Source organism: Salarias fasciatus (genome assembly GCF_902148845.1).
Source record: "Salarias fasciatus chromosome 7 unlocalized genomic scaffold, fSalaFa1.1 super_scaffold_4, whole genome shotgun sequence".
Taxonomy (NCBI): Eukaryota; Metazoa; Chordata; class Actinopteri; order Blenniiformes; family Blenniidae; genus Salarias; species Salarias fasciatus.
The window spans coordinates 22,727,092-22,838,540 of NW_021941229.1; the positions used below are offsets into that span (position 1 = coordinate 22,727,092).

Genomic DNA, 111,449 nt, shown 5'->3' on the forward strand with positions numbered 1-111,449 from the left:
CTCAACTTTTTTTTCATAGAAGCTTTCCACAATCAAAGCCATTTCTTCAAGTGAGTGTCTGAAAACTCTCCAGCAGACTGCGAGAGAGCTCCAAGGTGCACAAATACGTTCGTACGTGAAGGATGCCAAATATTTACTGAATTAGCAGCATTTGATTACAGTTTCCAGTTTCTTCTTTGAATAGCAGTGAAATTCTATACTGAAAATTATTCTTGATTTTGTACTTAGGAAGGATAGATTAAAAGCAATGAAAGCTCAATGTGTCACACTTACTGTTGACACATTAGCAGAGCTGTTAGCGCTCTGTGGATCCATCTAACAACAAAGGAAAGATGGTGCCACGGCGGCGAGAAGGCATCCTGACGCCTGGAGAGGACGTGAGCCAGATCTCAATGGAAGTTAAATCGCTTCTTATTTGTGCCATTGTGAGTAAGGGTTGTAGTTTTTATCACAATTTCTCCACGTTTTTGGCTTTCCCTGTTCACTAAACCAAACAAATAACCAACCCAACCCATCAACGACCGATCAAACTGTCAGGACTTTGTTAAAACATTCGTGTCTTTCTCAAAATTTAACATGAATAAAGGAAGCGTACAGAAAGGAGGTTTTAGATTTAATGTTTATTATAACATGCAATGACCATATACATACATTAATAAGAATAATAAGAGAACATTTTATTTCAAAGTGCCATATAGGCTAATTTAATAGAATAAATGCTAAGATTTCACTCTAAAGATTAACTTTGCTATTCCAGATGAGTTTCTTGCACCTTGCAAATGAGGTACAACATCTAAGATAACCTTAATTCAGAAGTCTTCCTTCATCGGGAAGTGAAGAGTAGAAGTGAAAAGTACATAAATAGTCTAAGCATTCTTAACCTACTCGTAGTTAAACTTCAGATCAAGATACATGACAACAAAAGTCTAATAAAGTATAAAACATGTGTGCCTTATGGTTCAGTGTTCTTGCTTTGAGTTGTGCTTATTGTTTTCATAGTAACCTATTTAATAAATTGTCACACACATTGGTTTGTTTGTGGTGAACAGCAACATGTTTTAAATGCTATTTTGAATCAACGCTCCATAATTGAAGTCTGGAGGTCAGGCTTGAGGTGAACAGCTAAAGAGTGAACAGCTATATACACCTTCACTAAAGTCACAATTGCTGCAGTGGAATCATCAGCAGAATGAGATTACTGCTTTGGGTGAGGCTGAAGGTCATGTTGGTCAACACCATTTTTCCATATCACCTCACTTCTTAACTAATCTCCACATTATTTTTTAAAAATATGTATTTTAAATCTTGAGCTTTCTTCCATTTGGTTTTCTATAAATATCTCCTGAAACAGGATGAATCAAATATTTGAGTTATGTTAAACTGATTTCAGGGGTGTCACACACCTTTTAGTGGAGGAGCTAAACACTCTGCCCAGTTTCCCCTTGAGTGGGCCGGACTGGCAAAATAATGCCATAACCTTTGCATTTAAACTCTGAAGTTTCTTTTTGTTGTGACAGAGAATATATGCAATGAGAATGTTGATTCACAAAACCAATTAAAATTGCTACTGAAAATTATTATAATCTCAACATAAAGTCAATTTTAATAAAACCTTCCAGTGTGAAATATGATGAAATCTCAACAAATGACAAGGAATTTGTATGGGTTTTTTTTAGTGTTTTTAAACAACATTTTCCCTAAAATTTCGACAATTTGCAGACCAGTTTTGACCCCTCTGACGTTATTTGAAAAAAAAAATTAAAATAAAATGTTGTTTTTTTGTTTTTTGTTTTTTAAATGAAAGATTGGGATGATTTCCAAAGCATTTTGTTGGTGGTGAAGTGTTGCTGAGCAGAACCCTCTGTGGTGGGGGGACTTTGGCTTTTTTGGCGTAACAAGTGATGAAGAATCCAGACTTCCGGGGGCGTTTGATTCGTTGTGGATGACATCAACTGAGGAGTGAGTGTGCGAAAAGAAAGAAAGAGAGAGAGAGAGAGAGAGAGACCGAGAGAGAGCGGCGCCCTCTCCTCTCCCCGGTTACCGAACATGACACAATGTCTGCTGGTATAAAAAGCTAGGGCCACTCCTATCACGTCTGGAGACCTCTCCGGTGCTCTGCAGCGAATAGAGGGAGGAGGCTGCTGCTGCTGCTGCTGCTGCTGTTCGGATCCGGCGCGCGCACCGGAGCCACACTGAGACGGACCAGAGGAGAGGACAGGATGGCCACCCTGGTACAACCCGCAGACATGGAGACTCTGGGCGGCCAGAGCGCCACCGGCGCGCCGCCGACGTCCTCCAGCCCCTCGCAGCACTTCAACGACAGCAAATTCTACCTGCTGGTGGTGATCGGGGAGATCGTGTCCGAGGACCACCTCAAGTGTGCCATTGCGGACATCGAGAAAGGTGAGACGGAGCTTTTGTCGGGTGGGCGTGGGCCACCGAGGGCTCAACTTTATGTCCGAAATGACAACTTGAAAAAAAAAAATAGTGTGGTCTAAATTGCAAGCTTTTAAAGCAACCATCGCTGCACCTGTTTGCACGCGGGGATTTTACGCACGATGCGACGGTGCCAATTACGCAAATTAATGCGTAATTAACGACTGATGTAGCGATTGAATTGTCTGAACTCCGATTTCAAGTAAAGCCGACTTGATGCTGTTAATAAAAGGTTATTGGAGAGCCCCTCCCAGCGCCAGCTCCACGTAAACCCCTCAGTCGCTCTCTGCGCCACACGCTCGGTGTGTTCGTCGCCGGTTTGCTTCAGTGCGATTCGTTTCTCTGTCATAATCAGCAGTAGGCCCGCTTGTTGTCATCCTCACACGTGGGCCAGGTTCCCTAATAAAGCTGACTGCAATGATTCAGCATCGATTTTTTTTTTTTTTTTTTTTTTTTTTTTTGGAGGGGGGGGGGGGGACTCTGCGTCAGTAATGCAGAATATCGAATTTCTCTTTAGTTCAGCTGCGTTTTACTTCCGCAGCTTCTTGCGAGGTTTAATTCACATGCGTCAGGCTTTTGTTTCACACTCATCACCGCCACATCCTGCAAGCGACGCCAGCAGGCTGAAGCTGATTTTTTTTATTTAATTCATTTTATTTCATAGTCATCGGAGCTGCGGGGGCTGGATAAAGACGCCTCGCTTTGTCCTCTGACGGAAATGTTAGATTAGAAGATTTCTCCAGCATCAGCATCAGCATCAGCCCGCATCCAGCTCTCTCATCCTTCATCCCACACCGGCTGGTGGGCGTGGCCCGGTCCGCACTGCGGTCCCTACGGAAAGCCAGGAGGGCCGATCTCCATCCCCAGCAGGGCGTTTTGCGAGCTTCACAGCTGCTGGAGTTTGTGTTTTACCATGAGAAAGGAGAGGGAGGACGATGGTGTGACGCAGTGACGGCGGGGGAGGGCAAATGGAGTTGTTTTCATACACTGGGGGAGGCAGAGAACTCCCAAAGTAGAAATACTGTCTCCTGTATGCTGCATACTTGACTAGAATTGTGTTTAAAACTCAGATCTGTGGCATTTGTTACAGGTAAATATACATTTTCATTAGAATTTAAAATAACCATGTGTAAGGGATTACTTTTGAGACTCCTTAAAGGTTGCATTAACTGGATTTAACCTGTTGGAGTTGAAGAACTTATAGATTTGTGTGCTCTCCAATAAAAATCATGAGAAACAGAGGTAGATAGTTTAGTTGTTGTTATTGGACATCACATCTAAGATTCTTTTCTTTGGTGATTCTGTTTTAAAGTGGAGGTATTTATAGTATGATCTTGCACATTGATCAGACACAGCTTTTATCGTTCTTATCTGTGTCATTGTGAGTCAACAGTTGTGCTGAAGCCTTTGAATGAACTTGAACAGCTCCTGCAACAAGTCGACGATGAAAATAACTTTAAGCCAAGCGATTTCATGCAGGCTACATGAGAGAAACAAACTAAATTTCCCACTTTTGAGTCACTGCGTTCCTGCTGTGAACTGGCTCCAGGCCTTCGCAGGGCCTGGCTCATGGCCTTCACAGGGCTTGGCAGTGCATAATTACAGAGGATGATACCACAATGACTCAGCACGGAGGAAGCTGCGGCTGCCTCTGGAGTCTGGAGCACGCAAAACAAAAACCAGAATGTAGATATTTCCTATTAATGATTGATTTTCTCTTGCCAAATCAGTCTAAACATGTTAACTTGAGGATTTTCCGATGTGTGAGTGATGCTGAGACTTTTCTCATTTGGGCAGCCTGCTTTATGCTTTGATTTACTTCTTAAAGTTAACACATGCTTTTGGTGGTTCACCCTGTGATGAATGTTTTTCTGTGTTTTAGGGATCCGCTCATGGGACACCAACCTGATCGACTGCAACCTGGACCAGGAGCTCAAGCTGTTTGTTTCCAGACACTCGGCCCGTTTCTCTGCAGATGTTAGAGGTAAAGTGGAATTTCACTTTAACCAACACAGAATACAGGCATTTTGAGCAGGTGAGGATGAAGTCTGGACTCCACTGCAACCATGACCCTGTGAGCATGAATGGATGAATGGATGGTTGGATGGACGGATGATGGACAAACACATTTTTGTGTACTGGAACTGGAGCTGCTTCTGGTAAAATCCGACTCATCGTCTGCTGAGACTTCATATTAAGTTTTGTGGGTCAAATTAGCCAATATGGGAGGTGAGTGTTTCTGTTTAACCTAATAAAGACAGCAGATACACTCTCTGAAACTTGTTAGATTTAATCCTGACATTTATTCATGCAACAGGCTTTTTATCTATAAAGTACATATTTCAGTAATTTTAAAGAATTTGCGGCTTCATAACTGACCTGTACCATTTTGTGCAGGATATGAACTGTAAGTGAGGGAAGCACTTGTGTTTAAAGATTACACAGGTAGAAAAGATGGATGCAACACTACTTTCAATATTTTTTTTCCACACATACAGTAATTTCAGGCTTGGGTGTTTTTACAAAAACAGATTTTTTTAAAAAGAGCATTTCATTTCCACAGAGTAGATATGTCAGATCTGATATGATTTGCAGCAGCGTGACGTTGATCTGATGTATGAGAGGAGAAAAAGCCACAGCCAGAAACCGTTTGGCTGATTTAGGTCTGTTCATCTCTTTAAAAACCAAGCAAACATAACAGCATGGTTCTGTCTTTCAGCAGAATGAAAGTCAGTAATCATGTCACAGGTCATTTTTGTATGTTTTTATATTAAACACAGTTTAGAGGCACTTCTTGACGGAAAGGATTTTAAAGCATAATGCTTGACAAATTCCCTCTCATTTCACCATATAGGCTATAGCATTTTTTTTTTTACTGTTTTCTGTAAACATGAACAATATTATGCACATTATATGTGATTAAATATGTTTTAAGAGCTTCTAACATGTTTCCTCATTATAAACAGAGTGAGGAATACTTTAAGCACAGCAGTGTGTAATTATACAAAGTTGCTAATGAATAATTAAATAAACCCCCAAACCAAGAGTCCACTGTTGGAATGTATAGCACCATTTCATCATGAACTGATTCATCTTTAAGTTACTTTATTTGGAAACAAAATGAGGAAAAAAATAGCACCAATGTGGCGCGGCACTTGGGTTAAAAGTAAAAATCAGCAGCAGTATCTCATCTTTCTGCGTCTCTCTGCAGTGTGTGATTGCACTCAGCTATAACCTCCTCGCTGTGTATTGTGCAGGTCTTTATTATGTATCCCAGGATGCTTCCGCTCAGCGTTTTGTCGCGCGGCATTTTTATGGCTGTGTCGTTTCTGCAAGGTGAAGGAGTGGCTCCATAAAAGATGGATCCCGTCCAGCGTGGTCAGCTGGGACATGTGGGCAGCGTGGCCTTGACGGTCAGCTGCAGCTCAAGCCTCTGGTTTGGCCTCGCTCCACGCCGGACGGGAGCGGCAGGGCGTCGCGCTCGGGGCAGATGCACAATGGGATGATCCGACCGCTGCAGGATAATTCGGCAGATTTGCATTAATGCATCAATAATCCTCAAAAATGGGCAGGCGGTAGCAAAACAGAGAGGGCTAAAATCTGAAATGGCATTTTAAAGGCGCTTCAGTTTCATTGCATTTTGTTCTTACGAAGATCCCATCCTCCTCCTCCTCCTCCTCCTCCTCCCCCCTCCATGCCCTTTTCTTCCTCTTGCATGCTGTTGCCTTGCAACTAGATGCGCAGTTGATTCGGGAGTAATTAGCAGCGTGGGATCCCTGGTGGCAAGTGTCCACGAAAAGAAAGGAGGGCGGAGAACGGAGAGGGTGAAGGGGGGGAAAGGAAAGGTTGATCAAAGAAAGACGCTGAAGGAAACGCAGACGAGAGCGAGAGTGCAGGAAAGAACACGATGAACTCAGATCACAGTGATAAATTACTGGAGCTGCAAAGAGAGAGAAGAGAAGAGAAGACGTGGTTTTGAAAGTCACTCCCTTCTACTGCTGAAGAATTTGAATAATTTTCTGTAATAATGCATAGAATGAGATTTTCATGTAGCCCCAAGCAACGCTTTCTCTCTGTTAATGTGTTCACTGGGTAACATGAACTACACTTTATACCTTATTCAGGGATTTTTATGTATAGTAGAAATATATTTTTAATATGTTCACCTACAATTCCAAGATTTCTGAATGAACATAATCAGGTTAGCAAATACTCTTGTTTGCCAGAGAAGACATCTTTCTCATATGCTTGTAATGAACATGAATACAGAGAAAGCAACAGCGTTTTCAGTTTAAAGCACAGTAAAAGAATATGTAGCTGCTTTTTTTGCAAGACAAGTGCATCTTTAATCTTTGTTTTTTTTATTCTTATTTGTCACCTTGATGTTGCGTTGGTCCCTGTTTTGACCTTGAGTGTTTTGATCGTGGTTTTGAAAAGCAGCAGCTGATTGGATGTGTACTTCATTTAAATTACTACTCCGTTATGTCTTTTTGTCATGAAATCGCAAGCAAGGAAATAAAATACCAGTACACAAAGAAAAAGGTGTGTCCTGTTGCAGGGACACCTTCCAGTCAATCCCCCATCTCGCCCTGTCCGTACGTCAATGTCTCCTTGAAGGAAGACACTGATCCCCCAGTTGCTCCCAGTGGGCGTCGAGCACTTTGCATTTCAGCCGTCGCCATTGATGTGTGTGTGTGTGTGTGTGTGCTGATGTGTGTGCGAATTGGTAAACGTGACTCACATTAGGACGACAGAAGCAGTGGAAAAAAAGGCACAACATAAGTGAATTCCTTTAAAAATTCCAATTATTTCAGGTGAGCTTCACCTTTTAATCCAGCTGTGCTCCTTTTAACAGCAGCTGCGGTCATGAAGTATTTCTACAAGCTGTTTACTGCTTGTAAGACTGACTGTTTGGGTCAAATAATCCGGGGCTGAAGACCTCCAGTCTCTCCCTCATGGATATATGACACTCCTGCTTACGGATGAATTTCCCAGAACTCCCTGTGCGAGCAGGCACCAGCCTAAAATACCATCCTAAACCACACAGCCTTGCCTAATGATGACATTGCTAAAAACATTTGTGATCAATAATGAATAAAAATAGTGTTTACTCCTTTAGTAGGTTTGTCTCAGATGAAGATCTTCGTAATGTTCTCATTTTTCACTCTTGGGTTGTCTCGACCTGGTTTCTCTTGAACAACATGTTTGTATAGAGCAGGAAAAGAGCAAATTGGATCAACTGATCTGGCGTGTTTCAGTCATATCCACTTATTTTCTTAGATGGAAAACTAATTGAAAGATCGTGGTGAAACATTAGAATGTACCAATTACTGCTTTTTTTTCCCCTCTCAAGCTGTCGTTCAGTCCTACCGAAACAGGCTGTCATTGATTGAAATCAATCTTTCCGCACAGGTGATTGACTGGTCCGTGAGTCGCCTCGCTTCGTAGCGCCAGCGTTGCTTTTAGCTTCACGCCCAGACGTGTTATGAACGCCGGATCCCTTTCTAAACCCGGCGCTGTGGGGACACAGACGTGACTGACTGACTGGCTGGCGCTGAATATTCGGCTCCCTCCCGGGGCTCCAGCTTTCAAGCTGAAAGTCACTGAGGTCAATTATTCTGTCACATGATGGAGGAAAATGAAGAAAGCTGCTCACACACACACACACGCGGATGCAGGAGGTCCACCTGAGGAAGTGAAATTGTGTCACTTTTTTCATGGCATTGCATGGGGTTGTTCCACTGATCTATTTTTGGTGCGGTGCCATCCACATTGATGTTCCCGTCTGGTTCGGCGCGCGGCGTGGCGCGGCACGGCGCCCAGGCCACACCAGTCTTGCACTTCCCATCGGGCCGGAAGGAGAATGCTCGGTGATGCATGTCGCATTACCTCGACTCCCGCTGCCACCGAGCAGCACCGGGCTTCCCGGGTTTTCATGTAGACCAAGGTAATTGCCAGGGTCAAGCAAGCTCCAGTGCACAATCTCTCTCTCTTTTTTATATCTCAGACACATCTTGGTGACGGCGGGTCTGATGGTGGCTCTTTTGCACTTTTACCGACTGAAGGCTGCTGTTGCATTTTGCGGTTAATCTCACAAAGGGAGAGCGATCGGGGCGTTGCCCGCAAATGGAGACAAAGAAAACTGAGACCTGTCTTTATTACATTAGCAATTACAGACATGGCCTGTGTGCAGTAACTGGAGCTGAACGAACAACAGACATCGGGGGGAATGACTGTCCTCTAATGTCACAGGCAAGGGAAAAGTGTTTTTATCATTTTTGTATGGAAAAATGGTCGAATATGAGCGATGTTGGCATTTTTATTATAGATGAATGACACCTAGGGGAGATTATTGTGCTAAATATCCACAAATAACACTTATATTTACATTTGTTTATGAGAATATGTACATTTGTAGTATAAATATGTTTTATGAATGCACTATAAAGAAATAAAGAAAGTCACTGCAGTTTTTGTCTAATAACTTTAGTATCTGAATTATATTACATTATAAACCAAGAAAATATTTTAATAGTTCCATATTTATATAAATAAACTTTGAAGCTAGTTTCTTAGCTATTAGTACACAACGGTACTTTTCAAATTGAGGAGGATCTGGAAGACAAAAGATTTTCTCTTGTTAATAATAAAGAAAAATAGTGATAGAGTGAAAACGTTTGAAATGTCAGCTTCTCGTTAGAAGCTCCTGCTTGTGTGTTTGTGGTAGAGCTGATAGGATGCAGGGTGAGCGGGAATCATACCCATACCTTAAAAACCCCTCGTCTACAACACTCATATTCATTTGCAAAGCTTGTTTTTTGTTAAATTTCAGCCTACAGATGATATTGTTCAACTACTTTTTCTGAATAAAGACACATAACTATCTGAACTGAAGAGCAAGAAAGATTAAAGACGCACTCGACATAAATGTGCTTCTATTAAATCGAAAAAAAAAATCGCCTCCTGAAAAATCACCTACCAAAACTGAGTTACAGTCGTTGTGACATTATTTCCCCCCAAGACAACAACTCCCATAAAACAAAGTGCAATATGGAAACAGCTAACCGAGTGACGAGTGCAAAGGAAATAACGCAACGTGGAGTCATTATTTCTCCCTCCATTCAACCCCCCCTCTGCTTATTGGGCTCTAATGGTCCTGTAGTGTGTCGGTGAATGCCAGAGCTCCTGCATACGGAGCGACGGCCCTCTGGGGGAAGCTGTGGAGTTAATGGCTGTCTGTGCCATGATGAGAATCTGCCATATGAAATATGTATGGAGGAATCAGCCGAGCAGTCGGATAACTGCAGCAGAATCACGTCTCTGGAGACGCTGCACACTTCAGCAGCGGGCGTCTGAATTTAAAGCCTGCATGCAGCCACTTACCGCCGCCCTCACACGTGCAGGCCTGAGTCTTACCCCCCAGCTTTGCATGCCGGTGGCGGCGCGTCTTCAGCCTTTACCGGAGGAAATTGATCCAAATTACCGACACGAGGCCGGCCTTTTTGCGTGGGGATTTATTGATTTGTGCATTTAAGCAGAAATGTGATAACAAGGAAGAGAAACAAAGAGCGAGCCTGTGAGGTTGATGAAGTGAAGCTTGCGCCGGGATGAATAATGATGCTGGAGATGCCGTGTTCCTGTCACATCAGCTGGGCCGGAGGAACCCCACCCCCAACACTCTCTCACACACACACACACACACTGCCTGTCGGTGGGATCGAATTGTTATCATAATCAATCATCCACAACCTGGGAGGATTGATTATGAGCCTGTCACGGCCCACTGTTCATTTTGTGCAAGACAGCTCTGTCTCATGAGAGGAGGATGCAACTTATTTCAAACGGCAGCAGTCTGAGTTATTTTTACACCGAGAGCAAACAATTATTCCTCATTTTGAAATTTCAATATTGTTGGATATCTCACAGGAACAGAAGAGGTCAAGCAGTGATGGATGGATGAATGGATTTCTTTTTTGGTGCCCTTGAGTGAATTCACCTATACTTAATGAAAGTTACAGAGCAACACCTCGAGAGTCGTACCAAAGTATCATCACCTCCACCGGAGCACGACTGACTCCAGCTGAATGGTCGACTGTGACATGGGGTGATGGAGGAGGGACTGAATCCTGACACAGGTTTTAATGTCAAGGAGCGGGGTTCAGTGGTGGGGAGGTGTTATTCTTCAATCTCTGGAGATTTCATCCATCTTCGTGATAAAGAGCTTCACACTGCAGAGGCCATTAGCGTTGACACAGCCACAGTGCAGCTGGACGCCGTCAATGCTTGACGGATGAGTTGATGAATTTACGGAGATGATATTGACTTTTTCAAAAAATTTCCATATAGTCCACAAGATTTATTTTATTTGACAAAAGAAAGCGTAATGTGTGGTAACAATAAATACATAAGACTATATTATGCTTCTAAATGTGCTTATTATCCACTTTCTCTCCAGGGCAGAGAATTCTTCACCATAAAAGTAATATCCTGGAGACGGTGGTGCTGATCAACCCTTCAGATGATGCTGTCAGCACCGAGGTAAGAATCGCTTTCAGTTGTCATTGACAACCAATATTTCCATTAACCATCTCTTCATCTGATTTTTTTTTTCACAAATCCATTAAAAAGCTGGTAATGCTTTTAAAACTTCTCAGTGTATTTACACCCGACTCTCCATAATTGGTTTCTATTGACTGCAAAAACACAAAAAGCAAGAAGAGTAGTAAAAGACTACATAAATGCTTCATTTATTCCTGAGAAAACCAAGCGCAGCCTTTTACACTTGGCTTTGTGCAGCACACTTTGATGAAGAAAGAAACAGGAGAGTTAAAAGCACAGACGACATGATTTTTTTTCCCCCTCTCCTTTCTTTTCTCTCTTGTGTCGCTGCACCTTTTCAGCGTTGCCTCCACCCCCGGCCATGTCTCCAGTCAAACCGCGCATTAATAATGTCTCACTTCACAGCAGGGTTGACCCGACACCAGCCGCCCAGAACAGCTGATGTAGCTAAAGTCGAAGATAAAGAGCAGCGGGAAGGAAGAAAGGCAGAGAGAGAAGAGGGATAAAAGCAAACTTAGCACAGCAGACAGCAAGCAAACACGTCAGCTAATCAGCTAATGTACTGGAGTAACGTAAAACTGGTGATAACTCAAATGCAGCTAAAACACTGAACTGGCTGCTGCAGCAATCCGGCTTTATCCTCTTTTCTTTTTAGTTTCTCGCTCTTCTTAGGTAGCTGCATTGACTAACTGTATTCACTGTTACGTAACATAAAAGATGAAATCCGTCTTCTTTGTTTCCAGGTTCGGCTGATGATCTCGGACACGGCCAGACACAAACTTTTGGTCCTCTCGGGGCAATGCACTGAAAACACCGGGGAGCTGATTCTGCAGTCTGGATCTTTCTCTTTCTTCAATTTCATCGACATATTCACCGATCAGGAGGTGAGCCGGCATGCAGGAGATCCGTGTGTATCGCTCAAGAAGAAGGGAGGTGCAGCCGGAGGAGGCACACGACAAATAATGACAGAAACGTGTGCATAGTGAAGAACACACACAGCTGAACACACAGGTTTCTGAGACCAGTTTTGAGAGTCAAGTCCAGTTTAGTGGTCTTGATTGTTTTGTTTTGCTGGCTGCAAAAATGGAAGATTTCCAAACTTAAAGATAAAAATGGACATTAAGTCAAATTTAGTCATCATGATAATGTAGTGTTAAATTGTCTTAAAATAATTAAAAACATTTGAGATCTTCTGTTGGATTCATGCACGTCAAATGCACGTCACTGATGAAAACATGACGCAAATCGTTAAAATGCATCACTATAAAAAGCAGAAATTGCATTGTTGCATCATGCCAGGCAGAATGACTGACATATATTGAATTAAAAATCACTTATTTTCTCTCATGTCCAGATTGGTGAATTGCTCAGTACGATTCACCCAGCAAACAAAGCCAACCTTACGCTCTCGTGCCCCGAGCAAGGCGACTGGAAAAACTCCAACTTGGACAAACACAACCTGCAGGAATTCATCAACATGAAACTGAACTCGGCTCTCATCCTCCCTGAAATGGAGGGTCTCTCGGAGTTCACGGAGTACTTATCCGAATCAGTGGAGATCCCATCTCCTTTTGACATGCTGGAGCCGCCAACCTCAGGGGGATTCCTCAAACTCTCCAAACCGTGCTGCTACATCTTTCCAGGAGGCCACGGCGACTCCGCTCTCTTTGCTGTCAACGGCTTCAACATGCTGATCAACGGGGGCTCGGACCGGAGGTCCTGCTTCTGGAAGCTGGTGAGACACCTGGACCGGGTGGACTCCATCCTCCTGACCCACATCGGGGACGACAATCTGCCGGGCATCAACAGCATGCTGCAGAGGAAGATTTCAGAGGTCGAAGAGGAGCAGTCGCAGGGCTCCACAGCTAACAGCGACTGGGTGAAAAACATGATCTCCCCTGATATTGGCGTGGTATTTGTGAATTTTCCCGAAAACCTGGATCACCCTGACCCGAGCTACAGAGTGCGCAAGAACATTGAGGAGGCAGCGTTCACTCAGCAGTTTCTCACCAAGCTAAATCTGAGGATTGAGCCTCTGCAGAGGCCTGTGGGAAATACAATTGAGCCAATAACGCTTTTTCAGAAAATGGGTGTTGGAAAGCTGGAGATGTATGTGCTTAATCCATCCAAAAATAGCAAGGAGATGCAGCACTTTATGAAGCAGTGGACAGGGAGTGAAAAAGACACCACGTCCATTCTGCTTCCAAACGGGAAGGAATCTGAGTTCCCTCTCTCTTACATGACTTCAATCTCTTCACTGATCGTTTGGCACCCTGCAAATCCCACAGATAAAGTTGTACGTGTCCTCTTTCCTGGAAATGCTACCCAGTATCACATCTTCGAAGGTTTAGAAAAGCTGAAGCATTTGGATTTCCTGAAGCAGCCGGTTGTAACACAGAAACTGCTGTCTTCAAATATGCCATCGACACCAACACTCAAGCAGGCAAAGATGAAGCAGAGAACAGACAGCAAAGAGAGCTTGAAGTCTACCCCAAGGCCATCTCCAAGCAAAAACATCAGGAAAGAATCGAAAGAGGAAAGCTCAGAGAAGGTGAAGACAGAAACGGAATCAGTTCAAGAAAAAACACAGAAGACAGAGAAAAGAGATAAGGTGTTATTAAAAAAGGAAAAGGCAAAGGCGCCTGAGAAAGAATCAAAAGCAAAGGCAGAGCAAGCAGCCCAAAATGATACTCCAGAAAAAAAGAAGGCTGAAATGAAACCCAAAGTCGAAAAGGAGAAAATTGTGAAGAAGGATAGCAAAGCACCTGTGGAAAAGAAAAAAGAGGTGAAAAAAGAAGTCGCGAAAAAAGATGACACGCCCAAACATGAAGCTAAAAAGGATGAGAGAGTAAAGAAAGAGGAGGCAAAGAAAGTCCTGAAAAGAGACATCAGAAGAGAATCGCCCATGAAAGAGAAGAAGGAGGACAAGAAAGATGTGAAAAAGACCTCAAAAGATTTAAAGAAGACATCGCCAGGTGAAGAAAAGAATCTCAAACCAAAGCCGCTGAAAAAGGACGACGCTTCAAAAAAAGACACTACAGCTCCAGCAAAGCTAAAAGACAAAGGGAAGTTAAAGGTGACAAAGAAGGCGACAAAGGCGGACAGTAGTAAAGCTGTAGCTGCTGCTGCTGCTGCGACTGTTGCTGCCGCGACTGCAGCAGCTGCTGTTATGGCAGATGATCCAGAAGATGAGAGATCTCTGATGTCCTCACCAGAAGACCTCACAAAGGATTTTGAAGAGCTCAAAGCTGAAGAGTTGGTTGAGGACGATGCAACTGTACAACAAAACGAGGAAAAGGAGCCTGTGATGGTTCACCAGGAAGAAACAATGCAGACCAAAGAGTCTCCAGAGGCATTAGAGTCTGTGGATGAGGGCATCACCACAACAGAGGCGGAAGGCGATAATGGGGAGACTCCGGAGGAACAGGTGATAAAGGGAAAACTCAATGGACAATCGGAGAAGTTTGAAGATGAAGGAACCGGCATGGAGGAGACATCGGAAGGTGGGGATTATGATGAGAAAGGAGAGATCGAAGAAGTTTATGAACCACAACTTGAATTAGACAAAAATAAACTTGCTCCTTGTGCTGATGAGGACCAAGCCAAACATGATGAAGTGAAACAGGATTACAGTGTTGAGGATGAAGACGTCACCAATAAAAATGTAGAGGTTGAATATGAAGGTCACAAAGATGCAGAGAGGCAGAGTCTCTATGCGTCAACTTCTCCGAAAGTGTCCTCGCCCATTTCTCCGGCTGCATCGATCCATGATGAAAGGTTTCCTGTCGGCTTTGAGAGTGAGACAGTCTCGGATGATGAGAACAGAGACGAAACCCCGGAGGATTACACCGGCACTTCTGGACACACTCACTCCACCATTGAGGTCTCGAGTGTGCCCACTCCTTTGGATGGGATGTTGACTCCTCGGGACCTTACAAGTGATGAAGCCACCAATGACGAGACCGAATCTCCGTCACAGGATGCCGCAAAGGTTCAGTCTTCTGCAACTGGTGAGTTTGATAGAAAGAAACTTTCCCCACTTCAAGACATCCCAGGATCAGCTCACTCTCTGAGTGATGCTACCGAAGGTCAGGACTATAATCACTCTGCTTCTACGATATCTCCACCTTCATCACTGGAAGAGGACAAATTGGGTCAGGATTTTCTCCTAGCAGGGAAAGCTGATGGTTTTGCCAATGCTCAAAAGCCATGTGAGGTGTATGATACTGATCCGGCTAGACTCAGTACAATGTCCACTGCAGCGCCTCTTGTACGTTCTCCCTCAGTTGAATGCAAAGCCACTATTGATTCTCCGCCAATGTTTGCTGCTCCAATAGAGCTGTCCACCACACTGACGGGAAGTACCAGAGCAACAGCTGATTCCTCCATCAGTCCAGATGACAAGACACTGGAATTGGCTAATTCACCTCAGTCCTCAGGCCACACTCCCTATTATCAGTCCCCAGTAGATGAAAAAGCAGGAGCGCTTCCGCCTATGGCAGATTCACAGGGTCCAGTCATTGTAGAGGTCACAAGTGATAAAGAAGATTCCTCTTCCAGAGTTACTCCAGAACCCGTTGAGCCAGAGCGAGAACGTGCCTCCCCAGTGGAAAAGCCAGTATTCTCTCCAAGGAGCCCAGCACCAGACGATGAGTCTCCAACAAAGAAGGAAAAGTCGCTCTTCGATATGGACCCTAAAAAAACAGTAGAAAGTAGTCATACGGGCTTTTCTTCAGCGCCACTTACCAAACATGAAGCTGACACCAATCCATTTACAGGTTTCAAAGAAGACAGTAAAATGTCCATTTCAGAGGGCACTACATCCGACAAGTCGGGAACCCCGCTGGAGGAGGTCGTCGCTGAAGATACATTTTCACATCTGGCTTCAGCATCCACAGCCTCTTTGGCCACCAGCTCTTTGCCAGAACCAACAACTGACTCTCCTTCCCTTCATGCCGAGGTTGGCTCTCCTCACTCGACCGAGGTTGATGACTCTTTGTCCGTCTCTGTGGTTCAGACTCCCACCACTTTCCATGAAGCTGAAGGATCTCCTACCAAGGAAGACAGCCCAAGGCCCATGTCCATCTCACCAGACATTTCACCAAAGACAAAAAGTAGAGCACACATGCAAGACACAAAATCTCCAGAGCATTCTACCATGTCAATCGAGTTTGGCCAGGAGTCACCCGACCACTCCTTGGCCCTGGACTTTAGTAAGCAATCCCCAGAACACCCATCATTGGGCAGCAGCTCACGTGCAGCGGAGAATGGCCCAACTGAGGTTGACTACAGCCCTTCAGATGGAGCAGATGTCAGAGCATCTGAAGAGTCCAGTGGAGCAGTGGAGAACCCTTTACACTTTGAAGAGAGTGATTCAGCTCGTGCCCATTCTGCAACGCCATCAGATGCATCTCAGTCAACTCCCTCTGTCACAACCCCATGCCAAATGACAGAGATGTCTAATGTGGTAACTGAGCAAAAAGACAAGTCTCCCATCACCTCAAAGGCATCCTCCCTCAACCACTCTCCCCATTCAGATGAACCATCTCCAGCTCTAGGAAGTCCTGCAGGCAAAGACAGCTCCAGTGCGGGTTCACCATCTGGAGAGAACATAGCTAAATCAGACTCAGAGAAATCTGAAAAGGCTCTTCTATCCCCGAAAGCTACTTCACCATCAAGCATTTCAAAGGAAGCTACTGTTTCTCCAGCAAAGGAGACAAATCCATTTAAATGTGAGGCTTCAGCAGTGGAGAAAAAGTCCCCTGTGAGCCCCAAAGTCCCTTCACCATCATATCTACCTCTCTCTGATATGCATACTTCTGCCTGTGGCTCCAGAGACCCGGACACCAAAAAGAGCCCCTGTGCTCCATCTAAGACAGATGTCGACCTCTGCTTAGTGACTTCGTGTGAGTACCGTCATCCAAAGACTGAACTATCCCCATCCTTTATCAACCCCAACCCTCTGGAATACTTCATCAATGAAGAAAACGCCCTGGATGAGGAGAAGCCTTTAGCCAAGTCAGGAGGCGGACCCCCACCCCCAGGAGGTAAACTGTCCACCAAACAATGTGAGGAGACCCCGCCCACATCCATCAGTGAGTCCGCTCCGTCTCAAACAGACTCAGATGTTCCACCAGGAACAGAAGAGTGTCCATCCATTACAGCCGACGCTAACATTGATTCTGAAGACGACTCAGAAACTCTCCCCACTGACAGAACCCTGACCTACAGGCACGCTGACCCCCCTCCCATGGCACTCAGGGACTCTGCTCCATCCCCAGGCCACCATGACGTCTGCATGGTGGACCCAGAAGCCCTTAAGGCTGAAGAAAACCTGCACAATGCTAATACTGATGGAGGGGAGAAGTCCAACAAGAAAAAGCTCTCAAAGAAGTCCTCGTCACCAGCTAGAAAGAGTGGCCTTTCAAAGGTGAAGGACTCAAAAACTGCCTCCCCAAAGAAAGGCGTCGGAGAAGGGAAGGATGCCAAAAATGCAACAAACACTTCTGCATCCAGAGGAGTGAAAAATACAACATCAGGTGAGTTTTGGTTAATGTTATTATTCATGAAAAATTGTAAAAAAAAAAATACTTCCTTGTTCTTAAAATATTGCTCATCATCTAAATGGAAGGTTTATTTTTTTTTTTCCGATGCAGGAAGTGGAAAGGCATCAACAGGGGCGTCTCTACCCAACTGTCCTCCCATGTACATGGATTTGGTTTACATCCCCAATCACTGCAGTGCCAAAAATGTGGATGCTGAGTTCTTCAAGCGCGTGCGCTCCTCTTACTATGTGGTCAGCGGCAACGACCAGACAGCTCAGGAACCCAGCCGGGCTGTCCTCGATGCTTTGCTGGAAGGAAAGGCCCAGTGGGGAAACAATATGCAAGTAAGTTTTAAAAAGAGTTGAGTTAAAAGAATTGCATTTCACTTACATTTTTCACAACATGGAGTTTGTTTGGGTTTTTTGATGACCATTTTAAGCACACCTTTGAGTTAGTATTCCTACAATTCAGTGTGTCAAAAAGCTTAAATTTGTGGTTATTGTAGCTAATAAATTATAAGGCAGAGTCAAAAAATGTAAATGGGAACAGGAACTGAAAATGTAGGCAAACTCCACATTTACACTTAGAAAAGATTAAAAGATATTCCCAATCACAGTGATTTACTATGACCTTGACGCAAGATCAAAAACTGAAAATGAAATATTTTTGCAATATTGTGAGCTGTGAATTCTCGGCATTGATCACTCATTTCACCGTCTGACGCCAGGTCACTCTCATTCCCACCCATGACACTGACGTGATGAGGGAGTGGTACCAGGAGACCCACGACAAGCAGCAGGAGCTCAACATCATGGTCTTGGCCAGCAGCAGCACTGTCGTCATGCAGGATGAGTCCTTCCCAGCTTGTAAGATTGAGATGTGAACCTCCGCCAAGGGACTGTCGATCGATAAGGAAAATGTAGCATAAAGCCTGAGCAGACACTTAAAAAAACACTTATATGCTAGAATGAAATAATTATCTGCAATGGGGATTTACTAACATGAGCTAACTTTGAGGCGGGTCCATGCTAAGGACGATGTTAAATGTAATGCATCCCTAAAAATCTCAATGCTTTCTTTTTTTTTTTTTTTTAAAGATACAGATGGATTGAACTGGGTAAAGATTGGTGACCAAAAAAACTCATCATGAATGTCCAGTGAAGCCGATTCTCATGTAATTCGAATAACGATGATGTTGTTGTTGACGTATTGGCTTTCCTTCGTATCCCAGGAACAAAATATTTGAGAGCTTTCAATCAATTTAACTGCTTTTCAGAAACAAATCTTCCCTGCATCCTGAAAATAAGAGCTGCTGTCCACACCAAAGGATGAAACAACACTTTTCTGTTATGCCTTAGGGAGTTAAAGTGAATGTAACAGAGGTGGGGTGGTGGTGCGGCAGGTTTGAGAAGTGGCCCTGCAGACTGGAGGTCCAGCCGTGAATGATGGTAGAAACAAGCGGAAGGGACACTCAGCGTTGATTAACAGTAATATGATGTCTATCTTCTCATCCATCAGGGGCGAGTCAGAGTGGTCCTTCCACTATGAAAGTGTTCTTTGTGTTTTCAGGATGGCGAAGGTTTTATGAGATTCTTTTATTTTTTATCAAAGTTTGTTTTGTTTCCGATTATGTTGCTGCTGGTTTGCATTTTTTTTTTTAATGTGGAAATTCTATTTATTATGTCTCGTTTGAATTATTGTGCTTGATTGTCCTGGCAGCCTTTTTCACTGTGCAACAGGAGGTTGCTTCATGATGTTCTCACTTGCCTTTGTCACAGATCTTTTTGAAAGATTGCCTTTTATTTTAGATCTTTTTTTTATTCCAAGTTAATTTAGAAAGAAGTAGAAGAAGAGAAAAAACCCTGATCTTATTTCTTATAGCAGTTTTTTATGTAATCAATGAGCGATGGGGGCACTGCGTTTTCCCACTGTAAAGCTGGTGAAGCAGGATATTTTCATAAACCTTAAAATGTCTTGTTTTTCTAAAGCGTTGTACTATAATTATAAATAGCTTTTGTGGCCAATGAGGTGGTTGGAAGACACGCATGAGTTACGATACGTTTGGACTTTTCTCTTTTTTTTTTTTTATTAGGGACTTTGCTCAGCTTATCATTCAGAACAACAGGGCTAAGTAGCTAAAAGGAGCTTTTTATTTTTATTATTTTTTTGCAAGTCGTGCCATCACACATGTATACTTAACTCCAGAGACTGCTCGTAGCACTGCGTTGATATGGAACTTGATAATGGTGGCAGGCAGCACACTGAAGATTTCCGGGTCAATGTGGGTGTTTGGAGTGGCTAAAAACTTGATTGAGAGGAAATCGGCTTTTCAAGGTTTTATGAAGGCCAGCACACGGAGATGAGAGCGAGTGACTTGTGTTTCAAATGAAAGTATGTAAAGAAAAAGGAAAAAAAAAACAAAAAAAAAACTCGACACTTTGAACAAGACACACACAAAACTAACAGTCCTGAGGCCGCGGCTCCGACAGGCCGGCTCATGCAGAAACAGTCCATTCACACTATGATGGCACCAGGTTTTGGTGTTTTCCATAAACTCACAGAACTCACCGGATATTTCTGAGACGACGCAAGGTGTTCATGATACCACTGTTCCAGTTTTCCTTCCGGAGAACCTCAAACTGACACCACTGACCTTACAGTCAAGCAACAACACACCTACAAACACTGAAGTGACATTTCTCTCGAACGGACATCTCTCTTTTTCTCTCTCTCTCTCTCTCTCTCTGTCTCTCTTTCCATCTATTTATCTGCCTTTTTCTCCCCCTCTTTCTCCCGGGAGAACTTTAATAATGTTTGTCTGCAGCTGTGTGGTATATTTGTCTTGTGATCTCGCATCCTCTCCGCCCCTTTTCCCCAAACTCATATGTAACCAATAGCGATTAGTTTGAAGTGAAAATATTCCTTAGTGCTTTCTGATGTTTGTGTGCAATAATTCCTCTGTATGGCGACTCTAATGTAAGAGGAACCACTAAGAAAGAACAAACATTAAAAAAAAAACAACAGCCACAATAAAATATATTGTGAAAAATAATTGTTGTTCTTGTCTTTTTTGTGTATTTTTCACAATTGTTGTATTGTCAGATGTAGAGAAAAACATAACCAACCAGTGATGGAGCCAGAGATATTTTTTTTTCAAAGATGGGTATTGAAAAATAATAAAATGAAGCCAGAAAATACGGTTTCTCCTTGATATCCAGACTATTCATTAAGAAAAATAAAAATAAAAAAAACTACCTAAATTTAACTTTATTTTTGCTTCTCTTCAACATCTGGTTCTTCTGGCAAGTTATTCAACTAAACTCTCAACACCTTAAGAGGAGAAGAACCAGAATAACACTGTTTTAGAATATGTAATGATCACATTGAGTTACATTATGTTCACTGTTTTTTTGGTTGTTTTTTTGGCATAAAAAAACTGAAATAAAGTGAACCAAGAGCTTATTAAAGTGGAGTGCAGCACTCCTTGTTCATGGTGCATTAAGGCTGAAGTTTAATTTCTTTTTTTTTCAAACACAGTGATAAGTGCCGATTTTATTTAATGATTCCCATCATCAAAAACCAATGAAAAAAAGCTCCACTGCAGCTTCTAAAAATCTCTCGATTCCTGAAATCCCTCGTGCATCAAACTTATTACATACTGTTCTAGCGGTATTAACCTACTCCAATGTCACAGCCTCACAGGCTCAATTTTGTCCAGAAATCATATGTTTTACAAAAAAAAAAAAAAACTGACACAAAATAAAATTAATACAGAATACAAACTTTAGGGAGACCTTAACAACCAAATAACGGTTATATTTTCAGTCAAGCCCCAAGACTTCACAAAAAAGTGAAAACAGGACCATGATGTTAATGAAGTGATTGACTTACCTTTGAATTTACAGGTGGGTCTCTTTATGTGCAGTTACAGCTTTATCCTGCATCTGTATGGGTTTTCTACTCGGCTTCCTTTCATATTCCAAAGCCATGTTTGAGATGACTAACTTAGGAAAGTGTGTTTGATCTTCATCCATCTGAGCCTTGAACGGATCAGGAACCTGATCTACGGTCTTTCTCCTTGTGTGGTTTATGAAAGGCTTCAATCTGTTGCAGTCCACCTCAAGTTAACTTGAAATACCTAAAAAAATGAATGTGTTGAAGTTTATGAGTTTTAATGAATAATTTTGGTGTTTAAAAGGTTGGTGTGTTAGAAAAAGGAAGTCTATTTTGATGTTTTCCTGAATAACGAGTCACAGGATGCACAGTTTATTGAACAGGGGATTAAGTTTGAGCTTCCAGAAGAACATGCATCCAAAAACCTAAATGTATGTGTTCAGACGGAAACTCAACAACATGAAAGAATCAGAAAGATGCCCAAAGTTCTCCAAATCGAACGTATTGAGCCAGTGAAGGACATTCATGGTCATCCATCTTTTTCATTGCTGTCAATCCAAATCAATTTGGAGGAAAGACTGTCAATGAAGCTACATGTCACAAATATAGCTGGCTGAATTATCCTGATTTCTTCTCCTCTTGTATGTCTTGTATGCACTGACCTCTCTTACCTCAGTTAAACCTGCAGCTGTTATCATTAATCAGAAATATACACACTCTCCTATCATAGTGCTGGAGTGCTGAGGAGGCTCTGCTGTGCACCGACTGCCGATTGGCTGTGAATGACGTTGTAGACCAGGAGGAAAATTGCTTCTTTGGGCACACTGGGTGACAAGTGTCCCTGAAAACCAGACAGCATGAGGATTAATGTTCCCTCAGAGAGCAGCGCGGTGGACAGAGACTGAGGGCCCAGGTCCAATGGTTTAATGTTGGAACACCGCCCTCTCTTGTAAGTTATTATTTGTATCCTCAGTGTTATTTCTTGTGAAGCATATTTTCTGTGTGGAGTTTTATTTTTTATTTTTGTACAAAACTCAAGATCATTAACCATGCAAGTGACACTGAGGATGATTCCACCACCAGACACAAACACTTAGGTAAATAAGGAATTATTGCAACAAGTATGGACACATGGTATGTTTACTAGCTTTACGTCCTGACATTAATTCCCTGAATACCTGGATTTATTGAACTGTGATAGTGTTTTGACACTATTTTTTATTTATACTATTGTATTCCGATGACATTTGTCGTTTTCACCATAGTGCATCACTGGGCAGCAGATTTGGATAAATTTGATGCCAACTGATCATTCCTGTGAATGTGAGTCCTCCACAGTCAGCATTAAGGACTTAAGTGGATCTATATAAATGAGAATAGATAAAACCAAACTCGAAAGCTGGATACTGACTGTCAATTCACCACTTTTCTGGAAAGAAAACTGTAAAACACACCTAAAATTGATACATTAAAGTTCTCACATTGAAGCTTTTCTGAAAGAATCCCAAAATGTGCATTTCATTCATCACACCTCAGACTGCAATAGATGAAATATTCCCTGAACACACAGCACACTGCATATATGCAAATAGAATACAATACTTTGTATTTTAGAGGAGGACATTCTGTAACCGCAGGAAAAAAATACTCCAATTCTGCATCCTTAAGCCTTTAGCGATGCTGAATAATACTATGCAGTAAAAATGTGTAAAGAAGAAAAGGAGTCAATGCTAAACAATCAATTTCATCTAAATTCTAACATTAAAAAGTAATTATATGCATCAAAAAGGAAATATGACTGGAGAAGCTTTCTGGAATCTGAAGAACCGTGAATTCATGGCATATTTAAGCAGCTCCTGTTTGTGGTAAACTGAAGGGTGGCTCAGATCAGACTCCCCGGGGAGCCCGGTGGAGAGAACACCGGGAAGAAAGACTGCAGATCAACATAATGGGATGTGTCTCACGATTCACACTGCTTTTGTTGTACAGTGTGGAACCCCCATCTCTACATGTCTGATGTTCTCCAGCAAGTGAGGAATCTTCACTATTAGAGCTATTTTAAAACATGTACAGTGAGTGCAAAGCTTTTCTCTTCTGTTCCATACTCCAGTGAATTATCATCGCCACATTATGCAAATCAGAGAGCATCTTTACTGATACAAAAGAAAACACACCTACAGGCGTTTATGATATAGCTGAAAATCAGTCGCTGGGTGAATTGGCCTGCATTTCAATGTGCATCGTATGTCTTGCTATAGATGGAAACTAACCTATTTAATTGTCTCTGAAGGACAGGAGCTTTGAAAACTGTGGCACAGCCGGTCTATCACGGTAATCAGCAGCAGCTGCTTTCCCCTCGCTCCCTTCCTAAACTATTTCAGTGGGGACATTTATTAATGATGCTGGGACACCCCGGGCACTTTCCAAAACCAAAGGGAAGTGCACGCAGGGATAAATCAAAGAAGCTGTAAGAGCTACTATCTGTTGGCAAAACCTGGCTCTTTGTCGACGGGAAATCAGAGTGTGAGCGTTACAACGAAGCCCTGCAAACAGAGCCACCCTCCCCTGCTGATTACTTCATTATTTGAGTTACTTAACAGGAGCTGCCTCCACAGTAAATCCAACCTGTAGCTATAGATTAGCTGTAGGGGAGGTGGTGCTAAATCCAAGCTCGGATGTAGTTAAGGAGAGAGCTGGAAGTCCACAGAGACATATACACCTTGCAGGATGCCATAAATTATCCAAGACTCCGTATCTGATTGGCTGAAGAAGCAATCTCAGTTGGGTGGGCTGAGACCGTGTTGCCAAGGCAACAGCAGGGAACCTCCCTGTCCCAGCCCTATTTTCTCTGTGCAGTGCTCTCTGCCTTCACAGCTTATTTAGGAAACACCTTCATCATTGCAAATACTTGTACAGTATTTCCTTTCAACTATAGCTTCTTTTCAAAGTGCAGGTTTGGAAGTTGTTCCACTTGAGTCTGCATTAGTAAAACTGCATTTCACTGTTAAATCTCTTAGAACTCAAGCATGATGAAGTTACAACAACAAGCTTGACATATGGATGATGTCACATTTTTGTACAAATAAAATTAAAACATATTTGAATCGCAATCATCATGATTCCAGTTGCATCTTAAATACAGTTTCACGATGACTGCATGATCCAAACATGTCCAAATGCATAGAAAATGCAGCAGAAGTCTCTCTTAAGGATGTACTATAAGTCACTGGTTATGTAATCCTGTGTAGGTCACTGAGTACACTAACCAGCGCAGGCTTCAGTGCAGACTGCAGCATTCTGTGTTGAAGCAATTACACTGAGTCCCATTAAAATGATTTAAAGCTGAAAAAGAAGACCATGGCTATTTTAAAAAGTTATCGTCTTCATTACATAGGCTGGGTGCATTGTTTCCTGGATTTGCTTATGGTAATCTCTGTACATGGCCTAATGTTGGATTTTAGAAACACATCCTCCACAAGATCAGAGTGAAGATTTTGAGTCAGGTTATTCATCTGTTAGGATTCTCCTATCGAAACAGGTAAAAATATTTTACACAAATATACTAAAATTTAAAAAAAACCCAAACAAAACATCAATGATATGCTCATTTAGCACATGTTTCTTTTGAAAAATGTAGGTTTGGAATAAGCTGGGCATGTAGAGACACTAATAGTATTTGCTAGTCACATCAAAGCTGAAGTCCCAAGGAAATAGTAATCACAGATTATCAAGACTTAAAGGAATTTATGATGAGGCTGTTTTTACTGCATCCCAGCACACAGATCATTTATAAGGGGAGCAGTGAGTGTATGTCTCAAAAAGAAAGTAAAACCTGCATCTGTCTGTCTTAAAAAAAAAAACTATATTATTGAAACAATGAAAAAATGTTGAAGTCTTTACAGTGAGATTACTTTTCAACACAATATCTGCAGGATTACTGCTGTACTTTATCTTCTTTGAAGGGTTTTTTATATATACATATGCATATATATATATATATGTGTGTGTGTGTGTGTGTGTGTGTGTGTGTGTGTGTGTGTGTGTGTGTGTGTGTGTGTGTGTGTTCTTGTATTTCTATCCTTGTCGGGGCCAAATGTCCCCACAAGGATAGCAAAACGTGGAACGACGTGCCTTGTGGGGACCTTTTTCCGGTCCTAAGTAGGAGAAACAGTGTTTTCTTGACCATGTTGTTGTTACTGAAAAAAGTAAAAGTGCAAAAACATTTTTTCAGGGTTAGGCTTTGTTGTGGTGTGGGTTAGGGTTAGGGTAAGGGTAAGGGTCAGGGTTAGGGGCTAGACATGAATGGGAGTCAATGGACGGTCCCCACAAGGATAGAAATACAAGACTGTGTGTGTGTGTGTGTGTGTGTGTGTGTGTGTGTGTGTGTGTGTATAGCCTGCATACAGCTACTGTAAACAGTGTGAATGTTTTGCAATGCAATACCACCCCCTGCTGGTTAAAATGTGAAGTGCGGTTTAAAGATAAAAACTTATTTTCAGAATTGCAATTTTTTCGCATCATAATGTCACGAAAACAAAGCTTAAGGTATTTGGAAGAAAGAATAAAAAAGAGCAAAATATAAATTACCTGTAACTATTTCAGCATTTCTAGGCTTTCGGCTCTTTTTGGCAAGTGCGGCTCTCTGTTGGGTGATACTAATCGTAAAACCGCAGTTGGAATCGCATTGAATAACTGTAAATTCACAACTACATGAACCGGAATAAAAATTGAATTTATCTCCAAAAACATTTTTTGTTTTATTTTAGTTATTGTTCTAGTAATGGAAAACGCTTTTAAACCAAATCTGATTTCTAGTAACCCCCCTCCTGCTTTCGTGGTTGTGGTACAGTCAGTAGGCAACATGGCGCTGGGGAGACTCGGTAAATGTTGTCGGTCGTTACTTCATGATACCTCCAAACGAGTCTTCTGTGGCGTTTTACAGCCTGCTGGGCTTGAGGGGTGTTTAGGAGGTAAGATTGTCTCAATTTCCCAAGATGTGTCCTCTCTCAAACACATATGACAGTAAGAACAACTAGTGTCACGAATGGTGTCAAGCTAGCATCCTGTAAACAATGAACACGTGAATGCAGGTCAAATCAAATCCACCAAGACCTGCTCTACCTGAAGGAATACTAGTACAGTGTGTATTTCTGGAAGACTGCATGTTTGTAAATTACACCTGTCATTCAAAGAGCTCTGATCACTTACAGTTTAACCCATGTTGCTTCACCTATTTGTGCTGGTGTGCTGCATCTGTCAAATAAGACCAGTGAATATATCAGCTGTAAAATCTTATTTTGTTTATAAAGGAATAAAGTTCAGGAATTTAACTGACTATTGATGTAGTTGTTGGAATTTAGGTTAATGTAGATGAGTTGATAGCTTAAAATGTTGAGCTTTAGTGATATTCAAGGTCAAAAATGACCTTTAATCCAAGTTGTTGCTTGTTTTGTTCAATGTTACATTGCTCTGCCTCCTATTTATTTTTTCTGTGTATTTAACAGATGAACAGTAGTGTTGTCAAAATCACAGTAAGAAGAAGTATTTAGATACAGAATAGTAGAATGAATGAAACCAGAGTTTTTCAAACTACTTGAATACATCCAAGGATTATAAATAAGCTTTGACTCACATTGGCACCAGTTCTGTTCAACAGTCACACGTCCTTTTCTAGTCGTGGGTATTTTTATGATCAGCTATGACAAGTATAAAACACCTAACAAAGAGAAGTGGTCATGGTAAAGGCTTTCAGACCCTTATCAACAAATCGTTTTGTTGTATCTCCGCAGCAAAGAGGCATCTGCTGTCTGAAGATGTAGTCAAACTACAGGACTTCCAGCAAAAGAAGCTGGCTGTGGCTCACCGTGCAGCAGGATCTGAAGGTAAAGTCTCATATGCTGAAATCGGTGCATTATGTTGCTAATTCTAATGTTTGATTATTTTTTTTATTTCTTTGGTGTTGCTTAAATTAACAGGGAGTTTTATTGAGTTATTCAACCAGAAAATGCAAAGGAATGAGCTGATTCTGCGAGATGAGCTCAAGCTTCTCCTTCACCTGTGCCAGTCTTCAGAGGACATGCAGATAGCCAGAGATGCCATCTACAGGTATGCAACGGCTTTAATCAAAATTTCATAAGTTTAAAAATACACTGGAAAAGTACTGCATTACAGAGACAAAATATGGGGAAAAAATGAGCTGAAATTAGAAATGCATTTCACCTGCTCAAAAAATTCGGCCATAAAAATCTTTCATATCAGAAGAAAAGCAGAAAAGTACGCTTACAGTGTCTTTAGAAGCAGATTATTTGCAAAAACATACAGTTGAATGTTCCATATCAAAGACATGGAAATTCAAACAGCTTTGTAACTATGTCATTATATTGAAATTTTCACAAATATATGTGAGTGATGCAATAGAAAATACTTTTTTTTCCTCCTATATGGATGTGGCGATAGAGAAATAATACAATTAGGTAAAAAACAGTGAATGTAGTGTTTATATTTTCTGAACATATTGCATTGAAAGTTGTTTTTTGTTGTACACTTCTTCTGATATTGCCTCTCCGTTTATGCTAGACTTATGTCTTTTATTTCCAGAGCTTCTAACTGTTTGTTTCTTGCTTTTAACCATGTCTCAAACATCTTAAATCCAAATAATCATTTAAATCACTCTCACAAGGTATCACTCTGAGAACCGTAACTTGATGTATGGGGATTTCAAGTTTGGCCCGCTCTTCATGCGGCTGTGCTATGAGCTCGGTCTGGAGGGCATGGCTGCTGCTACACTGACAGATGAGGTAAAAGCTGGATTAAGAAAAGCCCCAACGTGTAGTGAACCAACATGAAGAGTTGACTTGTAGCAATAAAGCTTCCTCTCTTCTCTCCAACCAGACCATGAAAGGATTTTTCAACGACACGACCTCCTTTAACATCGCCGTAGACATGCTATTCCTGAAAGGTTCTTATGAAAGTGAGTAATGATTTTAACTTCTGGTGTTTCTTATGTGCTTGATGTGAACAAGTAAATGAAATGTTAGCAACTCTGATTGTTTACAGCTGCTTTGGAGGTACTGAAAACCATGAGAAACCAGGGCATCTCCTTCAACAAAGACACTGTGACACTGGCAACTGCTACCTGCTATAAACAGGTAATACTTCAATTAACTGATGTACAGCTGCAACGTCATTGCTTTGATAAGGAGTTCCTGGGTTATTGTGTTGTGTTTTGTGTTGGCTAGAATACCGCTGAGTCCTACGGGATCTGCACCGCTCTCATAGAAGAACAACAGACTAAAGGGAACTTCATCCCCAGGCATGCTTACTGCTTTGCTGTGGCGTTAGCACTTCGGCGGGTGGGTTTCGTTTCCTCTCATACAAGAAGGAAAGCATCAACCGTGTTAAATGTTCATTCTCTAATTCTTTTCGTTTCTTTCAGAGTGACCTACAAAAAGCACAATTGCTGTTTTCCCACATTATGAACACAGACAGCAGACTCTGTCAAAACTTTAAGGTAACCATGAAGCATTTTAACAGTTGTATTTCATGTGATTAGTGTGTTAGTAGTTCATTACCTCGTGCCATTTTTTTTTAAACTGTGTTTTAGGTTGTTTTACTGGTGATGTCTGGAGCTATACAAGATGCATTGTCCATCCTCTCAGCTGCCAAGTCTCCTAACAGCCCATATTTTGTGAAAAAGCCTGAGTTTTCACAGGAAGTGGTATGTGAAATCTGATTCAAAATTAAATAGCTTGTTTGACAAGTTATTTTTTGGCAAATATTGACAGGATTCAACTAAAAGTAGACCAATGGGTTTTTACAGGTTGACATAAATCAGTCGTAAATCAAACATTTGTGGAAAAAGTCTTTACTCTGGTTTCGTGGCGTCTCTTTCAGGTGGATTTGCTTCTGTTACGGAGTGAGAGAAAACCGATTCTGAAGACTGTGGAGCAGATAGTGGCTCAGCTGGAACAGAGCGATCAGGTGACTCAGCTGACCCTGGACGACATGCTGTGCCGCACCCCGACTGGGAGAAGGAAACAAGAGCCAATCATAGAGGAGAGAAGAAGGAGTCGACGGACTCTGAGGCCGCTGAACTCCACTCTGATCTCAGAGTGAGCGACAGTTTTAAACACTATGGCTTTGACTGGAGTGGATTTCATCGCTACACCTCAGTGTAGGTTCAAGGCCGTTAACCATAACCTGTTATTATGTGCACGCTGTTACCATCACAGACATAACAATCACCGGTCTTCATCTTACAGATGCAACAATAAAGAGGGAGGAATTGTCTGTTTTTAAAATGATTATTTTTCTATTATAAAGATGAATATTTCCAAGATTATCATCATGCATGGACTAAAAGCATTGATTGAAGGATCAAAGTGTCATTTTATGCCATCTAGTGGTGAAGTTACAAACCAGCATTGCACCTCGAATTTATTGTTTATTAGCAGCTGTTCTCCAAGTTCAGAGGGCAACTCATTGCATGCATGAAACCTTTTGAAATCCACATGTAGGTGTTATCATATTATTTGTCCATTTATTCTTCATCCCTCTTTGTTTGGATTATCTACCTCTTCTCAAACATTTGCACATCCCTCAGCAGACCGGTGCTTGGCCCTATGTTGACTGTGTTTTGAACAGAATCACAAATGAAAACCTTTAAATGAGTATAAATGACCTTGCAGAAATTGAATTTGAATGTCTGTGGTGATCTGGGGGGAATTTAAAGCATTTGTTTATTTATGTAAGTGATTATTAAAAGTCCATTAGATATTTAATGAAACCAAAACTCAGGTTTTTCTTCGGTCTCCTCAGTTGCTCCATCTTATGCTTTTTACACTCTGAAGAGGAACGCTTGCAATTTAGTGCTTTGTTACACCAATGATTAGGCTTATTTTTTTAAGTCTTGCTTCAAATTGTTAAATGTCCATTAATTTAATGGCACAACGTTTTGCACCTATTCTTAGATTTTTTTTTTTTAATTTTAGCACAAATAACTTTTTTTTTTTAAAGAGTTGGAAAAAATATAGATGAAGTATATTTCAATGGATTCTTTTTGAGGGGGTGTCACCACATGATTTTATGTTTTTTATAATTATGCATGATTTTATTATATGAAGCTTTTTATAGCTGTATGGTTATGTTGGCCTAGATGGGTACTATAACTATCTTCATATGAAGTTGTTTAGTGCATAAACATATATAATAAATAAATGATCTGGATGGATGATCCTCCAATTTCTCAAAAAACTAAAGCAATTTCCAGTGTAAGTGGAATCATTGGTAGAATTTTAGTAACAGATATTGTAACTAACCCGATAATATAAACTTCTTTTTAGAAAGAGAATGTATTTGGACAGTCTGGATTTTTCAAACCAGTTCTTTAAAAACATTTGCCTGAGCATATCCACCCTAATAATGCTGACAGTGGAAAGACGGCAACTTGTCTGTATCCTCTGTGAGGAATGACTATCCGTGCCAGCTATGTCAAGAAGGATTACACACAATGTCACAAAGCTCCAAGCATGTTGAACTGGTTTCATAAACAGAACAAGGAATTCCAGTCGACTGCATTCCATCCACCAAGCCTCAGTTCCAAATCTTGAAATATCAATTCGTGTAGATTGTGAATATATATAAGAATTTATTTCCACCATGAGAGAGATATTTGAGGTGCACCGTATGATTTTGACACTTCTGGATGCCCGTCAACATTAAATCTTTTTACTCTTTGTTCCCCCCGACTAGATTTTCTAGCTCCGCCCCTGATTGGTTGATTGTTCAAGTCCTCAAGTTCGTTGATTAAATTTAAATGATGAAACATCTCTTGAATGTAACTCGGGACTTTTTGTGTGTTTTGAAATTGTGTTTAAATGTATAATTACAGCCAAATATCTACCGGTTTGAAACACATCTCGCATGTAAACAAACGGAACGTCACATCTAAGCCCCGCCCTTTACGCTCCGCTGACGTCTGCCTCGCGACAGCCTGGCACGAAAGTATCATATGTGAAGCAGAGCGGTGAAGCCGTATAAATTCATAACGCGGGGATTTAAGTTAATTTATTTAATTTCTGCGTTCAGGAGGGACGTTTTGGGACATATGCGACGGTGACCTCGGCGTCCAGCTGCAGCCAGAGGCGGTGCTTTGTGGCATCAGCTACCAGGATTAGCTTCTGCTGCTGCTTTACGGACGGGAGAGCCGCTGCTGCCGTCCGCAGATACACTCCAAGATCCCAAAATAATTGACTGAAAACGAGCTTTAAAGTTTGACTCACAGCACACAGCGAGGCCGTGGTGTCCCAAGAAGCCAGTTATTGGTGAGTTATCGGCGCCTCGCTAACTTCATTTGGATATTTCGGATCAGGCGCTGACATCTGTAAATACTGTAGCTTTTAGCACAGTTAGCTCGAAATAAAAGACACAATGAGCAACGAAGAGGCGACAGCGGCTTCAAAAAGCCCCGCAGAGGACGATGGCATGACATGGTGGTACAGATGGCTCTGCAAGATCGCCGGAGTTTTGGGAGGAATATGTAAGTCAAATCGATTTCTTATCTCTTTTTTTTTTTTTATCTTGTTGAATAATAAACCTTAATCACGCCAGTAGTTGTTTGTGTGTCAGCTCCTTTGACACTACTCATCATGTGATCTCTTTTATGTAGGATTGATGTGAAGACAGCTTCGTGTTTTCCTTGTGAACATGAAGTACTGGAGTTGTGGCACTAAACAAAAGCTTTGTCACAGCTCATTGTCCTCTCACTGCTGCAGTCACCGTGGGCACCGCCTGCTCGCCTGGCTTCACCTTTTCCACCACAGATAATTTTATCATCGAGAACTGCACAGATTGGAATCCCTTCTCAGGAGCAGAATATGGGCCTGAAGTGACTGGATTTGCAGTTTTTTGTTTGTTTTTTCACATCCATGTCTCCTTCCTGCTGACACCAGAGTCACAGCCTCAGTATCACATTAACTGCTGCATGGTCAATAAGCTTCTCTATTATTAAAGGAGGCAGGATGGCCTAAAGGAGCTCAGTATGCAGTGTGGTTGTCCCAGTGTGTCTGGGCTCGTCTCATTCTGCCCTTTACTCAGTCAATCTGCTGTGTATTTCTTATGCAATTCAGGAATTTAAACTGGAGGCGACTGCATCTCAAACGCAGAACATCACACTGAGCTGGCAGCTATTGAAATGTTCCATTTAACCTGTTAAACTGTTCCACACTTCATTATCACCACGTTTCTGGAATCTCCAACTTTATCTCCAGTGAATTTACTGCAGGAAATTCAACTTGCCAATGTAAGAATACGCAAAGGTGTGTTTATGAAATGAGAATATCACTGAGAAGGTTTTGTGAGTTATTTATTCTCTCATCATGATTAGTCTCTGGTTAAGTAATAAAAAGTCTGATCTCGATCTTGTAAAATGTTTTGATATTTTTATTAAATACTGTATTTTTGATGTTATGACTCAAAGTTTTTAAGAAAAATTACTTTAATACTTAAGCTTCTGCGTATTGTGTGCTTGTATGTATCAAATTATGGGATAAATCCCACTTTACTGTAATTTTTTGAGATGTACATGTAATCTTATTTCATTTTTTAATGCTGCATGAAATAGATAATTATGTTCTGATCTTGTTATAGAGGGCTTCTATCAAGGTTATTTTACTTTATATAACACCAGAGTAACTCATGTGTTCTGTTAAGTTTTTCCACAAGTGAACTCCTGATGTCTGGAGTTTTCTGAAGATAAGGGATTTACTAGTTACTGTCACGATGACTACTAATTATACAATTCCCCTAACTTATTCAGGAAATAATATCCATCTTGATCTCACTGACAGATCTTAAAGTCATTTAATAAAAAAAATGTATTATTGTTTTCACCTTAACCAAAGTAAAGTAACTGTACAGTTTGTACAGTGTGACTTCAGCTCACATGTAGCTTCAGTTAGTTTTTTTCGGCTGTTAGTTCCAACTCAAATGGATTTATTGAGTGAAACGGGTGGAAATGGACACTAATATACACTCAGCCAGTTGTTTTCAGCAGCTGACATGTCCTCATTTCTGGAGCTATCTTTTTTTCAGCTGCCTTGTTTTGGGATTTTAACACAATATCTAATAATCCAACTTTTAACTCAATCCACCACATACAGTCCAATTTGATCTCAGTTGAGCCGGATTATTAAAATTACAGCATATTAAGCTGTAAACGCAGGAGATCAAACACTTTGTTCACATTAATAAAATCCACTCTGAGAACCTGACGTTGCAGCTGCCACAGATCTGAGCTTTGATGTTAATGCAGTTTCACTCTCAATAAGGCAGAGAGGTGTGTGTGATGTTTTCACTACAAACACTGCTTTAATCCAGCGGTCAGTTCTCCACCATTCTTCATACATTAGTCATGTGTTCTGCTCTTTTCTCTTAAGGATCCAGTGTGATCAGTGTTCTTACTGTTTAGAAGAAATAGAAAATGCAGATAAAGTCTTTTCTGTAGTTCAATACAAGCAGGATTTGGCTTAAATGCTCAGTTTTTCTTTTTTTGTATGCTGAATTAAAATGTTAATATTTTTGCAAAACAAATCTTGGAAAATGACAACAGTCATCATCATAAATGGGCCACATGCCTTATGTTTGACACTCCTGCTCTCGGACCATAGTTGAGCTGTTTTCATCTGTCTCACTGGATAAAGTTACTGTGGAGCTGCTAAAATTCTGAAATTTGCTTCGCACAGCTTCTAAAATGTCCTCATTATATAGTTTTGCTTCAATTTGCCGTTTAGCAGTCATCTCCAGCTGGCCTCATCCAAACAGCCACACTCACGTCAGAAATGTCTTTTATTATTGTTTTGTTTTACTGAAGCCTCATTTCCATGTATATATTTCAGTGAGCGCGGTTGATAGACAACTGCTAATTGTGTTTTTTGTGGGATCTTTGGTTTGCTGCTGTGTTAATTGCTTCATCTGACACTACCCCTCCGCTGTGTGTTGATGCCAAACTGCAGGTTATTTCTGGGCCGAGCAGAAATCCCCACATGTAACACGTCGTCAAGACATCTTCTCCACCGTTTCTTTTTCCTTTTCTTAAACTACCAAGCAGGGTTATTATCCTTGGAGCTGATCTCATATTGCAGCGTGCACATTTCTCAGACGGTGGGTGTGTGGCAGGTCCCACGGGCCCCGCGTGTCGAACAAACCTCCCACATTCTCCCAGATATATGAACATTCTGCCCAGAAAGGATTAAAAACTTTGAAAACAAACTGTTTAGCAAAAGCGAGGAAAAACTCATTTACTCTTCACAGCTTTTTATCACGAGAAAAAAAAACCTGCAGCCTGGTTTTGTCACAGTTCTGATAAGTGTTACAAATGCGACGTGCAGAATTAATTCTTGGGCCAAACATTTTTCCACGTTGCTGATTTTCTTGTGCCGTTTTTAGTTGGAAGGAATTACTCACCCAGCAACACACATGGCGGCTTGTTATGCGACTCTCATGTTTTATGGAGGAGTGTGTGAGATAAATGTTCCGCTGAGGACCTGCGTTCTCCATCAGGCCATGATCTGTTGTGTTTCTCTCTCTCTGTCTTTTATTAATGTTATCTTTCTTGTCTGACTTGTGCAGCCTGTGCCATCGCAGGAGTGTGGAACTGTGTCACTGTGAACCCTTTAAACATCGCTGCTGGAGTGTGGATGGTGTAAGTCTCCAACACAGTCACACCCGCATTTAATCTAGATTTTATATTTTGCTTAAACCAACATGTTTAGAAGCAAAAAGAGGAAGAATTATATCATGAAACTTGTTGAGACAAAACAATGTTGTTATTTATTTAAGCTCAGATTTCCTCTGGCCCTGTTTACTAATGCATGGCTCCTGTGTGGTTTCATCACAACAACAAACAGCAGCACCCACTAGTGGCCCAACCTGCGAACTACATCACACTCAGAAACCCATCAGAGGATTCACAGATGTTTGTTCAGTGTTTAACAGACTCCTAATACCATGCTAGCAATGATTTCCAAAACAAAGTTGCACTTCCACAGTGATGAACCGTCCAGTCTGCACTTTCCCAACATTCCCGATCCTGATTTTAATAATGCATGAGTGAAGTTAGGCTTTCATATGTTTTATTTGATCATTTCCTAATAATTTTACTTGCAAGTGATAAAAAATATTAAAATAGTTCAAAAGATTTCAACCAATGGAATTTGTCAGTCATAAGTGTAGAAATAAGTCTCAGGGAGCCTGGGAGCCACGCCTGCTGCCCGAATATCAGTCCTGTGTACAGATATCTGAACTGGTTCAGATTTGAAGTGAAACGAGTTTTTCATTCTTATTTCTCTGACTGCTGTGAGAGCGAGATGAAAGTTCACTGCTGTCGTGTGTGTGTGTCTGTGTGTGTGTGTGTGTATCCTCTCCACCTGTCTCAAGGTTGAACGCCTTCGTGCTCTTCCTCTGCGAAGTCCCTTTCTGCTGCCAGTTCATCGAGTTTGCTAACGCGGTGGCGGCCCGCGCAGACAAGCTCAAGCCCTGGCAGAAAGCCGTCTTCTACTGCGGGTAAGAGCTACGATGCGCTGACCCGTTTTTTGTTTTTACACCTTTCAATGGCTTGAAAGGTTAAATCTTTCTGATCGCGTGCTTATTTTCCAGGATGGCCCTGTTCCCCGTCTTCTTGAGTTTCACCTTCACCACTTTATTTGGAAACGCCATCGCCTTCGCCACAGGCGTTCTGTACGGCCTCGCCTCTTTGGGCAAAAAGTAAGCCGGCAGCTCGGTGACATGCAGTCAGCACATTTCTTCAAAACAATCAGACTTCAGACTGTAAATACTCATATCTCTTCATGTCCTGCTCTTAAAACAGGCTCCCATATTAAACACACCAAATAATCTCTTAAATTTGTGTGTGTGTGTGTGTGTGTGGATTCTCTAACAATCCTAATGAGAGTCGTTAATCACGCTAATGAACTGCTGACAGGTTGAGTGCAGCGATAGCTTCGCCTTCTTTCCGTTTCTCCCCCCCTAACCTGTTATTACCATCCCTCTCTCGCCTCCTCGTCTCTTCTGGCTCTCCTCCTCCTCCTCCTCCTCCTCTTCCTCCTCCTCCTCCTCCTCCTCCCAGGGGAGACGCCGTGACGTACGCCCGGCTGCAGCACCAGAAGCAGGGGGATGAAGAGAGGATGACAGGAACGACAAACGGCGCTCCGGAGTGAACCCTCCTCCTCCTCCTCCTCCTCCTACCTCTAAATCCCGTCACTACAGAACACTTTTATTTATTTCACTCCAAACTGCTGCATCCTGACCGATTTTTATCCAAACTGACGTTGGATTAATCTCCTGATTCGGAACCCCGTGTGTTCGTGGAGTTTCTCATGGTGTCTTCATCCCTTGTGAATGTTTTGAACTCTGTTAATTGGATTTTGTGTTTGTGAATGTTTTCGTTTGTTTTGGGTTTTTTTTTTGCGGTTCACTGCAGAGCCGAACAAAAGGAGTGTGGCTTTCCTCGGTCCAGCTTCACTTCATCTCACTTAAAAGCCGCTGTAGCTCCCAGAATTCCTCTGATTTTCCTCTAACCCAACCGTCGTAGGTCTAATGAGATGAAAGCAGACAGGCTCTGCAGCGGGCGCCATTTTAATTCTTTTTTTTTTTTTTTACCCAAAAGCCTTCCAACTCGACTGTGCCGTCTTCAGGTTCTTCAGTCCGACTTTGCGGCGGCGATTAAGAGTTGCGTGACGGAGGGAGAACGGGGCGCCGGCATTAGCCAAGCGGTACTCAGACTCGTCATTCAGGATTTGGCAGCATCCTGTACTTGGCGTCGCTCGCCGCGCGACGACAGTGGGCGGATTTTGTTTCAGCATCAGCAGAAACGACCAAAAAAAAAATTAAATATTTGGAGGTTAAATCACGATCCGGAGTTTTAGAGCTGCATTATCATGAGGAAGAAGTAGCTTAATAAAGGGAAAGTCGGTTATTTTCAGTTAGTCTCTCTATGCACTCTACAGGTGCATAGAAAGGCTCAGCTCAGACTCGAACCAGGAACCGTCTCCCTGTGAGGCAAGAGTGCTGACCACTTCTCACAGTCGAGTTCCATTAGTAACAATTTCATGATAAAAAGAAGAAAGTCTGAACTGTGTGTTTGAATTAAAGATCCTCTTTGTGTTGATTAAAAAAACATGAAGGTTTATTTCCACGATTTTTCCTCAAGAACCAAAGTCTTAAAATAAAGACTAAAGACTTTCTCCCATGAGCCCCTGCACTCCCATAAAGCAGAGTGATTCCGGCATCGTGTCCGCTGAGTGCACACGGCTCCGAACCGCAGCGTCTGTAAACATACATGGGGATATTTTTAACAAGGCGGGAATGTATCTGTCTGGTAAACCCAAAGATCGAGACCTCTCATCTTTTATTTTTGTTTTGGGGCTTTTATATATATTTTCCCTCCTCAGCTGGGACTCTAAACCGTTGCATGACTCAGCCGGTTTTCGTGCGATCGCCACGCCGAGGCTGCCCTGAGTGCGTTATCTAACCGGGAACCTGAATGTGCTCTCCTTTCTAAGATATTTTGTACCTATTTATTTATTTTGTTTGCTTTGTTACTGAACATCTACTGATCCCCGTTCCTCTGACTCCAGTCCTCTGGCGGCTGATTGAGGAGGAGATGGATTTATTCAGGGAGCGATCGGCTCCGCCAGAGTTCAGCTCTGTCCGAGTCGAGGTGTGCGGTGGTCAGTAACGTCCGACTCGTCACACACTCTCACACACTCGCATCGCCACCAGCTCTCAGGTGTCATACCGAACGACGCACAGTGTTTACCTTCAGATCTTAAGAATGTGAAATCTAGCAGAAGCTCGACCTCGTAGAACAGCTTTCATCACTTGAAGAAAAAAAAAACAAAACACTTGTGATGCATTTTAAAACGTGCACAACCAGCATTGACAAGTGTGAAACCACCACATCTCCTGCAGATCGACACTACAGCCTCCTCAGCTCAGCCAGCCGTCCACTGCTAATGCTTTATGCGTTCAGTCATGGAGTGTGTGTGCTCGTATGTGTGTGTGCGTGTGTTTTGCTGTAAGGGATGTGTGTAAGTTGTGTGTTGTGAATTAAACCGACTTGCTACTATGACTGCTGGGTTGGTGTTTTTATTTGGTTGGGATGGATAACTTCCAAAACACACTAGACGTATGATGTGGATTTAAAAGTTTATGAGTGAAATTATCGATGCACATGAAAGTATCATAATTTTATCTCAAGTTAATTTAAATATCGGGCTTAAAAAATTAAAAGTGACTTTTCGGGGGTTTTTTTTTTTATTCAAGTAAGTGTTTCATAAACTTTATTTTAATTGATATCCAAGCTTTGGTAACACTTGAGGCCCCCCTGTATAACACATAAGTACATTTATAAAGCATTATAACACGTGTAGCTATAGTTAAACACTCATAAATGATCACAATGCCAGGACCGAACCATAACCCTAACCCTAATCCTATGCTGTATAGTGGGTTATAAGACATTGTCATCATTTTTGAGTGTTTATAAGTGTTTATAATGTGTTATACCGGGTGCTTCAAGTAAAGTCTTACCCAAGCTTTTTATTCTGCTTTATTTTTAACTGAAAGTTTTAGCTGTTGCTCCCTGAGCAATCAGCTATTGTGTCATTTTTATAATGCTTATTGCATTTTGGGAGAAATTTGCCTTAAACTTAAATATGTTCTACAGGTGAATTTAACAAGTAACTCAAAGGAAGAGAAAAGTAGTTTACAGCTTTGCTTGAACTTCATTCAGCAACTTTTTTTACTTGTAACAGATAGGTAAAGTTTAAGTGCTGTTGAGATGGCTGGTTTACATGTTTTTCTTTCCATGTTAAACTTGGTTGAAAAGAAAGGTGAACTGCTTTAAAACGTCTGATCTATGATCACCAAAAACCAAACAGTGAAACCAAACAAGTGGAAACACACCCGCTTTTCCTCCCTGATATTAAATGAAATGAATGTTTTAGGGACTTTTAACGAATGGGTCAGGCTTCAGGACACAGAAAGAACCAACTTTAAACATTAAGTAGTGCCTCAAATGATGTTCAAACTCTTTCCAGAGCTGATGAGGCTCCTCTTCTGGATTTTTGTTTGTCTTTCTGTGTTGCTTTGAAAACTTGTGCCTTTGTCGGATCTCTCTGGTGGCTTTTTAAATCCTGCTAATTGGCATTATTCACCATGATCTGCTGCTTTCAGCGCTCGGCTTCCAGCATCCTCCCCCTTGAACATGAAACAGTGTTTGTGATTAATCACAGTGCACTGCTATTGTCTCCGTCCAGTAAATTAGAGTGAAGATTGAAATAAAGCTTTTCTTTTGTTCACGCTCAGACGACGCTGCTCGTTTGTCTCTTTTCGCTTCATTTTTCTGAGAGATGCATCTGAAGCTCGCAGCTGCAGGATCTTACAGATTACAGATCTTACAGGTTTATTCCCTCTGAACGTCAACATTTCTCCTCTTCATTATTGATCAAAGAACTGCATCTAAAAATGTATTTCAGGTCGGGAGTGCCAAAATAACCCTCACAAGGTGTCAGCCGCACATCACAGGAGCTCAGAAAGCCCCGAGGTTGACACTTTTTACCTTTTCTCTGCGCATTGTTTTGCTGCTTTGATTGTTTTCACCTCTAAAATTAACTTTCTTCTGTCTGTGATGAGAAGTAAATTCAAATTCACCTGACATTCACAGCAATACATAACTCAGCTTCCACTTTTCTTTAGCTGTCAAGTCCCGGTTTTGATAGTTTTACAAATGAAACAAATGAACCTTGATGTTTTCTTTAAGATTTTCTTTGTGGATTAGCTCTAAAACCAGATGAGACACAAGGAATTCCCTGAAGTTGAGCTAAATGTCACTTCATTCATAATAAAAACAAAGTGAATGATAATCATCCTGTTTGGGAGACAGAAAACTTAATTCGCAGCCATTCAGTTAAAACTGTGGCTCCATATCTTGCAAACTGTTAAACAATCCTTTAAATGTGGTTCTCTGATAGACAGGATGAAGTTTTTGTTACCTAAACCATAATCAAATGTGTCCATTCCTGCTGTATAGAGCACAACATGAACATCAGCTCGCCATAAATGTTTGAATTGTAACAACATTTATAAGATTTGCTGGTTTTCTTCCAGGAACATTCTTGCTGTGAGGTATAAAACACTAATATTCATGTTGCTGCATTGATTAACCATGTACAGTGCATTAATTTTAATAAAAATCCATTATAGTTCATTAAATAAAGGATATTTTAAGAATTATTTTCCTTTTTGCTCATGTAAACATTTGATATTAAAATCATTATGAACAGTAATACAGTTGAAGCTTCACAGAATGGATTGAAAACTGTAAAACTGGCCATTTCTTATCTTTTATCTATTTTTTTTTTATCTAATATTTATTGCTGAAATGTGTCTGTTTCTGGGATATATGTCTCACTGAAGGTTTGTAAAAAACTTGACTTGTGGTTGAAATAATCTTTTAATGGAATCATTCACAGCAACACTGTCCTACAAAATAATGTTTTTATTTTTTAAATCCTGCTAGAAATTGCAACAAAAACAAAAAGAAAATGATAATAATCCATGGCAAAGCATCATGGTTCGATGCTGAACAATCAGAACCAACATTCTGTGTCTTTAAGACTTCACAGAGCTCTGCGAGGCTTGTAACGTTCACTTCGCAAGCTGGAAGCTTTCTTCTCAAATGGCATGTATTTACAAGGCGGCATCAAATATGCATGTGGCGAGAGTGCTTGGATATATTATTGACATTAGCAGGGCCGAGCCGCTCTGCCTTTCTGTTGTTTGACTTCTCCAGGTGAAGGAATAATCTCAGTCATTCCTGCAGACACACCACACCTTCTCATGAAGATCCATCCATCATCCATCCATCCATCATCCATCCATCATTCATCCATCCATCCATCCAGCACATTCACACCCATTTCTTTCACCTTCCCGCCAGTTTTTCACATCAACAGTTCAAATTTAATTCGATCATCATAAAAACTCTTCAGGTTTGTGCCTCTCCTGTTTCTCCAGTGCAAAATAATGATGTACAAACTGGGAAAGACAAACTGGGGACCAGGAAAAACTCCATGTTAACTTCAGTTACTGCCCCACAGAGGGCGCTGTTACATTATTTCTCTAATGAGTCTGCAGAATTTAATCAAGGATCTAATTATGTAATGACTGATACAAGCTGAAGCTACAAAGGAAAGACACATCTGTAATTATTTCTGCTCTCAATCAAGGTTGTGTCTGACTTGCACACACACACACACAGACAGACACACACACACACAGACACACACAGACAAGTGATGAATGTTGTTACAGTTTTTCACAATTGCTAAAACACATTTCTTGAAACCTCCATCCATTTTCTCAAAACCTTAAACACAAATCCAAAAATCCACACTACATTCACAAAAACCTCAGACATTTCTGTCAAAATCGAACTATCGCCTCAAAACCAGTTCTCTTGTGATCAAAACCACACTATGCGTTCAGATCTTACACACAGCAAGTAAAAACATGTTCACCTCAGATCAGTCATTAGACACTACATGAAATAACTGAGGACACAGCAAGCAGTCCACACTTTTAAACCTGCTGGATTATTTTCCCAACCCATTTCCTGGGTAGCCCTAGATTTTGTGCAGATTGAGTCACTTTTACCCCAAATTAGATGAATTGTGTCGACCCAGCAGAGTGAGTTGATGATTTGAACAAAATCACCATTTTGAACACTCCTGCAACTCCTTCTCCTTCTTGCATCTGGAGACTTCTGGCAACAAACGCAACAGAAAACTGGAGTCCTGTGTTCTCACAGAAGATTATTGCAATGGCTAAGAACGAAAAGACATATGACATCCCCCTCCTTATACTTGTGTGGCTGTGGCTCAGTTGGTAGAGTGGTTGTCTAGCAGTTGTTAGTTCAAATCTTTTCCTCTACATGTCAATGAACTGCACTGAACTCCAGCTGACTTCCACTGGAGGGTTTGACAGCCTTGCATGGCAGAGGGCACGTGTTTCTGAATTCTGAGGGTTTACATTTTTACTGTAAAGTAACCTTCCCAGACCCGCTGATAAATCTTGACCCAGCATCAGGGTCAAAGCTTCAGCCCAAATGGCTGGGTAGAAATAACCCAGCATTGGCTCGGTCCCTTTTGGGCCCAGCGCTGGGTCAGCAATTCCACTCAATGTGGGTTATTTTTACAGTAACCCAGCAGTTTTCAGAGTGTGTAGCACAGAAAATTTTTATTTTATGTATTTGAAATGCATTTAGAAAAAAAAACCCATCTAAGTCAAAGTGATATCTAAATTGACCGTCATTACAAAAAATAAATACAAAACAAACAAAACAAAAGCACACTACTGCATGGTCACGGTCGTGGAGATTCAGTCTCCAGCATCTTGTCTTTGTGCACACTTGGTCTGATCACATCATTAGAAATATGTGTGTTCAGTTTTGAGTTGTTGTGTGTAAAAGATGACAGCTGTGTTGGAGTTGTGTTCACATTTTGCTGCCAGTGAGTACAATTTTGGAAAAATGTTGTGAAATGTGTTTAGTGACTGAGAATGTGTCTAAGGTTTTGCAAAAAAGAGCAGATCAGTTTTGAAAATTGAGCATAGGACCTGAACAGTGTTTAAGTTTTTGCCAAAAGAGTGTTTGATTCGAAAAATGAGTTTAGGCCACTGAGAGTTTGGTTCAGGCAATGGGGTTTAGTGTTTTAGCAATTGTGAAAAACTGTAATAGCAGCGGCTACAGGGACTGCACTCACATTACAAGAAGAAGAAGCCTCATAAAGACTGAGCATTATGAGTCTCAACACTTGTGTAAAATGAGATTAGCTGAAAAAAAAAAGCCCCATCTGTACCACAGGTGAAGATAAATGAGTTGACATTATCTGCTTTTACATGGACTGAGCTCCAGTGGGGAAGATGTGAGGATGATGAAAATGACCATTAGTGTGACTCTTGGCCGGACAGCTTTGTGAAGTGCTAATGCAACCATGAAGGGTGAAATAAAGCGTGGAGGAAAACTTTGATGAGGAGAAAAACAGCCGGAGGCTCAGTGCCTGCAGCAGAATCACCAAATGAGGCAAGAAGAAATACTGTGGCTGATCTGATGATGAGAAATCTGGAAAACAAATAAAATCACATTATGTGAAATGAAAAGTGACAATAGAAAAGGAGGAATTCTGATGTTTTAATTTGATATATGAGGTGAAACTGTACACTGTGAAACGTTCTAAGCAATCTACAGCAGTACAGTGTACAAAATGGACTTAGATATTGTAGAAACACATTGCCTATATAGCTGACTGATCGCTGACAAAGAATGAATAAGTATCATTAGACAGAATAGCAGAACAAGTGCTAAGATGATTCAATTAATGTTTTTGGTCATAACAGTAGAAAAATGTTGTATTTGCAGATATTATATTATGCGATGGAGTTACAGTAGATCTTTTTTGTATTTTTCTTTTTTTAAATGTCAACATGTTGCACAGAGTTCAGATTAATTTGAATAATGCAGAAAAAGTAAATATTTCAAGGTTTATTTAGTATATTGTTCAAGCCAGTAATGAAGTTCATGATTTTTCAGGATTGTTTGTATATTTTAACCTGGAATAAGACCATTATATTACTTTCTTTTTTAAATATTTGAAGAAAAACAAGAATGAATAAAAAAAATCTAATCTGAAGTTGTCCACTGAAAAGGTTATTAACACTTGAGTTGCAGAACCAAATGCAAAGTTACAGTCAGCAAAACTGCTCAACTGAAGTTAAGCCTCAAAAACATACCTATATACATACAATAATACCTGCAAATGTGAAGTGACTCAACATATTTCATGCTTGCTCAGATGGTATCAATACTTTACATTACACTATGATCACAAAGTTTAGAAGTTATAATGAAAACTCTCACATGCATGGACGCAAATACAAAGACTAATATTTGTAACAATATTATCATTCAATAATCAAAGAATTACCAAATTTTAAATCAAATCTGTGCGATTCGATGAATGCAGTCAAAGAGAAATTAAATATTTAACAAGTTGGGCCTTTAGAGAGAACTCACTGAAACATATGCAAATCAAAGATGTTTAATCTGTAATGCAGTGCTGGGGCGTATTTATACTGTAAGGCTAAAAGTATAAAAATAGAACAATGCATTCAATCAAACTGCCTGCAACTAATGTAAAAATGAACAAAACCTCTAAATCTTTAAAATTAAATGAGATAAAATAAAAGACCGAATGCATGTTTTTAGACTGTGGATGTATCCGGATACAAATCCACCAACAGAGATCAACATGAACACTGTGATCTAACAGCAGCCTGGAACCAAGGACATCTCCATTGTTGTGGCTGGACAACAATCTGCAGCCCAAACTATAAATAGAGGAAGTTTAGAATGACCACTTCAACTGAAATGCTTATTTTTAGACTGCATGAAGAAGCTGGAGTGCCCAGAGGGAACCAGCGCGTGGGGGGAAACATGCAAACTGGTTGTACTCTTTAATTCTCTTTACATTGAGGATTTACTCTGCTGCAAAATCTTGATTTGCGCAGATTCTCGCCAGTACAGTTGATCCACCTTCAGTTTTCCCAGGAAGGAAAAAAAAAAAAGTGTATCAAACGTTGACCTCCTCCTGAGGGGAGGAGGACTCACTTGTTTGCTGGCTTCTCTCCCAGCTCCGGGTTGCATCATGCCTGGGAACTTCGCTCCAATGAGGGACCTGCTTTGTGCTTTGTAGGGGAGGAGGAGGGGGGGTGAGAGAGAGAGAGAGAGAGAGAGAGAGAGAGAGAGAGAGAGAGAGAGAGAGAGAGAGAGAGAGAGAGAGAGAGAGAGGGTGCAGATTCAAAATACCCAGAGAGCAAAGCAGACAACACATCACCTGCGGGGAGGAAGAAGCAGGATTCCCTCTGTGGCTCCGGGAAATAACATTTCATTCTTTCTTTTTCTTTTTTCTTTTTTTATTTCTGGGAAGGAAATCCTGAAGTGCGAGGGGTTTTTTTTCCCCCCCTTCTTTTTCTTATTTCTAAATAAATTAAAAGAGAGGAAGGAGGCGCGGGGGAGAGCAGTTGTGTCCTTGCTGAGGACGGGGAATGGAGCGCCTTCCCACCGGGAGCTGCGCCGCGGAGGCGCGCCGCCGCTGCCGCCGCCGCCACGGTGGTGCGCACACATGGAGGCTGTAGCCGCGTCGCGCGCCCGTTCGCCCCGGTAGTTGTGTGTTTTCTTTTTGTTTTTTCTTCTTTTTTTTTTTTTTGTAACCTCCGCGATGCCCGCGAGGAACAGGTACAACCTGGTGGACGACGTGGGGGACTCCAGGCTGCCGCTCCACAACGAGGAGGCGTACCAGCACGGCATCTGCTTCACAGCCAAGGTGATCCCCGCGCTTCACCCCCGCTTCCCCCGTCCAGAACGGGATTTGTTAAAGAGCGCTTTTCTGCACCGTGTCGGGGCCGTTGTTGGAGCGGCAGGTGCGCGGCGGGACCCCCGGTCCTGAAGTTTGAGCGCGTGGCGGCTTCGCTCCAGTTCGTGCACAATGGAGCTGCTGCAGGAGTTTCTCCGCTACAGTTTAGGTCCTTTTTTAAAGATGCTCTGCGGGGTATTTTCAGGTTTTCAAGGTGCTGAATTATTCATTTCTTGTGGAAACAGCCAGAAGGTCTTATTTTTAGTGGAGATGTGGCTTTTTAGCAGATTATTTCATGCAGACTTTGCTCCATTGAGTTAAAGTGTGAGCATGAGCCAAGTTACCTACTCTCACTACACAGTTTATCTCACTCCAAGAAGTGATTTTCTGGTTCAGTTTCAGACTTCCTATTGTATTTTTAAACAATAAAAGATTGCTTTTGCTAGGATTCATTAATTAAGCAGAACTTATCACCAAGTTTCAAACACATTTCAGTTCAGGGGTCACATACAACCCAATTTAATCCTGACAGGGCAGAACAGTAACATAACTATTTTTAATTTAAATGTGAAAGTTTTTCTTTGTTGTGTTGCAGAGTATACTTATGAAAATGTCTATTTTCAGAGATCTAAACTGAAGATGACAGCTACCTCAACACAAAGCAGTTTTACCTTCTGGTGTAAAATACAGTGAAATGTCCCAAAATATTCTCATATAGAATAGAAATACTTCATGAATCCCAGATGGAAATTATAGTTGTTGCATTCTGTTGTTTTTAGAAACTCACCCTGACTGCATGGCTTTCAGGCTTGTTTAGTACCAACAAGGTTTCTCACTTTCACAGCAGCATCGTCAATGCTGGTAAGTGTCTTTTGGTGTCTGCTGCTGAGGCTTGGATCCCTTGTTTTTTACAGCTGTCCACTTTAATCATTAGTAAACCCTCCTCTAGTGTGTTTTGTTGAATGTTCCTTCCGTTTTGGCGCGTGTTTTCTTAAGATTCACCTTTTAGTGTTGAACTGAAGCCAAAGCTCAGTGAAGGAGGGAAAACAAGGGAGTGGAGCTCTGTCCAAAGTCCAAACACAACTGTGTTTATGTCTTCTATCTTCAAGCTGAGTGCATCTTATTCCACACGGTCCTGTCGCAGCGTTTCGTGTGGGCGTAAGGTTTTCTTTAATATATTAAAGAAGAAGAAGCACAACTCGAAGGAGAGTATAAAAATGAGCCAGAACAGACAAATGATTTTAATGAATTCATTCCTAAAGCTGCATGAGATGGTGATTCACAACACAAATACAATCCCAACCGAGTAAACAATAAATGAACGCCAGCATTGCTAATGATGTTGTTTCAGACCGTTTACACTCATCAAAATAATAGTAACATCAAAGGAAGCCGGATCTCAGGAGCTTCCTAATTACACGTCCACGTGCATGAATATTCAGGAGGCAACGGGCTGATTAATAAGGCATGGCTTTGTCCTGTTCGCTGTATGTTCCACACGTTTCTGTCCTAAATAACTTCCTGCAGGAGGGGGGGGTCTGCTGCAGGTGCTTCGTGGTGAGCATCAGCACTTCCTGCAGGCGGCTGTTGACCTTCTAAAAGTTAACTGTTAAAAGAATAAGATATTCGGTTTTATGGAGTTTGAATAAGCCTCATGGTAAATAAAAGCGAAGGTGTGTGTGTGTCGCTGACGTTACTGTTGTGACGATGCAGTTTTAACTGTGCTGCTGCAAAGCGTCATGGGATGATACCTGACTGTGATGTGTGTGTGTGTGTGTGTCTGTGTGTGTGTGTGCGTGGCTGCTTGCTGCAGTATGTGGGGAGTCTCGATGTGCCCAGGCCCAACAGTCGGATGGAGATCGTAGCAGCCATGAGGAGAATCAGGGTAAGACTGGAAACACACACACACACACACACACACACACACACACACACACACACACACACACACACACACACACCTGCACACAGCCTTAATTCAAACCTCACCTTAACCTAACCTTCACCTTAAATCTTCACCTGAATATTTGCATCTGGGAACCTCAATTATCATCAGTTTTTGTCCCCATGGGTCAGTGTGTAATCACACACACACTGTGTTTTCCTGCACCGTTTCAGTGCCGTCGCATTGACTCAGATTCCTCATCATGATTGCCTAAACCTTTTCCTGACCCCATCAGATCAAAACTGATTGACTTGTGCCGTGAAGGCTTCACTTTCCTCCACATGTGAAACACATCTGCACACACCTTCACACACAAACACACTGTCATTACTTCTCATGCAGACTCATTTACACATCAGCCTTAACTCTTTCTTACTTCAACTTCTCCAAGCCACCATAATGTCAGTGTGTCAATAGATTTGCTATGTCAGTCCCAACAACAGGAATGAGTACATGTCTACACACAAACACACACACACACGTTTTCATGCCTTCTGGGAGCATTGCACGCGACTTTAGTTCATTTCCTGCAGACTTATGCAAATCTTAATCATTACTTAATAACTTTGATGTTATGCTGAATATTGTCTGACTTTACTGCTCCTTTTACTGTGTGGTAAATTAAAGGAGACTGTCCACGAAATCATAAATCAATAAACTCAGCCAAACCAAATTAAACATGTCATAACCTCAAAATGGAAGCGAAGCAGCACAGGAGGGGAAGTTTGTTACACACAGTGTGTGTGTTTGCTGTAGCTGCCTTTGATTAAACTCAGCCTGTGGCTTATTACTACCAAGCACTGCTGAGCTAATAGTTTATTAGCATTTGTCAAATCATCCCCCTTTTTTTTTTATCGTCACAAGATTTATGAGTTTGCTAACTTCCCCCTCCGCCTCCTCCTCGCCCTGTTTGCGTTTTTCACACTATCATGTCGTATTAATCATAGCTTCTTCCTCCCAAACTGCTACATCAGTGTAACTGTGGGTATCATGTAAGCGTTTTTCTGCGGCCGTGCCTCCGGGGCCCGGCGGTTTCTTCGAGGAGCTTCCACCCGGCTGAATCACGCAGCCGGGGCGGTTCTGTAATCTGAGTGTGACTCAGTCGACTCTCTCAGTTCAAACACGACAAGGCTTTTAGCCCTGGCTGAGTAAATAAGCAGCAAAGAAATGTGTGATTTCTTTCTTTTTTGTTTTTTTGAGCTACTAAAAAGCCATCATGTGCATCCATCCTCTGAAAAATGCACAAGTTTTTAGCAAAAACATTCCAACTTTTTACCATTTGGGGAAATCCTACAATGTTTTCTTAATCAGACTTTTAGTTGGAAATGATTGGGTTTGTAGGTGAACGCTGCGCTTTGTCGGTGTGTGTGAAATTAGAGGAATCCTCCAGTCAGAGAGACACTGAACCCATCTTCAGAAGTAGGTGCAAAGAGCAGAGGCTCTTAAAAAGACTCAAGACGGTGCAGACGTCTCTTATTTCCCCAAACCGGCGAGTCAATACGGTTGTTGTAAAGTAAACATGATGGTCGGGCCGAGACAGAGCGGGGAGCCGGAGCTCACACTGGCAGGCGAGGATGATGACTTCGATTGCTCCAAGGAAAAAAAACAAAAAAAACCATCAGTCGTGTGGAATAAATATCTTAGATTTGCTTGTTTTTATTGCGTAATTAAATCTGTTTTTTTTAAACAAGCATTCCTTTTCATGTTTGTGTGTGTTCACTCATTGTCTGAACACACAAGCTGAAGAAAGCTTTGACTCAATAATGCATGACGTTGTGTATTAAGGGCGCAACTCTCATCCCATTGTATGGAGCGATTGTGTTTGTGAACGAGTGATGAATAAAGCATAATGCTGCACGGCTGAATCTCCTGTCCCGAATGTAAACACGGGAGTATGGCGGAGAGAGCGGCCCCGTCTATAAAAAAAAAACACATCTGATTTATTAATTTGTTATATGCGCTTAAAGTAATCCCCCCTGACAGTGAAGAGATATCGCTATTTATACACCAGAGATGCGACGCTGACCGGCGGATGACTTATGGCTCGGTTTTTCCTCTTTCTTGTCATCTCCGGAGCCATAAAGCTCCAGAAATGTATGGATTCAGCTGAGACGTGTTCACTGTTGGCGCAAAAAGAAAGTGCATAATAATAAAAAGAAATGAAACGTCCGGCTCAGCTCTTTTAAAGGTGTTGGTCTGATGTTTCTCCGTCTCCTTTAAACCACCGGTGCGGCTCACCGCCTCAGCTGATAGCAAAATGTGGCCGCAGGCGAAAAGAAATAGTACCTCTTAAACTCGGTTTGCTCTGTGTGCGCTTAATTTTGACAAATTCCAGTGCAATCGTGGTTTCTATAGATGTGATATAGAAATAAATTCAGCTGAAACTCCCATCAGATGCTAAACGAAAAGTTGCAACTCCTTCCCGAGGACACTTCATTTCTTGAAAATGAATCGTTGACATTAAAGAAAAAGTTTATTTTGCTGATGTGCCAAATGAAATAAGACGGTCATTTTTGCTTCTTCAGGCAGTGTTGAGATGAAACCAGTAACTCCCAGTTCATCTGCTGTGTCTCTGTGCCAGCCACGCCGCCTGAATGCAAACACACGAGCGTTTAATGCCAGGCGTGCACGTTTAGGCCCGTTTGCCAAGTCCGATGTAATTAGCTTTGTTTGGGCGAATGTTGACCGGGCCTTTCTGACCCCCTCCTCCTCCTCCCTCCCTCCCTCCCTCCGTCTCTTTTCATACAAGCGGAGAGCCTTCCGTTTAATTTGAAAGCGCAGCCCTCCATCAGCCGAGGGACTGGGACGGCGGAGTTGAGCGCGATTAAAGAGAGCGAGGAACGAGGCGACGGCGCTGGGAGGGAGACGTCGGGAGGAAGTTCCCGGAACGGAGGGGAGAGGGGTCGGTCTGGCAGAGCCGCAGTCGTTTCAACTCCCTCGGCTTAATCTCTTTAGTCTCAGCCGATGTGAGAAAAACAGGAGCAAACATGAGACGGAGGGCCGGGGGGGGGGGGGGGGGGGGGGGGGGGGGGGGGGGGGGGGGGGGGCAGACAAACCGGGCCCGGTCGGCTCTGAATAAACAGCCAGTCTGGCCGTGGCGGAGCGAGGGAGCTGTGCTCGTTCAGTCAGGTCGGTTTACACACTCGCACACCTGCCACTCCACCGCCACCCAGTGAAAAGACACAGTTTTGTATCCCGCCGATCCTTTCAGGGTGGGCTCTCTCTCTCTCTCTCTCTCTCTCTCTCTCTTTCTCTCTCTCTCTTTTTTTTTTTTTTTTTAGTGGGTGTCACAATCTCCCATTATGGCTCGCTGGACCTACTGTGCTGGTTTTTAAGAATTTCTTTCATTCAGTTTGACCAGTGGCATAGAAAGAGTGGGAGTGCAGTGGTTTGGCCAGTGTGTGTGTGTGTGTGTGTGTGTGTGTGTGTGTGTGTGTTCTTGTATTTCTATCCTTGTTGGGGCCAAATGTCCCCACAAGGATAGCAAAACGTGGAATGACGTGCCTTGTGGGGACCTTTTTCCGGTCCTAAGTAGGAGAAACAGTGTTTTCTTGACCATGTTGTTGTTACTGAATAAAGTAAAAGTGCAAAAACATTTCTTTAGGGTTAGGCTTTGTTGTGGTGTGGGTTAGGGTTAGGGTAAGGGTCAGGGTTAGGGGCTAGACATGAATGGGAGTCAATGGACGGTCCCCACAAGGATAGAAATACAAGACTGTGTGTGTGTGTGTGTGTGTGTGTGTGTGTGTGTGTGTGTGTGAGAGCTCCCATGCCTCGTAATAGTAAGACCTCTCGCATTCAGACAACCTCCACCATCGATTAACGAGGCCGAACAACAAAGGCCGGTGTCACGGCATCCACACGGAAAGATTGGGCGTCTTCCACGCCTGGCTGCCTCATAAAGGGACGTGTGTGTGTGCGTGTGTGCGTGTACTGGAATCTACCCGGACATGTGCTGTCTCCAGGAGGCCGCTGTCTCCCGACAAAAGGACACAAGTTTAAGGCTATTCTTCTGCCTCGACCCGATGTTCCCCCCCCCCTCCGCTCTGCTTCCTCCTCCATCCCCTCACTCTCCTCTCACCAAAATAGACGGTCTGGATTTAGCCCATCTCTGGCTATCTGCTCAGTGCTGACAGGAATAGATTTTAGGCCGAGGGCAGGCGATGCATGCTTCCCTTTGAATTTTGATCAGCTCTAATGGGATTTTAAGCCTCCCTCAGATGTCCGTCAGGATCCAGCTTCCTTCCTCTGCCCGCCAAGAGCCGCATTTCCACACCTTTCGCTCTTTCCTGCGTCTGTCTGGAGCGTCTCGTGGGAAGAGCCTCGTCTGCCAGACATGGAGACCTATTGGGGGATTTTTGGTTTGTTTTTTGGTTTCGGAGAGGTTTCTCGAGTGTCGTGACTCAGGCGGAGGCAGATGTCTGGCTGTCGAGGGAGACGCCATGGGAAGACGGTCGCTCAGCTCCGGTTTTTACTCTGTCTCTTTTTGTCAGTGTTAACCGAGAGTAAAATTACCTGCTCATCCCACAGATGCACCTTCCTTACATACAGACAGAAAAGCAAATAATGAACTATTTCATTTTGTTCGACATGGATTTTCTGCCATGACACAATTAAAGTATTAAATACAACTAAAAAATAATCCACCAGACATTTCCAGACGTTTTGTGCCTTTGTCTTAGCGCTTATATAATGGTTAATTTAAAAAAAGAAGTAAATAATGGCTCATGAATATGAGCTTTGCATCTTGCAGCGTCTCTCTCGGCTTAGAGATTTTGTCAACAAACGGCAAAGAGATCTGCCAAATCTTCAAACCCAATTAGGGCGCCGGCACCGCCGAGCATGTGGCTTTGTTTTTAAGCATCCTGCCTCCGTTGTCCGTGCCGATTGCCACAGCCGTCAGTCATCTGTACGTCACCGTGGCAGTTGTCAGCTCGTGTGACGGCATCGAAAACACACATCCTGCATTAAAGACACGCCGGGCGTCCTGCTTTCGCTTCTCATCCTCCTTACATTAATAAGAATTGGTCGTATTTTGGCGGTTTCCAAAGGCAAATGTTTATCCGTGCCTGAAGGCCGCTGAACAAACACGACAGGCGCAGATAGCGTCACTTACGAACCTGCAGGAGAATCTCTGAAACACAGGACGATCAAACGACGCGTCGAACCGAACACGATCCGGAGCAAAACCGGCCCGAAATGTTCTGATTTTCCATGACAATCGCCGCTCGTCCCAGATACTCACAGGAGAAAGGAGGGTGCAGCTTAACTCCGGGGGGGCTGCGGATCTCCAGCGCCGTGGGGGCCAGTTGTGTGTGAATGTGGGATCCGCCGTATTTAGGGAAGCATGACCCATAATGGCAGGGCATTGTTTTCACTTTGTATTCATGCTGGCTTAATGGCAGATGCACGAGAGCATCGTCAGCGACCTATATGTTTAGTGGATTAGATGCGATCGCGGCTTTGAAAGGAAGGAGTCTTTGTTTATCTAAACCCGCAGAGCATGAGGCTCTCTTTCACTTTGTTTGGAGGATAATTCCAAAAATGAGTCACAGTGTTTCAGCATTGTGATTCCGACAGTGTGGAGGCTTGGAAGAGCCTCCAGTGGGTGTTTGATGCATTTTAAAGCAGTCACTTAAATACTGTTTTAGTTCACCTGGTGGCACGGAGCTGCATCTTGAGCTTGAGTGTGGGAGGAACCCAGGTTTGAATCCTGACTGTGGCATTACGGTCATCCAGACTTCCTGTGGTAAACAGACGCTCACCTGTATTTTATAATAGCCGCACCGTTAAAATAGATACGATTTTACACCTTTAGAAATGATTTGCTATTTAAAAATTACATGTAGAACCAGCAGCTTCGCTTTTTTCTCAGTCAGTGAGTCTTAACTTAATACTTATTTCTTCTATCTACTTGAAGTATCTTCACCTTTCGTCTATTGTCATTTGATGATTGCTCTTTTGCGATGCGTATCTTCTGTGTTGATATTCGGATGACAATACTTTCACCATATATTGCACAGTACGAAGTATAACAAGTAAACGAATAGCCAGTGTTGCGTCTTTCATTAAACAAGATGCTTAAAAAGGACACAAAAACATACGTGCTTATTTATTCGCTCATTCTTGATTCAGAAATTCTAAAAAAATTAAACCGGAGTTTATGGTTGATTGCCTGAAGTTCACTCTTAATGCGGTTATGATAATTAAACACACAATTGAATAATTTTCCTCTCATGCTGAGAAAAGCAATCATGCGCCAGAGTTACGTAACTCTTCATTGTGTCCTTACTTTCCGCCGCTGTTTGAACAGTGGTGTGTGTGTGGATCTGCTGAGGGGACAGCCGGTCTCTGCTCACATGGATGGACAGACAGGTGGTGGCCGGTCCCCGTCTCCGCTACCGGCGTCACGCCGCACACACACACACACACACACACACTCACACTCACACACACTCCAGATTCTGCTTTCATCATCGGCCCCCAAGGTGTTACCGTGTCTCTCGCTGCTGCCGTCAGTCCTCTGATGGCCTCACTCTCTCTCTCACTCTCTCACTTTCTCTCTCTCTCTGTGTCTCTCTAGCTCTCTCTCTCTCTCTCTCTCTCTCCCTCAGCCAAAACAAGCTCCCTGTTCCCTGGGAAAACATCACTAAAGCCATAAACTCCGTTGTGCCGCAGAGCCTGGGGGCACATTTTGTTCTTAGACGGTCGCTGACCAATTACACTCTGCAGCCTCAGCAGAGTCGGGTCAGTTCTGCATGTGTGTGTGTGTGTGTTTGTGTGTGTGTTTTTTTTTTTAAACCGAAGCTTCGATCAATGCTGAGTGTGTTTCCTGTAATGATTCCAGAGGCAAACTCATTTACTTATTGACAAATAGTTAATAGAATCAAATCGTTATCATTAAAGTTCAGGCTTACTGTTGCATTGGAGTGCAAAGGTCTCTGTAACCATCAATATCGAGTCATTTCAGGATCAAACTGTGGCTATAACTCAACACATACACACCAAATGAGCACATGAACACAGTAAACAAATCAATTCTTCTCCATTTTCCCAATAGATAGTCTGAATTCTCATCACTGTAAGTGTAAATTGAATGAAAAGTCTTCATTGACGTGACCTAGAACACACTCACACACCAGGAGAGACATCTGCCGTGCAAACCGCTCCACCTCCACTGGCAGTAAATGCAGTTTCTCCTTTGTCCTGATCGAAGGCGTCTCGAAGCAGCTGGACCTGGTCGATGTTTCACTGCATGTCCAGTGACTACATGGCTTCGTCCAAGGAGCAGCATGAACCGATGACCACGGCTGCAACGCATTGTTCTTCTGCACATGTTGAAGCACACAGACAGTAACAACAATGGCGGCTTCCAGACTCGGCAGCAACGTTGTTAAAACCCTTCTTAACAAAACACACACATTAAAAAACACATCTCGATTGATGCAAGGTCAACAAGTTTGACATTTAAACCACTTCAGGAATTAAGCAGTGTTTTAATCCTTTTCTGGATATTAATTCTAGATGTCAGGGAATGACCGTGTTGCAGTGTAGAAGCGTGTGTGAACACATGGCGTGAAGCTCCTGAACGCTCCCGCAACCTGCTTGTCACCGCCGCCGATTCCCGCCGCAAAGCCTGCTGGAGCTAATCTCCAGTGCAAACACGACCAGAGTCAGCAAAGCAGGGACGACACCAGCATGCGAGCGTCGGGTGTGTGTGTTTTCGGTCCGTGCGTCTGCTCTTCGTGAGCTGCTGTCATGTCGACTCATTAGCATTAAAGTGTTGATACTTTCAGCTCAGATTTAAGGTTTTCGGAAGCCGTATGTTCAGCTGGTGTGTGCAGAATAACAGGGATGTATTAAAATCGGGGGGGAAAAAACAAATAGTTGCACCATTAATGAGTAAACACCTTGTTCAACCTGCAGTGTCTTGAGTCTTGCCGCAGTTTCAATAGTTCTGTCAACATTATGGAAATCCAAAGCACTTCAAGACGGAGACTCAACCAGTTAGTGAGTTTGAGATGTGCCGATAGGCTTTTACATCTCCTGTTTCTAATCTAATGCAAATCTGAGCGACTGCAGGCTGTATGTTTCTATTTAGAGACTGAACGTTGGACTGGCGTGGAGCTGCTGGAGGTCCGACTTGCTTCTCCCGTGTTGGTGACCGGTGGATTATTCCTTCTCGGACCACTGTCATGCCTGCTGGGGGGAGGAGGGGGATATCCCACAAACCCCGTCATCTCACAGATAACCGAGTGTCCAACATGAGAGCCAACTGTTCACCTCCGCCTGTCCGCAGTTCAGCCCCACATAGCCAGTCTGAGTCCCAGGTCTGGGTCCGTTTGTATTACATATTGGCAAGTTATCGCATTCAAACGGTCCCAGGTGATTCCATAGTTGGCCATGATTACAATAGACTGGAACACTTTGCCAAAAAGTATTATTATATCATTTACGATGAATTTAAACACAGAAATGCATGGCGTCTTTGTGTTTTCGAAACTGCTTTTTGCTGCAGTGCATGTGCATTAGAAGTTATCGCCAGCAGCATTTCCAGAAGCGGAGCCATTTATGCACAGTATCTTGCCATTTTTTTTATGTCTTTCTAGCATTCTGATTAAAAATTTGCAGCCACTGGGCTGTCAGGCAATGAAATTACCATTCTAATTAGCTAATGGCATGTTTTTTTGTAAATTAATTACAATTAATCACACTTTTTTCCTAATCTTTGAATTAGCAGAATACACAGTAAAGAGAAACATAATGATAAATGTGTGGTATATTTTGCAGCCCAGCTGGCTGTAGTATAATTTCTTCCATTGAGACGCTATACATTGATGCATCTTGTGCATGCTGTGGCTTTTTCATTTAAGGATATTTTCCAGTACAAATGTGAAAATCCTCCTGCATGTGAAGAACTTGCCTGCTTCTCTCGTCTCTTTTTAGCTGCTTCTTTCTTTGGTCAGATGAGTTTCCCCCTGAATTTAGGGTTGAAAAATCTGGTTCATTTGACCTCGGCGACCTGACAAATCCGCGGCGTTTGTCCGACGGCGCGGCCTGCTTTATTTCCCCCGTGTGATGAATGACACTGCTGTGCTCTCACTTTCATTCTTGCCTTTATCCCGAAGCTTTGAATTAAACACATTTGTCAGGCTGATCCTAAAGTCGCTTCGGCGACAGTTTTCTGCCGCCACAACACGTCTTCCTCAGCTCACCGCCGCGCTGTCGGATGCAATCAGAGTTCAGCGGGGATGCGTTCACCAGTCATCCCAGATTCATATATTTATTGTGTAAGTTTATCCTTTTTGGTTCAGGTAACGTGAGTTTTTGTTCTTCCAGGTTTACAATGCACGCAAGGTGAAGAGTGTTTTGATTCAAAGTCACACGTTGAACTCCGCACTTCACCAGACATGTTTTCTTACCATGTCTTAAAAATAAACATGTGTCGGGTTTGTAAGTTGTGTCTTCCTGCCCAGGAGCTCGCTCACTTTCTCTCTCTCTCTCTGTCTCTCTCTCTCAGCATGAGTAGGCAGATGAACTGGGCCTATTGTATTATGGTATCGCTTGTTGGATAATGATTGAGGAAAGTGCTGCAGGCTTCTGAGCTGGCAGATAGGCTGCCCTACTTCTAAATGTGATTTAGAACTGTGTGCATTTCTGTGTGTGTGCGTGTGTGTGTGTGTGTGTGTGCGCGCACTAGCATTCATCTCACTCCTCTCATCTTCTTCCAGCGTGCCACATCGAGAGCCCGAAGGTCTCGTTTTCCCACTCCTATCGTTCGACTTCCCCGCTCTCTGATTCTCTTTTTGTAGCGCCGTCTCGTCTCTTTCATTGCAGCTACCTTTGCTCTGTGTGTGTTTTTTTTTTGTTCCCCTCGTGTCTCAGGTCTGTGTTGGTTTTAAACATGCAGGAAGCAGGTTTTAAAGCTCTAAGCTCTACTTGACATTAAATCGCTGCTGACATCCCAGTGTCAAAACCTCCATTAACCAGTTGTCTGCGGTGTAAGTTTGAAGCAGTAGCAGCTTCCTGCTGAGCTCTCGGCACGACTCAGAAGCCTTTTTATGTAAAAAATATCATATATCCATGTGTGGAGCTCCAGCAGGGGTTGGATTGTGGGCTCAGTTTGCATGTTCTTTTGGTGTCTGCGTGCTTTTTTCCACCGGCTTGAAGCCACTTTAATTGGTGAATCTAGCTTTGCGTCTGTTGTGACTGGCACATGAATACTGAATATTCTGAAAGTTTGGGCCTTTGTTCACTCAATCGCTGTGCCCAGATGAAAGACACTTCTTATCCCAAAAGCTTCTGTACACCCATCATAATACTTTAATGTACAGACTGACTCAGATTCATCACAGACGTATTAATAAATCTGTCAACAAATGAAAGATCTCATGGTTTGGGGGCAGAATTTTGTAAAAACCTTTAACATTTCAGTTTTGCATGGGTGTATTTTTTGCTGCAGAGTTGCGCTTTGAGGAGTTCAGATTCAGGTTTTAGCCTGCTGTTTCGCCAGATTCGCTCGTTGACACAGCGCCATGTTGAGCAAACACACTGAATCCGTCCTCTCCTTGCTTTCTTCGGTTGACGGCGCAGCCATCAGTGATTTCTGCGCCGATTCGATGAGTGACGAGACCAAACTGCTGCTGCTCATCCTGAAGACGCTCTGCCGTCCGGCTGACAGGGAGAACGTGTCTGTCTCTCAACCTCGGTCTCACGCTTGACCTTTTAAACTCTTTTCATGCTTTAATGATGGCTGCCGAGAGCAATGGCTCGAAAATAAACCTTCTGGTGTTTTCTTGGTGATCAAACAGTTTTTGTTGCTGTTTGTTTGATTCAGTTTGATTCTTTTGTTGTGATCTGCAGTGAAAGTTTGAGAAAGTTTGCTGCGTCGTTGTTATCTAGGCTCCCATCAACTCATCAGGGCCGAGGAGCTGAATGAGTAATGAGGGGGGAGACGGCCCATAAGCCGTCTAATCATATGCACTGGAGGCATTTTGCATATTTTTGGAACTTCCGGAGCTTTGCTTTTTCATGTTTTCCTTTGAATAATTTCATCCCGGCTGGATTTCAGTGTAATCTTCGCCTTTGACGAGCTGTGGCTCCTCACGTTTGGGGTGTTTTGATAAACCCTGAGCCCCCCCCCCCCCCCCCCCCCCCCCCCCCCTCCTGTTTGTCTCATGCTGAAGTCACCTTCTTCAGGTACATCAGACAGGAGCAGCAGTGTGTTGCTGGTTGTCAGACTTGTCCTGGATTCACGATCCCAAAAGTGTTAAAACCTGCAGTTCAGGTCTCTCCATTTCGAAAAGTTTCACTGGTTGTCGGGTTTTTATGCATTGATGCTATTAAGAAAAACATCGCGTACAGGTTTTACTCAATATTACTGAATGTTTCAGATTTGGAACTGTGATTATCTACCTTTTCCTGAATGAATGTTTGGATTACCACATCAAACATTTTGCCAACTCAGCAGTTCTTTTTCACTGCATTTCCGTCATTATTGCAGATTAATCGAGTTGGTTATAAGACCCAGGACCCTCATGTTATCCCTCATTGTCCTCCACCAGCAGTAAGAATAATTAATTGAACTTTGTTGTTTTTGTGAAGTTTAACTTGTGAGCATGTTGCCAGTAGACTGAGCAATTCTAATCTCGATCAGGATCTCGATCAGCCCTTCTGTAGCGGCTCTATGAGGACTTCACTTATTTCTAAATTATCATATGCTTTGTCACTCTTGGTTCAAAAGGGTTTAATGAAAAGGTACAAGTAGAATTGGGAAAACTAGCTAAAACCACAAGAAATTGGGGGGAAAAATGATCGAACGGTTTAAAAAATCTGAAATTGTTTCAGATTTTCAACATTATATGGCTAAAAAAGCTAAAATTTCAACATTGTCAACACAAAAGCTTGAAAAGAGGAGCGGAACTGTTAAGATCAAGTACAAAAATAGGTTAAATGTACTAAAGTGTTCACTATTCTCAATTTAAACTTCATGAATACTTGATAAGTTATATAGCTATGTGTATTATGTTATGAGCTGCATTCAGCTCATTTTAAAGGTTAGATGTGCTTTGCGGCTCCAGACCAACTCGACTTGGCAAAAAGTCACATAAACGGCTCTTTTAGTCTTAAGGGTTGCAGATCCCTGATCTAGTTATAATTTCACACCGGGAAAAAGGAGACCGATGAAGAAAGTAATTCTGGTTAAGTCAGACAATAAACCTCTATCCGTCGGGAACTTGAGGTTCTGTGATGATGTGGTATTTATTTATCAAATAATTTAATATTTCATTTCAAGTCTTGCTTTGATTCACCGTGTTCGCTTATGTAATAATTTGTCTTCTATTTTAATTAAAAAAATAACATTTCAATCCCTTATTTTTTATGAGCAAGTGTTTTAATTTTCTCACAGGGGAAAAAAAAAACAAACATCTTTTTTCCATCTATCGACAAGCAACAAGCCTGGACTTGAACCAGAGTTGTTTTCACTGTGAGGTGAGAGTGCTAACCACTCCACGCCACACAGCCTCACTCAGACAGCTGAAACCAACCTGTGGCTCGGTCCTCTGCTGCAGTCGCTCGCAGGAAAACTAATTGTCCGCTGCGGATGTCGACTCGCCGTCTTGTGACTTGGTTAATAACGCCGCTGCTCATCACCAGGAAGCATCTGATTCTGCATGAGAGGCTTTGAGTGTGTTGGATCCATTTGATTGCCTCTAATCGGCTGCAGAGTGTTGCTAATGGAGAGACAACACGGAATCAGACGCCTGATTAACTGAACTGAGTGAACGCGGTCCAGCACCGATCTGTCTTCACATGTCCGCCGGGCGTGCGTGTTGTCCCGTGACGTTCGTGTTGCGAGCGAGCATGTGGAAGGAAGCAGGCGGACGGGTCGGGAAACGCAGTGGAGCCGATCGGTCATCGATCAGTGCCGTGTGGCGGCACACTTCGCACCGACCTGCTGCTGTCAGACAAATTGGTGCCGGTGTTTCGCGAGCGGCATGACAACCTGTCTCCGTCCTGCCAGACACACAGATTTAAGCGACTCCTGTTGAGCTTTATGAGATCCCTCTCACACACACACACACACACACACTTAAAGCCTCTTTCAAGGGGCTTTTTGGGGACGTGTTTGCATGTAAGTGGCACAGATGGCGCCCCCCCTACCCCTCCACCCCCCCGATTCACTCCCCCCTGGAAACGGGGCGAGCATGTGGTTAAGCATTGACCTCAAACCTGTCACTGTTTTATTAATGCTTCATCACCTACTTCATTAACTCTGTCTGCTGTACTCGCTTTGTTTTCAGAGAGGTGGAAACGTACTGAAGATTCTCTCTCAAATTGGACTCAGTTACAAGTAAAAATACAGAATAACACTCTCAAAGTAGTTCGAATGCATTGGAACAGGTTGGAAAAACTGTCAAAGTGATTGTTTTAAGTTTTTGCATTAATTTCTGACGTAACGACCCATCTCCTTTGTTGGTAATACTACTTTCGGTGCACACTGAAGCAAATGATGGACAAGAACAAGCAAAAAAGACGATCCATTCGTAAATGACCTTTCTACTTGAAGACGTTGCTGGAGGGTTGAAGTCGTGTGAGCGCTTTGCAAAGCTCAATTTAACCATCAGGAACCGTTTAACCATTTGAAAACGTTTGATGTTTTCAAAATAGGTTCTAATATGAAAGATTTTTTTATGATTTTCAGTCACTGAAATATTCAGTTTATGTCCTTGAGTCTTTCAAAAGCGATCTTGTCCGCACTCGCAGCCTGAGAGGTTTAAACGGAGAGGTCAGAGGTCAGTGTTTTACTGGTGTAAACCTTGAAACGACGGTCTGCGCGGCTGAGGGGCGATCAGTGTTGTTTGCCCCTCCTGCACTCGGTGCCGAGGGGATTTCTGAGCCTGCGATCCGACGGCGTTCGTTCCAGTAATCCTATTACTTTGCTTGACTACCGCATCGGTCTGAGGCGGGCTGCGTATCTCTGCATCGCCGCCGCCTTAACCTCTTTCTGCAGGATGCTCTGCTGCCTCGCTCACTATATTCTCATCCTTCAGTCTCAATGTAGAAGAGCCAGGGTTTTTTTTTTTTTTTTTATTATTATTGTAATGTCCACCGGTGGCTAAATCAGTCCGTAATGATATCCTGACAGCCACTCTCGCCGAGCCAATGAAGCACTCCATAAATGAAATGCAACAGTTTTAAAGCCGGAGCAGTGGCGTGCGTCACCGCTGCAGACTGTAGCTGGCAGGTCCAATTATCCGCCGCATCAGGACGGCCGTTTCTGCTCTGCGCTGCCGCCGCTGCCATTAGTCTCACGGCAAATGAATCCTCCAGTCACAATTAAGTTTTTACTTTTGCAAAACTAATCACTTTGAGCAGAGTTTCTGGGATTCTCTCTAAAATTGAGAGCAGACTTGATATCGAAGGTCCTGCCTTTCGTGTGTTAGAGAGTGTTTGTGTGTGTCTGCCAGCGTTTGGCTGCCCTGGAGTGTTTCGGCGGATCCGAACAATTCTAATCTGTGAGGCCTCCGTGTAAGACATTTCTGACCTCTAAACTTTAAGTGATGGTAAAGATTTCAAGAACTGAGTTACTGTGGATTAAGTGGTTCGGATTGTTGACGAGTGGATTTGCTGAAGACTCACTTTCACTCCAGCTTCTAGTTTAGCCTCAACGGATGTTTGACAGAGAGAAGAAACCCGAATACCTGCAGTCTGTGCAGCGAGCAGCCGAACCACTGCACCACAGCCAACTCGGGATACTCTTCCTCTTTGATGCAACAGCTCTGTTTCAACATTTCATCCCAACTCGATTTTCCAGGTGCCGGGACACGCCTGATTAATTCCTTCTTAAACATGTTGAAGCTCATCTTAAGTTTTCTGGCCTCAAACTCTGATGAGATGAAAGTCTGCGATGCGACTCTGGGTGTGGACTTTCTCCCACAGCCTCACCTCCGCCTGCACCTCCTGCCCTGTTTGTCATTGAGAGCGAGTGTTTGGCATGCCCAGGTCGTTCCTTTGTGTTTCCTCTGCGTCCCGTGCGGCCGAGCCTGAGTAGCTGCCGTCAGCGCCCGCCCGGGGACCGCCTGTCCTTTCTCTCGGCGCGTCAGAGGCTCGCTGAAGCGTGGGTCCATTCTCGCTCGAAGGGCGCCGGCGCTCCAGGATCGCCTGCCCGGGCCTGCGCCGGGACTTAGCCCCCCCCACCACCCCCCTTGCTTCAAGTGCTGTCAGCTCCTCCTCAAAGGTGCCCGCAGCCGGCGCCGCTTTCTATTCAGGGCAGCGTTTCACCCTGACCTTGCCACTTTAATTCGTGGCGAGGGAACGTTATGATGATCAATCAAGGCTTGGCACGTTGGCCCGTAATGCCGTCTGCCCCCGGGTTCAGGGGGCTCTGATTCCTTCTCTGCCGCCGCGTCGACGTATTAACCAAACCGTGATTGATCAATTCTGTCTGTCCGCCGCCATAAACAGACTTGCAGCGCGAGGAATGAAAGTCGTTTATCTGGAAAAGTCGCAGCTGCAGCTCTCACATGCAGAAACGTAGTAGACTAAACGTGCAAGATAAAGGTGAGAGGAAAACTACCTTCACTTTCTCAGATGAGGCTTCGTAAGAACAGCCCGGGTTATTTTTGCAGTGAGTTCCAGTCTTGCGTGTAACCTCGCTGCCATGGAGAAGTCCCCATTAAGCAGACCGTTAAGCGGGCTGCTTCCTGTTAGCACCCTGTGTCCCTCAGGAGAAGGCTGCTGCTGCTCACTGGAGGCTGCAGTTCAAGCCATCGTAAGAGCACAGAGGGGGGAAGTCAGCACCACACACACACACACACACACTCACACTCACACACACACTCCTCCTTTTTTCCCCCTTACTCCTCATCCAGCTCAGAGATGATTTTCACAGCCGCCTCAGCCGGCGTGCAGCAATCCGTCCGCGGTTCTGATCTAGGCCAAGGTCGCTGTGAGTGGCTGCTGTCGGGGTAATTGCTCCCCTCATGCGCTCTCCTGCTGACCAATGATGAATCGTGCCAGGTTACTCCGGAGGCGGCTCGCTCGCCCCCGCCCTCCGTCCGGCAGTGATATCCAGATTTCCGTCTGAAAATACCACCTGTGCGGAGGAGGCGCCGAGATGCAGCCTCGTCCCGCTTTAAGAAACAAAACAACAACAAAAGCTCAAGACGAATGATCAATATCAGTTTCTTATGTTATGGGGTATTAAATGATCAACCTTCATTTGGATTCCCACCCATACGCTGATTCCTGGAAGTCTTTCTTTCCGTGCTTGGCTCTCGGGCAGCTGTTGTGTTTCTCAGCTCAGTTCTGCTCCCAACAGTCTTCTCTTTGTGTTCCCAATTTGGGGAGGAAAAAAAAAAAAACAGCAGCGAAAGCCCTTGGAACTCCCCAAATCCTGGGAATTATAATGAAGGGGTTGCTAGGTTTCCATCTATAGAGCCCATTGTGGCCCTCCAGTATGGATTCGGTGGTACAACAGGGGAGTATCAATGACCCACAATGCACCCCGCATTCCTCGGCTTTTCAGGATTGCTGGCGGGGGCTGGGGGGGGTTTTACCCTCAAATTCTCATTCCGTGATTCGGTTTGCTCAATATAACTCAAGCTCATTTACTCATTCTAAAAATATCCTTTAAAAAGCGAGGGGGTGGGGGCATTTGTCCTTTCCCAACTTTTTTATTTGAAACTTCTGTGCAGCCAGACTTTGAAGCGATTAACATTTACTGAATCAGCCTTTATTGTGGTGGGTTTTGGCAGGTGCAGCTTTGGGAGGCGGGAGTTTTATTTACTGTATCTGCAGTCGGGCGGCACAATATATCACACATTTATTCAGTTTGTGACCTTTTAATGAAGTCACACAATGAGCCAATGGAGCCATAAACAAGCAGGATGGTGAAAACCTGCAGATAGCGGCTTTTACAGCAGCTCTGAGATCAGGAGGCAACAGTCTTTAGATCACTTTATGAGAAACCTTCTTTACAATTCCTTTTTATTCTTTTATATCTGATGGTCTTTAACGCTCTGCCAGTTTAAAAATCAAAGAAAAGTATGATTGTCTGGACTGTTTTTCCACTGTTTGACTGGTAGCGTGATAGAAAAGTAACGATTGAGTCTTCTGCTGAAACAGGCTGTGCTGCAGACATAACTACAACAAAACTGTATCGCAGCCGCTGTAATCTGAAGATCCGCCCGGCTGCGACTCAAGGTTCTGAGAAGCGTTTCAGCCAAACCATTCCTGTATCTGTCAAGGGCACGTCGCAGCTCGCTAACAAACATCCTGCTCATTCTGTGGACTCTGCTCTCTCACGCTGTTCTCGCATCAACTCCTCGCTTCGAGTAAAACTAAGAACTCTGCATCGGTTGTTTCTGTTCCTTTACACCATTTTCACACTCAAACTGACACATTTGGCTCTTTTTTTTTAAAAAAAAAAAAAAAAAAAAAGGTCAAAGACTGACACCCAGTGCTAGTTGCCAAATTTCCTTTTTATCACTAAAGAGTGGTTCAGTTTGCTGGTTCAGGGTGAAAACAGCTTCAGAAACCGGCGTTGCTCTTCTTCCCTCATGCATGCAGCAGTGGAAATGGAGCATAAGTCTGAGTTTCTCAGAAAATCAAAAAGGCTTGGTGTACGCTGCAGAACTGACCATGGCACATTTTTACATGTCGCTTTCATTATTCTGCAGGCATCTCAGTTTAAACACATATGGAAGCATCAAACTTGAGATATGGTTGCTGTCGTTATACTGCTGCTGCTGCTTTCTGCAATCAAATAATGATCATGCAGTTTCCTCGCAGTTGATTATTCATGCCACAAAGAGAAGGTGCTCTAAAACTGTCACACCAAATTCTTTTGTCTCGCCTCGCTTAGATATTACTAATAAAAAGTGAATGGCCTTCCTGTCTCCTCCGGTTTAATCTCCATTTTTTTTAATCCCCCCGTGCGTTAAAGCAACTAACTCAAAATTTATAGCGCGAGGTTCGAGCGTGCCGAGATCCGGTTTCCTCCTCCTCTCCTCCTCGCAGCAGCAGCCATCACTATTCCGTCTGACGCTTTCATAATGGATGGCGGAGAGCAGCGCTGGCGGAAATTTGTTACGCTGTCTGGGAAGACTGATGAGTCTGACGGCGCAAACGCACACATCCAGACGGCGAGCGGTTTGAAACCGAGGCTCTCGACGGTGTTTCTGCGCTGCAACGCTCGCTGTCAGCATTGTGGCGATCGCTTTAGGACTTTAATACGAGTCTTAGAAGCGAGCGTTTCAGCGCTTTAAGCCTGCGTGTGCGCCGTATTAGGTGAACACTCTTCATCTATTATTCCTGAACTCTGTCGTCCTGAATTTCTCAAACGTAATTCTGAAAGTTTGGGAATTTGTGGAATAAGCTGTCCTCTGGAGAGTTTTCTCACCTGACATGTCGAGGCCGACGGGAGCTCGTGCCAGAAGCTTTTAATTGTTTGTTCCGGGGGAGAAAAAAAAAATCCGAACAACGCAATCGCATTAAAGTCCTGAATATTTAAAACCACTTTATACTATCGGTATGAAAATTTCATAGTTTGGGTGAAGATGCAAAAACTCATTTTGCTTCATCAGGATGATGACGAGAGCTGTGAATTATTCAGACTGTTGTGGGGATGGTTAATTTGTTTTAGTGCGTGAAACTCCACAGTGTCTCTGCGAAAACGGGATCATTATTCGGTTTGTGATAAACAAACCGTCTGGTCGTGTTGGGCTTTATCTCATTGGCCAATTACTGGATCTGCAACGAATGCAGTTCAGGTAGACTTTTCTGGATGCTGAAATCATGATTATTATGATAAATGTCAATATAATGTGCCCAGCTTGTCCTTCCAGAATCTTATAGCATTTTGTTTTAATGATCAAAGTTAATACCGTTTTTTATGGCCCATTTCTAAAAAAAAATCTCCTTTAAAAATATGAAAAATTGAAGCATTTATTCTCATTTTGTTTTGCAGGAAGTAATAGACATGGATAGTAAGTAATCCGCCTGTTTACAAACGGTGCTAATGTTAAACTGAGAAATGTTCTTTCAGTAAACCATCACAGTTTGACAGAATGCTCTTCTAGAAAATAAAAACAAATTAGCATGCAGGCTATGTCTCTGGGAAAAAAACCACAGCTTTTGTTTAGCAGCCTGCGCTGCTGCTGCTAGCTTAGCCAGCTAGCCACAGTCTGGCTAGTTTGACATCGTTTAAGTTCTTCTCTTGCCTCGTCTGAGACGATAACACTGTTTATGGAGACAGTGAGCTCCTGAAATCTACTTTAATGTAGCTCAGGACTCATTAACAAAGCTTTTTCCAGTGAAAACAGAAAGCTTTAGTTGTGTTTTGGGCTTCCTTTTACACAACAACGGTGGTGAGAGTCACTGAAAATGCAGCTTTTTGAAAAGTCTTTGACTCTGTCTGTGGAAATGGGGGAAAATTAAACTTTTTAAAAAGCCCAGCTTCATGTAGACGTGGTCAATGCAGCTTTTCTGAAGTGCTGCTACACAGTCCATCTTCTCCTTGGACTTGGTGGTTTTCCCGAAGCGAAAACACGTAAAGGAAATGTTGCCGAGCAGGAGGCCCAACATCAGAGGAGCACAAAATATGACTAATGTCAGGCCTGAGGAAGTGAGGGGCGTTTTGAAATAGAAATACAACATTGATACAACTGAATCATGTAGGAAAACTCGAGTCCCAAAGGAATCCTGAAGATTTTATCTTCTTTACTTCACCTGGAATATCTTAACCGTCTTTTTGATGGATTGGTACAAACATTTACAGTTCCAGAATGAAAAACTCTGACTTGGCTGAACTTTTCCTCTGCTGTTAAATGAAAAATCTGGTCGATACGTTACCGTCATCCTTCAGGAGAAATAAGGACTTTCGTGACCTTTCTTTACCTTTTTTCACCGAGCTTCAGAATCAAATTAAACTTTAAATTTGTCCAGTTCTGGCCGAACATCAGTCTCGATCTTGTTTGTACTAAAACACATTAACCAGAAAACACATTAAACTACAATTACAGCGTGTTTCTGTTCACTCGCTCTCAGATTAATGCTGCCTCTGAGCCTTTCTCCTGTCTGGCAGGTTGATTTCTAAAGATCGTTTTTCTGCTCAGTCGCCTCGCACACTCGTCACGTTAGCAACTCCTACAAAATACCACATTCTTAATATCAATGTCTGGGTTTGTTAACAGTTCCTAAGTACCATGCAATAGAAATAAATGTATTTTGCTTCACAGTCGGCCTTCCCTTTCATCTCACCACTGCGTTTGCGTCACTTTGCATGTCGTTTTTTTTTTTTTCTTTTCCCCCCAGATCCTCCTCTTTAAACCCCGGCGAGCGTCTCTTCCCGTCTGCCCGGTTTATTTCCCTTTTTTCAGCCCCACTCTAAACCTTTTTCTCTATTTAATCAGCTCTCTCAGGACTCGCTTCTGTATAATTAGGGGCTGAAACTTTAATCACCATGGATCCAGGGCAGGGAGAGCAGGGCATTTCAGATACACACAAGCGGAAAATTGTCATGAAAGGAAGTGCGACAATGTAGAAACGGACGTCAGAAACGGCTTCATTAGGTCACGACAGTCATCGACTCAGCCGGGGAGATATCAGGAGAACATCACTTATAATGTTGAGTATCTATTAATATTACAAACACTTGCAGACAGAGTTAATGTCTTTATGTTCTTCTAAGTAACAGTGTTCTTTCTCTCGTCCCCATTTTGTGCAGGCTTTGGCAGCAACATCTCAGTTTGTTCACATGCAGTTTTTTGTTTTCTTGATTTCTTTGCTTTTCCACCGATTTTGGGTGATTCACTATTTATTCCTGCTTTTCTTTCATATTTAAAATTCTAATTTTGAATTGCTGAGCATGAGTCCTGCTTTCGTTTTACTTGTAAAATACCTTCCTTTACATTTCATATGCAAAATTGTTTTGAACTTTACTCTTGTTTCAGTCTATTTTAACAAACACAAACGAATCATTCATATTTTCATAGTATTTTGACCACATCATCCTCTTTATGCTTGTTGTCGTACTCCGAAGCTTGAAAGCCTATTGCCAATTAAGCACATCAGGTGATGTGCATGTCTGTAACGAGAAGGGGTGTGGTCTAATGACCTCAACACCCTATTTCAGGTGTGAATAATTATTAGACAACTTCCTTTCCTTTGTCAAAATGGGTCAGAAGAGAGATTTGACAGACTCGGAAAAGTCAAAAATAGTGAGATGTCTTGCAGAGGGATGCAGCACTCTTAAAACTGCCAAGCGTTTGAGGCGTGATCATCGAACAATCAAGCGTTCCGTTCAAAATAGTCAACAGAAGCGTGCTGAAAAAACGAGGCGCAGAATAACTGCCCATGAACAGAGGAAAATCAAGCGTGAAGATGCCATTTGCCACCAGTTTTGCCGTATTTCAGAGCTGCAACATCACTGGAGTGGTACAGGAAGAAGTCAGCATCGTTCAAGAAAAACATGATTTTCACGCAGGTTAATGCTCCATCACACGCATCCAAGTACTCCGCTGCGTGGCCGGCCAGGAAAGATCTAAAAGAAGAAAAAATAATGACATGCATGCACAGTAATAGTCACCTGCACACACAGATATCCTCCTAAGATACGGAACTAAAAAGCCCCACTCCAACTTCCAAAGATATTCAGCTTTGATATTTGTGAGTTTTTTTTTGTGTTCATTGAGAACATAGTAGTTGTTCAATAATAAAATGAATCCTCAAAAATACACCTTGCCTAATAATTCTGCACACCCTGTTTTTGTGTAATATTGCGCAGCCCTTGTCACTGCGACCTTTCACTTCATTTAAAGGTCACATTTTCCAGGTGGTCTTTCCATGACGACAGGAGTTTTCTCACTTCCTCATTTTATGTCCACTTACATCTACTCATCTCTCAAATGCATCCATTTATTTTCGTCTTCATTCATTTTACTCAGACCATTTAGTTTCAGCTCGTCGTCGTCATTTTTGGCCGGCCGTGATAAATGACTGCACTTTTTACTCATTTGTAAAAAGATTTACAGCTGAGTCACCAGATTTCATGAGAGAAACATCCAGGCCTCTGAAATAAAGCCAACAACAAGTGATGTTTCCTTGAAATTCAATCAAAAATAAAATGCAAAGAAAAAAAGAAAAACATTCAGGATGATAAAAATCTTGCCCAATGAACCAAAGCAGGATTCAAAATTGTGACGAATCCACTGTAATTAACAGTCTGCACAAAGAAGGCTCATTCTGATTCAGATGAGTGGTTTATGCTGATTGTTGCTCCAAACAGTCCACACACACACACACACACACACACACACACACACACACACACACACACACACACACACACACACTCATTCCGATTCACGTCTCCCCTCCTGATGCTTTAACGTTCGGAAGACAAAGCCTCTCCCAGACTTCAAGCTGCCTCTTAATGATCCGACTGTGAACAGCGACAATATGTCTTTGGTGTCGCAGTTTTATATAAAAAAAAAAGAAAACCAAAAACTGGATGTTGGATCATATCACCCACTCTGTCACAGAGCAAAGCATGATGGGATTGATCCGCTAACTGAATGGGATGGACATCAGTCAGACAATTTCTTCAGCGTTCGTGTTAAGAATCCAATCAAATCGATACACGCAAACACACACACATCCTCTGTGGAAACCATAAAGTCGTGGAGTTTGAGTCGTCAAGCTTCAAGGTTTTCTCTTGTTGTTCTATAATCATGCTGATTTAGGTGTGCTAAATACAATCAACAGTGCTGAAGTTGTGCTGTCGTACATTTACTGGACAATATTACAATTCACGACGGGAAAAAGTCTCATGATTTGTGGCGGTTTCAAGTCGTGCACGTGCTTCTCGCGACCTGCCAGCCGACCCACTCTGGGCCTCGGCGGCCGAACCTGCTCCCTGTTGAAAAGAGACGCTGATTGGAGTCGACGGGCCGAGTTCCTCGGCAGAGCGCTCGGCCAGCTGACGAGGTGGAAACGTGTTAGTCACTCAGCGCACACACAGCTGTTGTGCTCCACCCAGCAAACGGAGTGAAGGCCGTCCTCAGTCCTGGATCCTGCGCCTTTCACTTAGATCACTTAGACGCTGTTGTTTAATTCAGTGCAGTCGGTGTCCTCAGGAGCGGGGTTTACGGCTCGGGCTGCAGCCCGTCACCACGTCATCTTTCACTCCCGCCGCCGCTCCAGCTCCCATTATTGCTGCAGAGACCGGCTTTACTGCTCGGATGAGGCTCATTTTTGCTCCAAAACTACTTAGTATGCTCATATGTTGGTTTTATGTCATTTTTTAACACAGACAGTTGGTTCTGTGAATTCGGCTGTCAAGGACGTTCACATTAAAAGAAATCTGTGCAGCCTGATGTTATGTCTGTGCATAAGTTTGAAACTCCTAATCAGTTTCTCGACGCCCATTTTGCTGACTTCAGCATCTCCCTTGTTAAGATTTCTGGCATGTTTGGAGAATCTACACCTTTTGGAATTTAGAAAACATGATAATTAACTTCCAAAAGGTACAATTCCTGCACCAAAACAGTAAAAGACACTCACTTTTTTTTTCTTTTGTTGAAATGAAACAGATGATGTGGAAACACACTCAGATGGCTCATTCAGAAAGATTTTTTTCTATCTACCTTTATACCTTTTGACATTTCACTGTATTTCACACTAGAAGAGAAATTATGTTTAAAGAAACTTCACAGCATTGCAGTTCATAAAATAAATCGGAAAACATTACAGAGTTTATAAGCGGGACTCACATGTCGTGTAACATTTGAGATTCTTCTAACTTGCTTGCTCTCATTTGTGTTCCTGCAGTATGAATTCAAAGCCAAGAACATCAAGAAGAAGAAGGTGAGCATCGTGGTGTCCGTGGACGGAGTCAAAGTGATGCTGAGGAAGAAACAGAAGGTGAAACAACTGCGACTCTAAATTCAATGCGAAATGACAATTTCCTGCTTCTTGTAAAAATATAGATTTTTCTGTTTGGCGCCATCACCTGAGCCTGATTCTAACTGTTCCATGCAGAGAAAAGAATGGACGTGGGACGAGAGCAAGATGCTGATCATGCACGATCCAATATACAGGTCAGCAGCTCCTCTGGTTACTCAGCCGATCACACAATGCGTTTCACTTCTCAGCGTTCACTTTATCACTGCGGATCTCCTGCTGGTCATCTGGCTCTCAGTGAGGAATGGCGTCCGGTGTGGGCGAAACGCGCTTCACTGCTCCCTCACCGGCTAATGCGCTTTCCTATATGCCAAATGCATATGCATTGATGATGAATAATCCATAGCTTGTGCGTGTGGCGCGTTCGTCAGTCTGCAACCTTGAAGTCACTCGGTGCAGTTCAACTTGAAAAGTGTGAAAGTTGTGCTGCCGTCCAGATGCTCGTGTAACGAGTGGCGGATCGGCTTTTTCAGCGCTTCTGAATCATTGATGTATTTGTGGGGGGGATCTGTTCCAGTGGTGTTTCACCGCCAGATTGTTGTAACTTTTAAACTCGGATAAAGATGAAGCGCTGACTCTTTGCTTTCAAAAGCTCATTTCAATATGTGAAAGTTTTTGACTGTTTTCCAGAATCTTCTACGTTTCGCACGACTCGCAGGACTTGAAGATCTTCAGCTACATCGCCAGAGACGGCTCCAGTAATTCCTTCAGATGTAACGTCTTCAAATCAAAGAAGAAGGTGTGTTTTTATCAGGGGCGGGACGGGGAGGCCGACTCTGCTCTGCAGGCTTGATTTATCGGAGCGTCAGGACTGGAAACCGGAGCCGTTTAACCCGGTTTCACTCAGAACAACCAGGCTGATTGTTTCTCTTCTTAATTCACCTCCTGATTATGTCTGCCCCGTTAATCAGTTTTGGTTTGGAATTTGATCTTAAATCCAATTTCCTGTGGCTTCGCTGCTGTTCGGTGGCCCGGCGGAGCGGCGGCCCGCGGTGAATACAGAGCAGACGCTCCGGAGGACGGCGCATTTCACACACGCATCTCTTTACCTTTCCTTCAGCGAAACCTCTCTTTATGCGCCTCCTCAAGATGCTGCAGTGTTGGCTCGGAGCGCCGGTATTCATCAGGCGGCTTTAATGAGATCCGAACCCCACAAAGTGATGATATTTGCCTCTGAACCAGGGAGGAGGGCGAGAGGAGGACATGACATTACTGAAGACATGCATGTTTTTGGCATATTTTATCAGATGTAGTTGCTCGATTGATCGTATAGACAGGAGAATATCCCAACTTCCATGAGGCTTTGACAGATCAGGAAGTGAGGAGAATAAAGCTTCGCTTTGCCTCCACCTGTTTCCCCCCCCCCCCACCAGACGCAGGCCATGCGCATCGTGCGGACCGTCGGCCAGGCCTTCGAGGTCTGCCACAAGCTCAGCCTGCAGCACGCCGAGCAGGACGCCGACGGACAGGCGGACGGCGAGAGCGACAAGTCCGCGGAGGAGGCCGGCAGCAGCGGTGAGGAAGCAAACCGCCGCCCCGTTCACACTCGTCTGAAAGGCGTCGCTGCAGCTTTTGGTCCGATTACACGCCTGTTTACGGCCGAAATGAACCCGTCACACCTCCGCAGTTCATTCGTTTGGCGCAGATGTCGAGCTGCACTGAAATGTAAACAGATTTAATGAGTAACATGGAGATAATTTGGACTTGAGGCGGCGAGCTGCACAGAACTCGTGTAGGATGAAGGGTGATTACTGGACACACAAGCAGGTGACTGAAGGGCGGAAAGCAAATGTTTCTGTTTACTGCAGTGATTTTTACATATGTTCCTTTCGTTTAATGATATTCATGCATAGAGGGAACAGTTCCCTGTTTTCCTGAAGGCAGCTGAGAGGATCCTTCCCTCAGACAGGCTGAGGAGTAATAAGTGTAATTTGCTCAGTCAACGAGAAGCTTTGTGGCTGCGGCAACTGTTTATTATGTGAGTGTAAATTAGCAGGCCGCTGCTCCAAATAGCAACAATGCAGAGTTTAGTTATTTAAATGAGAATCTTTGTTTGATGCTCTTTCATTAATTTGCTGTTGTAGATTTTATTCAGGGCAGTGAACAATAGCGCCGTGTGATCAACTCCTCCGTGTCTTCTGCGTTTCGCCGTCCAGGCCGTAAGCTGACGGGAGCCGAGCGCGAGGAAGAGGAGGAGAGCAAACCGGGAGGAAGGCAAGGAGGAGGAGGAGGAGAAGATCCTCCAGCCGGTGCGTCCCTGTGTGAGAAGGCCGTCAGCGAGATCCTGCAGAGCCTGGCTGAGCTCAACGTGGTCAAGCCTGGACAGACCATCATGGTGAGAGACGCCTCCACAAGATGAGCAGAAAGAGGCTGAGACTGGAACAGTGTTCTTCTCTGGAGGTATCGGGCATCTGCAGTCCAGCGTTATAAAGAGAAGTGTTAAAATAAGATAGATAAGTGCTTTACAAATGTTACTTGTTACGTGAATGGATTTCACTTTTAGAGCTGCAGGGAATGAATCGAACCACAAAGAACCTCAAAACACTATTTAATACTTTTGTTAGATCTTTATTTCAGCGATATACAAACTTTACATGCACCTGGATTGAAGGATCTAATAAGAAAGTGGCTCAGAGAAGCTCCGGTTTCCTCAAAGTTCATTTCTAAAAGTGAAGGAATTATTAAACGCAGCTTCCTGTTACTGAAGTGCTTCTTCTGACGTCTCCACTCGGCCTCTATTTTACCCCCTTTTCAGAGGAATCTTGAAGAAACGTCTCTCTGCAGAGGCGTCGTAAACACAGCCTCCCCGTTATTGTTAGTATTTCGGTCGTTGCTGGCGAGCGTGTTTGCAGCCGGACGGCCGCGGCAGCGTCCAGCTCCGGTGCAGCTCCAGGACCCTGACTGCTGCCTTGATTCACCGCTTTGATGCTATTAGCTCGCCACGGCGCTGCCAAACGGCTCAATGAACTAAACAAGCGCAGCGCGGCGCTCCGCCGTCCGCCGCAGCGCCTTCAAACATCTCCGGTTTTGGCAGGAAGTCGCGGGGATAGAAGCCGACCTGGTCAGGGGGCAAAAAGTCCCTGTGAAGTTCAGATCTGACGGTTCGATTCCTTTCATGAGTAGAGCGGGGTTCGGTCTGCCAGCAGCGCGCCGGCGCTGCACGGTTTGTTTCATCGCGTCGCTTCAAGACTGAAAAAGAGACGGATCGGAGCAGAGAACCTGAATATTCCTGCTGGCTCTGTTTGAGGGGGGGGGAGGAGGAGGGACCTAATCCTGGAAAAGCCACTGTGGTTCCCTTTGATTTGTGAGAAACGGCACCGTAATCCCATTGAGGAGTTCACCCACATCTGCTCCGTGAAGATAAGCGAGCAGGGAAGAGGATAGCGGAGGAGCAGGAGCAACGGCAGATCTGGGCGACAGCAGGGAGACCGGACTGCAGCTGCTGCTGGAGGCGGACGAGGCCCGTTTACGCAGAAACCTCCAAGACCTGCTGTTTTCAGTACGACAACATCTCATCAGTTTTTTGCGTGAGCGCGGCGCTGCAGTGGTTAAACCTTACAGCCTCACAGCACCAAGATCCCCCGTTCAAACCTTCTCTGTATGGAGTGTTCATTTATGTTACTCTGGTTCCTCGTTTCAGTGACGAAATGGTTCCCAACTTGGGGTTCGGGACCCCCGTGAAGGGCACCTGAGATCACATTAGGACCTCAAGGTTTTGGCTGCTCTGAGGTGGTCGTAAACAGAGAAAAAGCCATAACAATTGATTTGGTTTGAAGGCTGCTGCTCCTGTTTTGGAGGTCAGAGTGGAGGTCAGCAGCTTCTCTCGAGGTAATCTGGGAGATCTCCGAGCCCGGATAGAACCCTGCACGCTCAGGAGGAAACATGCAAACTGCTCGCAGCAAAAGCCCCTCACTGAAAATGCTTATGTTAGGTATGCTGCACTCAGTTATACTGATATCAGACAGAATCTCCCTTTTCATGATTATATTTATTGTAACTTTTTCACTCAGGATCTCTTTGAAAGTGGTTCAACTCAAATTGAAACTGAGCGTTTTGTAGATTACACAGAATACGAGCGAGTAATCATCAACCTGAGAGAGATGAAATTGTCCATGTCTGCATAATGAGAAGCTGGTGGGACAAATTGAAATCTCTGAGTCTTTTTTTTTTTTTTTTTTTTTTTTTTAATGCTTCACTTTAATATTTGATGTTTGCTCAGTGCACTGACTCCACAGATGCACAGTTAATGCCTGATGCCGGAGATGGACTTTTCAGTGTTGCACTGCCTCCTAGTGGCTGGATGTGGGCATTACAGTCAACCTCAACAGTAAAGACTGGTGTATTTGTCCAATTTCTGTGTGCTTTTCTCATATTTTTTCTAATTCTGATGTAATTCACACTTGCTTGCAAACTATAATAACATGAAATAAACCTCAGACACAGAAACATCCCCTTTATTTCCGAAATCTGTGTCAAATCAAGTTAAAGCTCCTCATAAAATCCAGGATGGAGGAAGACTGGTGGAGTTGGAGGAAGGTGGAGACCAGAATGGGCGATGTGCTAATGAGCTCGGAGACTCTTCCCGTCTCGGGGAGGAGGTCCAGCAGGACTCTGGGGGGCTCCGGAGCTCTGGGCCACAGTCCTGCTCACAGGGACGCAGAGCTCCATGAAGCTGCCGTTAATTCCATTCATCCAGTGTCCACAGTCTGGAAATCACTTCTCTGAACCGGAAGCTGTGAAGGAGAATGTGGCAAAATGATAATGATGGTCAAGAATGTAGAGAAGTATTTAAGCCTTAACTTTTTATATTGTTTCATTTTTTTCAGTCTACTTTTAAAGTTTCCTCTCTTTTAATATTAACCAGGTTTTTTTTTTCAGTTTTCTCAATTTATTTATTTTTTTTGTCTTTTTAAATTGTGAAGCACTTGTGCTGCATTTGATGTTTGATTAAGACAATTAGAGGAAAGATAAAATATAGACTGGATAAAGAGAATGAGCTTAGGGCATAGTTGACACGTGTATGTTAAAAAAAACAAGAAGAATTTAAATGGGTTTGAATAAAGTTAAAAGGCAGCACTTCATCGTGCTTCAAGTGGCACCTTTTTAGAATAGAACAGAAATGCTTTATTATCCCAGATGGATTCATTTTTCTTGCTGAAACTGAAGGAGGACCATGAGTTCCATAAAATCTGGCAGCCCAGCGTTTTATCACACATCTTATTTTCTCCATCTCTGCAAAGTGCATAACGTCCCAAAGCCAAATACGTTTTTACATAATTGAAGCAGCGTTTGAAAAAAAAAAAAAAATCCCTGGAAAAAGTCGGGACCGGAGCCAATAATGTAATAATAGGACTGAAATAAGCTGTATTGGACGTACAATTGTCAAATATGTACAAAGACTGCTTTGATATAGCTTCTACTCTCAATATCTGGCAGCTCTATAATATTACTTTGCTTTTGGATGAGAAGCTCATCTTGGCAATTTGTAAAACACTTAAATATTATTTGACTTTCCTACACTTTTGTTGTAGTTTGTGAATTTTATAGATTCAACAAATGGTTCAGGATTTTTTCTCTTGAGAACATACATGCCAGGTCTCCTCAGCAGCCACAAGACAGGAGGGAAAGTGTGTGTGAGGTGGATAACACATGCAGTGTATAATGTAAAATTTATATCATGAGTAGTGATAACATATTCATGCACATATATATTCATGTATGATATCAACGTGACACAGAAAATAAGACATGCAAAAGATTGTAAATCATTTCCATACATGAAATTGTTTGTTCTGTGTCTTGTCTTCTGTCAGGACTTCGATCGGAGGTCCGTCTTCACGGTGACGTCCCACGGCGTGACTCCCAGCAGCCCCTGCTCGCCATCGCTCACTCCGCTGGCGTCGCAGCACTACCTGCAGCTCCTCCAGCAGCAGCTGCAGCAGCAGCAGCAGCACACACAGGTGGCCGTGGCTCAGGTGAGCGCACACACACGCAAACACAAGTACGCGTGTACGCGTTCACACAGAGTCAATCATCAAAATTCAAAATAGTTCTTTTCTTGCGTATGTTGGACACATTTGTTAAACTGATGTCTCCCAGGCACAATTAATCATGGTGTGCCACAAGGCTCAGTGCTGGAGCCCCTTTAGTTCATCATTTATCTGATATTTGCTGTGTATTTCATATTGTTTTATAAAAATAATATTAATAGTCATAATCATCGTAATAAATGTATTTTTATGGCTTAATTTATTTATAAAGTCTTCACACAGCATTGTCTGTAGATCACAGGTTTCCTCAAACATCCGCTCGTTATGAATCGTAAAGTGTTAAAGCATTTCTTCCATTTTGTCACGCAAATATGTATTTCTCTGATTTTGTAATACATATTTACTCTCACTGTTACAGATTATCAGATTTTCAAGCCTGAAGTTCACAATTTCAGAGTTGAATTCAACTTTTCACGAAAGCCTTTATTTAGGATAATATTTGAGCTTTTTTTTTTGTTTGAAAACTTTAGTTAACATTGACCTTGTATTAAGTTGGCCTACATGGCACTTTATTTTAAAAGAAAACCCAATAAGGTCAGAAAGGAAATTCTTTGTCTGTGTTTGATTCCCAATCAAGACGCACTAGGAAGAAATCAGTCGCTTCAAAGAGTTGCAACGCTGAAACTTCAACAATTGCCGCTACTTTATATTCAACTTTATAACTGATTGTTTGGACCAATGAATGCTTTACGTCATGGTCTGAGAACTGCCTTGAAATGCAAAACAACAGAATTTCAAAAAATGTAATTCCAAGCGTGATCAAGCATGATTAACTGTGGAAATAATGCAATTATGGTAATTGTGATTAAAAAAAAAATCTTTTGACAGCCCTAATATGTAGTTATAGCCTCCTGTATTAAAAAAACAAACAAAAAAAAAAAACGGATACACAACTGATCCTATGGGATATGATAAATACAAATGAAATCAAATTATAACTTCATGATTGTAAATCGTAAAGTATGAAACACAACACTGAAATTGTTTAGTTTCAGTGTGATAAATCTAAAATACATGGGAATGTCCATTATTATTGAAATTATATTATTATAATTATAGTATTTGGATATTTGAGACACACGGGTATTTCACAAAATTTACATGTGAACTTAATCTTTTACAGATTTCAGTTAATATAATTTCACATTAAAAGTTTTTACGATGTTGGTAGCTGTTTTCTCTTCATTCTCAAACTTAAATTTAAAATGGTTTCAAAGTGACACTTAAACATGACGTGAGAACAAACATTTGTGTTAGTTGTGTTTGATATAACGAATTAAATGTGAGTTAAATTCATAAACATGAACGTTAAATAAACTCCACTGAACCTGACAGCTGGAGCCTGACTCATGTAACAAAACTTTGGTCTTTAATTAGCCTTTTTAGTGAGATAAATGACGACTTTTCCTTCTTACGTGCATGGATTATGGTGTCAGGGCTTCTATAAAGACCTCACTTGCACAGATTTATGCAGTTTTTGCTGAAGTCTTGTCACAATGTTGATATTTATTCCTCTTCTACGTGCACAAAGCTCGTAATAAACTCTCACTCTGCTTGAAGCCATAAACACATTGAGAACAAAATAGCTGGAAGAATAATTAAGAGTGTCCCTATGAGTTTTGTTTTTTTGTTTTTTTTTATCTTTATATGTCTTTTATGAAATCTCCCACTAGGGGGCAGCAGTGGCACAATGATGAAAGGACCAAGAGGGCAGACTTGTGAAAAACAACCGGAAAGAATGAAGTTTTTATAAATATTAAGCTTATTTACAATGACGCCATGCCTATCAATCAATCAGTTATTGATGAATGTTTATTGTTTTCACTCATAATGTGATCCATAATTAAACTTATTTACACATTAAACGATTATTATTTTGCTGTATTAAGCCAGACTCCCCTCCCACGGCCGTGTTTCAGAGCAGAAACGCTGTCCTTCAGTAAACGCAGCCCTCGCTTCCCCTCCAGGTGCAGCTGCTGAAGGATCAGATGGCTGCGGAGACGGCGGCTCGCATGGAGGCGCAGGCCCGGGTCCACCAGCTGCTGCTGCAGAACCGGGACCTGCTGCAGCACCTGGCGCTGCTGGTGCAGCAGCTGAAGGAGCTGGAGGCCCAGGCCCCGGCCGGGCAGCAGCAGCAGGGCTCTCTCGCTAATGGACACGGTGAGTGACCGAAGAGGTGCCTGACAGTAACGGTAGGACCCCTCAGACACCTGCCAGGTTCCCTTCAGACCGAAGAGTCTCAGCGTAAAGCTCTCTTCATAACATGAATGAGGTTTTGAATGATATTTTGATTGTAGCATCAAGAGGAAGCAGCTTCTTTTTTCTTCTTTTTTCCATAGTATCTTGTAAAATATCATACAACAATAACTATATTCAATGTATGTAATAAATTAAAGTCAGATAATATACAGAAATTCTACACAATTCAGGTGAGAACTCATAATTTGAAAGGGTACGGGAATTTCCGAAACGAGCCAAATGACCCAAGATGAGAATCACTCGTTAAAGTTTTTGTGGAATTTCGGAGCATTCTGGATATCCAACAAAAACAATGCCAACATATCCACCAATTTAAGCTGATATATAAGTATTTGGTCTGATAACAGGATGAAGAGAATGGCCCCTGATGATCATGTTCCATTTATATTCTGTCATACAGTGTTGACTTGCGTTTGGCCCATTACCTTTTAGGTGTTGTTGTTTTTTTTCTGGATTTGAGTTAAATGACAACAGGAAGTATAATTGAAAAAAAAACACCTTGTTAAGTGACTGACGAGGACTTTGGGGTTTGATTAAATGAGTTTTCTTCTTCCCATGGCTTGCTTTCTTTTTTCTATTGAAAGTTTTTGTACTGATTTAATTCTGTGCAAGTCTTTTGTATTATACATTTTATTTATTTGCTCAAAATAAATAAAAAAAAAAATGACATGAATTTATTCCAACATTTGAAAGGAGTTTCAGTATCAGTTAAAGAAAGCAAATGACCTTCAACAAAAGTAGAGTGTAGCTGCTTGAAACCTTTAAAGGGGCACCGTCTAGTATTTAAGTCGTACCTCTGTTGTGCAGTAGGTGGCAGCAACACGTCATTTTCTGATATTATCGTCTCCTGTTTTACATTAATGTTAGTGTTTCTGCATCAATATTTTCAGTTTTTTCCTGTTAAAGCAGAGATTGTAACTGATGAGGAACATTTTTAGACTGTTCTTCTGTCTTCTGTGTTTTCTTCTGACCTCCAGCCGGCCCTCAGTCTCCCTCCAGCTCCGTTTCTCCCTCAGCGAAGGCGCTCTCCCTCAACCTGAAGAACCACTACAGCCAGACTCTGGACCAGCTCATCACCTCCACGCCCGCCTGGCCGCTCCAGACCTCCGCCGCCTCCGCCTCGCAGGCCGACTGCGCCGCCGAGTCCTACCTCAACCTGCTCAACCTGGAGAACGGCGGCAGCCGCGCCGCCGCGGCCGGCGAGCTGGACCCCTTCATCAGGGCCAACGGCGGCACGGAGGCCGCGGAGGGCTCCTGCGGCCAGATCGTCCCCTTCGCGTCCAGACGCTCGGCCAGCATGGAGGACAAGTAAGAGAGCCGTCCTCACTTTCAGCGCACGGGTGGAGAATGATGTGGAAGACAAAAAGAAGGCAAATTCTAGAATAGGCTCAAATACCTGAAATGAAATTCCTGAAATTCACCGAATAAATGACTTGAAAAGTGTAAAAAGCAAAAGAAATAAAAAGCTTATCAGTGAGAATTATTGGTTAAAAAAAAAAACAGAAAAACTGCCAAAAGAACTAAAAAAAAAAAAAAAAAAAGCTAAAACAGCTAAAAATTTATTATATTACCTCAATTGTAACCATGAAATATAATGAATTTAACATGTGGAGTTTATATAGAACTGTATGACCTTTGTTTTGGCTCCAAACAAGCTCTATTTGTGGAATAAACATTTATTCATAAATTTAGCCGGGCGTTGGGCTGGACCATAGATTGACCCCCGCTGGGTCGCACAACTGTGTGCTGCTGTTGCTTTTTAAAGGTCGAGTTTTTTCTTTCTAGATGTGGATTGGTTAAAAATGTAAAGATGAATCAGTGAGTTTAATGCAGAGCATAAAGAGCAGCTGACAGCAGCAGCAAAAATCCACCAGTGATCAAAGTTAATTAACAAATAAATGATGATTCTCCTTGACGAATGTAATCTTTTCAAATTGAAAGCTTCAAAAATATAAATGTCTCATTAAAATATGACATTCTACAGTTTTTCCAATTGAAAAACATGACTCAAAACCATGATTTTCCATCTTTCTCTGCCCTGTATCAACGCTCAGTTTGATGGAGAAAGTCACTTTGTCATTACAGCTACCAGTAATGTACAAAAAAGGCCAAACACATTGGTTTTGACAATTTTAAATGCAATAGCTTGCTAATGGCATAATTAAAGGTGCTGTAGGCAGGATTTTGCTAGTCAGTGCTAATTTTCCTGTGTTTTCTTTGGATTAAATGTTAGAGTATCCATTGATAATCCTTTAGGAGTGTAGCATAATTGCACTATCGCGAGGGCGCAGCATTTCCATCTGTCTCTGTTCTGAGCTGAAAAGGAATCTCGACAGCTCCAGGTATCTTTGACCAATCAGAAGAGCCCATGAGGCTCTAACCGTGATTGGTCGAGGGGCGTTCGTCGCACGTTCTTGTGGGAGGGGCTTAACTTGCGTAAGGGCGTGATGTCAGAGAAAACAGGACAGGATTGGCTGTACTGGGTTTCAAATCGCCATCTTCGATTGATCAAATCGCCATCTTGCTTAGGTAACCCTAAGCAAGATGGCGGAGATGCGGAATCCTGCCGACAGCACCTTTAAGTGTTTGCGCCAATAATATGATGAATAGTGCCCAAAACGTTGAGAAATTCTCTGACGATAGCGCAGTCATTGTTTTCATTCATTGAGAATACATGCTGTGCAACAATCTCTACAAATTACTGTAGTAAGATTTTGGGTATTATGCTGGTATTATTATTTGCATTATTGCGTTTAAAAGAATCAGAATGATCGCATTACTGGCCAGTATTGTATTGGTTATAATTCAACCCTCATATATTTGGCTCGTGTGATTCTCTCAACGTCTCCTGCTTCCTGGAAAGTAGAGAAATGGAGCTTTCTGCTCACATGCAGGTCATTACACCCCCCTGTCGGGCTTCTGTTAGCTATTGGAATTGCATTGATACGATTTCTCGAGTTTGTGCCTCTTGCTGGTGTCCCAGCTCCATATGTAAACCGCATACGGTAAACTTAATCATCCGAGTGATGAATTCATTCCGCAACACGCTCGCATCTCACACACTCCAGTGTGTCTCCGGTTAGCCGAGGCCGCACAGTCGCGCCCACATCATGTAGCTTTTAGTGTTATTAGTGCAGAAAAGCTCAACTCAGCAGAAAACCTCCTCCAGCTAATGAAAGTGTGACTGTAATCAGGGGATTACAGAACACAGGGAAGGGAGGAAAAAAAAAAGAATTGAGTTAGACAAACAAAGAGGGGATCAGGTTTAAGGCTGAGAGAGAAGAGAGCGAGGTTCAAGAGAAAGTCACTGAGTGTTTCTATTTCGTGAAAGAACTTGTTAAGATAAGCCATGTCGAGAGTGTAAAAACAGAGGATTGAGTCTTTTTTCTTGGGAATAATTCAGGATGGAAGTGTTGTGCTTCTCAGGGATGTTTTAGGCTTTCTTTCTTTCTTTCTGGCTGCTTTGCACATATTCACCTCCAGAAGTGCTGCACTGTGAATTCTCTGGCAGTTATCTCAGTGACATACACTCTCTGAGTGCAAACAAGGATCCGCTGCATGTAATCACTCTGTGATGTCTTTTTAATCCCATCATCCTGCTATTTAATGCGTTTTTTAAGAAACAAAAATGAGTTATATGAAAAAAATCTTGGGTGTGTGCTTGGAAAAAAAAATAACAGATCTCTATTCCCCTTGCTTATATGTAGAGTTTATTGTATTATTAAGCCAAGTCCATCAATCAGCTGCACTAACATGATTAAGCAATGAGGAAAATGCAGTTTTAATAGAAATGTCATATTATAAATCAAAGAAACCCCTCACAAGCCACGCCTGCTAATGTATGAGACAAATATTTAATCATTTAATACGAGACAGTCATCAGTTCAGTTGGGAAGAAACCAGAATGTGAAGGCTTTAGGAGTCTTTCGTTGTATAAACGTTCAAGTCTTTTGTCTTCTTCTCGCCCTCCTTCGGCTGCCGTTCGCCGTCTCCATGGAGAGAACGTTACAGCTGATCTCAGAGCAGACAGGACGGTGTTTGGTGTGGAAGTCCTGTTTATGCATGTGTGTGTGTGTGTGTGTGTGTGTGTGTGTGTGTGTGTGTGTGTGTGTGTGTGTGTGTGTGTGTGTGTGCAGCCTAGCCAGCCTCACATCCTGTGGTTTCCAGCAGCGCAGACTCCCGGCCCTCCACCACCTGAAACTCTACCCTGCTGCTGCAGACGTCACAATATCTTTTCTTCTTCTTCTTCTTTTTTTCTGACATGAGCTCGCAGAGCGAGAGGGAGGACAAAAGAAAACCTCAAATCTCTTCCAGAGAGAGGCTTCCTGTTACTGTACATTTCCATCTGAATGCTGGATTCATCTGGGAGTGTGTTGTGTGCCAGGTTTAAACCTCCTTCTCCTTTTCTTTTTTTTTCCTTTTATTTGAAGTTATGTAACCAGTTGCTCCTTTTCCAGTTCTCCCATGTCCCACCACACTTTCTATTTTCTCTCTCAGGAGCTTAAAGAAGATGAAGTATTGCACACATATAACACCAAGGGGGACTTTTTCCTCCCGTTTCTACGTCTTCCTCCACCTTGTTTCTGCCTCCTGCGCTGACTGAGGCCATGTAAAAAAAAAAAAAAAAAAAAAAAAAAAAAAAAAACCATAGCATTCATGAAAGTGTATCGCCTTCAAGCAGCTTCAGATGAAAAGTTTGATAGAAAGAAACATCTCCGGCTTCCTCTCCCTGAGAATAGTTTGGTGCAGCTTATGTGAGCTTGGCAGGTCTTTTAATCTCTCTGCTGCTGCAGAGGAAAACATAGTGGAAGGAAATTCAGCAGAGGGATGGAAACTTCATCTCATTTGTGTTATTCTGTCTCTCCCTGCCAAACTGCTTTGCATTACCTTCGGTGCATGCTGTTGCCCCACCCCCCCACCCCCCCGCTGCACATTTTATTGCTTCCATTTGCTTTTGTCTTCTGGATTTCCCCGGCGGATCAATGTTTACAGCCTGAGTGGCCCGACCGATGCTCCGCTGCCGTCCGCCTCTCCCCCACCTGGCCGAGCGGAGCCGCCCGGCCCCCGTCGTTTTACGGGAGCGCCACGGGGCTGGCGGAGTGGGATTTAGCAATCGCCCTCCTGCTCCTGCTGCTAACGGCAAATTGAATTTGGACGCTTCAGTACAGCAGCAGGCAGGCGATAGGTGTTTCGTCAGCGGGCAGTTTTTTAACTATATACTGCACGTAGCTCATCCATCCTCTTCCCATTCACACAATTCCTGCCAAAGGCTTCCACTCTGTGCAAGTTAATACGTTTGAAATGAATTAGTAAGTCGCTCATCAGTCGTGTTTCGCCGACTGCTTGAGTCACTTCAGGATCTCAACATGTGGCGTCCCGGGATCGTAGTGGAGACTCCAGCCGACCGTGGCGTGAGTCACGCTTTACACAACAAACAGAAAACACACCGAGTGGGATGAAAACAGGATGTTGCAGAGGCCGAAAATACACTTTTGTGGTAACAGCCTTGAAGTGACTGAGTCGACGGTCTCAGTCGAGTTGGACTGAACCGAACGGCGAATCCATACGATCCTTCTGAGGCGTTTCAGTGACCGCGGGTCGATCTGCTGGAAGCCCACACAGGGCCAACGTGGCGTCCAGCTCCCGTCAACTGTGTGTGTTACTCACATGTGAGTCGTGTTTTCCGCTGCTGCGGTGAAGACGAGACTCACTTCCAGCTCTTCCTATCCTCCTATCTGCATGTTGCATAATCACATTTCCTCACCATCTTCCCCTTCTCCGCCATTCATTTTATTCCTCCCTCTGTTGTACCGCTCAATGATTAACATCAGTGTGTGTGTGTGTGTGTGTGTGTGTGTTTGTGTGTGTGTGTGTCAGGGCTAAACCGGCAGATCGCATCGACCAGTAATTTAATTGCAGGGATGTGATGGGAGTGTAATGGATGGTGTTTCCAAAGCCGGTACAGTCGTCCAGATTCACACGCGGATACTTGCTTCTTCTTTTTTTTCTTTTCTTTTTCGTGCAGACAAATCATGTCTTTCTTGACAGTTTGCAGCTCGATCGATGTGCCGTTTCGAACTTCTGTCGAGCTGCGTGCGACGTCAGGAAAATTAGAAAGACAAAGAGACATGAGTTGTGATTTCTAATGCAGTTGCCAGCGACCCACAAGGGACGAGGAACCAGCGACGGCTGAAACGCTCGGCGACTTTTCAGGTTTCCAATATTTACCCACCGCACCTCATCTTTACCACTGAGCCAGTAAACCAAAACTCAGTGGAGCGACTCAACACCGCCCCCCGCTGTGCAGCGGAGGAACGGCGCGAATATCAGACGGTGTCCCTTTAAACCTCCCACTGCTTCCTCTCTTTTCGGCCTCTTTGTGCGCCTGCCGGCCCGTCTGTCTTTCTTAAAGGCTTACAGATAAAAGCTCTTACACGCGGCACTTGTTTTGAGTCCGATAGAGATCTTTTCTCTCTCCACCTGTTGATCCGCGGAGCTCCCGCTGCCGCTGGTGGAAATAAGCGGCGCTCCCGCCATCCTCCTGATTGCCTGCTTTGTTCCCGTTTATTGGCTGGTGAAATAAACAATGGACACGCTGTGCTTATGAGTCATATGGAGCGCATTCACTGCGGGGGGGCGGGGGGTTCGTTTCAACCTCTGAAAAACACCTTTCTCGTTTCAGCCTCCGTTGATTTGTGTGCGACATTCATTCGGCCTGAAAATACACGATTTCAGACTTGCGCACGTCTCCGTTTCCCACATTCACCAACTTTTAAGCGACTAACGATTTTCTGCAGAACGAACTTGGATTCATCTCTTTCTCTCCCCTCGGCAGGTGCTTTCTTTTAAAGCAGAACAAAATACTGCAGTTTGCAAAAAAAAAAAAAAAGAAAAAAAGGAAAATAGAAAACTCCTCACAGTATTGCAATTTTAAATGGCAAGAAGTCAAAACAGCCATTAAAAACTTCGAGTTATTCTAAAATCAAGTGGAGAAGAAAAAGGACCGCAGTGTTACTGTGTCGGAGGCAGGTTTATTTGGTGCTTTGTAGTTGGTTCAGCGGGCTTTCTTTCACCTGTGAGGTTGTTGGTTCAATTCCTGGTCCAACACTGCCAATCCTAAATGACGCTCAAATTAATTTCATCACTATTAATTCACAAACCGTGAACCGATCTAATCTTACAACACAAAAATAATTAAACTTCATCGTCTCAATTCTCAACCCAAGCGAAGCAGTGAAAACGTGCTGTAAAAGTCAGACCCATAAACCATAATTGCACCATTCAGCCTGTTTCATTTCTGTGTGTGGATCCGCTTTAGTTAAGATTCGCTAGAGAAACATTCTCAAGTGTGTTTTGTTCGGTGTAATGAGTCATTGATTTGGCTTTGTCAACATTTAAATGACTCTTCTCCATATTAATGTCCCATTGTGTTTTCTCTCTCCCCCTCGACAGCCCCTCGACTCAGCGCCTCTTACTTTTATTCTCATTTTATTCTAATATTTTTTATTTTAGCGAGCGTGGCAGACAGTCCGGACAACTTGGACCACATTAAAAGTTCTCAGCTTAAATCATCTGAGCAGATAATTACTATTTGTGAAACAGTTTTTCGGGGTTCTTAATTTAAAATACATTCTTTGGCATATTCAGTATTTCTGTGATTTTGAGTCCTGGTTGTTTTGGGAACTGCATAAAAAACTAGCTAATTGCAAAATCATTATTAATTATAACATATGATCACATGTGGCCTTTTGAATGCTGCTGATGCTGCACGAACTGACACTAAAACACAGAAATGTTCTGTTCAGGCAACTAACATGCTTTTTTAAAACTGCTATCAACCTCATTTCCGGGCGTGTTTTGCATGAAGCTTTCAGCTCATCCTCGTTTGAGTCAATTAGCAGATCAATACGGCTCTAAAGGTGGCTTTTAGGGAAAAATCGTACAGCCAGGAGAAATTTACTCAGTTGAAAACAGACATTCGGTCTAAAATCAAGCTAAAATCTAATACTAGTTAATTTTCTACAGCTCTGATTTTCAAGTTCTAACTCCAATGTGTTTGTGGTTATTTCGGTCTTCAGACCCTTCCGCCACTTCGCTTGTGTTACGTTGAGGAATTCAAGTGTTAGAAATTCAAAATTAAGAAAAAAAATGACTTGTGAGGCCAGCAGCTTCAGCTAATTAATAAGAGCGCTGCAGCAGAGGCGCCCACTGAGGGCAGCGGGCGTTTGAACTCCGCTACATATCGGCTTTAATGAGCTGAAACCTGTATTTTAAGTCCCTGGACTCCCTCTGCAGGGCTGCCAGACCCTCTGTCGTCTAACTGTTGCCTCTCTTTGGTACAGGTGTGACGACCCGCAGCTGCTCATCCTCTTCCTGCTCTAACATCCCTCATTTTGCAATCAAACGTTCAGCTTCAAACAAAGCGGCTTTCCCCCTTTTTCCCCCCGTTTTTTGCCTTCACCCTCCATGCATTCCATCGTTCTCTGCCCCCTCCTCCTCCTCCTCCTCCTCCTCCTCCTCCTCCTCCTCCTCCTCCCTCTATGTGAGTATTACTCAGGACCGGCAGCATGTCTGTGGCACCAGCATGAGGTGGATGTGCTCGTACGAGAGGCCTCGCCGGCGACTGCTCTGCTAATGACTCCGTTTACACGCAAACGGTGCGTGCGCATTTAGCATGGAAGGCATCGGCGAGACGCCGCTGCGTTCTGCACGGCCGCTCCGGCTCCGTCTGCCACACTCGGCTGCATTGTTTCGGCTTTTCTCGTGTCAAAATGTGTTCTTTTTTTTCATCTGTCAGAGGAGGCACCGCTTTACGTCCCCGTCTCACGCCCACAGTTTGTGCTGCTTTTCAGTGTTTGGATGCGTGTTTTGGTCACGTGCATGTTTTCTCGCCATTCTCCAGATGGAGGATGTGATTAGCCCGGCCTCCGGTATACGGCATCAGAGACCTCACGCTGTTCCACTGCATGTATAACTGGAAGGCGAGCAGCGTTTTAAAAAAAAGAAACAAACTGATGTAAATATGTGGCTGGCAACAACTGAGCAGAATTTAAATCCATAATGAGGCAAGTGTGGGACTGAAAATAAGCCTCTGTTTTTCTCTTTTGAATTAATGAAACTGGACACCCACTAATGAATGGAGACACTTTTTACTTAGATTTATTAAATGGCTTTGGCTTATACTTTCAGAATTCGTCAGCTGAGACATGTTTACCTCCAAAACGAGGATTATTCATTCATTCTTTTCTCTAACCACACTGTAAAAACCAGCAGCATTAAAACAGACAGTAAACTCTTACTAACAAGGTGCAGCAACTCTTCATCTCTCATAAACAGGATGGTCAAATTCCAGTATCTTCATAAAAATGTTCAGTATTAGAGCTTAGAATTTCATTGAAATGATTAGAAATTGTATATAGATGAATATTTTTCTTGAAAACTTTTTAAAAATAGTTTTTTTCTTTATCCAACCCATTTCTTGAAGCTAGTTTCCCATTGGAAGGTGTCCAACCCAGTGTCTGTGAACTGCAGCTGATGTCCAATTGAGAAACAGACTTCACTAAAAGACGAGCGCTTATCTGATGTGTTTCACAACTTTGGACTTTTCAGATACTCACATAGCTTACATCCAAAAAAGGGGGAGATTACTTTGTATAGTCGCTGAATAAAAAGAAATACGCTTCTTGCAGATCGTTGGTGGCATGTGGGCATCAGGATGAGATAACAGGACTTTTAATGTTTGTGAAGGCATCCAGTGTGAAATTCAGCCAATTCTGAGACTTTGAGACAAAAATTGTGAAATCAAATGCAATCGGACTTATTATTGAGTTTTCTTGTTTTTAGAATGGCTCATCAGTGTTGAATTCTCCATTTCCACATTTCTCCAGATTGAATATGCACTTCATTTCCAATAGTCGATGTCTAAGGTTAATTTTTTTTCCCTGTTTCCTGAGTAAATACTTAAGTGGGAATTTTGATCAGATCATGGATGCTTGGGATTTTTTTAAATTTTTTTTTTACCCTAGAAGACCTCATCATTTTTAACCACTCCCTCTACAGTCTCTGTAACTTAACTTTCTGTCAGCTGTGAGTTTTTACACTTGCTCCTCAGATGTCATGAAAGACGTGAACACGGTATTTCCAGTGTTTTACTCGCCTGTAATGAGCTGCAGGAGATTTCAGAGCAGTGGGAAAGGTCGTCGCTGTAGCGAGGGAACGATGGGATTTTAACATCCAGTGAGTTGAACACTGCATTAAAGAATTAATCTATTCATAACTGCATATGAATATATATCTTCATAGAGGAATACAATCATTAACTATTTTTATCTTTTTATACTATTTTCAGCATTGTTTTAGCTATTTTAGGAATTGCATTTAGCCTTTTTTCGTTTGCAGTTTCCTTGGAAATGAGTCAGATTTGTAAAATAAAGCACCAATGATTTATTTTTTTTTCACAGTGGATCCTTGCAGAGATATAAATATCTTTCCCTTATTCAAAGCCACAAATGTGAAACCAGTGTTGGTTCGTTTCACACACAGCCGTTTGACCTTTAGCATCATTATGATCGTCTTTTCCCGTTGAAACCACTTTTCAGCGGTTTAAAACACAAAAGTTAAAAAAAAAAAGAAAACAAATGTAATTCAGAGTGTTTCTGGAGGAACAGTCTGAGGGATCAGAGTTGATGGCTTCGGTATTTCGGTGCCATGAACTTCTGAACAGGCGTTCATGCCGATCCGATCCGTGGTCGTTGAGGCGGTTTTTTTTTTTTACTTTTTCTTTTTTTAGAGCAAAGTGTGAACCCGGTTGACCAATCACGCAGCAAACCCCGAAGCCACACGGCTACAATGAGACATAAAAACTAATGATACCCTTTGCAGAGTCGCTGGAGTTCAGAGTGACTTTTTAGCCCTCTGAGCTGTGTGTGTGTCGGTGTGTGTGTTGGTGTGTGTGTGTCTTCAGTGCTCCATTTACCAGCGTTGGAAATGGTGGGCAATTATCTTTGGAGATGTTTCCCCCGCCACTCCGAGTCCGCCGCTCCTCTGGCCGTCCAGCTCGTGGTCGTGGTCGTGGTCGGGCCGGGAGCCAGGGGCCGGGATCCGGGAGCGGAGACAGTAAATGCCTCATTAGGTGGCATAAGTTCATTACCGCGATCGGCTTGGACCGCGACCGGATATCACCGAGGAACCGAGTTAGCAGCCCACCGGAACAATGTGCACGGGGAGAGCCGGGGAGGAAGCGGGGCTTGTTATCGGGCGTGTGTCAGGGCTCATTTTCAGACAGAATGACTGTAATCGTGTGTGTGTATTTGTGTGTGTGTGTGTCATGGCTCCACTGTGGTGAAATCAGAGGCAGCGGCGGAGCTATTTCTGGCGTGTTTGACGAGGACGAGCCTGCAGCTCTTTCTTTTCCCCTCTCTTTGACTCCCTTTCTCTGGCTGCACCTCTGCTTTCTCCCCGGAGGAGCTGCGGGAGGCTGATAAGTTCCCAGAAAGGCGGAACAACGGGCGCCCAGGGAAAGGCGGCGCGGCCGTCCTGTTTGGTGACAGCCGACGTCGCAGCAGGTTAATGGGAGATAATGTGGCTGATGGAGAGTAAAATTGGCTTCAGGCTTATTTTTGGTCTGGTACTTGGTGGGGAGATGATGCCCAGCACTTTGTAAAGCACTCACTTGAATACTTCAAGGGGTAAATTGACTTTTTGAAGACCATTTGAAGGGTCAGTATTAATCCAAGACTTGGGAACAGTGAAGGTGATCACAATCCATAGCACGATATTCTTAACACTTGTTTTCATGCGGTTGTCATAGATAATTCAGGACGTAAATTAAATTACTTTTCCATTTACTCTTTGCATTCATACAATGCAAATTCAGAATGATGGAATATTAAATCAGAAAGGGAAGTGTGATCATTAGTGATGATTCACCAAAAAATCTTAGCAATAATAGTTTTTTCAATTGATTGATAGTCTGTTATTTCATAACTGGTGGCGAAACTACAGACTAAAATGGTGGTTGGATATAAAAACACACCTCAGATGGAGAAAGCTACAAAATCAAAGAAAACCTAAAACTGCATTAGCGCTTCACGTGATAAAAATTCATGATAAACACGACATTGTGAAAGACTAAACTGCAGTAAATGTTTCTGAGTCTCAGAATTTTAAATTTGAAAGATAAATGTGATGAGTTCATTAAAATTAAACAGATTTAGTGTTTCAAAAAAAATTAAGTGAATGACAACGAGAAAACGAATAACATCTAAAAATGTCTCCACTATTGAAGCACTGATGATGAAAATTAAGAACATGGACAATCACATCATCTGCATAAGTGTTTGTATTTATCACAGGTTATTTTGATCCTGAATAACATTTTATCTAATGTACCAAAAACATCTAAAACCGAGCTGGTTTCTGTCTCCTTGAATCAGATTTATAAAATATAATCACTGCAAAAGGTGAAAAACATCAGTGTTTGTGTCAGTATCTGAGTGAAGTTTTATCTTTTATGGAGAAATTCTAAAGCCTCCACAAGCAGCACCTATTTCAGAGTTTTACAGTTTGTTCGTGTTTTTCTGGTGTTCCTCACTCATTGTTTGAAAGATCATCAAATGTTCAGTTAAAGGTTAAAAACATGCAAACGGCTCATCCTCATGTCAGCCGATCAAACTCCTCGAATCAGCTCTTCCTTCATGCTCTCATTCGCAGGTGTAAACAGATAATCCCCAAACTGGACCCTCCTCCGCCCGCCTCCAACCGCAAGAGGGCCAGCAGGACATTCTCCCCGGGGTCAGAGGTCACGGCGGCGGCCCGTCCCGTGGAGGCGGACGCGGCCCCCAGCCGCAGCAGCAGCCTGTCCTTCCCGGACGTGACCCCCGGCTCGCTGTCCTCCGCCGAGAGCAGCTCGTGCTCGGCCAGCGAGGACTCGGGCGTGCGCTCCGAGACCAAGTCGCTGCTGTCGCCGCTGCGCGACGACGACGACCTCTTCGCCGACCGCGGCGTGTTCGCCACGGAGGAGGACGAGGAGGAGGACGAGGAGGAGCGGGGCGGGGCGTCCTCCTCCGGGTCGTCCCCTCCGGAGCCCTCCGACCCCTGCCGCCCGCCGCCGCCCTTCTCCTCCTCCATGAACGAGACCTGCCTCCACATCAGCTTCTCCGAGGACGAGCTGCTGGAGAGCGGCCAGGAGGACCCGGCGGCCCCCCAGCGGAGCTAGACTGAGCCCCTCCCCCCCCCGCCCCCCATCAGATTCTAACCCCGTGCTTCCTGTCCCGCCCCCCATGCTCGCTCCGCTCACTCATGACACTCGCCAGACGTAACACGTTACTGAACTCAGATTTAGTATTTTTGTAATGGATTTAAGGATCTAATTTCCTTCTTAGTGACTAGAATGTTGAGCAGATTACATGTAGCAGTTTTTTGCACTGTCGAGGTGACACATAATTTACTGTAGACGTGGAAAAGCCATCGAGGGGACACCTTTTATTTTTGCTAGTAGTCGACATCTAAAGAGAAACGTTTTTTTTTTTGTGCGAGAGGGAGGAATCCGTCTCCTGCAGGTTTCACAGGGTGGTTTGATGCGACGCTGGGAAAAGCCGGAGTTTTCTGTGAGGCACCTCACCAGAAGATGAGCGCAGAGAAAAGAACAAGAAAGTGCGGGGAAAAAAAGATAGAAGTTAACCGATGTAGTTGTTGTTTTGGGTTCCTGCGGCCGCGTGTTCGGCCTTCGGTGGGTTTTGGAACGTTTCGTCTTTCTTCTAAGAGCTTTCGCATCGTCTGACTGGTGTCAGGATTAAGCAGCAGGGAAATCTTTTAATTGACTGATTTTTTTTATCCTGATTGCTCGGCAAGTTAAAACAAGCTGAAAAAGTCAACGTGGAGGTTCTTTAATTTGGCAGAGTTGGGTATTTTCATGTATGCTATGCACCATGACAGCAGGTTTTCCCTTCAACCAAAGGCTTTTTCTTTGTAGGAATCTTGAACAAACCTCTTTTGCTGAAAGGTGTGACGCTGCATTAAGAGCAAAGTGTTGGAACAATTTAAATCCAATACTCCTTTATGTGTGAGGGACTGAAATCAATGAATGGGAACAACTTATTAAAGCTGCAAAGAGGTGCATCAATCAATCATTTGATCAAAAAAAAAAAAAGATAGCCATCCTGTTTTTTTTCTCCAAGCAATTTCAAAGGCAAATAAATAATAAATTCTATGTTATTTACACAAAACTATTGAATTTGAAGTTGGATAATAGAAAAACTGTCAAATGTTGGTGTCAAATGTTGGTTTGCTTGTAAATCAATACTTTCCATTATTGAACCATTTAAAGAAAGTCATTGAGATTAAAACGTGTTGTTCAGGAGACACTTGACCTAAAATAGAATTATTTACTGCATATTTGATGGGTTTTTTTTCTTTCTTTAGAGAGGCGATACCTTTCTGCGGAGGGATGTTATTTTACTGTGGAAGGAAACAGAGCAGTAGCTGTTAGCAGATTAAACGTGGACATTTCTCCACCTTGTTAGAGGTTATGCAGTGCTCAGGATTTGTCTGCGACGGGTAGAAGTTCAAATAAAAATGGCTGAGAGGTAACAGAAGCTGATGGTGTGGTGGCGGCGTGAAGGTGCAGCAGGTGTAAATAAATGATTTACACCCGGAAATGAGGCTTTTTTTCCCAACGTCGCACGGTGCAGGGAGCTTGACAGCAATAAAACACATGAATGAATCCAATCAATAAAGCCGACTAGTTGAAAATGTGTCGTTCTTAAATGTGGTTTTTTTTTCCCCCCTCTTGTGTACAGATGTGGTCGAATCTCAGGCCTTGTTTACGCGACGACGTTTTCGAGAAACTGGAGGAAAACGCAATTTTGTGAAAACGCTCGAGCTCTGTCTCCATGTAGAAAATATAAATCTAACCCTAAAATATTGTAGAGGCACAAAAATGTAATCTCTGACCGACAGAGTGTCCAAACCGGAGGTATTTTCCTCATCTTCCTGTCTTCTGCCCTTTCTCTCCGCGCTCGTCACGTCTCCTTACATCCCGTTCGCCATTAAATATTCATGTCTCTCAAACTCTCTCCCTCATGCGGAACACTTTGGAGGCTCGCCTGCAGTCTTTGTCTTTAATTTTCTGCTGCTTTCTGTCTTCTCTGAGGTGAGTTTGCTCCTTACGCTCGTCTTGGTGAGGCGGCGAGCGTGACTGACGGGTTTAATGCCTTCAGGGCCTCGGCGGGTGAAGCAATCCTGAAGGGAACCCAAACACCAGAACCCGAGTTGTGTGTTATTTCTGTCTTTTTCTGCGCTCCTCTAACGAGGAATTCCCCAGGCGGGCGATCGATGATGGTCCGGTCGTCCCCCGGCTCTTCCCTTCCAGGAGGTTCGATGCCAGACTGCACCTGATCCGCGATCAATCGGGGCAGATTGCAGCTGGAGTCCCTCCGGTTAACCCTGGCCGTGCGGCGTCCCTTCACCTCCTTCACCTGCTCGTTAGAGCCGCCGGGTCTGCGGCGAGTCGGTGGGGAGCCGCCGGTGATCAAAGCTCCGCGTGGGAAGATCACAGCCACCAACTTACCTGCTGCTTTTAACAGCTGCCAGGCGGAATCCGGACTAACCAGCTGATTCTTCTCACTTTTTATTCATCTAAATCATCTCATAACGCCGCTCAGAACTGACATAAAGACTGTCTGCTTTAATGAGGGCAGTAGTGCGAGGATTTGATCTTCGAATGCCTCAGTAGTCTTAATCTTCATGTCATCCTTTCTTAACATCTCGTTAGGAAAGGCTCCATCTTTGGTTTCTTCCTGCAGCATCTGGACTCTCGGTACATCCTTTGAGGACTCAGGGATGAATATGTTTTCATTTAAAACGCTGTGCTTTAAATTACTCTCAAAAACTTGTATAATTTTTACAATTAGTAAACTAATCCAGGCAAATCCAGCAGGAACCGCATCGAATTTACAGATATTTTTAGCCTTCACTGACTTTAAAAAGTCACAGAAGTCTTGAAACACCAAGAATGAAAACCTTTAATTTCCTTGTACTTTGATTTTAATGTATGAATCAAAATGAGAGTGCATCAAAGGCAGCAGGAGCAGCTCCCCTGCCGAAGCTGAGGGCCGCACTGTACTGTATGTGAATCATTACAGTAACTGACTAAAACGCCTTCATTTCACACGTTGGAAGAGAAAAATAAATAAAAAAAAAAAGAAGCATCATGATGAAACCCACGCATGTCTCGATGAGCAGCGCATCCGTATTGTGTTGCACAAACTCATAATGAGAGAGGAGCTCCTCCACTGATGTGTTCATTAAATCCAGGAGGCTGATGGTTCCTCGGTGGGCGGGAGCGTTTAGGAGCGCTTAAAAGATGGAAGAGAGACGAGAGGAAGCCAACAGGAGCGAGAGAAAACTGCATGTCCGAGTGTGCAGGAGAAAGTCAGAGATGAATTCATACTTTGGTCTGAGAACGTAAATGTCAAGAAATTCCAGCCAAACAGTAAATAGCGTTCACTATTTGTGGATTATTTGTGCGCTTGTGTACGTCTTGTCCAAACAGTTTGAGTTATCTCTGCTCGGAGAGTCGCGCTGAGCCGTGTTACGGGTTTTCTGGGAAGGCAGACACGTCAGGTATGTAAACAGAGGCGTCAGGCGGCCAGATGGAGCAGAGAGCGAGAGGAAGCAGCAGCGGGATTCGATCCCAGTCCTAACCGAAGTGCTCTGGAGCCGCCGCAGTCCTTCCACCAGCGTCAGGAGGAAATCTCACATCTTAATTGAGCTTTCAAGCGTTTGTTGGCGTGCTTTTTTTTTTCCTTTACTGGAGGAGAACTACATGCAGTTAGAAGTAAACTTTGATTTAATTCAAGGCCTGCCGACTGGCTGAGAGTCTGAAAAATCACACACACACACACACACACACACACACACACAGCTGGTGTGTTCTCTGTTTGCCGTTCCTTTTCTCATTAGCCTGAAGCACACTCGTGTTCGGCAGGCGTGAAGTGCTGTTCGGAGCCGCCGTGCTGTTTGAGGGGCGTTGGACGCTCCTCTGAGCCGGAGCTTCGGTAACCCTCAGGTTCAATTCCATTTCCCTTCTACTGAAACGCCTTGCTCTCAGGTCAAGCGGAGGTCAACTAATACTGCCTTTACAGCCCGCCCAGAAATGCCCCGGCCGCTCCTTATAGAGCGCTCCTGCCTCACAGCCAGAGGACACATGGTTCGAGACCCGTTTTCTGTGGGGTTTACATGTTCTTCCTGTGCATGTGTGGGTTTTTTCTATACCTGCAATGACACCAATGTACATATATTGACTGTATTTACAGGATAGTATGAGAGCAGTGAATCACATTATCAGGAATTAGACATGAGGATTGCCAAAAACGTACAATCGCCACAACAATGCAAACATTTATTTTGTTGAATTTCCCAGCGGGGCTTTCAGGAAATATGATAATTGATGGTTTTTCACAGAAAGTAAGGAATTTGAAATTGCAGCATAATATTATCTCTGGCAGCTCAGAGGCGTTGTGGTTTCTCTTCATGAGAGGAAGGGAGGAAGAGGAAGTGAAAAAAAGGTCCCAGGTTTGAAACTCTCTGGTCTCTGGCAGCGTGAATCATTGTCACTCATGAGTCTGTGCGTGTGTGTGTGTGTGTGTGTGTGTGTGTGTGTGTGTGTGTGTGTGTGTGTAACAATGATTAAAAAGCTCTCACTGTCAGTCCACCTGCAGACGGAGGGCGTCACAGCCGGTGTGTCACCTTTGACCTGTTCTCTTTCAGCCAAACACGGAACACATTCAACACTTTGGACACACTTCTCTAAACGTGTGGAGTCAACCAAAACACCTGCTTTGGAAACATGTTTTGTATTAAAGTTTGACTCTTTTGTAATGGCGCTTTATTCCTCCGAATCTATTTTTCCAGTGAGAAAATGTAACCTACTCATTACGAGGTGAGAGTGCGTCTCAATGCAGGATGTTAATCTGCTCCTTTGAACAACAAATATTAAAATACCTGCAGTAATTCTCTGTGAAGTTATAAACAGTTGGTTTCTACATACAAGGATTCTGCACATCTGTGCAAATTAAAGGTGCTGTCGGCAGGGTTCTGCATCTCCGCCATCTTGCTTAGGTTTACCTAAGCAAGATGGCGATTTGACCCATCTAAGATGACGATTTGAAACCCAGCACAGCCAATCCTGTCCTGTATTCTCTGACATCACGCCCTTACGCAAGTTAAGCCCCTCCCACAAGAACGTGCAACAAATGCCCCTCGACCAATCATGGTTAGAGCCTCATGGGCTCTTCTGATTGGTCAAAGATACCTGGAGCTGTCAAGATTCCTTTTCAGCTCAGAACAGAGACAGACAGAAACGCTGCGCCCTCACGGTAGTGCAATTATGCTACACTCCTGAAGGATTATCAATGGATACTCTAACATTTAATCCAAACAAAACACAGAAAAATTAGCATTGACTAGCAAAATCCTGCCTACAGCACCTTTAAAGGGAGTGATTGAATCAATGAATCAATGGGAAAGTCCAAATTTTTGGAGCATTCATATAAATGTCTTGTATTTCTTAGATGAACCGAAATATTTCAAATCTTTTTTTGTTTACTTCATAAGATTAAAGGGCAACTCCGGTTTTTTGACACCTGGACCTTATTTCTAGGTGTGTCATGCTCATATACTCACTCAGACAAACATGGTGCAGCTCGGAGTCCTCCAGAAGTTATTTAGATCCAACCGATTTAGCGGGGGCCATGGCAAGGGAGCTTCAGCGTGGGACATAATCTCTGCAAAATCGCTCATTTCGGATATATTTCTTCATCCATCGCCAGTGTTATCATAAAGTCAGCTCGTCTACCGTCTTCAGGTGGGTCAGCTGACAGTTTTCGCTAACTTAGCCACAATTAGCTCGGATGGGAACGTCGCGGAGCTCCTCTCCCCAGCAGAGAGGCACTTCCCCCGACCCAGCGGCCCAGCCTCCAGGCCCGGTCAGGCTCCCCAGGCGGGTGACTAAACTCACACGCCGGCCGCCCCTCGCTGTCCGACCGTCTTCAGGTGGGTCAGCTGACAACGCCGTGAGAGCCGAGGCCCAGCCAAAGTGCCTCTCTGCTGGGGAGAGGAGCTCCGCGCCCCCGCTAAATCGGTTGGATCTAAATAACTTCTGGAGGACTCCGAGCTGCACCATGTCTGTCTGAGTGAGCATATGAGCATGCACACACCTAGAAATAAGGTCCAGGTGTCAAAAAACCGGAGTTGCCCTTTAACTTCTAAAATCAAGCATACAGCATATCAATATTTTTAAAAAACTGGGTTTTTTGGGGGGGTTGTTTGTTTTTTGGTTCTGTGTTTCCTCTGCACTCGATGAAGGGTCCAGACTGATGAAGGGTTGATTGATCACGTCTGACCGTTTGAGCGCCAGTGACTGAGAAGTGGCTTCTTGTTTCCAGACTCCCGCAGAGCTGGATGATGAGTGTTTCATTTCAATCCGATGTGCTGCAGCGTGAAGCCTCCTGGATATCCTGGATAATGGAATAATCCGAAAAATGACATCTGGGGAAGGAAAACTCAGGGACGCTTTTATTTCATTAACAAAATAAAATAATAACGTAAAGGCTCTCGTGTTTAATTGCCCTAATGACTTGCTTATGTATACAAGCACATAATTTTTGTGGCATCTTTAAAGCCGTTAAAAGGATTCTGACAAGTAAGCGAATGAATATCCTAAAGTTTTATTTAATTTCTTTTAATGCCACACAGGCCACGCCCACCTTTCTTCCACCAGCTGATCACCTGATTTTTCCATTTTTCTCTCCTCACCTGCATCCACTTCCACTAATTCATCATGAACGGATGCTTTAGTTGTGCTCTTAGTTATTTTAGTTACTGTTTGGTAACTTCAGACCACAGACTTTACCAATTTTTTACTTCCTTTATCAACTCTATTTTTTTCATCATTTATCATTATCTTAGTTCCTTACACCTGTCTCACACAGCTTCACTGTCATGTTTGGAGGTTTGATCTCCAAACTTTTTTTGCAGAGCTTTCCTTTCCCCTGGTGACTCCCCTGTTTGTCACAGTATATAAAAGTCCTGCGGTGCCGCTGAAGTCAGTTTCAGACGATGTTGGCTTTGCTCAGTGTCGCTGCTGCCGGATTCATCCCTTCATTCAGACTGTGTGGAGTCGCCGTGCTTTATCGAGGCACATTTGCTTTCAGACACACTTTAGCTCTCAGCCTTTGTAATGATTTGTTGCTGCAGGCTGGAGCAGGATGCAGCTGTTTTATCTGTTTTATAGTTGTATCAATCAATCTGTGGTGGTTTTAAGCTCAGAGCAGCCTGGGCTCGCTGTGAGACTTGATGCTTTTTAAGGCTCCACGTCTGCTGAAGAGTCACACATGATCAAGTTTAATTCATTAAAATCAATCAAAACGGTGTGAAATGCAGTTTTGTTGATGCTGACGTCAAAGACACAATTCAGAATTTGTCAGTGAAGTTTTTATGACTTCCAAAGGTGCAAAAACTGGACAGATGAAAACTGATGTCCTTCAGCTTAAGCCATCAAAGTGTTTCGGTTTGAGTAGCCATGCATGAATCCAAACGGAGAAAAGTCTTGCAAAAACACAGTGAACCACATAAAGTTTCATTTGATGGACACATTTTTCCTTTCACTGCAAGCAAAGCTGGTTCACCTTTCTGTTTGACACATCGAGGGAAACTAAGACCACTTAATGAAACAGCTGGAACACCTGACAATGGCTAAACTGAAGAAAAAACTTAATAAACAACAGCTGAAAAGATTTCAAACTGCAGAAATGGTAAAACTGACTTCAACCGCTAAATGGTTAAAATAGCCTAAAGAAATCCAAGCAAGAGTGACCAAAACTGACTTTAAAATGGCTACAAATGCAAAAAACAACTAAAAGAAGTTGCCAACCTGACTAGAGCATTTGAAAATGGCAACAACAAGAACAATGGCAAAAAATACCAGAAATAAACTGAAGCTGCTACAAAAAAAGCCTAATATGTCAATATGTCTTCAAAAAGCAAAGCTGTCTCCAAACAAAGCTAAGAAATGGTTAAAAACGTCTAAAACAAGTAAAATATTTAAAAATGACAGCAGTTCCTTATTGTGTTTCCTAAATTTTGCAGATACAGTTTAAGCCGTATGTTTTCATAAATACAGCAAATCTGCATGTTCACAAGTTTTACTATCGTCATTTTCAAGATTCAACAAGGTTTGTGGCTCCAGAATAAACTTATTTGATGAAACCGGTTTGTATGTTCTTCAAGAATCTGAAAGAGTTTTCTCCCCCAGCTTAGCGGTGGGTGGAGATGCATGGTTGTCTCTGGTGTGGATTAAACTGTTGATTACATTATTTCTTAAAAAGCCATATATTTAAGCGTCAGAGAATTCAGTCAAAAAAAGTTACAAATCAGCTTTAATGGCTCCAGGAGACTTATTGGCTCACCCTCCAACACTTTGAATGCTGAGTTTGCAGATCTGTCTCAAACGCTTCAAAAAGTCTGTGTTACTAAATTTAAATTGTCACCCACACCCATGAATGTCAGATAACCTCCACCCAAACGCCGACCTCGGCGCACTTTCGCTTCCTCTTTGCGGTGACGTTGCTCCATAGTTCAGACCTGAAGAGCCGCTCGGTCGTCTCCAGCTGTTCAACCTGAGCCGCCCTTCTGCAAACAGATATTAAATCACCAGCATTCGTCCCATGAGAGCCGCTCACTGTGTGATCGGGTTTGAAAAACACTGGAAAAGTGAAAAAAAAATGTGTATAGTGAAACATTTCTTTAGTATAGTTCCATATTGTGAAGGAGCATGCATTTGTAGGATGAGCAGCAGCGTATGCGCTGCACTCATTCTTGAATAACAAAACGGGTTGTTTTAATTCCACCCTCCTCTTGACTCCGCGGGCTTCTTTAAGTTTCCTGTTGAATATTTCCAGGCCCACCGCTGTGCAGTGTTTGTTCAGTTGCTCTCAGGCTGCAATAACAGAGAGAAAAAATAATTATAGGGCTTGATTAATTTTGTGCTTTGACAAATGAATGCGGATTAAACATTGTTTCATATCTGTTGTTTTTTTGCTTTATGAACTTGAAAAGCAATGTAGAGTTTTCACTGCGCCGCTTAAATGAGCAAAAAAATATTACTGGAGGCAAAAGTGTGGACTAACAAGACTGGCTGAAAGGAAAAATGCTTCAGAATTCAGCAGCAACACTGTTGTTGGGGTAGTTTATTCATAATTCATCAAATTACAGTATTAGATATAAGGACTGTTTCCATTAAAGGGAAATTTACCTCTCAAGGCAGCTCCATTATACACTGAATAATAAGTGATAGAAAAAAAATAAATATATATATGAAGAGCTCGGAGAAAGTGACTCTCTCTGCAACTAGAGACTTTTAATACCCAAAGAAATTTGTCATGTGATGCACAATAAATATAGAAACGGCGTTACTGATTGATGAATCTTGAAACAAAACAACATTAAGTATAGAAGTATTTCATGTGTCCAAACACTACTTTGTCTCATCGCTCATCTTTGGATTTAATGTAAAGATAAAGACCTCATTCATTCAGTTATCTACTGCTGGTTGTTTTTTCTTTCTGTTTCGTTTTTTTTACATGGCTCATATCCGGTGATTGAATGCCAGCCTGTCCAGGCATCGTATCCTTATTAGAATTTTAAAAAAAGTCAAAGGTCAAGTTTTCCTCAAGAGTATTTATTGTGCTTCCCTTCTTGATTAAATGTGGAAATATTTGAAGAAAATAAAAAAAAATAACTCTGCAACACGATATTGCAGCCGAGACAAGTTATGTGAACATAAAGACGTCGTTTTTGTAAACTTATTTGAGCTGCAGAAGTGTTTGGATTAAGAGAAGAACCTAAAAAGGAGAAAGGATCCAGACGTTCTGATCCCGCGGTCCAGTCTGTTGAGCCGCCGCTCCTCCCCGCCGGGCTTCTCTTTACATCAGGGAGGTTTGATTTAAACGCCTTCTGGTTTGTCCCCGGAGAGGCCGGCGGCTCAGAGGAGGGGCCTCAAATAATGAAAAAGAAACAATCAAACATGTACAACCGACTCACAATAAAACGATATCGACTCGCTGTCAGAAAACACGGGAGTCGTCTCTCCGGGCGCTCAGAAGATCCTCCTCCATGTTCAGCTTCTCCCTCCTGAGGCTGATTTATCACAGGTGCCAGTCAGCGGATTGACTTCAGACAAACACTTTATTATGCTCTTCTGCTCCACAGTGGATCGATTTCTGTTCAAATTTCACCCTGCATATACATTAAGGCCCATATTTTCCCCTACATACACATTATAGTTTAATTTTCAGCTCTGGCTCTGAGTTCAGTATTGATCCTTCATTTTCCACTGGCTGCCTCCTTCACAGCTGTTGTCCTTCAACCTAAACGAGACCAATTTTCTCTTTATTCAGCGTTTGCCCCCTCGTCACTAGATATATTCTAGATATATTCCTCTCTATTTAAAGGTAGTAGTAGTACCTGTCATGTGGACAAAACGTCCTGCCCTCGAACAGATGGTCGATGGGAGAGTTTGACTCGTTCGCAGAGAGCCGAGGAACTTCCCTTTGAAACGACAGCTGATTTCTAAACTATTCTCATGCTCTGAAAGTAGGAAGTTTCTTTTTTTGTAATCGAGCATCTATTTGGCAATCTCAGAGTAGCGTTGTAGTATTTCAGTGGCCTTTTCGAAGGGTTCAGACCCGGTCACGGTTTTTGTTTTGGAAGATAGTTGAATGGCTGCTGGTTTTCACACTTAAAAATAAAGATGTTCGCACTGATCAAATATAAATAAAGCACACAAGAAACGTGGAAGCTGACTTCATCAAAGCGACTGAAGGGATTCAGACTCGAAGCATGACTCAGCGCTTCAGCAGCCTGACCCGCTCGCCGTTTCCGAAAGCATCAACTGAGAAGGCTGTCGCTTGCGCGCACGTGTTGGCCGGACATTAGCGCGGGCCTCGCTCTGTGACGGTAACGTCTGGAGTCACGGCCAGTCGGACGGAGTGCAGCGTCAGCTCCCTGCAGGTCTCCTGCGTTTCACTCTCCATTTGTTTCATCACATGCGGGGCAGCGGCGCCGTCTGACAACACAACCAGCGGCGGCGTTTCAACACAATTACATCAGCAAACCGAGAAATACAACTGGAGCCGCCTCCTCTCTAATTTCCTCCAATTTCAGCTTGTTTGCTCCTGTTTTTCTGAGTTTGTTGTCCTTGGAAATTGCTTTTTAAATCAACCCCAACGCACGATGAAGTGTCAGAGCCCCCAGCGGAGGCTCTTCTCCGTCTAATCCATGGAAAAGCAAAGAAATAGCTTTGTCACTCTGTAAAGATTGGCTTTACCAGAGTTTCCAAAGACTTTGTCTCCCAGCAGACACTCTTTGAGGAAAAAAAAAAAAAAAAAAACCTCTCCCTCGTCGAGATTAATCAGATTATTCACAGCGTAGTGACAAATTGATCGAGGTGATGCTGAAGCAGCATGAGCGGCTCTCCGGGGAGACGCACAACGGAAAAACATCCCGTCTCATTTGCAGGGCTCAATCTAACGCCTGTCATGGAGGATGCTGTGCACACACACTCATAAACACACACACAGCATACACACATCATGCCATAAACACAGACCTGGACCAAGGCCCATTGATTTATCGGTTTCTGACTGATTGATGTCTTTTAATTTGTGCTCCGGTTTTTTACAGGAGCGGCTGACAGCATTATTGTTATAAGTTGAGCCGGTTGCCAGGCGGCCGCCGCATCCTTTCGCCATCAGAGCAGGAAACTCCTGAGCGGCGGTGGCGGCGGCGGCGGCGGCGGCGGCGGCGGCGGCGCTCTGGAGCGGCGGCTGTCCTGCAGCATCACCAGCCCATCAGGCTCGGTGAGACAGACGACTGATTGGACCGCGGCCCGGCCCTGACCTTGCTGAGTCTCTTTCCCTTCTCATTTATAAAAATTGTCTCTCTGTGTCGCTTCGTTCTCTCACCCACTTGTTTTTCTTTGCTTCCCGTAACTCTGTCCCATCAACTCGCGTCTTTATATTCTCCTCTTCATCTCTTATCTGCAATGAATTGCAGAAATCTTCCTGCTTGTTACTTTTTTTGTGCCACACTCTGCAGCACACCTGTGAGCACGTTACCACCTGGGCTTTTTTTCTTCATTTTTGTTGTCAGCTCCATCTGAAAAGCAGAACATGAAGACCGGATCATCTCACCGTTATCTCCTCACAGAGCCCGATCGTCAAAGAGACCTTCACGAGCCGTCGCTCGTCTTTTCTTTCTCGTTTCCCAGCTGTGCCTCTGATGCTAATGGATCTGTTACACATGACATGATGCACATCCAGGAGTCTCTGTCTGAGAGCTAATTTGACTGACTTTGAAATGTTTAGTGTCGTTAAAACTGAAAAGAATAAGAAAACCTGCTCAAAACCAAACAGCCTGAAAATGTTTCACCCTCTCATGAGAATTTGACCCACTTAATGTTGGAAGATGTTGATTTTTAATATGTTTTCTGAAACTGAATTACAAATACTTTTCCTGATTGTCTTTTCATTGTGTTTGGACTGTATTGGGTGGAGGGAAGTGTTCAGGTGGAGAATTTGAATGGGCGTGGCTCCTCATCAGGAGGATCACTGGGCAGGTGAGCTGCAGGGAGACGCCAGTCAGGGAAATGTTTGGTGCATCGGAGCTTGTTGTGTGCTGAGTTGTATATTTTGATGTGTTACCTGGCTGGTCTGATCATCGGGTCATTATTTATGCTGCAGGTTATTTTTGTATGGAGGTTTGTGTCTCTTTGGGTAGAAATGTTTTTCATCGTATTCAGCCAAACTTTTAATGTGGTTTATGTCAGAGTTGTGTTTGGTGGCTGAAGTTCATCAGTTCGATAGTAGAGTCTGTAGTTCAGTGAAGTGGACATAAACATGTTTGGATTAAATTTGATTAGTAATAAATTACTGATTTGATTTAAAGGTGCCTTAAGGAGTTTGCATGTTTTATGCCTTGGGCGTAATGCAGCTTAGTGAAAAACTCGTGCCTGTGGCTCGCGTGCACGGAAGAGGGGAACTCTGTCTTCGCTCGTTTAGTAGCGCTCAAGTAAGATTTAAGTTTCTTTTACCTGGTGGAGTCTGTGTGGAGCTGTGGCAGTGCTAGAAGCCAGTCTTTTCTTACTTTCTGGAAGATCCTGCTCAGTTGTTGCTCACTAAGCATCTGGCGGAGTAATGGCGGACAAAACGAAACCTAACCAGCCGGAGCGTGCATTACGTCATTCCTTTCAAATTCTCCCCAAAAAAATGCTGGTGCCGGACCGGCACTGCAACTTTCAAGTGACAATTTAGCACTGTTAGAGGTACTTGTAATGAATATGTCAGGGCACATTGTACACATCATTAAAAATGTGTAACATTAAGGTTGTAAAACTCCTTAATGCACCTTTAAAACACATTTTTATGAAAGGTCTAAGTAATAGAAATTATTTTCCATATGGAGCCAGTTGTGATTGACCGGTGAAATTAAAAACTGTTAGTTTATTTGAGGAAATGATGGCCTCTGGCAGGTGAAGTTTGTCAGATTTACATGGCTCCTGCTGGAAGATGGAATGTGTTTGGCTTTAAGTCAACATTTCATTTTCAGTGTTGATGTGTTGGAAGCAGGAAGAACATGAGGATTTGAGTCTGATGAAATGTTCTCAGTCTGCAGTGGTCAGTATGGTGTGCAAGGCAAATTTATTCATACGTCAATGTTCAAACAAGGAAAAATCACAAAGCATGCAACAAATTATACTTTAAAAACACAGCCCTCAGATGTTCAGGAAGTTTGTTGAACAGATGAGGAGCGGAGGAGCTAAAAGCTGCTTCACTGCTCTGAAACACCAATGAACCTCTTCCTGAGGACCTCAGCCGTCTGAATGTTTCCTGTTCTTAAAGTAAATCTGAGATGTCTTTAGCTGCAGAGCCGTTTAGATCTTTATAGAGAAGAATTCAGATTTTGCAGTCAGTCCTTTGACATTCAGCCGGATTGAAGCTGGGCTGTAATGAGCTCCACCCTCTGTGTCCGTGAGGTCTCTGGATGAGCGGCAGCTGTCTGACAGATTAACTTTTATTTTATTTTATTTTTTTAACCGAGACCTATAAACACATTGTTATAATAGTACAGCCTGTTGGAAAAAAAATGCTTGAACAAGTTTCTCTGAGTCAGATGGCAGCAAGCTGACATTATTGTCGTCTTAATGCGACGATTTTTAATCTGGATCATAAAACTGACATGAAATGATGTAATAAAAGTCACTTTTGAGTTTGCTCTTTCAGAATTTTACAGACCAGCATTTTAATATTTATTTATTTTAATTAACCAGTCACTGTCTGATTAAATATGAGCTAAAAACCATCTGCCCTCGACTCTCTGAGGCTGCCATTCAATTATCTTTTTGTTTGTTTTATCATTATATAATCTCAGTTGGACTTTTAATACAAACCCTTTCTGCTTATTATTGGATGTGTTGATTGAATATTTTGGGAGAATTCCACTTTCTCAAATATAGTAAAGTAAGCTTGTATTTTAAACACTGAAATTAATCACTGAAATAAATCTGTTCAGGATTCCTGTATCGCCTCAGCTCTGAATCTTCACAGATGATGTTTATTGAGAAGCGTCTGGCCGACCACCAGAGGAGGTTCGGACGTGACTGAGTGGATCCAGTCAGCCAGGGCACATCTGGAGCCGAGCGGAGGGGAGCGATCTCCGCTCTGTTTACAAGCCGAGGTTCTGCTTCAAGTGTTTGATGGTTGTTCCAGTTCCAAGGGGATGTTTAGAGGAGAAGCAGACTGTTTCCAAAGAGACATTCTTTCTCTTCCTCTGTCCAGATTTCATACATCCATCTCCTACAGTGAAGCTTCAGATTCATCGGCTCAGATAACATTTCCAGAAATCAGGTTACTTTATGCCATTAGGTGAATCAGGAATCATTAAAATGCTTCATGAAATACAATAAAAAAAGGAATTCAGAAAGTTCAAAAGCAACATAAATCCCAACACTAGAAACAAATAGAACGGTTCAGAGTTTCTGATAAAAGTATTCCGTGCAGCAGTTTCCCTGGATGCTCTGCACACGTCCATAATGCAAATGTAATATTTACAGCGAGCAGGTTCCTTCTGTGTACACCGGCTGCAGAGGGAGTTCAGAGTCCTGATGGCTGGAGGGAAGAAAGCGCTGCAGGGTCTGGCAGACCTTCCCTTCCACCGATGCTCTCTGGAGCCTCTTTCCAGATGGTGTTAAGTGTGGCGAGCGGCTGCGATCAGGTCAGCCGTTAGAAATGTCATCATAAATGTCATTAGAAATGTCAGGCTAACTGATGGGGCTGACACAATGGAGGAAATATCCTGCAAAGATCGCGCTGGAGGACATGTTTACGAACACAAATTAGCATAATTCCCTAATGAATGTGAATGTTTGAGCAGTTGGCTTCAGACTGGGAATCACAATCAGACTGACTGAGCCGGCGTCTGCAAACTTTGTGAGGCGACTTGCAACAAGTCTTAATTTATTTCGATTCATCTTGTGTGGGTGTTTTAAATCTCATGAAGGAATGAAAGCCGCACACAAGAAACACCTGCTGTTGTCGCACTTTGTAGTAGAGGAATAATAGAAAATCCACACAGCTTTCATAGCAGCTCCTGCTGCATTTATCGTAGATTTGTTTTCCCTCTATATCATTTAAATATGGCACCAAAATGTTAGTCGCTGCGTAAACAACAGATGCTCTCCTCCTCTGAGTCACATGTTTTTAAGACTGAGGCTAAAATAGGAGCATTAAAGGAATACTTCACCCAAACAACGATTTGGCCTCATATTCTACTCACCCTCATGCTGAGCAACACTCTGGAGCACTTTTTTGATGTCTCAAATGCAGCCGGAGATCCGGGGGGATTTTCGTTGTCAACAAACTTACATATAACAGGGACCGATAGAGCCCGAAAGAAAAAGGTCCATAAAGTCCACAAAACGCGCCTATTTTCCTTCATACTGCTCGTCCGCTGTAATCCAAGTGTCCTGAGCGGGTAACGTCCATAATTAATTCGAAACGAGGTCATTTAGTACATTTTTCGAGCGTAAACAGTGCTATATCGTACTTCCGCAGTACACGTTTGCGCGCACACCCTGAACTATGGAAGCCACGGCAGACCAAGCCAGATGCTTGCGCGCTTTCAGGGACTACTGTGCTAAACTGCAAGGTAGAAGAAGAAGTTCCGCTGTTTCCACTCTGCTGTGAGCCTGACAAGTAGGAGGTTAGCATTTCCCAAGTTAGAAAAACTTGATAAATCATTAGTCAAATTAAAAACATGGTTCGAGTGTGTGCCTATCCTGGGTGCTTCAATCAAATGGCACGTTTTGTGGACTTTATGGACCTTTTTCTTTCGGGCTCTATCGGTCCCTGTTTTATGGAAGTTTGTTGACAATGAAAATCCCCCCGGATCTTCGGCTGCATTTGAGACATCAAAAAAGTGCTCCAGAGTGTTGCTCAGCATGAGGGTGAGTAGAAAATGAGGCCAAACCGTTGTTTGGGTGAAGTATTCCTTTAACCCTTCAACATCCTCTCAAAGAAAGAAGAATGAAAGAAAATACCACAGCCAAACTCTCTAAAGTAGACACAAAGTACAGACTTACAGGTGGTCTGGACTTCAGATTTCACTTTTTCAACTTTACCTGGATCCTTAAAGTTCGTGTCCAGAGTTTTGAAAGAGAGAGGGTTTTTTTTTTTTAATCCAATGTCTCGAGGTTCCGCCCTCCCTCTTCTTTCATGAGCGACCAAGCCACGCCCCTTTAATTGTGCACGCTATTATCTGTCGGGTGAAAATGAGAGCCTCTGAGTCCTACAGCATCCTCCATGTTTAGCTGTTTACGGTGGATGTTCAGCAGACAGTGGATATATCCGAGGTAAGCGGGGCGGCTGCTGCAGAGCTAACTCACCTCTGCCTGGGCGAGTGGCCGTGCTCTCTGGCTGCTCCACACTTTGATTGACAACACGGAATGCGGAAGCTCGAAGTCTATTGGCTGACGCTGACCGGCGCTTTTTCGGATAACATGGGGGTCTATGAGACGAAGGCGGGGTTCATAAATAAATTTTTATATTGCTTTATGCTAATATTATATTGTCGTATCGAACCAGACTGACACATTTAAACTCTGTTGAAAAATTATACATACGTTGGAAACGAACGGAAACTCCGGACACGAGCTTTAAACTAAGCTTGATTGGTTTTTTTTTGTTTTTTGTTTTTTTTTCAAAAGTGACCCAGATTCTTACTTGTGAAATTTTTACACTGTGCCTGGATGTTTTGGACATGTTTAAAATAGAACTCATAGGAAAACACAGAGAGGCAGATCTATGCATGTATGAAACTGGTTATTACCATGATATTGTGTGAACACAGGTGGAAGCTGATCTCTGAATGAGAAGCCCTGAAAATCACATCTGCGTGTAACACATTTGCAATCATGAATATGACATGTGTGTTCCAAGTGTAATTTCATGATAATCCAATGACTTCATGCTAATGGATTAATGTACAATGTGCACTACTTTATTACTGCATCGGTTTTCACTGTGTGTATTCTTAGTAAGTCACCTGCAAGATGCATGGAAACTGAAAGTGCAATCCAGATCTAATAAAATATCGAATTTCTCAGGTTTTAGTAAAAACAGCCCGATATGAGCAGCTTGTTTCAGGGTTAACAGATTGTCAAAAAAACTAAGGGAGAATCCGTGGGATCAAAAGACACTGATCTTGAAAGAAATGTGTTAATAAATACAGACAAGTCAATCACACACTGAAACCACACACAAACAGCAGAAGAATAGAAGTCCTGTTCCAGCAGGACGAGCAGATAATGGATGAGAACCCTGCTGTTGGTCTCTCTTGTTCTGCATTTCTCCCATTGTCTCCTCCCTTCAGATGCAGTCCCATCTCTCCCCGTCTGATGAGAAAATGTGCCAGCAGATAATCTTCTCTCATCCTCCTCCTCCTCATTTTGCACTATGTGGATTCAGAAAAGAAAGGACACCAGTGTACGTGGGCCTGGCATGGCTCTGTGTTCTGAGTAAAAAAAAAAAAGAGAGAGAGAGAGAGAGAGAGAGAGAGAGAGAAAGAAAAGGCAAGTGTGTGAGTGAAGAGTGAGTCAGCAACCAAAAAGTGTGTCATGGAAACTCAGTGTGCCTTCAAAGTCATTAACAATGTGTGAGATTACAGAATGTAAGTTGTTCACCTCATTCACATACCACTGAACAGGAAAAGAGAAAAA

At 43.0% G+C, this 111,449-nt stretch overlaps 4 protein-coding genes across 6 annotated transcripts; all 4 read left to right on the forward strand.

Annotated features, from left to right (window-relative positions):
* The first annotated feature begins 2,021 nt into the window (after positions 1 to 2,021).
* map1b (microtubule-associated protein 1B) lies at positions 2,022 to 19,380 on the forward strand. 2 transcript variants are annotated; one of them, XR_003930664.1, is made up of 7 exons: positions 2,022 to 2,403; positions 4,319 to 4,420; positions 10,892 to 10,974; positions 11,739 to 11,879; positions 12,350 to 17,538; positions 17,652 to 17,884; positions 18,268 to 18,402. XR_003930664.1 is itself a non-coding variant. In XM_030085466.1 (7 exons), exons 1-7 carry the CDS (start codon positions 2,220 to 2,222, stop codon positions 18,421 to 18,423), a joined length of 6,084 nt encoding a protein of 2,027 aa, XP_029941326.1. In that variant the 3' UTR covers positions 18,424 to 19,380. The 2 variants fall into 2 exon arrangements, 1 of the variants encoding a protein (XP_029941326.1); XM_030085466.1 differs by having other exon boundaries at positions 2,220 to 2,403; positions 12,350 to 17,534; positions 18,268 to 19,380.
* Positions 19,381 to 26,280: 6,900 nt separating this feature from the next.
* Positions 26,281 to 31,194, forward strand: ptcd2 (pentatricopeptide repeat domain 2). Its single transcript, XM_030085505.1, has 10 exons — positions 26,281 to 26,404; positions 27,224 to 27,316; positions 27,410 to 27,539; positions 28,114 to 28,231; positions 28,326 to 28,404; positions 28,491 to 28,582; positions 28,673 to 28,786; positions 28,870 to 28,944; positions 29,038 to 29,151; positions 29,328 to 31,194. Exons 1-10 carry the CDS (start codon positions 26,296 to 26,298, stop codon positions 29,547 to 29,549), a joined length of 1,146 nt encoding a protein of 381 aa, XP_029941365.1. The 5' UTR covers positions 26,281 to 26,295; the 3' UTR covers positions 29,550 to 31,194.
* A 219-nt stretch (positions 31,195 to 31,413) lies between these two features.
* Positions 31,414 to 38,559, forward strand: cacfd1 (calcium channel flower domain containing 1). 2 transcript variants are annotated; one of them, XM_030085507.1, is made up of 6 exons: positions 31,414 to 31,756; positions 31,829 to 31,971; positions 35,061 to 35,133; positions 35,868 to 35,993; positions 36,087 to 36,194; positions 36,556 to 38,559. In XM_030085507.1, the coding sequence occupies exons 2-6, from the start codon at positions 31,863 to 31,865 to the stop codon at positions 36,644 to 36,646; spliced, it is 507 nt and encodes a 168-aa protein (XP_029941367.1). In that variant the 5' UTR covers positions 31,414 to 31,756; positions 31,829 to 31,862; the 3' UTR covers positions 36,647 to 38,559. The 2 variants fall into 2 exon arrangements, with proteins under 2 accessions (XP_029941367.1, XP_029941366.1); XM_030085506.1 differs by having other exon boundaries at positions 31,414 to 31,971.
* Positions 38,560 to 45,366: 6,807 nt separating this feature from the next.
* On the forward strand, positions 45,367 to 94,345 carry LOC115383315 (carboxyl-terminal PDZ ligand of neuronal nitric oxide synthase protein). The gene is made up of 11 exons (XM_030085486.1): positions 45,367 to 45,871; positions 47,715 to 47,786; positions 71,679 to 71,771; positions 71,889 to 71,947; positions 72,441 to 72,549; positions 73,184 to 73,325; positions 73,967 to 74,145; positions 77,624 to 77,785; positions 79,828 to 80,020; positions 81,097 to 81,427; positions 92,831 to 94,345. Exons 1-11 carry the CDS (start codon positions 45,767 to 45,769, stop codon positions 93,333 to 93,335), a joined length of 1,950 nt encoding a protein of 649 aa, XP_029941346.1. The 5' UTR covers positions 45,367 to 45,766; the 3' UTR covers positions 93,336 to 94,345.
* Positions 94,346 to 111,449: the final 17,104 nt, after the last annotated feature.

Excerpts from the sequence above, each read along its gene's own strand:
- ptcd2 (XM_030085505.1), top strand. The coding sequence starts at position 26,296 with ATGGCGCTGGGGAGACTCGGTAAATGTTGTCGGTCGTTACTTCATGAT. Across the intron at positions 26,405-27,223 it reads GCTTGAGGGGTGTTTAGGAG|CAAAGAGGCATCTGCTGTCT; the intron begins GTAAGATTGTCT and ends GTATCTCCGCAG. Across the intron at positions 28,583-28,672 it reads CTGCTACCTGCTATAAACAG|AATACCGCTGAGTCCTACGG; the intron begins GTAATACTTCAA and ends TGTGTTGGCTAG.
- LOC115383315 (XM_030085486.1), top strand. The coding sequence starts at position 45,767 with ATGCCCGCGAGGAACAGGTACAACCTGGTGGACGACGTGGGGGACTCC. Across the intron at positions 73,326-73,966 it reads GGAGGAGGCCGGCAGCAGCG|GCCGTAAGCTGACGGGAGCC; the intron begins GTGAGGAAGCAA and ends TTCGCCGTCCAG. Across the intron at positions 81,428-92,830 it reads TCGGCCAGCATGGAGGACAA|GTGTAAACAGATAATCCCCA; the intron begins GTAAGAGAGCCG and ends TCTCATTCGCAG.
- map1b (XM_030085466.1), top strand. The coding sequence starts at position 2,220 with ATGGCCACCCTGGTACAACCCGCAGACATGGAGACTCTGGGCGGCCAG. Across the intron at positions 4,421-10,891 it reads TTTCTCTGCAGATGTTAGAG|GGCAGAGAATTCTTCACCAT; the intron begins GTAAAGTGGAAT and ends CTTTCTCTCCAG. Across the intron at positions 17,885-18,267 it reads AGTGGGGAAACAATATGCAA|GTCACTCTCATTCCCACCCA; the intron begins GTAAGTTTTAAA and ends GTCTGACGCCAG.
- cacfd1 (XM_030085506.1), top strand. The coding sequence starts at position 31,863 with ATGAGCAACGAAGAGGCGACAGCGGCTTCAAAAAGCCCCGCAGAGGAC. Across the intron at positions 35,134-35,867 it reads GCTGCTGGAGTGTGGATGGT|GTTGAACGCCTTCGTGCTCT; the intron begins GTAAGTCTCCAA and ends ACCTGTCTCAAG. Across the intron at positions 35,994-36,086 it reads AAAGCCGTCTTCTACTGCGG|GATGGCCCTGTTCCCCGTCT; the intron begins GTAAGAGCTACG and ends CTTATTTTCCAG.